The sequence below is a fragment of the Panthera pardus genome, unplaced genomic scaffold (genome assembly GCF_024362965.1).
Source record: "Panthera pardus isolate Hobbes unplaced genomic scaffold, ASM2436296v1 HiC_scaffold_2, whole genome shotgun sequence".
Lineage (NCBI taxonomy): Eukaryota > Metazoa > Chordata > Mammalia > Carnivora > Felidae > Panthera > Panthera pardus.
In genome coordinates, this window is record NW_026526765.1 from 127,153,985 (window position 1) to 127,297,851 (window position 143,867).

General features: G+C 42.6%; 4 protein-coding genes and 3 long non-coding RNA genes across 13 annotated transcripts; 2 read left to right on the forward strand and 5 right to left on the reverse strand.

Annotated features, from left to right (window-relative positions):
* Positions 1 to 10,766: 10,766 nt before the first annotated feature.
* CATSPER3 (cation channel sperm associated 3) lies at positions 10,767 to 44,892 on the reverse strand. The gene is made up of 8 exons (XM_019421950.2): positions 41,854 to 44,892; positions 39,692 to 39,845; positions 20,235 to 20,474; positions 14,582 to 14,764; positions 13,769 to 13,909; positions 13,292 to 13,411; positions 11,919 to 12,076; positions 10,767 to 10,950 (listed from the first exon to the last, which is right to left on the reverse strand). The coding sequence occupies exons 1-8, from the start codon at positions 41,973 to 41,975 to the stop codon at positions 10,845 to 10,847; spliced, it is 1,224 nt and encodes a 407-aa protein (XP_019277495.2). The 5' UTR covers positions 41,976 to 44,892; the 3' UTR covers positions 10,767 to 10,844.
* On the reverse strand, positions 20,370 to 99,330 carry PCBD2 (pterin-4 alpha-carbinolamine dehydratase 2). Of its 4 annotated transcripts, none has more exons than XM_019421954.2 (5): positions 98,810 to 99,330; positions 95,672 to 95,803; positions 48,812 to 48,907; positions 47,444 to 47,586; positions 20,370 to 20,474 (listed from the first exon to the last, which is right to left on the reverse strand). In XM_019421954.2, the coding sequence occupies exons 1-4, from the start codon at positions 98,891 to 98,893 to the stop codon at positions 47,491 to 47,493; spliced, it is 408 nt and encodes a 135-aa protein (XP_019277499.1). In that variant the 5' UTR covers positions 98,894 to 99,330; the 3' UTR covers positions 20,370 to 20,474; positions 47,444 to 47,490. The 4 variants fall into 4 exon arrangements, with proteins under 4 accessions (XP_019277499.1, XP_019277498.1, XP_019277497.1 ...); XM_019421953.2 differs by lacking the exon at positions 20,370 to 20,474 and adding an exon at positions 44,993 to 46,733; XM_019421952.2 differs by lacking the exon at positions 20,370 to 20,474 and having other exon boundaries at positions 47,334 to 47,586; positions 98,810 to 99,327.
* Positions 87,532 to 93,423, reverse strand: LOC109250843 (uncharacterized). Its single transcript, XR_002073215.2, has 2 exons — positions 91,971 to 93,423; positions 87,532 to 90,877 (listed from the first exon to the last, which is right to left on the reverse strand). It is a non-coding gene; the product is annotated as an uncharacterized LOC109250843 (long non-coding RNA).
* Positions 99,331 to 99,506: 176 nt separating the features above from the next.
* LOC109250842 (uncharacterized) lies at positions 99,507 to 102,930 on the forward strand. Its single transcript, XR_002073214.2, has 3 exons — positions 99,507 to 99,613; positions 100,167 to 100,279; positions 102,826 to 102,930. It is a non-coding gene; the product is annotated as an uncharacterized LOC109250842 (long non-coding RNA).
* Positions 102,931 to 103,055: 125 nt separating this feature from the next.
* On the reverse strand, positions 103,056 to 117,135 carry TXNDC15 (thioredoxin domain containing 15). The gene is made up of 5 exons (XM_019421951.2): positions 116,910 to 117,135; positions 110,644 to 111,137; positions 108,714 to 108,877; positions 105,779 to 105,909; positions 103,056 to 103,454 (listed from the first exon to the last, which is right to left on the reverse strand). The coding sequence occupies exons 1-5, from the start codon at positions 117,118 to 117,120 to the stop codon at positions 103,258 to 103,260; spliced, it is 1,197 nt and encodes a 398-aa protein (XP_019277496.2). The 5' UTR covers positions 117,121 to 117,135; the 3' UTR covers positions 103,056 to 103,257.
* Positions 117,136 to 117,231: 96 nt separating this feature from the next.
* Positions 117,232 to 118,764, forward strand: LOC109250844 (uncharacterized). Its single transcript, XR_002073216.2, has 2 exons — positions 117,232 to 117,446; positions 118,592 to 118,764. It is a non-coding gene; the product is annotated as an uncharacterized LOC109250844 (long non-coding RNA).
* An 11,487-nt stretch (positions 118,765 to 130,251) lies between these two features.
* On the reverse strand, positions 130,252 to 141,586 carry CUNH5orf24 (chromosome unknown C5orf24 homolog). 4 transcript variants are annotated; one of them, XR_002073219.2, is made up of 3 exons: positions 141,312 to 141,586; positions 132,127 to 135,521; positions 130,252 to 130,364 (listed from the first exon to the last, which is right to left on the reverse strand). XR_002073219.2 is itself a non-coding variant. In XM_019421959.2 (3 exons), the coding sequence occupies exons 2-3, from the start codon at positions 135,516 to 135,518 to the stop codon at positions 132,159 to 132,161; spliced, it is 447 nt and encodes a 148-aa protein (XP_019277504.1). In that variant the 5' UTR covers positions 135,519 to 135,521; positions 141,312 to 141,586; the 3' UTR covers positions 131,002 to 132,158. The 4 variants fall into 4 exon arrangements, 3 of the variants coding, with proteins under 3 accessions (XP_019277504.1, XP_019277503.1, XP_019277502.1); XM_019421959.2 differs by lacking the exon at positions 130,252 to 130,364 and having other exon boundaries at positions 131,002 to 132,178; positions 135,092 to 135,521; XM_019421958.2 differs by lacking the exon at positions 130,252 to 130,364 and having other exon boundaries at positions 131,002 to 133,365; positions 135,092 to 135,521.
* Positions 141,587 to 143,867: the final 2,281 nt, after the last annotated feature.

The window sequence follows — 143,867 nt, forward strand, 5'->3', positions numbered from 1 at the left end:
GTGACTTCACTGAAAGTGCTTGGCAAAGTCTCCCGGACGTTGCAGCCACAAAGCAGCCGGCCACTTTGCCGCTTGCCAGGCTGTGGCAGGGCCCGGCAGAGGTTTCCCCAAACTGTTCCCGCCTGTGGCCTATCTGGGAACTTTCCAAGACACACTGGGAAGGATGCTTATCCCCACCCTCAGTCCAGCCTTTTCATGCACACACCTGTCTGTCCCTGTGGATAAACCTGGCCTGACGAAAGAGGGTGACACAAAACACACATGCACACATACGCACGCGGTGTGGCCAAGGACCCCTCCTCTATCCCCCAAGCTGGCACTCCTTTTGACTCACCCAGTCTGGCACACGCAATTCATGCTGAACACCCGGCTTCTCCTGAACTTGGTGCCCACTGCTCCAAAGCTCCTGGACTCTCTCACAATACAGAGATCGGGTGGGGCTGCCGTGTCCACCTCTGACAGCCCCCAGGCTCAGAGAGACCGACCCAGCCCAACTAGGGAAGGATACAAGCAGAGCTGCGGCTGGTAAAGGCAGCTGGGGGAGGCCAGGACCCCTCTGGCTCCTTGCTCCTGGGGTGGGCTTCTCCCTGGGGCAGGCTTCTCCCTGGGGCTCAGCCTTCCCTTCGTGGAGCCTCGGTGTTCCCCTCTGTCAAATGGGCACTGGACCTGCCATCATGCCTCTTGAGAGGTTCAGTGTCAAGGTTTGAAGGGACCCTGGGTCCAGCATGTAAGACTTTCAGGTAGGCTACTGCTTCAGAGGCACAAAATTGTTCTTAACCTACAAGCTCTTTGTTGGTCAGCAGGCTCAGCCTCCCTCCCCTCCAGATTCCCCCACCGCACCACTGCCAGGTGGCCCTATGGGCAAGTATCTGGCTTTACTGGGGATGATAACACCCGCCGAGGCCTCAGCAGGGCTGCTGCAATGCACCCAGATCCCCCACTGGATCAGGAGCTACCACCTGAGATGGCATCACCTTTCCACCCTGAAGTCCATTTCCACTGGGCATGGGGCAGCAAGGTGCACGATGGCACCACCTCAAGCCCAGCCCAGCCGACCTCCTTGGGGTGAGGGCCCAAGACCAGAGTATCACAGAGGTTAAGACTATGGGCTCTGGAGTGAGACGGGACCTGGGTTCAACTTTCAGTGCCGCCACTTACTGCCACATTAACCTCTCCAAGACCCCGTTTCCTCATCTGCAAAATGCGGCTAGTTGTGAAAAGATATGTACAGTGTTTGCCACTGTGCCTATGACATAGGCTCCAGATCACTCCTGGGTCTCTGCTGCCCATTCCTCCTCTATCCACCAGGACTCTAAAACTGGCACATCTCAGGCTGTCCATCACTGGCATCCAGATGTTAGGGCAAGATTCCCAGTCCATGGCCCTCCCCTGGGAGTATCTGTGGATGGAGGAATTAAGTCTGAGTTAAGGTCAGGCATAAAAGGTCAAGGGTGAGAGTATGAGGAAGGAGAAATCAAAGGTCACCAGAGCAATCTGGGAGAGCTTCCTGTGATAGGAAGCCTGGCCCTGAACCTTGAAGGACAAACAGGTTTAGAATGGGTGTGTAGAAGCGGAGGTGAGGATGAGTCCTGGCAAAGGGGGTCCTGAGAGATATGGGGAGAGAAAGGGGGAGAGAGACTAGGGGAGGCTTAAGTGCCAAGCGAGGGTAATAAGGCCTCTCTCAGGCAGCAGAAATCAAATCTGGACAGGTTACCGCCCCGCTTCCACACTGGCAAACTGAGTACTCATGGTCCTTAGGATCTGGCCCCAATCTACTTACCCAATCCCCCAACACCCCACCCTGCCCTGCAAGCTGCGGCCACACCAACCTCTCAGTACTTGCTAAACCCTCTGCTGATCTACCCTTGTTTCTTTTTTTTTTTTTATTTTTTTTAACGTTTTATTTTTGAGACAGGGAGAGACAGCGCATGAACAGAGTAGGGTCAGAGAGAGGGAGACACAGAATCTGAAGCAGACTCCAGGCTCTGAGCTGTCAGCTCAGAGCCCAATGCAGGGCTCGAACTCACGGACCGCGAGATCATGACCTGAGCCGAAGTCGGCCGCTTAACTGACTGAGCCACCCAGGCGCCCCTACCTTTGTTTCTTTGTGCATGTCATTCCTCTGTTTGGAACGCCCTTCTACCCGCCACAGGTGTGGGTGCACATATACACACAGTCCACTTAACATTTTTCATTCAAGGTGACGATTGTGTTATCTGCCCTGATTGTACATATATTCATTCTTAAAATTTTTAAAGTTCAGAAAACCATGAGGATAAAAATCAAGACCACCAAACCACTATTTTTCCCCTTTTTTTAAAATGTTTTTAATGTTTATTTATTTTTAAATTTACATCCAAGTTAGTTGGCATATGGTGCAGCAATGATTTCAGGAGTAGATTCCTTAATGGCCCTTACCCATTTAGCCCATCCTCCCTCCCACAATCCCTCCCATAACCCTCAGTTTGTTCTCCATAGTTAAGAGTCTCTTATGTTTTTGTCCTCCTCCCTGTTTTTATATTATTTTTGCTTCCCTTCCCTTATGTTCATCTGTTTTGTATCTTAAACTCCTCATGTGAGTGAAGTCATATGATATTTGTCTTTCTCTAATTTCACTTAGCATAATACCCTCCAGTTCCATCCACGTAGTTGCAAATGGCAAGATTTCATTCTTTTTGATTGTCGAGTAATACTCCATTGTATAGATATACCACATCTTCTTTATCCATTCATCCATCCATGGACATTTGGGCTCTATCCTTTGGCTATTGTCGATAGTGCTGCTATAAATATGGGGGTGCATGTGCCCCTTCGAAACACCACACCTGTACCCTTGGATCAATACCTAACAGTGCAATTGCTGGGTCATAGGGTAGTTCTATTTTTAATTTTTTAGGAAACTCCATACTGTTTTCCAGAGTGGCTGCACCAGTTTGCATTCCCACCAGCAGTGCAAAAGAGATCCTCTTTCTCTACATCCTTGCCAACATCCGTTGTTGCCTGAGTTGTTAATGTTAGCCATTCTGACAGGTGTGAGGTGGTATCTCATTGTGGTTTTGATTTGTGTTTACCTGATGATGAGTGATGTTGAGCATTTTTTCATGTGTCAGTTGGCCATCTGTATGGGTTCTTTGGAGAATTGTCCATTCATGTCTTTTGCCCATTTCTTCACTCGATTATTTGTTTTTTGGGTTGAGTTTGAGAAGTTCTCTATAGATTTTGGAAAATAACCCTTTATCTGATATGTCATTTACCAGTATCTTCTCCCATTCTGTCGGCTGCCTTTTAGTTTTGCTGATTGTTTCCTTCGTTGTACAGAAGCTTTTTATTTTGATGAGGTCCCAATAGTTCATTTTTGCTTTGGTTTCCCTTGCTTCCAGACACATGTTGAGTAAGAAGTTGCTGCGGCCAAGGTCAAAGAGGTTTTTGCCTGCTTTCTCCTTGAGGAGTTTGATGGCTTCCTGTCTTACATTTACGTCTTTCATCCATTTTGAGTTTATTTTTGTGTCTGGTGTAAGAAAGTGGTCCAGGTTCATTCTTCTGCATGTCGCTGTCCAGTTTTCCCAGCACCACTTGCTGAAGAGACTGTCTTTATTCCATTGGATATTCTTTCCTGCTTTGTCAAAGATGAGTTGGCCATACGTTTGGGGGTCCATTTCTGGGTTCTCTATTCTGCTCCATTGATCTGAGTGTCTGTTCTTGTGCCAGTACCATACTGTCTTGAGGATTACAGCTTTGTAGGACAGCTTGAAGTCTGGGATTGTGATGCCTCCTGCTTTGGTTTTCTTTTTCAAGATGGCTTTGGCTCTTCGGGGTCTTTTCTGGTTCCATACAAATTTTAGGATTGTTTGTTCTAGCTATGTGAAGAATGCTGGTGTTATTTTGATAGGGATTGCACCAAACCACTATTAATGACACCTTTTCAGACATCCCTCAGCCTGCACACATGTGTATGTAAACATGTGCACACACTATTACATAAATGATATCCTGTCACATGTTGCTCAAGAAGCCACTTTTTTCAATCAGTATAATATCAAGAACATCTATTCTTACCAAAAAAAAAAAATCACTATTTTTAAGGGCCACATATATAGATTCATAATACTTTAACCATCATCCTTACCAAGTGGACATTTAGGTAACTTCCTATTTTCTTTTGTTGTGTTTCCATTAACAGGCCACAGTAAACATTCTTATCAATGCATCTCTGTGCATTTGTCAGGTGGCACCTTCGGGAAACTTCAAGAAGAACTGTTGAGGAGTCACCTGGGTGGCTCAGTCGGTTGAGTGTCTGACTCTTAATTTGAGCTCAGGTCATGATCTCACGATTCATGAGTTCGAGCCCCACCTCAGGCTCTGTGCTGACAGTGCAGAGCCTGCTTGGGAATCTCTCTGCCCCTCCCCAGATCGATCTCTCTCTCTCTCTCTCTCTCAAAAAATAAATAAACTAAAAAACAAATTTTTTTTTAAAAGAAGAACTGGAGAGCCACAGGAATGTGTACATAAAATCTAATCAGGACAGTTGTCTGGACTCTTGACAGTAGAGACTGCCAGCTTCAGGAAGTGTAAAATGAACATTTTTTAGATCAAAAATACGTAAACAGACAAACAAACAAATTCTACTACAAGTTGTCTTAGGAGAAGGCCACACCTATGGACACTGCCAGCAGAAGACAAGGCTGCCCAGTCTCCAAACTCTGGCCAATACTAGGTTTTGTCTATCATCTTCGCCACCCGGAAGGAAACAAATATCTCCATGCCACTTTGTGTGTGTGGCTTTATTTATTTCTCCTTTTTAAAAAAAAATACAGATGGTATCATATAAGTACAGTACTACACCTGGCTTTTTCCACCTGCCAATTTTCACTCCTTTTCCACTTGCTCATCCAAGGGTCAGGTAAAAAGCTACCTACTTGAGCCAAGACACTCACAAAGTGCCCCCTCTGGGTGCCCACAGCTTCTACCCTTGCTGATGAGTTATCAATGGGTGCAGGGGCAGGCAGAGAGACAGAAAGCATGCACCTTAAGGTTACCACCCAAGAGGCCAACCCTCTAGGCACAGGGATGGCTGGCGATGCTCGACAGCACAGACAAGGCTGGCTCATCCTGCCTGCTGAGCTCACATCCCATCTGCTGGCCAAGCCTCCAAGTGCATCTGCCTCACTGAAACCCAGGGAAGGGTAACTTGTAAGCCAAACCCTCTTCTGCCTAGGCTGTAATTTCCTGATTAGGCGCCACAGTCAAAACCCATCTGCACACACGGATTGCTTCTTGCCATGTTCTCCATCTCTGGAGCTCCCAGAGCCACGCCAGGAGCCATTGGGCCAGCAGACTGCAGCCCCAGGCCTTGCTCGGAAGGCAATCATGGTTTGATTTTTAAAGTTCAAAAAATAGCTTTGTGAAGAAAAACTAACGTTGCTCTAGGGCTGTAGAACAGGGGGACACATGTGTAGCCTGAATTCAAATACTGACTGCACGCTTTAATGACAATCTTGGCCAAGGGACAGTCCCTCTGAGTGCCTGCTCACCCACCTATAAAATGGAGCTAAGAATTCCTTAGAGGATTGTGGCAAGCATTGTAGCACAGTGGTTAAAAAGCCAGGCTGCATGGTTGTGAATCCTGGTTCTTCCCCCTTAGTTGTACAGACACGGGTAAGGTTACATCACCTTTTTGAACCTTAGTCTTACCACCTGTTTCATGGGAACAATGAAAATACCACCTTTGGAGCCTGGGCCTGAACTCTGCCTGGATTCCTCTTCCTCTCGTCTAGCAGCAAGATGTGAAGAGGCTTCTTACCTCAGACTGCCATTCCAGGTCTCAAGGTCCTGCTGGGGAAAGGAGGGAGTCTAGTGGCACGTGTGCTGAACTGGGAGGCGGTGGGGTGCCTCTGCTATGAGGACAGCGTTGTCCCATCACCCAGCATTGTCCCATTACAAAGGCTGGGGTCAGCCCCCAGGTTCCCAAGAGTTTTAGAACAGACACTTCATCTTCCCCACTTCCTTTTGAGATTTCAGTTTCATTTTACAAAAAGCCAGCCACATATGATGACTCTGCCCCCTGGGGTGCTTCACCTAGGAGCCTCTAGGCCATTTGGGGGTTCAGGTGGTGGTTTGTAAAGCCCTCTTAACATTTCCCAGTGTTAGCCTGAGAGGTCCCTATTACACAGGATGATCTTTAGGCCGCCTGAATATAATCCAGATTCCATGTGGTCACGTCTATTCATGGGGTTCCATTTTTAAAAGGCACAGTCAGCAACCAAAAATTATCTTTAAATGATACCAGCTATGACTTGCCTATCACAGAGAACATCAGACAGTATCTGGTTGTCACCCCACAAGGACCTGCCATCCCCCTTCCACCCCTTTGCAGGCCTAACACTCCAGCTGGGTCAGAACCTCTAAGAGTCTTTGATTCTTGGGGGCACCTGGGTGGCTCAGTTGGTTGATCGTCCAGCCCTTCTTTTTTTTCCTTTTTGAGAGAGAGTGAGCAAGCACAGGAGTGGGCAGAGGGGCAGAGAGAAAGAGAGAGAGAATCTTAAGCAGGATGCACTTTCAGTGCAGAGGCCAATGTGGGGTTCAATCCCATGACCCTGGGATCATGACCTGAGCCAAAATCAAGAGTTGGATGCTCAACCAAAGAGCCACCCAGGCACTGGGAGCATCCAACGCTTGATTTTGGCTCAGGTCATGATCCCAGGGTTGTGGAATCAAGACCAGGGTCAGCCTCCAAGCCAAGCATGGATCCAACTTAAGATTCTCTCTCTCTCTCTCTCTCTCTCTCTCTCTCTCTCTCTCTCTCTCTCTCTCCCTCCTCCCCCTTTTTCTTTCTCCCCCCCGCCGTCCCTTTCCCCTACTTGCACGCTCTCTCTCCTTCTCACTTTGCACACACTCTCTCTAAACAAACAAACAAATAAAGGTCTCTGACTCTTAGCCCTCAACTTTTACTTCCTTCTTCCCTCCCTGTCCCAGCTCCTGATTATGCAGACCCATCAAGCCTAACTGGTCTCTTCATTTTCTCTGTTTTGCCCATTACCCTGATTCTCCATCATGGAAGAGACCAAGACATCACAAACGCCCCCCCCCCCTTCCTTTCCGATCCAGACCTGGCTCTCCCCCACCCTCCCAGTGCCGCATCACCCAGAGCCTGAAATACAGTCAGAGCTGGAACTCGAGGACGGTGAGGCATGGGGCTGACCAAGCACAGACAGGGCTCCTGATGGTGGTACGTGGGAAAGAGCAAGGCTCTCACATGTTGACAAATTTCTCTCTGTCACATTTAGCCCCCTTCTCCCCATTTCCCAAGCCCTGAGACTAGAAATGGCAGCCATCACCTCTCCTTGCTGAGCAGCCTACTTAGGAATCCAGAGCCATCTTCTCTCCTGAGAGCCTGGGAGACAAAGGAGCAGGCCCAGGCAACCTGGAGCCAGGGACAGAGCCCAAAACCAGGAGAGAGACCACTGACAGCAAAGCCTGACTGGCTGAAGGGCGCTGTGATTTAGGAAGCATCCCATCTCACCCACAGTTGAAGAAAATACAAGGTGTGCAGTTCCCAGCTTCTCCATGTAGGATTTCTAGGGGCTGCTGGAATAAATAGCAGAGTTTATATTCTCACTCACTGCCTGGATCTCCATAATATAGAGACTGCTTCCTGCTGGTGGAATCAACAAGCTGTTAAAATAAGAAAGAAAAAAAAAAATCCGGCCACCTTCCAAACACCTCTAGCCCCGGATTCCATCTCCTTCCCACAGGAGCTGGGGGAGGGCCTGAGCATGACCAGAAGACTCAAGCCCAGGTCCCCTGCATCCCAATGCAGCTACCGAACCACCAGGCTGGCAGGAGGGAGACAAACAAGCCATCTGGGGACAGTTCTGCTGGATCAGAGGGCTGGGGGGCGGTGAGAAAGGTCCTGCTTTCCACAACCAGGCCTGGACAAGCAGAGCACTTCTGCCCCAAGCAAATCAACTGAAAGTCGTGGCCAAGCCTGTTTGAGTTGGTGAGGGCCCAAGTGGGAATTCCAATCTGCCAGTGTTTGCTCTGCAGACGAATAGAGCCAAAGAGAAATGCTGCTTTGGGACTTTGCGCCAAATATCCGCTGGCTTATTCTGCCAGCAGTGCTGGGCCAGCCCTCTGCACGTCACCCTCTCCCAGCTCTCTGCTCTGTGACAACCTTCCGCTTGTGCCCTTAAAGGCAGCGTGCCCTCCCGTGCCACAGCCCAGAGCCCCATACCTGGGGCTTCCCTGAGGGGACCCAGGCCTTCCGGTCACATGCCATCTGCCCTTCCTGTTGGGCCAGGTCCCGACGGAGACCCTTCACGGCCCAACCCCAACGCAGGTTCCAGACCTCCGCTGCCTGCTCTCCGCACCATACTGTCCTCCCTGCCACCCTGACATCTGTGCCGTCCTTCTCTGCCCTGGATCAGCACGGCCCAGAGTAGCCGGCCGCCCAGCACAGAGACAGAGCTGACAGCGAGAACACACCAGCCACAGCTGACTGCATCTTTTTTCACGCTCTCACATGTATTTCATTTGATCCTTAGAGTGGGTCCATTTTATCAGCCCATTTCTCTGTAGAAATAGCTGAGTTTTCAGAAGATCAGACTCCTTGACCAGGGTCACCCCATTAAGGGATCCAGATCTCCTCACTCCAAAACCATGGTACTTTCCAACTTACTTGAGGCTAATTTTTTAATCTTTTGTTCACTTCCAGAGGCCTAAGGCAATTCTCAAGATTCCTAGTGAGAGCAAGGGAATGTGTTTTCGTATTCTCCCAAGCAACGTAGGCACACAGCGTGCCAAAAGTATACACAACAGTGTGAGCAGCTGGCAATGTTTGCTTTGCCCAGCCCTGAATCAGAGCCACGGCCTGAGGCCTGCCTGCCTGTTCTACTGACAGGGCTGTGCCCCCAGAGCACCCCTGGAGGCCCTCAGCCTTCATGTTCAAGCACCGCATGCATTAGGCCCTGGGCTTCTCCCTGCTCCAAGAAGGGCACACACATCCCGCTCACTTCTGGCCCACCTCCCAAGACATTGGCATCAAGTTTTCTGCACCTCAGGAAACAGCTAGGCTATACCCTCTGCCCTCAGAGGGCTCCCCTACGGCATGGTGATGGGTCTCATACAACACGGCAAGCCTTCCTGGCATTTTTACACAATTCTCAATTTGGCCCTGAGAGTGTGAACATTCACAAGCAGCAATGATCTGAGTATCTTAGAAGACTCGTGCTCTCTGCATTCAACAGGCACTTCCTTGGGGAAATTTCTTTCATCCAGCCTGGCTGGATTACTCTTTCCCCTGTATAACCGAGGGCCCCAAGAGGACCAGGACCAGACTGTGGGTTTCTCATTATGGCACCCGCAGCGCCTAGCACAGCTCAGGAAATAGCAGTTGGATGTATGAACAAAACACCGAGTAAAGGGTTCCACGTGCCCTTGTCCTGTGGCCTCAGAGGGGCTGTCACCCATGCCCGGAGATCCTGGGGCCACCCAGGGGACCCTCTGTCCAGCCGCTCTCAACTTTGCCCCACGTGTTTTCTGCTGACCTGACTCCCCCGTGTGGGTGTGGGGCCTTTTTTCCCTCAGCTGTAGGTGTGGCTGTCCTACTCCCAGTCCAGCCAGAGCTCACTCCTCCCTCCGTGAGAGGTGGCACTGCTGAAGGGATGGGCCTCAAGAATACCTCCCCAGCAATGGGAGCCAGTGGCACACTGTAGGGCCTCTGGCCTGGCCAGGTGGGAGCAAGGGGTGTTAGCCAACCCTGCCCTCCCTGTGCCTTCAGAAGATTCCACCATGGCTGCATCAAGGTAGGGACAGGTCCTTGCCAACTCTGCTAGTCATCTGGCCCAGGAATAACACAGAAAATGCCACCTTTTGAAGTGAAGAGTCCTCACTAACCGTAGGAGGGGAAACAGTCCAAAGCGCCTGATCCTGCTGCTCCTTTGACCCCTATATGAGGTGCCCTGGCACTGCTGGGAGGTCACTCCCCCAGGTCGGGCCACCGTGAGCTCCATGCCCACACAACACAGTCCTGCCAGTCACAGCTGCACCTGCTGGGGCACCACGACCACTGTGAGCCTAGAGGAAAGCAGAGTCAACTTCCAAAGAGGGGTCTCCGCGACAGCAGGTCCACAGACAGAGATGATGCTCTGCCTGGTGCTCACCCACAAAGATGAGCCCAGCTTTAAGAGGTTCCAAGATCAGGGGAGCCTGGGTGGCTCAGTCGATTGAGCATCCGACTTCGACTCAGGTCATGACCTCACGGTTCATCGGTTTGAGCCTCACATTGGGCTTTGTGCTGACAGCTCAGAGCCTGGAGCCTGCTTTGGATTCTGTGTCTCCCTCTCTCTCTACCCCTCCCCCACTCCTGCTCTGGCTCTCAAAAATAAATAAACATTAAAAAAAATTTTTTTAATATAAATAAATAAAAAAAAAAAGAGGTTCCAAGATCAGTGGTGTTACACCAGCTCAAAGGGGCCATACACACTTATGGGGCTGCCAGAGGCCCTCCCTGGTCTAGGGGTCCTGAGGTGGCTTTCCCAGGAACCCAATAAGTCCTCGCTGCTGAGGTCAAGGGAGGGGATAGCCACTGTGGCCCCTGGATGTGGCCTCTGGCCAAGGTCAAGTCTTGAGCGTCTCTCTCCCCACTCCCCAGGCCTGGCTATATCATGTTGAGGGAGGGAGTAGCCCAGGCAATCAGAATTCGTGGTCACCCACGTAGACCCAACCCCAGCAGCGGGGAAACACCATAACCCAAAGGAGCTGCAGAGACGTCAGTTCAGAAAGCTTGTGTTTAATGGGGGGGCCTGTCACGCCCTGCAGGTCACACCGGCACCTGGTGCCCACGCCCCCTACTGCTCAGTGGCCTTTTCAGAGGACTGGGACTGTTTCTTCTGCGGCAAGTCTTCAAGCATCAGGCTCAACACGTGTGCGATCTCACAGTACAGCTCCTGAAGCCTGAAAGTGGAGGCAGGGGAGAGGGGGCCTGAGCTCAGCGGGGGAGGTTCTCCATGCCACCCCAGCTCCGCCCACCACATGCCTGCACCTATGGATTCACCACCGCTGGCAGGTATGGGTTCAAGGGAGAGAAGGGCTGTAGGCCAGATCAGGACAGCTGGAATCCGGGTCTGCCGCTGTGCCTGTGGCCCCCAGAGTAAGTTATTTTAACACATGTGTCAGGCTGAGGACAACAAATCCTGGCTGTAAGTGAGGTGACCATGTGGAGGTGACCAGACACTGCCTGGCCCGCTCTTGGGCCAAAAGTGGATGTTGCCTGACCCCCTCCTTTGAGTTTCTCTAGTCCATGAATTCCTCCAGGATGCTTTTGTCGAGAAACCAGCCTACTGTGTCCTTCCTTGCTCAAGAGCCCACTGTGGCTCCTCAGTGCCATGCCGGGCTCCTTCCAGCTCAGTAACAGACAGGTATAACTCCAGCTAATGCACACAGAGCACAGCCCTGGGCCGGGCCAACTCAAAGCTTCACACACTGTTTTTATAGAATCAGCCCAGTAGCCTCTGGTATGACAGGTGGGGAAGGGGCAGAGACCTCCCCAGAGTCATAAAGAAAGGTAGCTGTCGGAACCAGGCCACAAGCCTCAGCTCCTGCCTTGCCAACCAGCACTCTTTCTTCTGACTTCTGTAAAGGGGGCCGTGAGGAGGGGCCTGAAGAGTCTAAAGGGCCAGTCAGAGCAGGCCGGGGAGGGACAGGGGAGCAGAGGCCCCTGAGCCACAGGCCCATCCACAGCCACACAGGCCCTGTGCATACATGGAGTCGTGCATTTCCCAAGAAGGGCCTCCCTGCACTCACCCTGCACATCAGCCACCGCCCCCCTGCTCTCCCAGGGCACCTGCCAGGGCCCCACCCTCGAGGAAGCCTGTGGACTAGGAAAGGCTTGGTCTCCCTGGGCCAGCGGGGCTGGGACTGACTTGCAGATCGTAGTGTCCTGGTTGTCCAGGGTGGACAAGTAGACGTCGATGAAGGGCAGACTGGTGCCAAAATCATCCAAGACCATGGGGTCAGTGTGCCGCAGGGTCTTCTTGAAGTTCTCTACCAGCTCACTGAAACTTTTGTAGTCACCTTTTTTCTAGAGAGGCAAGCATAAAGAGAGCAGTGAAGAGGAAGAAGTAATACCCCAAGATGCAGAGACCTGGGGATCCTGATGCTAGCCCCAGGATAAGTCTTGATCTTCTTAATCACAGGTTCACCCCCACTCCTTCCAAGCCTCAACCCGCCCTGACCAAGGTAGCCTCATGAGCCACCATCACTGACATGAGGACAGGTGACATAGACAGGAACCAGTGAGAGCCCGAGTGCAACTCGGCGTGGTCTCACCCTGCCCTGGACAAACCTGGTGACAGTCAAGACAGGCGGATGTCTCCAGCTCAGAGGAGGGGCTGAGGAGGGATGCACTGACTGCATGGGGGAGGGAGGGCAGGGGTTCAGACCCAGCAGAGCATCCAGGGCTCGGCATGATTTGTTTGGAGAGCCCAGGCTGAGAAAAGACGGCTCTCCCCCAGGCTTTCCCCATTGTATCATGTTTGACAGAAGATCTCTAGCCCATTGCGCTCATCCCGGTTCCAGTTTAGAAAAAACAGAGTTGAACAGAGCACCTGGGTGGCTCAGTCAATTAAGCCTCTGACTTCAGTTCAAGTCATGATCTTCCAGTTTGTGAGTTTGAGCCCCACATCAGGCTCTGCACTGAGAGTACAGAGCCTGCCTGGGATTCTCTCTCTCTCCCTCTCTCTCTCTCTCTGCCGGTGCCCTGCTCACACACACACTCTCTCTCAAAATAAATAAACTAAAAAAAACTAAATTAAAAAAGGAAGGAAGGAAGGAAGGAAGGAAGGAAGGAAGGAAGGAAGGAAGGGAGGGAGGGAGGGAGGGAGGGAGGGAGGGAGGGAAGAGGGAAGGAAGGAAGGGAGGGATGGAGGGAGGGAAACTGGAGTTGAGCAGCACCTGTCAGGACCTCCACGGCCTCATCCACTGGGTGCACAGGTGCCTGCCTGGCATCCAGGGGGCCTCAATAACAAAAGCACTCCCGGCAGAGGGCCTGGAAGTGGAGTTGTGCCCAGGAAGAAGGGAGGAACTATAACTATAGTACTCAACTCTCTAAGAGATCCAGAGAAATACAAAAATAGAATAAAGCCTGACTCTGGAAAATACAGGGTATAGGCACCTGCCTTACCTTAGACCAGAGATGTCTGACGTGAGCTGGCCCCAGGGCCCTTTGTGACCTTTGCTTCAGCCCTGACTGTCCATAGACCAGTTCTTTATCCACCCGCCTGGGGAGATCACCTACCTGTGTCTGCATCAGCCTGCTGACCTCTTCCTGCTGCCTCTTCACAATCACCTGCTTCTCCTCCATGAGTGTCACATGTCTCTCCGCCATCAGCTCCCGCTCAAACTTTTTAATGGAGTCCTGGAGAGGGGGAAGATGGAGGTAAGATACAAGCTCTCACTGCATACCCACCCCGTTTTTCTTCTTCCCTAGTCTTACACTGCCGCTAAAGTCCCTCAGCAGGAGGATACCCCATGCACGGCCAAGCCCCCCGCTCAAGCAGCCATCTGTGGCTGCAGTGACTCTCCGAGCCCCTGTCCTGCTGACTGCCATCCCAGGGCAGGGAAATGCACTGGCTCAGGGAGAAGAGGGGGCCCAACTGGCCGCCTCCTCCCCGGCCCTGGAGACTTGGCCTGCAGCTCCGCCTGCCACAGCTGAGCCCACAATCATTACAGGTGCAGCTGAGCCAACCCCCAGTCCTTACAGGTGCAGCCTCACCTCAGTGTGGATGATCATCACACCCACGAACATGCTGAGGAAGACGAAGGAGGCAAGCAAGATGAAGATGATGGTGAATGCCCGGCTGAGAGCCAAGTTCCGATTATCCAACTGTTCCTGTAGGTCTGTCCAGCCATCGACCTGCTCAGGCAAGGCAGGGCATGCCAAGTGCCAAGGCCCAATGAGACAGGCCTCCTTCTCACCCACCCTAGGGGAGCCCCAGCCCCACTGAGAATGCAGCTGGCTCTGCCTTCACATCAGCCTCTCCCCACCAGCCCCCATCCACTCCAGCCCATATATGGTGGCCAGGGACTCAAGTGCAAGGCACCACTAGGCATAGACAGTACTGGCCAAGGGGCCGCAAGGCACCCCATCCTTCCAAAACAGCCACTGGCTCTCTGCAAGGCCCTCCTTTGGAAAGACCCCAGAGTCTACACTTCTAGACTTGGGCTTTGCAGGCCGATTCTGATCGGATTTGTGACAACCTAGTCCCAGAAAGCCTATGTGACATGGGCATCATTTCTAAAGTAAACTTAATCCAAATGAGTTCTCTTTTGAGAACTCTTTGAAAGTTTTATAACCCTGTGGGACAAATGGGAATGCTTTAGGGAGTCACATGATTAGAGAGAGCAGTGGACCCCTGGCCAGGGCCCTGGCCTCTGCTTAGTCCCGGAAGGCCAGCCTTCAGCTTACCCAGCCCAGCTAAGTACCTGATCATGAGGAGGACCCCATGGAAGGCCCAGCCTGTCCACACACCCACACCCACTCCCTTCTCAAGGCCCCCACCCCCACCGCTGTTCCCAAACACGGTACCGTGGCCAAGCTGAAGAGGGTAAAGAAAGCCACAGCCAGGTTCCCCCAGTTATTCGGGTCACCCCTGTCTGGAACTCCAAACAGGCAGAAGCCCAAGATGGCGAAGATGAACATGAGGACGAAGAGTAGGATGATCACAGAGGCCACGGTGTAGGCTGTCTGCCCCACGGCGGTGATGAGTGTCTGCAAGGCAGAGGCACTGGGGCTAAGCCAGGCTGCCAGGCTGGGAGCAGCTCAGAGGACAGGCCCAGGGTGCCCGACCACAGCTGTCCCCAGCATCCAGTGCCAGGCCTGGCACATAGGAGATGCTCCATAAAGGGTTGGGGGAATGAATGAGTGAACGAACGAGCGAATGAACGAACAGGAACTGTGCCCAGACTGAGAGCTGGACCAATCCAATAGTGGTTCAACAATGCCTGGCCTCCACCCTCAGTCACCCAGGGGCAGACTGTGTGCGCTGCCTCGGGCCTGGGTGTCTGCAACGGCACCACCAACCACTTCCCTCGAACCCCACCTGCCTCTGTGGTCATCCCAATGGGTCCCGCCCCTGCTTCTCAGCTGAGGGCCGGCCTGAACGCTCTTCCAAGCCCAGAAGGAGTTGGGGAGCTACCCTAGGAGAGGGAATGATGAAGGCTAAGAGGAACGTGGCTTCCCATTCGCCCCGAGTACTGTTGCCCAGGCAGGTCTCTGGCTTGTGACCTCAGTCTTGCCCTAGGAAGTGGGCATTTGTCTGACCTCCCACTATGTTGACCTCTCCAGGGAGCACAGTGTATGGCTCCTTACCGTTTATTCTCCACACCCTGGAGTCTTGTAGTAGTAGGAGGAGTAGGAGTAGGAGTAGGAGTTCAAGACATGTTCACCTACCTACATGCTGCAACAGACACTGTTTTAATGCAGGTGGGTGTTATCATTCATCACATTTCAAGATGAGGAAGCACGGTCTCAAAAAAGCAAAAAGCCTTGGCCGGCATCACGCTCCGATACAGCAGCAGACCTAGGACCAAGTCCCGAGCCCTGTGCCTTGTGCCACCAACTTCAACCACAAAAGCCCCCTTTCCCAAGTCAAGAAGCCGTTTACTGGCTCAACACTAGGAACGGAGGTGCCGAATAGAGCTGGGCCACAGGACAGGGAAGCATTGGCACTTCGGGATAACTGGGGAAGCAGAAAGGCAAGCTGAGTGCCCCGGCACTGCCCTGCACATGGACTGCTTTGACAGCTGGCTGCAGAGGGGAATGCTGCCTCTCCTTGCGGGAAGAAAGTCAGTGTTTGGGGATTAATTCCCAAAGAGGTGAGATGCAAAGAACTGGCTCCCTCCCTGCAATACAGAGACAGAACTTCCTTCCCGAGAACTACCATGAGCGAAGGGGTCAAGCCCTCATGACAAATGCTGCAACGGGACGACGCGGTGTGCAGAAGAGGCCTCCCAGGTGGCCAGGGAAGGGGCAGCCGACAGTGGGAGAATGGAAACACCACGGAAGGGGTGGAGGATGGGCTCCAGGGGGGTGTCCACTCCCAGGCCAGCCTGAGGCCCAGTGCTACCTGAGGCCAAAGCCGAGCAGCCTCGAGAACGGCAGTGGAGAAGAGGCCATGCTCTCCAGAAGCCCTGACATGTGGGAATCCTGACAGCTGGCCTTGACGATGTTCTTCAAGCACAACCCAGGAGGTCCCACTTGGTCTGCAGTCCAGGGGTAGAGAAATCCAATCCCAGCAGATGCTGCCCAGAAAGAACCCCACAGGCTAGAAGCTCCTTCCCAAGGAAGACTTGAGCTTTCAAAGCTACAACCTAACCCCCACAGGTGCCTGGTTTTGAATTCTCACATTCTTTGGAGAAGCAATTCCTGGTCCCTAGCTCAGCTCTCCCGGGCCCTGGGTCGAACCACAGCCGTCCTCCTGGCCCTGGGGCGTTCAGGGTACAGAGAAGAACTTGAGGCATGGCAGGGACCCAGGACCAGCCACTCTTGAGAGTGCACTTCTGTGCAACTGCTCTGATGTGTGGAAAGTGATGAGCTTCAAGGAGAAGCCCCAGCGTCTCCCAGGTTGTTCCTTGGGCTAAAACACAGATAAACGGGGCAATGTGGCCCTCGGGTGCCCAGCTAACAGAACCTCTCTGTGTGCAAAACAACAAGGAACTATTTCCCCATGGTACAGGTTTACTGCCATGTGGTGGATGAGAGTGTCATTTTAATTAATCAGGGGATAGGAGCCAAGATGGGCCTGAGTGCTAGCTTTGGGCTCTGAGGCTATGGCTCTGTTAGAGCCTCGTTTGGACTTCAATGAATATAAATTATCACAGAGGTGCAGGTCCCTCCCTTTGGCACCTCCAGCTCCACCTGGCCCATGTACAGAGGCTGTGTAATCTAGAGTCACTTCTGTGCCCCTAGGGATCTGGGGTCCAACGATATCCCATAGGCCTTGGCAAGCCACAGGCAAATGGCTTGGTGGTCCCCAGGGAACAACTTTGGGACACAAGGTTTGGCTTAATGACAGAAACCCCTGAGGTCAAATATGAGCCACATGTCCCTGCGAATATTCCATCTACATGTCCATGGGTCTCTGTTCACGTCTACAAGAACCAAAGGCTGAGCAAAGGTCTGTAGTCACCAAGCAATTCAGGCTGGGTCCTGGGACAGACCTTGGTCAGCTGGGAGGGCTCTCCTCTCTTCACTGGATCCCTGCCCTGGAAATATGGGCTGTCTCTGCCAGTCCCTAAACCTCAGGCATCTTCAGGCCTTAGCCTCTGACCAGGCTACCGTGACATTCAGCAAATAGCTCATTCCCTCAGCTTCACAAGGTGCCAGTCTGTGTCACTGTCCCTCCCCCAGACCCCTGTTCTATCTGCTTCCCTCCTCCCCATGCAGCCTTAGGCTTCCTTTCCCTCAGCCCACAGCCATCACCTCCTTCATCACATGCCTCCCACAGGTTTCTGCCACCTCCAGTCCATGGCGACCTCTCTTGTGACCTCACCTGAAAATCCTCTCCTCCACAGGACATTACTCCTCAGCAACCCTCTTGAGGAAGGCTGACTATTCCTCACCAGCCTGATTCAGGAGACCATCCCCCGTCTTGCCCTGAGAGACCCTGTCATCATGGGCAAAGCCCCTGCTTCTAGAAAAGTCCAGCCTTCTAGCTAACTACTCACCCTCATGTCTTGGAATCTCTGCCTCCAGGCTCCACACCATCCTGCTGTCATCCTCAGAGACTTCAGGATCCCTATGGAATATCAACCATCTCCCAGACCTCTTTGTCCCTCGACTCCCTCAGTCCCAGGGACCTTGGCACCATTATTAGGCCCTTGCTCCCTTGGTACCCAACACCTGCACAAACTAGACTATACTTCCAACTGTCTTTCTGATGGTTCCTTCACTCTGAGGTGCCCATCAACCAGCATCCACCTCCCAAGGACCTCCAGTCTTCTTTCCTGTCCATGTGCCTTACTACCGTCCCTAACTGACACGGACTCCAATACCCAGCACCTCTGACACTCCCCTCTCCCGCTTCTAGGACACATTATAGGCTTTATCTCTAGCCTACAAACAAGGGGAGCCACTCTCCAGTTTGAAAGGAAGGTGACTGTGATTTGATGTACCCTTTAAAGATTCTCCCCAGCTGCAGGGGCATCTCCTCTCTTGGTAGTGTGGGAAGCCAGGGCAGGAGTCCTGATGAAGATGGGTGGTGATGGAGAAAAGATGATGGCTGTAGGAGTGAAAAGATGTGGACAGGTCACTAACTATGTAGGAGGCCATGTAAGAGGACTTTGAGACAGAGGCGTTAATTGTAAGAGGACTTTGAGACAGAGGCGTTAATGCTGACACTCAAACTTACAACCTGGCAGTTGAATGGGGGTGGGGCGCACCCTTCACAAAAAGACCCAATGCAGGAGGAGGAGCCAGGCTTTGGGGATGAGGGTGGGGCAGAGTGATGATTTCCAGTTTAGACAAGTTTGAGTCTGAGGAGCACGTGAGATGTCCAGGAGGCCGTGGGTCTGAAAGTCAGGGGGTGGCGTGGGAGGGTGCAGACCCCTGAAATGTGGAATAGATCACCAAAGAGGGTATGCAGAGTGGGAGCTGAAGAGCACTCAGGACACAGTCCTGAGAAAACAGCACCTGCGGGCCAGGCGAAGAAAGCACACATCCGAGCAGTCAAGTCATGCTCAAGAGGCTGGAGGAAAACCAAGAGAAGGCGGGTGACAGGGAGGCCAGTGGAAATGGCCAGTAGACTTGGTGACAAGGAAGTTGTTGGCAACCTCAGAGAGGCTAGTTCCTTTGGAGGGAAGAAGCCAGAGCACAAATGACAGGTAAGGCAGTGGGGACTAGAAGTACACATACCTCTTTCCAGGAGCCTCCCATGAAGGGAAGGAGAGGAGGACTGGCCTACGCTGTCTGGGAGGGGCACACAGGCACGTGACTGCATGAGAGCATGGAATGAATGGGGGGGTGGATCCGTGGCAGGGCTATCTTTTCAACATTCTCCTCATTTTCTCCCCTAGGCCTGGGGCTGCTGAGTGTAGAGCCCAGGTCCTAGACAGACACGCAGGCTGGGGCTGGGGGCAATGTCTCAGCAGAACAGGCCGACACACACCCTAGCTGCTCAAATGGGTCCAAAGCAGCCCCCTCCTGGAGAAGCATGGATACGGGGCACAGAGCCAGGGCGAACTTAAGGGCAGTTTGGTTCGGCTTTCTGGAGCTTTCTGAGCCAAAGAGCTGCACGTGGTGCACCTACAGCTTCCAGAACAAAGTTGTAAGATTATTCTCTTCAAGAGGCAGCAGATTTGGGGCACCTGGGTGGCTCAGTTGGTTAAGCATCTGACTTCGGCTCAGGTCATGATCTCTCGGTCTGTGAGTTCAAGCCCCACCTCGGGCTCTGTGCTGACAGCTCTGAGCCTGTTTCAGATTCTGTGTCTCCCTCTCTCTCTGATCCTCCCCCGTTCATTCTCTCATTCTCTCTCTCTCTCTCTCTCTCTCTCTCTCTCTCTCCCTCTCTCTCTCTGTCTCAAAAATAAATAAACATTTTTTTAAAAAAAAGAGGCAGCAGATTTTTCATTGTACGGGGAAAGCAGTGAGTGGCCAGAGCCACCAAAAAGCTGGGGACTCCTAGGAATGTAGTTCAAATGTAGCCTGTGCCATAAGAAGTCAGTCCTGGGGGATCAGGTCATGATCTCACAGTTCCTGAGTTCAAGCCCCATGTTGGGTTCTGTGCTGACAGCTCAGAGCCTGGAGCCTGCTTCTGATTCTGTGCCTCCACCTCTTTCTGCCCCTCTCCCAGTTGTTCTCTGTCTCTGTCTCACAAAAATAAACATTAAAAAAAAAAAAAAAAAACTTAAAAAAAAAAAGAAGTCAGTCCCTTTGTAGCATGGGAGAGAGGATAAGTTCAGGTGGCCACTGGAGTCAGACACACCTTTCAAATCTCATCTGTGACATCTAACTGCAGAGTGACTGTTGGCCTCAATTTCTTCATCTGCAAAATGGAACTAATAATACTTTTCCTCAATTGTTCTAAGATTAAATGAGATAATATTGGTAAAGATCTACCTGCCACACGGTAGGATTCAGTAACTGGATAATGGTAGTAGAATTATTATTTTGTCTGGGGCTGGTGGGCCGATAGGCCCTGCTGTCTACACTCCCAGGCCGAGGTGCCCCCCAGGTCACTCACCCGGATGCCACGGCTATAGGTGATAAGCTTGAGGATGCGCAGGGACTGAATGCCGTCAGCAATGTTGAGGTAGGGGTAGTGCTTGCCCTTGAATTTGCGGAGACTGTAAGGAATGAAGATAATGATGATAATGATTATATCCAGCAGGTTGTAGCCATCCTTCCAGTAGTTGATGGGGTCCACGTAGAGCTTCATGCAGAACTCAGAGCTATAGATGGACACAAAGATGAGCTCCGAGACCTGCAGGGATGCCAAGGGTTGGAGAGTCAGGCTGAGCCACAGAGCCCCGGAGTTCCACCCTCTCCCTGCCTGAGGTACTCAATCAAGTGGGTGCATTGTCGGAGGGAGGGTACTCCTAAGTCACCCATGTGACAGAGAAACCCAAGCAGAGGCCCAGGCGCACAGTGCACACACAGTGTGCCTGATTCTCCTCTTTCTGAGTCTTCCCTCCCTGCAGCCCTAAGCCTGGGGCTAGTTCGGACCCAGGGTGCTTAAGAATGACGGACTGACTGGCAGACAGAATGACCATCTAGGCCCTGGTATTAGCAACTCAACATGTCAGGTGACCTGAACATAAGCTTTCCCAAAGAGAAGATCCCAAGTTTTCTAGCCAACCTGAATATCCAAATTTTTAGGAACAGAGATGAAATACTCAAATATCTACTAATAGGTATCAATTAATCACACATCCCAAAATCAGTTAAGTGAACTATTTCTGAAGAACACTAAGCTTTTTTCCTCACTTATATACTTTATGAAATAATCTTATTCAAAGTCTTCTCATGCATCTATAACGCCAGTGGCTTTGATTTTACCAGGAAAAAAAAAAACAAAAAACAAAACTTGAGTCAAATAACTTTTTCCTTATCATCGGTGCACTGATTCACTGAAGCAGCTTTGTTGACTAAGCATCTCCCATGAGCCAAGCAAGCACTGTTTTGGCATGGGAAAATGCAACAATGAACAAGGCAGAAAATGTCCAGGCCCCATGAAGCTTATGATCTGGTAGGGGAGACAGAAATGAACGCTCAAACAAATACATAGACAGTGTAACACCAGAAAGGAACAAATAGGAGAAAAGGAAAGAGCCAAAGGGGATAGAGGGACTGGTCATGTCAGGGAGCTGACACAGTCATGGCAGCTGTGTTAGAAAAGGTGGTGGTGACTGGAGGCCTTGAAATGGAGCCATCATAAAAACTGGGACAAAGTTCCCAGATGTTAAGTACAGGGGTCTTACGCCGAGAAAGGGTTTGTTCAAAGAACAGCAGAGTCAGCATGGCTAGAACAGAAAGGGGAGGCAGGCCATGTAGGGAGGGCCTTGTAGGCCTGGTAAGGGCCTTGATTTTAACCTCCACCTTGGAGGATTTTGAGCAAGGGAGTGATATGAACTGATTTACATTTTTATGAGATCTAGATGGAAAAGAGACCGGTGGGGAGCTGGCAAGAATAAGGACTGGAAGGCGACTTTGGGAGGAGGTGACAGATAGCAGGAGAATTACTTCCCACAGTCAGCCAGCAAGAGGTGAGGTTAGACTGGACTGGATCGGGGGATGGTGTGGCGTCGAAGAGAAGAGGCACAAGGAGGAAGTATTATGTACGCTGCCATCTCAGGACTCACTGCTGGAGCCCGGGGTGCACAGGAAGGCAGAAGGCAGAGAAGACTCTAGTGTTGCAGACAGAGCAACTGGGTCAGCGGGGATGCCTTTCCTGAGATGAGTTTCGGGTGAACTGAAGTGGACTAGAGAGAGTTTCTGGAGGGAAATAGAAAGGTTTTTGAGGGGCGCCTGGATGGCTCAGTCAGTTGAGCATCTGACTTCGGCTCAGGTCATGATCTCACAGTTCGTGGGTTCCAGCCCCACGCTGGGCTCTGTGCTGACAGCTCAGAGCCTGGAGCCTGCTTCGGATTCTGTGTGTGTCTCTCTCTCTGCCTCTTTCTCTCTCTTCTCTCTCTCTCAAAATTAAATAAACGTTAAAAAAAAAAAAGGAAGGTTTTTAAGATTTATCACCTTTTAAATATCTGTCAGATGCTGCCACTGGAAAGGGTAATTCAAGCCACAACTATCCATTTGGGTAACAATAAGGCAGCTGGTGTTTTATTTGTCCTGTATACTTATGTTTGTGGCCCCTACTTGGCAACCATTTACATACATTTTTATTTCTTAACTACTATGTAATATTTAAGATACACAAGATGATGTAAAAAAAAATAACAGAATGAACAACCATATATTACCACCCAGCTTAAGAAATAAAACATTATTACCATGCAGGCAGTCTCCTGTCCAGCCCTCAATGACCCAGTCCACTTCCCTCCCATGAAGGTAATCCGACCATAAATCCGGAACTCCTGTATTTTATACTCTTACCACATATATATCCCTAAAAGTACATGGCATCCTTCTGCATTTTTTCATATATTACACAAATAGCATAGCCACTGAAGTATTCTTTGGCAATTTGTTTTTCTTTTTTTTTTTTTTTTCATTTAAAATCTATGAGATTCGTCTCTGTTGCATTCCTAAACCTAGTTTACAGTTTTACTACTATGTAGCAATACCACTTAGGAAAATACTGTAATTTATTTATCCAAGAACCCACTGGGTGATATTTGGCTTGGTGGTAATTTTTACTATTGCAAGCAGCATACTGGTACAAAAAGGTAGAGTAATACTTGTACGTTTTATCATACCCATGTGTAAAGCTTCTCCCAGTAATATCTACGATATCTACTAATATCTACGAGTAGAATTAGTCAGTGCCGGACGTCAGCATCTTCCACTTCGTCGAATAGAGAAGTGTTTTCTGAAGCTACTGTACCGATATACCTTAATATCAGCAATGTTCCTATCGCTTCACGTGTTCACCAACACTTTGTACTGTTGAACTTCTTCATTTCTGTCAGTCTGATGAATATGCAGTGGTATCTGATTTTTTTATTCTGCTTGTCATTTCTCTAATCATTAGTGAAGTTGGACATCTTTTTATATGTTTAAATTGTAAGCTGCCTATTTCTTATCTTGTGCCAAATTCTCTGCTGGATTGTTCTTTTTCTTACTGGCTTGCAAGACAATCAAATTTTCACGTATTCTGAATCTGTACTATGTGTCACAAATATCTTCTCCTACGCTGACGTATGTTTTCACCTTTTCAATGATCCTTTGATGAACACAAGTTTAAAATCTTAATGGAATCAAATTAATCAAAGCTGTTTTTTCATGATTTATATATTTTGCATTTTGTGAAAACTTTCCCTCCTGAGATCCTGTAAGTATACTCTCTTCTAAACATTTTAAAGTATCACTTTTCCTGGGTCTTTTTTTATTAAAAAAATTTTTTTTGACATTTATTCATTTTCGTGAGAGACACAAAGCATGAGTGGGGGAGGGGCAAAGTGAGAGGGAGAAGTAGAATCTGAAGCAGGCTCCAGGGTCTAAGCGGAGATGGTGACCTGAGCCAAAGTCGGACGCTTAACCAACTGAGCCACCCAGGCACCCCTTGTGTTGGGTCTTTAAGCCAGTTGTGTGTGCTGTGAGGTAGAGATCCAGTTATATGCTTTCTCCACATGTACAACCAATGGTCCTAGGACTGTTTCCTGCAGAATCTTCCCTGGTGCCACAGGTACGTCTTCACACGGGCCAGAGTCTGGTTCCAAGCACTCTACCCTGCTGTGCTGGTCTCTGCTCCTGCTTCATTACCCTGCATTCATTACTAAAGCTCTCCAGAAAGTCCTGTTACCTGGTAAGTCAGGCCTTCTCCCTCCTTTTAACTGTCAAAACCATCTTGTTCATTTGCTTTTTGTCTTGCATTCTTTTCTTTAAATTTTAGCATCAGCTTTTGGCAACCCGTAATAAAACCCTGCCTTCTGGATTTCTCTGGGGAGAATGCATCTCTAAGAAATTGAGCCTTTCTATCCATGGTCTAATAGATCCTTCCATTTCTGTCTTTTTTTTTTTTTAATGTTTTTTATTAGTTTTCTTTATTTTTGAGAAGCAGAGAGACACAGCATGAGTGGGGGAGGGACAGAGAGAGAGGGGAACACAGAATCAGAAGCAGGCTCCAGGCTCTGAGCTGTCAGCACAGAGCCCGATGTGGCCCGAACTCATGAACTGTGAGATCATGACCTGAGCTGAAATCAGACGCTCAACCAACTGAGCCACCCAGGCGCCCCTCTTTGTCTTCTTTAACTACCTTTATATATTTGAATTGTTTTCGCCTTAAAGATCACAAAAGTCTTTTATTAGATTTGCCTCTAGTATTTTTCACATTTTCTTATTAGAAGTGCTATTTTATAGCTGATACATTCAATGTATTTGATTGTATTTATTGGTCATATATCCAACAAACTTGTTAGACTTTATAATTAACTTTGGAGCACCTGGGTGGCTTAGTCAGTTGAGTGTCCTGACTCTTGATTTTGGCTTAGGTTGTGATCCCAGGGTCGTGGGATCAAGCCCCACATCAGGGTTTGCACTGAGCCTGGACCCGGCTTAAGATTCTCTGACTCCGCACCTTGCCTGCTCAAGTGGGCACATGCACTCTATCTCTCAAATAAACAAAATTATTAACTTTATTAAGTAGTATTAACTTTATCAACAATTTTTTCACAAAACAATTTTTTTCAGATTATTTTGGGGTTTCTATGCAGAAATGACACATTTTTAACACCTTGAAAGAGAATACTGCTAAAGTTTCATCACTGAGTGTGCATTTTGATGTAAGTTTTACATAATCAGTTTAAAAATAAGTCCTTTCACGGGACACCTGGGTGGCTCAGTCAGTTGAGTGTCTGACTTTGACTCAGGTCATGATTTCATGGTTTGTGGGTTCAAGCCCCACACCAGGCTCTGTGCTGACAGCTCAGAGCCTGGAGCCTGCTTTGGATTCTGTGTCTCCCTCTGTCTCTGCACCACCACCACCCCACCACCCCACTCACACTCTGTCTCTCTCTCTCTCAAAAATAAATAAATGTAAAAAAAAATTTAATAATTCCTTTCTATCCCTAGTTTGCTAAATTTTTATCCTAAAGGATATTCATTATCAAATTTTTTTTCTGCATCTCTCAAAATGATTTCATGGTGTCTTTTTTTCTCCTTTAATATTTTAAGCTGGTTAATAAAATGTGTAAATTCTTCTAATACTTGCCTTCCTAAAAAAAAAAAAAAAAACCAACTTGACAACGATATACAATCTTTTTCATACATTTTGATTCAGTTTCTCAATGTTCTGTTTGGGATTTTTGTGTCCATGTTCATGTAATTGGATGTTATTTGTCTTTCTCATACTGTCCTTGTCTAGTTTGGGCACTAAGTATCCTGCAGAAATGAAATTCACAAAATGAATTGTCTGTGGGCAGGGCAGATGTACTCATTTATCTAATCAAAACAAGCATTTTCTGTGTTTGGAATTGTCTCCTCCATGAATATAAAACCATCTAGTCCAGGTGAGTTTGTAGGTTTTGGGGACAGAAAGTTTTAACTATGAATTCAGTGCTTTATAGCACTGAAAACATATAAGGATATATAAAGACTATTTCAGGTTTTTCCTTTTTTACTGAAAGTTTTATAATTTTTTTCTAGAAAGTAATTTCAGCTAGGTTTTTAATTTTTGGCACACAATTATTAGATTTCTGATACTATGTCACCTATAATTTTCCTTTTAAAACTCTAACATAATTCAGGGCTTCTATTTATCTTTTTTTTTTTTTTTTTTTTAATTTTTTTTCAACGTTTTTTATTTATTTTTGGGACAGAGAGAGACAGAGCATGAACGGGGGAGGGGCAGAGAGAGAGGGAGACACAGAATCGGAAACAGGCTCCAGGCTCCGAGCCATCAGCCCAGAGCCCGACGCGGGGCTCGAACTCACGGGCCGCGAGATCGTGACCTGGCTGAAGTCGGACGCTTAACCGACTGCGCCACCCAGGCGCCCCAGGGCTTCTATTTATCTTGAATTGTCTCCTGAATAAAGTTATTTTGTAATTGTTTTCTGAGATCTAACTTTTGGCTTTGTTGATACCTTTTATTGAATGTTCATTTTCCATTTCATTAATTTTTGCTCTTTACTATTTCTTTTCTACTTTCCTTCCTTTTTCTTCTCCTTATTCCTTCTTTTTGATTTTATTTTGTTGCTTTTTTCCAACAAGTAAGCTCATTAATTTTTAAAATGGAGAAATATTTCATGTACCATAAAATTCATTATTTTACAGTATAATATTCAGTGGGGGTGTGAGTTATATTTATAACCTTTGTTTTTGATTATAGTAAAATATGTATAAAACATGAAAATTATCATATTTAACCACTTTTAGGTGTACAATCAATTCATTGGAATTAAGTACATTCACAGTATTGTTCAACCATCAACACTATCCATTTCCAGAACTATTTCATTCTCCCAAGCAGAAGCTCTGTAACCATTAAGCAGTAACTTTACATCCCCTCTCCCCTATGCCCTAGAAAACTCCATTCTACTTTCTGTCTGTATGCATTTGCTTATTCTAGGTACAAACCATATAATTTGCTCTTTTATATATGGTTTATTTCACTTAGCATAATGTGTTCAAGGTTTATCCACATTGTAGCATGTATCACAATTTCATTCCTTTTTAAGGCTGCATAATATTCCATTTTACATATACACCACACTTTCTTTATCCATTCATTGGCCAATGGACACATGACTTGATTCCACCTTTTGGCTACTGTGAACAATGCTGCTATGAGCACTGGCGTACAAGTATCTGCTTGAGTCCCTGTTTTCAACTATTTTGAGTACACACCTGGTGGTATTGCTGGATCATATGGCAATTCTATGTTTAACTTTTTGAGAAACTGTTTTCTAAAGTGGCTACATGATTTTACATTCCCACCAGCAATGCACAAGTGTTCTAATTTCTTCACATCCACATCACCAACACTTGTTATTTCCAATTTTGGAGTTTTTGTTTTTATAATAGCTATCCAGTGGGCGTGAAGTTGTTTTGATTTGCATTTTCCATTCTAATGACTATTGACTTCGAACATCTTTTAATGTGTTTATTGGTCACTGGCATATCTTCTTCGGAGAAATGTCTATTCAAGTCCTTTGTACATTTTTTTTTTTAATGGTTATTCATTTTTAAGAGAGAGAGAGACAGAGCATGAGCAGGGGAGGGGCAGAGAGAGAGGAAGACACAGAATCCGAAGCAGGCTCCAGGCTCTGAGCAGTCAGCACAGAGCCCAAAGCAGGGCTCAAACCCACCAACCATGAGACCATGACCTGAGCTCAAGTCAGACACTCAACTGACTGAGCCACCCAGGTGCCCCCCTTTGTGCATTTTTAAATTGGGTTATTTTGTTGTTATTGCTGTTGAGTTGTGGGAGTTCTTTATATAGTCTACACGTTAATCTTTTAACAGCTATATGATGTGCAATTATTTTTCCCTTTCTGTGGGCTGTCTTTTCACTTTTTCACTGTCTTGATAGTGCCCTTAGACTCACAAATGTTTTTAATTTTGGTGAAGTCTAATTTATCTACTTTTCCCTTTTATTGCCCATGTTTTTGGTGTCATACCTAAGAATCCACTGCCAAATTCAAGGTCATGACCATTTTCCCCTGTGTTTTCTTCTAAGAATTCTAGCTTTTAGATTTATGATGTTGATCCATTTTGAGTTAATTTTTGAATGTGGTGTGAGGTAGGGGTCCAACTTTACTCATTGCATGTGGATATAAAGTTGTCCCAGAATCATTTGATGAAGAAATTATTTTTGCCGTAAATGAATGGTCTTGGTACTCTTGTTGAAAATCAATTAGCCACATTATTTGGTTTTATCTCTAGGATCTCAATTGTATTCCATAGGTCTACATGTATCCTTATGCCTGTATCACAGTTTTGACTACGATATCTCTGTAGTAAGTTTTAAAGTCAAAAGTGTAAGTCCTCCAACTCTGTTCTTCATTTCCAATACTGTTTTGCCTACTCAGGGCACTTTGCACATCCATATGAATTTGAGAATCTACTTTTCTTTTTTTTTTAAGGCAATTAAAATTTTGATAGGGATTGCACTGAATTTGTAGATCATTCTGGAAAGTCTTTGTAACAAGTCTTAACAAGTCTTCTAATCCATGAATATGGGATGTCTTTCCATTTATGTAGGTCTTATTTCTTTCAACAATGTTCTATAATTTTCAGGACACACATCTCTCATCTCCTTGGTGAAATCTAATCCTAGGTATTTTATTATTTTGGATGTTTTTAAATTATTATTTTAGAGAGAGAAAGAAGATGTAAGCAGGGGAGGGAGAGAGAGAGAAAGAATCCTAAGCAGACTCCACACTCAGCATGGAGCCCAATGCAGGGCTCAATCCCATGACCATGGGATCATAACCTAAGCTGAAATCAAGAGTCAGATGCTCAACGGACTGAGCCACCCAAGGTGCCCCTTCACCCCTTGGATGCTTTTGTAAATGGAATTTTCTTAATTTCCTTTACAGATTGTTCACTGTTAGTATAAAAAATACATCTAATGTTCGTTGTTTATCTTGTGCCCTGCAACTGTGCTGAATTTAATAGTCCTAATAGTTGTGTGTGTGTGTGTGTGTGTGTGTATTCTTTAGGATTCTCTATACATAAGATCAAGTCACATGCAAAAAAAGATAATCTCAATTTTTCCTTCCCAATTCATTTTTTTTTCTTTTTCTTGCTTAATTCCTCTGGCTAGAACTTCCAGCATAATTTTTTTAATGGTGAAAGCAGTCCCCTGATCCTGATCTTAGATTAGAAAGATTTCCAGTCTTTCACCACCGACTATGATGTTAACTGTGGATTTTTTCATAAATACCCATTATCAACTTAAGGAATTTCCCTTCTATTTATAGTTTGTTAAGTTGTGTGTGTGTGTGTGTGTGTGTGTGTGTGTGTGTGTGTGTGTGTTTTATCATGAAAGGGTATTGGATTTTGCAAATGATTTTTCAGCAAGAACTGATGCAAACATGAATTTTTTCCTTCATTCTACTGGTGTATGACATTGATTGACTTTCGTATGTTGAAGGGATTCCTAGGATAAATCTAGGAACGAATCATAGTGTATAACCTTTTTCAGTATGCTGCTTAGGGGCACCTGAGTGGCTCAGTCAGTTGGGCACCCAACTTTGGCTGAGGCCATGATCTCACCATCCATGAGATGAAGCCCCGCATAGGGCTCTGGGCAAACAGTTTGGAGTCTGGAATCTGCTTCAGCTTCTGTGTCTCCCTCTCTCTCTCTCTGCCCCTTCCCTGCTACTGTTCTCTCTCAAAAATAAAATAAAAACATAAAAAAATTTTAAACATGATGCGTAATTCGGTTTGTTAGTATCTCCATGAGGATTTTTGTATCTGCATTCATAAGGAATATTTGTCTGTAGTCTTCTTTTCTCGTGATACTTTTGTCTGGCTTTGGTATCAAGGTAATCCTGGCTTGATGTAATGAATTCAAAAGTGTTCCATCCTCTTCTAATTTTTGGAAGAGTTTGAGAAGGATTGGTGTTCATTTCCCTTTATTTTTATTTATTTATTTTGAAAGAGAGCGAGCAGGAGAGGGGCAGTGGAAGAGAGAATCCCAAGCAGGCTCCCTAACATGGGCCTTAATCCCATGATTCTGAGATCATGACCCAAGCCAAAATCAAGAGTTGGACACTCAACTAACTGAGCCACCTAGATGCCTCCATTCTTCTTTAAATGCAGCAGAAAATTAACAGTGAAGTCATCTGGCCCTGGGCATTTCTTTGTTGGGAGATTTTGATTAGTGATTCAACCTCTTTATATATAAAACTAAAAAAATAGTTTCCTATTTCTTTTGAGTTTTGTCGTATGTTTCTAGGAATTTGTTAGTTTCATCTAGGTTGTCTAATTTGTTGGTGTACAATTGTTTATAGTATTCTCCTATAACCCTTTTTATCTCTATGAGGTCAGTAGTAATGTCCCAACTTTCATTTCTATTATTAGTAATTAGAGTCTTATTTTCCTTAGTCAATCTAGCTAAAGTCATCAATTTTGTCGATCTTTTCAAAAAATGAAATTTTGGTTTTGTTGATTTTCTTTATTCTCGATTTTATCTCGTTCTAATCTTTTTAATTTCCTTCCTTCTGCTACCTTTAAGTTTGGTTTGCTCTTTTTCTAGTTCCTTAACGTCTAAAGCTAGATTATTAATACAAGATCTTTTTTCTTTCCTAATGCAGGCATCTACAGGAATGTATTTCCCTCTGAGCACGGCTTTTGCTGCATCCTGTAAGTTTTATCATGCTTTTTAAAATTGAAGTATAATTGACATACAATATTAGTTCCAGGTGTACAACAGTGATTTGACATGTATATACATTGTGAAATGCTCACCATGGTAAGTGTAGTTACTATATGTCACCACACAAACTTATTACAATATTATTGGTTATATTTCTTACATGTTATGTTGTGTGTTCATTTTCATTCACCTTAAAGTACTTTCTAATCTCCCTTGTGATTTCTTCTTTGACCTACTGGTCATTTAAGAGTGTTCCATATGTTTGAATTTTTTCCAGTTTTCTTGCTGTTATTGATTTCCAGTTTCATTGCATTGTTGTCAGAAAAGATACTTTGTACAATTTCAGTATTGTTAAATTTATTGCAGCTTGTTTTGTGGTCTAACATATGGTCTATCCTGGAGAATGCTCTGTATGCAGTTAAGCAAAATTATTGTATTTTCTTGATGAATTGACCCTTTTGTCAAATATGTTGTTTCTTGTAACAGTTTTGCCTTAATGTCTATTTTATCTGATATCAGTACAGCCAACTCAGATCTCTTTTCATTTATACCTGCATGGATTATCTTTCTTCATCCTTCTACTTTCAACTTATTTGGGTTGTCTTTTTTTTTTTTTTTAAACATTTATTTTTCAGAGAGATAAAGCACGAGCAGGGGAGGGGGCAGAGAGAGAGAGGGAGACACAGAATCTGAAGCAGGCTCCAGGCTCTGAGCTGTCAGCACAGAGTCCAATGTGGGGCTCAAACTCATGAGCCACAAGAAGTCAGGTGCTTAACCAACTGAGCCACTCAGACGCCCCTACTTTCAACCTATTTGTATCTTTGAATCTCAAGTTAATCTTTTGGAGATAGCATATATTTGGATTTTAAAAACCCATTCTGTCCTAATTGGAAAGCTCAACTCCTCTGCATTTAAAGTAATTACTGACAAAGAAGAAATACCTCGGCCATTCTATTTGTTTTCTATATGTCATACCTTTTTTGTTCCTTAATTCCTCCACTACTGCTTTCTTTTGTGCTTGATTTTTTTTTATAGTGTACCATTTTGATTCCTCTCTTATTTCTTCTTATGTACATTTATTAAGTTATTTTCTGGTGGTCACTCTCATGATTAAATTAAGCTCTTAAACTTGTAACAATCTATTTTTAGTTAATACAACTTTAGCTTCAATAGTACATAACAATTCTGTTTCCTTACAGCCCCATCCCTCCCCCATGTTTTTGTTGTCACAAAATACATTTTTAATTTTTTTTTTGTTTATTATTTTTGAGAGAGAGAGAGAGAGAGAGTGTGAGTGGGGGAGGAGCAGAGAGGGAGGGAGGGAGACACAGAATCTGAAGCAGGCTCCAGGCTCTGAGCTGTCATCACAGAACCCGATGCAGGGCTCGAACTCACGAGCCATGAGATCATGACCATGAGCTGAGCTGAAGTTGGATGCTTAAATGACTGAGCCACCCAGGCACCCCACAAAATACATTTTTATACATTGTGCACCCATTAACTATAACTGTTTTATGCATTTGTATTTCAAAGCATACACATACACACATACATACATATATTTAGTTACAAACCAAAAATACAATAATATTGGCCTTTATATTTACCTATGTAGTTACTTCTATCAGTGGATTCAAGTTACTGTCTAGTTTCATTTCCACCTAAAGAACTATCTTTAGCACTTCTTTTTTAATACCTTTTTTTAAATGTTTATTTTTGAGAGAAAGAGTGTGAGTGGGAGAGGGGCAGAGGGGACAGAAGATCTGAAGCAGGCTCCGCGCTGACAACAGTGAGCCCAATGTAGGGCTCAAACTCATGAACCATGAGATCATGACCCTAGCTGAAATCACATGCTCAACTGACTCAGTCACCCAGGCACCCCAGGGCAAACTTTAGCATTTCTTGTAAAAGAAATTCCACAAGCTTTTGTGTATCTAGAAATGTTTTGATTTCTCCTTCATTTTTTGAAAGACAGGTTTGCTGCATATTGAATTCTGGGTCAACAGTATTTTTCTCTCAGTACTTTAAATCTGTCTTGTCACTTCCTTCTGTCCTCCACAGTTTCTGGGGAGAAATCAGGTGCTAATATTATTGAGAATTCCTTGTACGTGAAAAGTTGCTTCTCTCTTGGTGCTTTCAAGATTCTTTTTGTGCTTGGCTTTCGAGACTCAATTATGTGTCTCAGTGTGGAACTCTTTGTGTTTGTCCTTGGAGTTTATAGATTCTTGGATGTATATATCCTTTATCAAATGTGGGAAGTTTTTAGCTATTGTTTTTTCAAATATTCTCTTTCTCTTTCTTCTTCTGGAACTCTTAATTTATGTATGTTGATATGTTTGTGTCCCACAGGTCTATTAGACTCTGTTCATTTATCTTCATTCTTTATTCTTTCTGCTCCTCAGACTAAGTTAGATTTGTCTTCAAATTCAGTGATTTTTCTTCTGCCTGTTCAAATCTGCTCTGGCACCCTCCAGTGAATTTTTCAATTAATGTACTTTTCAACTCCAGAATTTGTTTGGTTCCTTCTTATAATTTCTATCTCTTTATTGATATTCTCTCTTTCTTGAAACATTGTTCCCCTGGTTACATTTAGCTCTTTTCCCATGGTTTCTTTTAGCTTCCTGGGCATATTTTACACAGTGAACTTATTAAACTTTTTGTCTAGTAATTCCAGTGTCTGTGCTTTCTCAGGGACAGTTTCTATTCATTTCTCCTGTGTAAAAGTCATACCTGCTTAACATGGATGGAACTGGAGGGTATTATACCAAGTGAAGTAAATCAGTCAGAAAAAATATCATATGTTTTCACTCATATGTGGAATTTGAGAAACTTAACAGAAGACCATAGGGGAAGGGAAAGAAAAATAAGTTACAGACAGGGAGGCAAACCATGAGACACTCTTAAATCAGAAAACAAACTGAGGGTTGATGGGGGTGGGGGCAGGGAAAATGGGTGATGGGCATTGAGGAGGACACTTGTTGGGATGAGCACTAGGTGTTGTATATAAATGATGAATCACAGGAATCTACTCCCAAAGCCAAGACTACACTGTATACACTGTATGTTAGCTAACTCAACAATAAATTATTTAAAAATAAGTAAAGAAATAAAGCCATACCTGCTTGTTTATTGGCATGCTTAATTTTTTTTTAAACTAGACTTTTTAAAATTTTTTTTAATGTTTATCCATTTTTTGAGAGGGAGAGAGAGAGGCAGAGCATGAGATGGGGAGGGGCAGAGAGAGAGGGAGACACAAAATCTGAAGCAGGCTCCAGACTCCCAGCTGTCAGCACAGAGTCCCACGTGGGGCTCAAACTCACGAACCAAGAGATTATGACCTGGCCAAAGTTGGACGCTTAACCAAGTGAGCCACCCAGGTGCCCCTGAAACTGCACATTTTAAATATTACAGTGTAGTAGCTCTAAAAATCAGATTCTTCCCTCTCCTCGGAATTTGTTACTTTCTGTGGATAGCAGTCATTTGTTTAGTGGCTTTTCTAAAAAGTTTTTGTAAAATTGTATTCTCTGTGGGGTGCCTGGCTGGCTCAATTGATAGGGCATGCAACTCTTGATCTCAGGGTTGTGGGTTCAAGGCCCATGTTGGGTGAAGAGATTACTTAAAAATAAAATCTTTAAAAAACACTGTATTCTTTGTCACATGTATGTCATTGAAGTCTCTTCCTTTAGCTAGTGTTTAAAGAGATATTTTCTTAAATGCCTCCAACAGAAGAAATAGAGCGAGGAAAGAGAAAAAGAGAAGGAAAGGAAAGGAAAGGAAAGGAAAGGAAAGGAAAGGAAAGGAAAGGAAAGGAGAAAAGAAAAGAAAAGAAGAGGAAGGAGGGAGGGGGGAGGGAAGGAAGAAAGAGAAAGGCAGAGAGAGAAGGAACGAGAGACAGAAAGAGAGAGAGAGGAAGGAAAGAAGGAAGAAAGGAAAGAACGAAGTGACTGGTGGTTCAGTCAGTTAAGTGTCCGACTTTAGCTCAGGTCATCATCCCATGGTTCGTGGGTTTGAGACCCATGTTGGGCTCTGTGCTGATAGCTTGGAGCCTGGAGCCTGCTTCAGATTCTGTGTCTCCCTCGCTCTCTCCTCCTCCCCCTTTCATATTCATTTGTTCTCTCTCTCTCTCTCTCAAAAATAAATAAACATTTAAAAATTTTTTAAAAGGAAGGAAAAAGAGGGAAAAAGAGAGGGAGGGAGAAAAGAAAGAAAGAGAGGAAAGGAAGGAAAGAGAAGAAAGAAAAGAGAGGGGGGAGGGAAAAGAAAAAGAAACTCTCCTAGTCTTTGCAGACTAACTTTGTGTTGGAAGACCCCTTCAAGGCTTAGCTAAGCCATTTTTCAACTCTACCTTAGCCTTCATTTCCTACTTGTGCTGATCATAGAGATCAGCCAGAGGTGAAAGCTTGGGATCTTCTCAAGTCTTTTCTAAGTATGTGTCCTGCCCTGGGCATTTATGGCTCTCTAAATCCTTCCATATACATGGGAACTTGTCAATGCCTTCATTTTCCAAAGTCTCTCTTTTCCTGGATTTCACCATGTCCTTTGTTTACATCACCACTATCCTGATTTTCATAGTAATCACTTTCTTACATTTCTCTATAGATAGGAACCCATGTATACATCCCTGGAACTAATTCTTCAAGTTTAATTGTAATTTTTTAAAAACTTGATAGGTCTTTTAAGTCTTCCACTCCTTTTTCTCTTTCCTTACACTTTATTTGTTGATGAACCCAGGCAGCCTGACTGGTAGAATTTGCCAGTCTGGATTTTGCTGACTGCACACTCATGGTGTAGCTCAGCATTCTCCTCTGTCCTCTATTTCCCAGAAACAGGCAGCTGGATCCAAAGGCTAGATCAGATTCAGGTTTCATCTCTTTGGCAAGATTGTATGTTCTGTTCTTTCACAGCAGGCATATAATGTCTGGCTGTCTCTCCTTTTATGACGGTAGCAGCCACTGATGCTCATGGCCTAGATCCATTACTTCACTGGGGGATGAAAATAGCGATATCCTAATTCTATCATTTCTTTTTTCATTTATTAACTGGGATGCTTTTTTATTGTAAACATTTTTTATTTTAATATTTTAATGTTTATTTATTTTTGAGAGAGAGAGAGACAAAGCACAAGCAGGGGAGGGGCAAAGAGAGAGGGAGACACAAAATCCGAAGCAGGCTCCAGGCTCTGAGCTGTCAGCACAGAGCCTGATGTGGGGCTCAAACCCATGAACATGAGATCACAAGCTGAGCTGAAGTCGGACGCTTAACCGACTGAGCCACCCAGGTGCCCCTGGGATTTTTCTGTAAAGAGAGTTTCCCCTTACTATGTAATATTACTCAGTAATATGATTTATATAAGGTTAGTAATGTATGATTCTTTCTCTTAATTTAACAGTTTTTGAGATAAAGGATTAGTTCCTTATTACCCTCCAAAGTGACATTAGTGTTTTGGTATCATTGCAAACTTATAGATTGTTTGATGAGTTTCAATCCATTTTAATTATTATCCTTATTGAAGCTCAAAGTGTCCCATCTTTGTCCAGTAGGAGCCTCTTCTTCAAGTTGTTTCATGAGTCCTTTTGACATGACCCCAGTAATCTTTGATAGCTTCCTTGCTATGTGCATGACAAGATACTCCTGACCCAACTATTTCTTGCCCTAGACCTGCAGTCAATCATTTCTCTAAGAATCTCTAATCTGTCTGTTTTGTTTGTTTGTTTGTTTGTTTTAGTAAGAAATGGTCTTTCAAAATCAAATTGTGGGCAGTAAGGATGCATAACAGTTTAGCAGTCAATGTTCTAGATCTTTCATGAGTAAGGATGAAATACATTAGTAATTTATACTGATGTTTCAAATTTAAATGTGAAACTACATGGTTTTTACTTAGTTTTGTCTATATGTTTCTCCTTTCTTCCATGATTATTACTGGTTCTCAAGAACACAAAGGAGGGGCACCTGGATGGCTCAGTCAGTTAAGCGTCCGACTTGGGCTCACGTCATGATCTCATGGTTCATGAGTTTGAGCCCTGTTTCAGGTTCTCTGCTGTCAGCACAGAACCTGCTTCAGATCCTCTGTCTGTCTGTCTCTCTCTCTCTCTCTGCCCCACCCCCACTCATGCTTTCTCTCTCTCAAAAAAAAAAACAAACATTAAAAAAAGGACACAGAGGACAACACAACTAAACTGTCCAATAATTACCCATCTGCTTTATCCTGTATTACACACACAACAGTCTCAAAATGACACAACTACTAGTATCTCCACTAAGCTCACTTCTAACAATGGTTTTAAATTTTTTTGCATTAACTCTCCCCAGTCCCCCCCATTTAGTCATAGTGTATCTTCCCTGCCAGAGGACAGATTCATTATATGCTGGAATCTCTCGTTAACCCACAATTATGATTATTTCTACAAACAATTATGTTTAATGCTCATCCGCATCCTAATGTTGATGCATCTCTAGTCACTCTGGTTGGCTGAAACTTATTCTTCACCAGATTCCAAAGGAAGAGCTCAAGGGAACAGTATCATCCAAGTGTTTTAATGATCAGTGACAGTTTCTCCATGTGCCTGATACTTGGAAGTCAGTTATACTGCATCTAGAATTCTTGGTTCACATTTTCTTCCCTCAAGTATCTTAAATATATTACTCCGTTTCCTTTAGCAGAAAGCATTACCAGAAAAAAGTCTGTCAAACATTTTCTTTTCCTTATCCAATTGAGATGCTCACAATGTCCTCTACCTCTTTCCTTTTGAGTCCAATAATTTTACTAGAAAGTCCTGGGGTTTATTGTTCTCAATCCATATTCTCAAAGTGTGCTCTTTCAATATATAATTTTAATTATTTTATTTCAGATAACTTTTCTTAAATACAGGTTTGTGTTTGGTCTGTCCCTTTGTTTTTGTTTCAAATTCAGGGACTCCTATTATATTTATGTTGGATCTTTTCTTCCCACATCTTCAATATTCATCATTTTCTCTTGAATCCTTTTTATCTCTTCATTTCTTATGGATTTTTAAAAATCTCTTCCATTAATCTAATATTTCACTTAAGCTATTACCTATTGTGCCTAATTGCTCTTAGTTGCATCTTCAACTTTTTTTCCTTTGAAAGAAAACACACAAGCAAGCAAGAGAGCAGGGGAGGGAGGGAGGGAGAGGGAGAGGGAGAGGGAGAGGGAGAGGGAGAGGGAGAGGGAGAGGGGGAGAGAAAGAGAGAGAGAGAGAGAGAGAGAGAGAGAGAGAGAGAGAGAGAGAGAAAAGAAGAGAGAATCCCAAGCAGACTCCATGCTCAGTATAGAGCCCGATGCAGGGCTTGATCTTAAACCTGTGAGATCATGACCTGAGCCAAAATCAAGAGGCTGACGCTTGCATTTCATGGGTTCAAGCTCCACATTGGGCTTTGTGCTGACAGTGCAGAGCCTGGAGCCTGCTTCAGATTCTGTGTCTCCCTCTCTCACTGCCCCTCCCTGACTCGTGCTTCCTCTTTTTCTCTCAAGAATAAACATTTAAAAAAATATTAAAAAAAAAAAAAAGAGTCTGACACTTAACCAACTGAGCCACCCAGGCACCCCACATCTTCATTTTTTAAATGACTTTTATTTCTAATTCTTTTTTTTTTTAATTTTTTTTAATGTTTATTTTTGAGAGACAGACAGACAGAGTGTGAACAGGGGAGGGGCAGAGAGAGAGGGAGACACAGAATCCGAAGCAGGCTCCAGGCTCTGAGCTGTCAGCACAGAGCCTGATGCAGGGCTAGAACCCACAAACCATGAGATCATATCTGAGCTGAAGTCAGACACTTAACTGACGGAGCCACCCAGATGCCCCTATTTCTAATTCTTTCTTGAGTTTTGTCACTTGGCCTCTGTTCTTTCCTATCTCATATCATTTTCTTAAACATTTACCTAGTTCTGAAATAACATGCTACAGTTCTCCTCTGTTTTGTGGACGTGTCTTTGTGGTAGGCTTTCATTATCTACAGGGGTATTATTCTCCACTTTATTCTCTTTTTTCCTTTCATAATAATTCTCTGTGGGATTTTACCTCAATCTATTTCTAGTATACTCTTTTATACTCTTTCCTGAACTTTTATTTTTTTTTAATGTTTATTTTTGAGAGAGAGAGAGAGAAAAAGCACATGTGCGAGGCACAGGAGGGGCAGAAAAAGGGAGACAGAGGATCTAAAGCAGATTCTGCACTGACAGCAGAGAGCCTGATGTGGGCCTCAAACCCACCAACCACAAGATCATGACCTGATCTGAAGTCAGATGTTTAACCAACTGAGCCACCCAGCTGCCCCTTCCTGTACTTTCAGAAGGTGTGGTTCTAACTACATGTAGCTCCCTCTTTTGTGCTGTGTTTCAAGGTGGGGTAGCTTCAGGTCATGATCTCACAATTGCATGGGTTCAAGCCCCACATTGGGCTCTGTGCTGACAGTGCAGAGCCTGCTTGGGATTCTCCATTTCCCTCTCTCTCTGCTCCTCCCCCACTCACACTTTTTCTTAAAATAAATAAAAAATAAACTTAAAAAATTTTTTTAAAGATGTGGCCTCATTTAAGATTTCTTTGTTCTGTTTCCCTCCTCCAATTTTATCTGGACCTTTTCCTCCTTCATCTCTGGGCCCCTACCCTGCTCAATTTTTATTCCACTCCCAATATCTCTCCTAGGTGGGCAGGGGGTGGGAGAGTGGCGGCCCTGAAGGGAGCCCTGGATGGTCAGTCTTCAAAGTTTACAAGATCCAGACTGTTCTAGGCACTCTGGAAACTATCAAGAACTTCTTGCACTAAGCCAGTACTGGAATGGGCAACGCCCTTCCCACCATCAAGGGCTATTCTCACATCAGCCCATCATACCTTCCAGTGGATATTTATTGAATGCCCTCTGCTTTGTCTCCTTCAGAGGCTAACACTGTGCAGTTATGGCTCTTAGTAAAGATATCTTTTTAACTAGTTTGGGTTTCAATGCTGCCCATCGGTTTTTAGCTCTGCTCTCAAATTGCTCTGCTTTCAAGAGGAAACTCAGGGAGATTAAAAAACACTGTCACCACTGCTACTGTTGCCACCTTCTTCCCCGATTTTACTGTAGCTTTTTAAAGCCCTTAGAATTTTTCTATGGAAAATTTTCTTGAACAAAATGCCTTAAACATAACATTTTCAAAAATAAAACAGGTGAAACAGAAGAAAATGGATCCATTTTTGTCTGCTTACCTCACAAAGTGTGAATAAGTTGTATCTTGTATTATAATCAGTCCACAAGACCACAAAAAAGGCATTCACGGAGACGATACTAATCATAATTATCTTAAAGAGATGACTCATTATGACTCTCTTCACAAATTCCTGACATTGAGGATCTTTCCTTCTGTCAAAAAGTTGAAGCAGAGGTATGATTATCTTACAACAGAACTAGATCCCAAACATTACACATTTTTGTAGGGATGAGGGTCTGCTCTATCCTCTCTGTGAATGTAAATTTAAATATACTGGGGCACCTGGGTGGCTCAGTCGGTTAAGCGTCCGACTTCAGCTCAGGTCATGATCTCATGGTTTGTGAGTTTGAGCCCCATGTCGGGCTCTGTGCTGACAGCTCAGAACCTGGAGCCTGCTTCAGATTCTGTGTCTCCCTCTCTCTCTGCCTCTCCCCTACTTGTGCGCTCTCTCTCTCAAAAATAAATAAAATGTAAAAAAATATTTTTTTTAATGTAAATACACTTTCACATTGCAACACAACGTGAGACTCCTGGCTGGCTCAGTTGGAAGAGCATTGACTCTTGATCAGGGTCATGAGTTCGAGCCCCATGTTGGGTGTCAAGATTACTTAGATAAATATTATTTAAAAATTGCAACACAACACTAACTGAATAACCACTGAAATATGTATAATGATCCCTAAATTGTTCTGTCCCCACTCAGTTATTTAGTACCTTCGCTTTAGACCTCGGTGGGGGGGGGGGGGGGGAGGGGAGGAGGGGGGAGTTACCACTACTTCTCAAGGAAAACAAAGCATCATCTTCATTTACTCATTCAACAAATTCTTATCGAGTGAGTACTACATGCCAGGCAATATAGCAGACACTGTGCATATAAGGTGAGCAAACCTCAATCCTCTCAGTCTAGTAGGAAAAACTGGTAATCCAATAATCACCCAGACAAGTACTCACAAATTAATGATAAAAAAAAAACAAAACTGGACACTCCAGGAAAAAACAGGCAATCAATTTATGAAATAAATATAAATGGTAATGAACGTTCAGTAGCATTACTAACCAAGGGTATGCAAATTAGGTGAAACCACCATTTTCACTTATGAAGTTAGCAAAGACTTAAACGTAATAGCATTTAATACTGACAATAGTGTAGTGTGATGAGGCATTCTCATAAAATGCCAGGAGGAATGTAAATTGGCCAGCTCCTCTGAAAAGCCTTAGCACTGAGTGTATCCTCTGATGTAAGGAACCTACCTACCCTAAGAGAATACAATCTGGAATGAGGTGACTATGGCCAAACACATGCATCCCAGCATTATTTATAGTAGTGAGAACTTGAAAACAATTTTAAAAAGTCTAGCAAAAAAGACTAGTTAAGTACACTATGGCATATCCATCTCATGGAATATTATACAGATACTAAAATATATCTGTGCATTTTTGATGATTTGAAAAAATGATGATCCACTGTATAGCAAAAGACAAAAACAAGATACGCAACTCTGTATACTCAGAATTATCTCATATGTACAAAAATAGGTAGAAAAAACTGAGTAGGAAACATGCCAAAATGTCACTAGTATCTGCCTATGGAAAGTGAGCTTATAGGTAATTCTTTTTCTTGGTTATTTATATTTATCTGTGCTTTGCAATTTTTCTCAAAGAGTATGTATCACTTTTTCCCATTATATGTATCAAATGAATACACTCTCATAACAGTAAATAAATACAGAATATATATACTATTATACTCTATAAAAACAAGATGTATGATTTCACTGTCTGATGTGAGATCAGGTCTACTATCCCCCCAAAAAATCTTCAAATTTTCTAACACAGTAGCTAATAAAAGCAAAGTAAAAATGACAAAAAGGTAAAAAGTAAAAAAGGGCAACAGAGAGTCAAATTCAGTGTACGGGTCAAATAAGAGCACAACTGAATGTTGACTTAAATAGCCAGTCATAATAAGGCCAAAGAAACAAAGGGTTTGGCTAAGCCTCCACCAACCTTACCAGCCACAGAAGGCAGATTCTCAAGGGCATGCACCTTGTTTTGGGCAGCGGAGGAGCGTGTACAGGAAGAGGCTAAGAGAACATTGATACCCTGCCCCCAAGCTGCCATTTGCGCATTTCTTAACAAGCAAGAGAAATAAAGAATATTTACTGAAAGCTCCCAAATCTCGAATGGAATGGCATTGAGGCATTATCCAACAGCGAGCTTGAAATGACTCTTGTGTCCTTCTGGTAATGAAACTGTTGAGGCATTTTCCCAAAAAAAATTTCCATTTTTATTCTTTGCTTTAATCATCCAACAGAAAATCTATGCTTAGAGATCTCCTTGGCATCTAGATCCCGAGAGGCCACAGAGCAGGGCCCACAAAAGGAACCCTTGCTTTATGAGGTCACTCTTGGGCATTCCAGTATAGTGGTAGTCTGCAGTTCCCTGGAGTAAAATCCTCCCCATCTGACCTATGCAGACAGCTTGTCTTCCCTGGGGGACTAAGCACCTCAGTTCAGCCAGAGGGTTATGAGTACACAGGAACTATAAAGCTCCAGGCTAAAGGTGAGAGACAGATGCTAGAGCTAAAGCAGACAAAAGCCCTTCCTTCTTCAGAAGTATCCCCATCGGATAGACAAAGTCCCTTAATGTGTTAGAAAGAGATAAGGGTCATATAAGAGGGAAAAAAAAAAAAGTTCTCTGAGTTCTAGAAGTCAATAGCGTAACTCTAGGGCACAAGACTGGACTGGAGACACCAGGAATGACAGAAAAGATTTTGATGGGTTTGGGGCTAGAAGGCAAGAAAACGTAGAAACAGAGAAGGTTAGCCATGCCCAGCACTAGCTAATTGGGGGGATGTAATTGTGTGCATACGATCCTCCTAAACAGAGTTTAGGGGATAAGCCTGTGGGGTAGAGATACTTTATGTGCATGAGCAATAGGGTTTTTGCTCGGTTCAATTCTTGGGATTAATATATTCACCATGCTTTCATACTCCTAACCCCTTTGGTTTCCAAGGCAAATCTAGACAGAGTGATCTGAGGAGCCCTGTGCTGCACTAAATCTTTAGTGGCTAAATTGATCAAATTTGTGCAAATCTAAGTTCTTGATCACTAAGAAAAGGAAGTAACTACCGCAATGCCTTTGCTGTCACAGGCATTCTAAAACAAGTGTATATGACTGTTCCTGGTAGGAAAATACTCTTAGAGGCAACCAATACACTGAACTGGGAAATAACATCTGATTTATTCAGTTTCTCCATTTAAAATCATCAACAGTGAAGCATGAAGAACCACTCTGATTAATGTCCCCAAGATTCATACTTCAGCTTCTTTCTCTACATTCTCTCCCTCAGGGATCAGCTCTTCCTATACCCCCTACTGCCTTCTTTGGTCATATGCCCCCTAAATTCTTCTGGGCTTGTGGCTGACATTCCCACAGTGGTCTCCTGGAGCAGCTGCTGGGAGACAGTCTGAAACAGTTCTCCACCTGAATCTGTTTCCACCTTCCCCCAATACATCAATGCGCCCACTCCCCCTGGGGCACACAGAAGGCCCTTTGCAGGTGTGTGCTGTATGAGTATACAGATGGATGGCATCAGGGATCCTCATGCTCACTCAAGTAGCTGAGCATGGTGCAAGTCCATCCCCGGGAACCCCAAAGGTATACATACCTCCATGCCTTCCCTCTTTAAGCATCAAAGCACACTTTGGGGGAGAAATAGAGAGGAGATTAAGAATGTAAAGAAATCTTTCACAATGCTTGCAGGGGTGAAGAAAGTTGGCCAGCTGGAAGCAGCAGAGAAAAATCCAGTTGTTCTTAGTATACCATATCAGCATAGCTAAGCCCATCTGAATGTGGTTTCTGAAGTCACTGATGAAGACATCTAGTCCGGGAATGGAACTCCAGCTGGTGAAGAGAATCAGAGGCGACAAACTCATCCAGGGTCCACAGAAATCATCCATATTTTCTCATGGACAGGTGGACAGGACGGGAACACTGGAACAAGAAGCCAAAGGGCCACCTCTTCTACCCTTTTGGAAGCAATCCACACTTGGCCCCACTTGGGGACACACAAGCTGAGCATGGCAGCTTGGGGACTCAAGTCTTCTGGCCAAGAGTCATTCCTTTAATCGTCCCAAGTAACTGGCACTGAAACAAAAAGTTCACATATTCTAGCCAAACCCTTTTACAGCCCTTGCTGTTTTGTAGGAAATTCACAAAACTGTAAGTTACAGAGTTCAACCAGCTTATTTTTGAACATTGGATGAGAAAGCAGATAGACTTGCCCCGTACCTCTAAGAGTCCTGCAATCCTTCAACACTCTAACGGGAGTCAGGTTTGTGTCCAAATACAATATACCTGCTGCTGCTTTCTGTCTAGAGCAAAAACACGAAGAACCATGCTTATTCTGTTGAGCCAAAGATCTCCTAACTCCTACCAACACCAGAAAGTAACCATTATTTTCACAACTTTCATTAACTTCAGTTTATGAAAGGAACTGTCAAACATGCTGGCACCTGGTTTGTTATCTATGGAAGTCATACAAGGGGTCATAGTTCATGTCTCTAACTCTTCTGGGCTCCAGAGATCACTTAGAAAGAAAATGGAGGGAAACCAAAGTTTACCATGTCAGAGAAACCACTGCCATCACACAAAGGTTTGGAACAAAAGGGAATTTGGGGGCCTCCAACTCGGACAGTGTCTTTTTAGGCTGACATGTCAGTTACTTGAAGAATGTCTGGAGATTCATTCTGTTGGAATTTACCACAATGAGTATTTCTACAGCCTTCTCATATGAGATCTCTAATTCTCTACAGTAAAGTTTGTGAGTTCCAGCAGACGCAACAACCCTTAACAAGGACCTTATGTCAAACCCTCATGTAGCTGCTAATTAGTAGATGCATTCTCGGGTCTTCACCACTGCAATTACAAGCCATATCCTGCTCCCTCCACTGTGTTAATATGTGGTGTATGTTAACAGCCAACAAGTTGAGCCCCTCAGGCTTGCATTCAAAATAAGGGGAAAAGTTTCCATTCAGGGTACGTGAAACAAGTTAAATGACACCAAAAGGAACAAATTCAGAAGGTGGGATCCTCTAAAGGACACCTGACCCCACTTATACAATAAGTCAATGACATGGGCAAACGGGGAAAGAAGGGGAGCTTGCTGGCTCTAGATTGAAAGAATAAAGAGAGCAGATGTGATGGGTGGACTCACATGGATCCTAATTAGAAAATTACTGTCCAAAGGCATTCTTAACCTTCCAGGAAATTTGATTTTGCTTGGGTACTGGGTGATATCAAGAAATTGTGGTTTATATTGTTCGGTATAATAGTAGCATTATGGTTTATACAAGAAAATGACCATATTTTCTAGTGATATTTATGAAGGATGTAAGGGTAAAATGACATGCTGAGACTAAGTTTCTAAGCATTTTTTCTTAATTTTTTTAATGTTTGTTTATTTTTGAGAGAGAGAGACAGAGTGTGAACAGAGAAAGGGCAGAGAGAGAGGAAGACAGAATCCGAAGCAGGCTCCAGGCTCCAAGCTGTCAGCACAGGGCCTGACGCGGGGCTCAAACTCATGAACCAAGAGATCATGACCTGAACTGAAGTCGGATGTTCAACTGACTGAGCCACCCAGGCATTCCTAGTTTTTAAGCTATTTTAAAGCTTTTTAGCAAAGAAGAGAGAAATGGAGAATTATACGAAGTAACTGATGTAAATTCTTGGTAATTGTTAAATCTGAGTACATAAGGGTTCAATGTACGATTCCCTTTATTATATGCTTAAATTTTTTCATGTTTAAAAATTCATGTGAAAAAACTGAAGCACTGAGCTAAAAATCTTTGGTAATAAAATGTATAAAAGTTCCTCAATCTACAATATAGGAAAGACTTTACAAAAAACATAGCTTTAGGGCACCCAGCTGACTCGGTCGGTAGAGCACGTGACTCTTAATCTGAGGTTGTGAGTTTGAGCCCAACGTTGGGTGTAAAGATAACTTAAAAAATAAAATCTAAAAAAAACCAACAGCTTTGCCTTTTCCTCTAAAAAAAATTCTAAGAAGCAGAATCTCTCAGCAGCCACAGAACCTGGGTGGCTCTTATCTCTCTTCCTTCCCCGCACACTCCATATCCACAGGGCGAACTGACAATACCTGTCTCACCTAGGCCAAGAGACCTAGCAAAAACTGGCTTTCCAGAGCTCAGCCTCCTTGTCCTGTTCTCATGTGGTTTCTCTGACTGGGGCCAGGGTTGGGTGAGGAGGGGAAGGTTTGCTTATCATAGCATACTGATTTTTCTGGTCTCTGAAATGAGGTGGATTACAAAGATGATCCCTGTTAAATCCTACCACCATAATGCTTCAAGGGATGAACACATGTTCCTTGGACAGATATATATATTCAAATGACAGATATTTATAGGCATATATATGGATATATATGTTTTTATATATAAAAAATTATATATATTATAATATATAATTATATATTAAATTATATATGTATAATAAATTATATATATATATGTATTATATATATATAATTTTTAAGTTTATTTATTTGTTTTGGGGGGTGGGGAGAGAATCCCCAGTGCAGGGCTCAAACTCACAAACCGAGATCATGAGCTGAGCCAAAAACCAACAGTTGGATGATTAGGCGCCCCTATATATAAATTATTTTAATCTCCATTCTAATATGATTAATAGGTACATTCCTGAGTTCCTTCACAGAACACTATTATTGCAATTTTTAAATAATAGATTACTTTATGTTCCATTTTACTCCTGTCAGTGACACACAAAACAAACAGAGCTTATCATTAGATAAAAGCTCAGTAACTTCTAAATCAGTGGCTACAGACCCTCAGTTCAGGAGTCACAAATGGCAAATGATTTTTAAAAATGACCTTGGTTCTTCCTTCACTCAATAAGTCAAATAATGACCTGGCAAGTTGGTCACTGTGACAGTGAGTCCTTATACTGCCCCATGTTGCCAGAAGCCATGGATAAGACACTTGTCCTCTTCTTCAACTCCCTGTCTGAAAATGATAAAACACAAGAAAGCTTACCCAATTTTCGTGACTTCTGTAACCTAATTAATTACATAGGTATAATAGCAGCTAAAATCCAAATCAACTTTGGCATCATAAGAATTACTGTATGCAGTTAAAACCCTTTACCTACAGGGTTCACTGTTTTTCTACCGTACAACTATCCTCCAACACAATGCATTGGCAAAGTCACCATAATCACTTGGATTTCTGGGTTATAAAATGTGTGAATACCCCCCATCCCAATTTCTGGTCTTCAAGAATGCTATTTCTCTGGTGCCTGGGTGGTTCAGTAGGTTAAGCATCCCACTTCATGTCACGTCATGATGTCACAGTTCATGAGTTCTAGCCCCATATGGGGTTTTGCAGTGACAGCACGGAGCCTGGAGCCTGCTTCAAATTCCATGTCTCCCTCTCTCCCTCCCCCACTTGCCCATGCATGCGCTCTCTCTCTCTCTCTTTCTCAAAAATAAAAACAAAACAAAACAGAGAAAGAATGCTATTTCTCTCTTTGACTATTATGAATATAATTACCTTGGTTGGTTTGCCTCATGTTTACAATTAGAAATAATGAAAAATACCTCAGGCTCAAGTTTAAATCATTTTGTAATTAAGCACTGATTGATTGTACAAGACTGTGCAAAAGGCGAGCTTAAATTTACAACTTAATTTGTTCACGTAAACTGCCTTCAACATACATGACAACTAAGATGTGTACAGGGTTTGACATGCATTTTGGAAGAAATCACACAGAAGCAGCTGCTTTTTCAATAAACTTGGCCAGTTTCACATCTCTCTTGGTCAGTCCACCATAGTCATGCGAGGTTAGGGTTATCTGCACCTAAGAGACACAAAGGTAGTTTTTAAAACCTGTAGCTTGCAATTCATGGTACTCATCTTTGGTGGTTCAGAAATCAATCTATTATTCACATTCACATTTGAGAATTAGGGAGGTTAAATGATTTACAAAATACTACATTACAAATCATCACAGCATTTCCAAAACCCAGTAAACTCCAGGGACAGAGTCTGCTTCAGGCTGGGCCCAGCAGCCGCCCAGGGATAAAAAGGTCCTCTCATATGAAGGGCAATTCAGCTGCCAGCATCTCAAATCTTGTCTCTCAAAAAAAAAAAAAAAAGAGAGAGAGAGAGAGAGAGAGAGAGAGACTAAGGTTCCATTTTAACTCCCATTACTTTAATTACATGACTATTTTCAGGCCACTGAGAAAAACCAAGCTATCAAATGTAATATCTTAGCAACCACGTTCAGAAAAGCCCATTTCCAAATTAGGGAAGTGGGGTGGGGGTGGGGTGGAGGAACAGACTGTCACTTCTTGAAAAATAAATTAAAAAGCAAAAGCAAAATTATGGACAAAGAGAGGAAACTAGGAAAGAAAAGTTTATCGTGGTACCTGCATGTTCTGAATTACTCTAATAAATCCCAACTACATCAGGAAATTTTCTCTTTTTTCAAAGAGGACTTTTAAAGAGAAAACAGAACTGCATAGAAATCTAGATGATAAGATATTCCAAATGTCATGGCCATAAAGGCAAGGACATTTTTCAGGGGGTACCATGACTGTCCCTACTGTGCCCCCTAAAAAACTACATAAAATCTTTTTCACCTGCTCTTTGTCTTTAGAAAGCCAGTTCCCACTTAGAATACAGAATTTAATAAACAGTTATTATTTAAAGCACAGTTCTTGAGCATATTTATTTCAATAAGACAAACGAGGCCCTATCTTTCTTATTTGCTACGATTTCTTGCACAAATTTATCTGCCTGGCTGATTTTCAAGTGTAATCCAGAAGCCCAACTTGGCCCAACTCGCTCCTATTAGTTTCAATAGAAGACAAGCATGAAAATAGAGCTTTGTCATTGCTCTCTTGAGCAGATATGAAAATTTGTTACTAATTTGCAATAATACACAGGGATTCTCAGCAAAAGAATGAGAAAGAACACTTTCATAAAGCACAATGACACTTGGCTGCAGAGGATGACAAGGAAGAATGAAGTTTCCTGAACCCCATAGCTAAGGTGATCCCCAAATAAGGCAATTTAGTTACCTTGTTATACACATTGAACCATTCCGGGTGGTGATTCATCTTCTCGGCTTGCAGGGCAACTCGGGACATAAAGCCAAATGCCTGCATGAGATGGAGCTGAAACTGATTAGTGGCACTGCCCTCTACCCTGGACCTGAGACAGAGAGAGACCAGAGCAATCCAGCCAGATGAAGACAAAGCTAGGATCCTTAGGGAAGCCTGGAGAAATCAAATATGAAAGGGACTGCTTTCCAGAGAGCTGGGGAATGGTGTAGCAGGACCGTGAACTGCTGCTCAACAGTGAAAAACAATCAGGCTCAAATAAACAAACCAGGAAATTGGTCTCACCCAGTGACCTGTCTGGACTGTTTAATTGTCCTCAGGACAAGACCCTCCAAAATAGCACGGGAATAATTTCCCTTCAACCTAGTGCCCTGGATCTCACTACCTGGATCCCAATCTTATGGGTTACTTTTCCAGTATCATCACTCCTTTTGTTTGGTGACTGGGTTGCAAACTAAGGCATCGACCCCAAGACTATGGAAAAATAACTTCCAAGTGTGTCTTAAGCAAAAGCACTGGCAGAAATGAAAAACTTCCCCATCCCATTTCCCAGAGAAGACAGGAAAGGATAAAAGACTGTTTTTTGACATCTAGAGTGAAACAGGAAAGACTGTCTTGCCTGCTGTGGGTCTTCTCGCTGTTGCCCAGCACGGCCATAAGGAACAGAAAGTGGACCTCCTCGGAGCACAGGGACGCAGATTTGGCCACAGGCCTAAGTGCAGACCTGCAGGGCTCTGTCTTCATACAACAGGGAAAGTGCACACCTAATTGTGCTAAGTGGAAGGCAAACCTGTTCTGAGAGGATGATAAACTTTTTTCCTTTTGCTTGTTTTCCAATTTTTATGAAGGCAATCGCTAACAATACGAGGGTCTGTCTCTCATGTGTCCAGAAAGCAGAAATACTCGGTAAGACTCTAAGGTAATGGCACATTAGCTACAAATTTATAGAATTCACAGGGCAGTACCCATTGTAGCCACATAAACAAATATTCAATTTTATTACCCATATCCAGAAAATCCAATCTGATATTAGCTGAGCCATGTTTTTCAGATCACCCAACTGACAGAAGAGTGGACTTCCAAGTTAGTGATAAATACAGAAAATGCCATTTTTTTTAAATATGAAATTTATTGTCAAATTGGTTTCCATACAACACCCAGTGCTCATCCCAACAGGTGCCCTCCTCAGTTCCATCACCCACCTTCCCCTCCTTCGCACCCCCCACTAACCCTCAGTTTGTTCTCAGTTTTTAAGAGTCTCTTATGTTTTGGCTCCCTCCCTCTCTAACCGTTTTTCTTTTTCCTTCCCCTCCCCCATGGTCTTCTGTTAAGTTTCTCAGGATCCACGTAAGAGTGAAAACATATGGTATCTGTCTTTCTCTGTATGGCTTATTTCACTTAGTGTAACACTCTCCAGTTCCATCCACGTTGCTACAAAAGGCCGTATTTCATTCTTTCTCATTGCCACATAGTATTCCATTGTGTATATAAACCACAATTTCTTTATCCATTCATCAGTTGATGGACATTTAGGCTCTTTCCATAATTTGGCTATTGTTGAAAGTGCTGCTATAAACATTGGGTTACAAGTGCCCCTAGAAGATGCCATTTTTTAATCCATTCTGTGTCACTCATTATGATTCCTATCACAGAATGATTTTATTCAGGATCAAGACTCCCATTTTGATATTAAAGGCCTGAAGGTTTACCTGTCAGGAAAAGGAAGAACATGCAAGCAAAATCCACTTAACCATGTATGGAATTATTAGTGGAAAACAATATTCACTCCCCTACCTCTTCTCATTTCATAATCTGATTATCTAGGTTATGTGAGGGGAAGAACAAGTCAAAAGTGAAAGTCTGTTTTACCTATTCAAATACAGGGCACCTGCGTGGCTCAGTAAGTTAAGCACTGGACTCTTGATTTCGGCTCAGGTCACAATCTTATGTTCTATGAGATCAAGCCCCGTGTCGGGCTCTGTGCTAACAGCACGGAGCCTGCTCTGGATTCTCTCTCTCCCTCTCTCTGCCTCTCTCTCTCTCTCTGCCCCTTCCCTGCTCACACTCTCTGTCAAAATAAATAAATAAACTGAAAAAAATCTTATTCAAATACAGAATTAACCTGCATTAAATGATGTATAATGAGAATTTTTAGTCTGTTTGCCTATAACGCTGTACTCTTGTTTAGCTTTAAAAGGCTTCCAAAGTTAAGCACTCCCCCTGAGAGATAGTAATACAGTCATTAGAGGCAGGGGCTTTTGTTTTTTTTGTTTTTTTTTTTTAAGGTTTATTTATTTTTGAGACAGAGACAGAGCATGAACAGGGGAGGGGCAGAGAGAGAGGGAGACACAGAATCGGAAGCAGGCTCCAGGCTCTGAGCCATCAGCCCAGAGCCCGACACAGGGCTCGAACCCACGGACCGTGAGATCGTGACCTGAGCTGAAGTCGGACGCTTAACCGACTGAGCCACCCAGGCGCCCCATGGGGCAGGGGCTTTTGAACCAGAAAGTGCTGAATTTAAATTCCAACTCTACAAACTGTCACGTGAGCCTCGGTTCTCTGGTCAGTAAACTGGGGATCATAATAAAAAGCAGTATGTAGTCACCCTAATAAAAATGAGATGGGTGACATACAAGCACTCAGCACAGCTCCTGGCCCCAAGTAAGAGATCAGCAATGGCACACACTGCTACCATGCACTGCTCTGGCCAAACTGCATATGATAAACCCTATAGAATGCAACGATAAGTGAGAATCACAGTCGTGTAAATCGAATATTCCAGTTGGTGTCTCCCAGAAGAATGGCATTTTCCTTTTCCCACATGTCATAAATCCTAGACAAATAGAGAATATACTATGGAGTAATACCCTGATGCACACTGACTGAGGAAAACAGCTTAATGATAAGAAATTAGGTGGGCAAAGTCAGTTACCCAAGCTCTTAAACCCTGTGGCCACAATTTCTTTCAACTATGTTACCCTAAAGGTCCAAAGTGACATTTAGCATCCCTTACTATTTCCAAAGAACCAAGTGGATCAAGGGGATGATTTGAACATAGTCAGAAGCGCTCCTCAAATTTTTAATTACCAGCATGCTCTCAGCATGGTAGCAAAATCTACTCTATAACAGATAGGACTTAAAGAGAAAACTCATACACTAAGAGGTGCACTGACCAAAGAAAAACCTACCATACCTACATAGGGCGTAAAAGGGGTGGAAAATAAAGGGCACTTCCAAAGATCCTCCAAATCTGTGTATTCCTCTGCTTTACATATTTCAACTGTCACCTAATATTTGCATTTAATTAAATATCACAAAGCCCAATAAACCATTTACACAGGATCTACTACTAATTCTTCCCTAGGGAGAGAACGCTTGCTTCTGCTCTGGGAGCAAGGAGACAATTTCATAATCCTTCTTCCATATAACAGAACCAAATAATCCCCCAAATATTTTTAAATCCACAAATTAAAAACATGCATAACAATACTCATTCAAATTAAAGTAAAAAGGATTTCTGCAAAGAAGTGAAATGAGTGGAGAGGAAAAAAGCAAAACCTCAAAAGGGAATTCTGATTATGTGGCATTAATAAAGAAGGAACAGGAATAAACAGCAAAACTGGCAGATGGTGAAAAGCATCTGTCCCTTCTTTCTAAGATTTCTTTTTACAGCCCTAGCTATTTGTTACCAGAATGCCAGTTGGAACCTAAAAGCCTTGAGCTAGCTAAAAGTACAGGCTTTCTAAAACCATTCCACCAAAGAAAACTGCCAGGAGCCCAAGGCAGAATAGACACCACTAACGATCCAGTGAGAAGCTTAGAGGATAGGTCTGAGAAGATGGACAAAATGAACTAGAAATTGATAAGAGTTTATAAGAATTAAAAATAAGTACAGAAGACAAAGTAGATCTAACATAAAGGTAACTTTTTTGAGTAAGAGAACAAACACAGAAAGAAATTAGAGATATAACTCAAAAATTTTCCCAGAAATAAAAGATTTAAATCTATTGATTGTAAGAATTCAACCATTTCTACACATCCCAGTGAAGTTAGTGAATTTGATGACTTAAAAATCCTTTTGGCATCTAGTCAAAAGGATCAATTCATTTATACAAAGAAAAATAACCTGGCCAACTTCAAACTTCCACGTGCCAACATTTAACACAGAAATCAGAGGAGCAATGCCTATAAAGACTTAAGGAAACCAAAGTGCAAAGAATTTTATACCCAACTAAACTGTTGTTCAAATGTAATGCATCCTCTTCATCCTTTCTATGGAAATTTTTATTAAAGGATGAAATATAAGTAACTACAGATGGATGGAAAAACGGTACCAAAGGTACAGACAGTAAGCAACAAACTGACTCAGCTCTAGGAATATATTTAAAACAACTGCAGGGACTGTAGTCATGAAATGCAATGCAATGTTATTAGCTATTAGAAGAGATGGAAGAAAAGGGGAAGAAATGGAAAAGGTAAATGAAAGTTTAAAAAGTCTGAAAGTTGAAAGATCCAAAGTATATTTAAAGCACTCAAACTAAAAATAAAATGAAACAAAACTGCATGGTGAAGGGAAAGTAGAAGAAAGTAGAAATTCAATTTTGATATTGCTCAGTGGGAATATCACTATCTAAAGAAATGTTGTCTGAAGGGCTGCCTGGGTGACTCAGTCAGTTGAGCGTCCAACTTTGGCTCAGGTCATGATCTCACAGCTCATGAGTTTGAGCCCTGCATTGGACTCCCTGCTGTCAGTGTGGAACCCAGTTCAGATCTTCTGTCCCCCCTCTGCCCTTCTCCCGCTGGTTCTCTCTCTCTCAAAATAAATAAACTTAAAAAATAAAATAATAAAATAAAATAAATGCAATCTAAAGAAATAAAGGATTAAGTATGCTGTGTAAAATTATAGGTATAATAGCGTCCACAAGAAAAACAAAAATAATAATAAAAGCATTCACAATTAGGTCAAAGAAAACACAATTCAAATGAAGCAAAGAAAACACAAACCCATCATGATTTAAATGAAGGGAGAAAAAATTATATCGGCTCTGTCATGGTTAACAAGACCAAACATCTTTCCAATCAATAAACATAAAGAGCCATAATCCAACTGAAAAGAAGAGAACATTGGGGCACCTAGCTGGCTCAGGTGGTGGAGCATGCAACTCCTGATCTCAGGGTCATGAATTCGAGTTCCACATTGGGTGCAGAGATTACTGCATAATAAATAAAAACTTAAAAAAGAAAAATAAATAAAACTTAAAAAGAAAAAAGGGTTTGAATGAGTGCCCAACTCTTGATTTCGGTTCAGGTCATGATCTCACAGTCGTGGGAAAGAAGCCCTCATTGGGCTCTGGGTTGGGCATGGAGACTGCTTAAGAATCTCTCTCTGCCCCTATCCCCTATCAAAAAAAAAAATGAAGAAGAAGAAGAGAAAACTACATGAATCACAAAGCAAACCTCAAATGCTGGAAATAAAGACACAGGCAAACGTAAAAAAAAATTTTTTTAATGTATAAAGTGTATCTTCAATGAGGATTGAATAATTATGAATAGCTATACTACAAATAACATAGCAACAAAATCAATGAGGTAGAGGGGTGCCTGGGTGGCTCAGTCGGTTAAGTGGTCAACTTCAGCTCAGGTCATGATCTCACAGCTCAAAGGCTCAAGAGTTCAAGCCCCGTGTCAGGCTCGGTGCTGACAGCTCAGGGCCTGGAGCCTGCTTTGGATTCTGTGCCTCCCTCTCTCTCTGCCCCAACCTACTCGCATTCTGTCTCTCTCTCAAAAATAAATACACATTTAAAAAAATTTTTAAATAAAATAAAATATTTACTGAATGCTCACAGAAATTGAACATATATTGGCCCACAAAGAAAATCTCAATAAATTCCAAAAAGTAGAAACAGTGCTGATGACATCCTCTGATTAAATTTTTAAAAAAAGTAGCAAAAAGTACTACCTGGAAATTTTTTTAAGTCCTCCTTTTAAATTCTTGATTAAAAGAAGAAATCACAACTGAAACTGAATAGAAATTAATAATGTATGCACTACATACAGGATATGTGTAAAGCAATGATCAGAATAAACATCTTTACATGCTTAAGAAAATGAAAGAGTAAAAACAAATAAATTAAATTCATAAACAAATAAATAAAAATTAATGAAGGCAGGAGAACAAGAATGACTATAAAGAGAACAGCAGATGTAAATGAACATGAAAGAAAAATGGCAGAACTAATAAATCCAAAAGCTGTAAAAATTATGTAACAGAAAATAAGATACTTCGGGGTACCTGGGTGGCTCAGTCAGTTAAGCATCCAACTTCAGCTCAGGTCATGATCTCATGGTTTGTGAGTTCAAGCCCCACATCAACCTCACTGCTATCAGCGCAGAGCCTGCTTTGGATCTTCTGTGTCTCTCTCTCTCTCTGTCCCTACCCCACCCCTGCTCACTTTCAAAATAAATAAACATTTAAAATTTTTTTCAAAACATAGAGAAAAGTAATTTTAAACAGATACAAATATTTATACAAATAAATTTCGAAACATAGGTAAAATAGTTCCTTCATAAAAATTATCAAAACTGATCCCAGAAGACAAAAACATACAAATGAGAGTGACACCAAAAAGTAACAGTTCCCAGGCATTTCAAAGAAAAATTCTACAAAACCTTGAAAGCAGAGTTAACCCTAATACTAACTAAACTGTTCCAGAGCACAGAAAAAGTGGAACATATCCAAATTATTTTTATAAACTACCATAACACTGTCTCCAAATTCCCACAAAGATAGCGTATAATAATAAAACTATAGATTGATCTCACATTAAGTAAAATCTTAATAAACAAAACCTAGCAAAACACCATGAACAAATGGGATTTATTCTAAGGAATGCTCAATATAAGAAATATAATGATATATTTCACCATATTAACCAAGAGAAAAATCATGACTTCTACAAATTCTGAAAAGATATTTGATAAATTCAGTATTTCTTATGTATTAAAACTCTTAATGAAATAAGACTATATGGCCTCTCTTTTTGTTGTTATCAATTGTGTTCTCTTTATAGCAAGTAATGAGTACAAAAATTGCTTTATATTTGGAGGGTAATACAGGAACATGTAACCACAGCATCAAAATGTACATACCAAAATTGGCTACATGGGTAATCATCACTGTTTGTTCATCATAACAACAATTAGTAAGAACCCAAATTGGACCCCTCTTTAAATAAAGGAACACAGTCTCAGTCCAAAAGGTAATATTATTCTTAAAAGGGAAATAGTAGAATATTCCCATCAAAGTCAAGACGATTCCCAAGTAAAGCCAAGCCAAAAAAAACCAAAAACGCCTTTTTATACTAACAACTAATTAGAAACTATATTGGAAGAAAAGATCCCATCTAAAATGGCACCAAAAATTATCTAGGAATAAACTTAACAAGAAATGTATGAATTCTATAGGCAGAAAACTTTACACCACTACTAAAAAACAGGTAAATATTACTACATTAAATTTTTTTTCTGTATGGCAATAAAAACCAACAAACAAAATTAAAAGACAAACAGTAAGCTGTACTTGCAGTACATACTTCCTCAACATGAATAATTCCTACAAATTAATATGAAAAAGATCAACCACCCAATTTTTTTAAATGAGCCAAGGACATAACAGATAACAAAAGAAATCAAATGGTTCTTAAACATGAAAACTGCTCAAAGTCATACATGATAAAAGAAGTACAAACTGAATACTAAGTTTTAAGTCAAGTGTATCTCAGGAAAGTTGGTGGGGGTGGGAAACTAAGTTAAATCTATCAGTTTGGTAAAGATCAAAAAGTCTGATAATATTCTGTTGATGAAGACAGGGGAGAAAAGGCACTCATGTCTCTGGTGAACATAAACTGATATCATCACTCTGGAAGAAAATTTGACAACATTCATCAAAATTAAAAACACCCATGCCTTTCAGCTAGACAACTACACATCTAGAAATTAGTCCTGTAGACACACTTATACATAAATTATAAGAATGGTCACTGCTGCACAGCTTGTAAGAGTCATAGATTTGAAAAAGCCAAAGGTCCATCAGTAAAAAACTGATTAAATAGATGAGGGTACATTTACACACTGGAGTACTATGCAGCCACTGAAAAGAATCAAGTAACTATCTTCTGACATGGAAAAACCTCCAAGACATATTACTAAATGAAAAACAAATGCATAACAATAGTCTGAATTGTACAAAAAGAGAAGAAACTACATGCATTAATATCTCTGCAACCACACATGAGAAACTGGTAACAGCGAATGACAGCAGGTGAAGAGAAACTGGATGGTTGAGAATCAGGGACAGGAAAAGAGTTACTAGACCCTTGGTTGCCTTCTGAATTTGTACCACACATATACCTGTTCTATTTTTAAAAGTTAGTTTGGAAAAAAAACAAAGATGCCATGCAAATGAAGATCTCACTCTAAAGGGAGCTGAGATACTACAGTGTATGCAACATGGTTCATATTAAAATATTTTGGCTCATGTTAACTTCTTAACATAGGCCTACCTGTTTAGGTGGGTTTTTAGTGCCAATTTACAGCATAGTTTGTCTATGAGCCATGTTCTGTTGAGCCACGGACATTTCAAACAAACATATGGCCAACAAATAACATATAATGGCTGATAATAGTTTCAGTCTTTCCTCTATTGCAAATTACAAACATTTTATGAACAAGTCAATGAATGCATGATGAAGTATGACTTTTTAAGTCACTCTGCCATGTTAAGGAATGTAAGCATTACAATCACCGTAAATTAGACCAATGAAGTTTGTCATTTGGAAATCTCCAAACCATCAGCAATTAAAAGATTTTTCCGTGAACCCCAAATCAAGTATTCTTTGGGAACTTTAATTTTTCTTAAAGTTCCTTTTGTTTCATTTTATTCCATGAAAATATGAAAGACTATCAGATGCACAAAACCAAAACAAAAATCCTGTATCAATCTGTGAAATGTTTAAAAGCACCCTGAATTTAAAAAGCAGCTTCAGTCCAAATAACATGTATCATTTATTAAGTTCTAAGACTTAACTTCTAGCACACACTTACAATACAAATCTTTCATTACTCAGAGCAATTCTCTTTGATATATGTTCTTTAAATCTGCTGCCTTTTATATTTTGATTATAGACTATTTTAATTACGCACTAAAAAAGAACACATCTCCCACTAAGAAAATGAGCACCAGCGACTCCAAAGTAATTTCCCCAGTACAATCTCCATTAAGCCTCTAAATACTTCCTTTACCCATTCAATGAATTAGAACTCTATTGTTTATGAATCACCTTTACGTTTGTAGGCCTAGAACTCTTCTTTTATAAAACACAATTGCTATGGAAGGAAATGATATTTACGTCTGATGAGAAATGAAAACACTATTACATAAATCAGTTTGGGCATTTCTTCACGTCTTGAAACATGATCGGCAATTTAGTCTAATTGGTGATCAAGGAAACTATCTTGTGATCAATTAAAGTAATTACCAGATTCCGGCAATACAACCTACCTTAATTTCAGCTAGAGTCTGCACTTCTTCAACTTTAATTAAAAATAATGAAAATTATTAAGCAAAATGCATAGCAAGATCATTGCCAAGCACGCACATGTCACAGGACGGGACCTTCCCTTAGTATTGGTGACTGATCCATCACATAAACATTGCTCGGTGCACCAAGGAAAGGCGTCCTTTGCCCCAGAACATTATGTGACTCACCGTGACTTTCTCATGAAAAAGACTGTTAACTGTTCTAGCCACTGCAGGCAACAGAAGAATACCCTTGACTAGCGACATGAGAATTGTGAGGAACAGACACAACCAAAGGGGTAGTTGATCCATGCTTTTTTTCCTCCCAAGTGTCACTCTTATTTTGAGCACACTGCACAACTGGTCAAATGCAAAAACGTTAGGGTCAGAGACCTAGACTGAAATCCTAGTGCTGCTATTTACTAGCTATCTGATCTCTGAGAAAGCACTTAACATTTGAAATGAGCCTCAGTTTCTTCTTACGTAAAAATGTAATTTCTTTAACATACTTTGCAGTTTACTGGGCATTCTATCCGGCACTCAGTTAATGCTAGTGATTATTATCATCAGCAACACTTTAACATTATAGTGTCTAGGGCCCGGACAGGAAGAATTCCTTTCTGAACCTAGTATAAGAACCACTGGAAGACCAAAGAAATTCACCCTTGCAAGGATGAGAAAAATCAGAAACATATGGAAAACTTTCTCTGAGTGGGTAGATTTCCAGTGGAAATCTTCCAGTGGGTAGATCTTCTTCATAGAAAGATTTCCAGTGGAACCGGCACTCTGTCAGTAAGCATCTTAGCCAAGCACGTGACCCATGTCTCCCTGAAGAGCCAGACTAAAGATCTTACCTGAGGACCACCCCCTAGGCAGTCCGTATATGTGTCTGGGGATAGATACAACCCTCACCAGTCCCAGGCTGCTACTCTACCTGCCTCTACTTGATCCACCACAGAATGCAACATCTCCAATAACTCAAGCCAAGAATATCCCACTCTGAACTTAAAAGTGGCTTCCCCAGACACCTGAGACAATGCCCACAAGCTACTGAAAGAGCAGCCTGCTCTACAACGCTGTAGGCTAAGTTAGTGCCCTTTCAGCTGGTGGTAATAAGTATACTACCTGAGAGATAGCAGGCTCACTTCCTACACATTACCTTCAAAACCTGTGCTCACAGAACCATAACAGTGCAGAGCCTTAATAAAAAAAAAGAAAAGTTCTTAAGTCACCATTTTTGGCAATTACCCTAATATCCTAAACAGCCATTCAGAAAAATAAGACAGCTTTTAGCTAATTACATGGTACTACCTTCAACATATACTGTTAAATGAAGCAAGCTGCAAAATAATTTTCTTTTGCAGAACTAGGATTTATAATTACATTAGTAAATTACGACTAAATTCCCAGGGTAGGAAAACAACTCTTTGACAGAGGTCTACGGAAGAGTATCTATTCTTCTCCAGGCAGCAGAGTTTAACCAACATAAACACCTTCACCCACAATTTTACCTAAGAGCTCATTATTTCTGTTCCACTTTTAGGGAAAGTCCTCTAACTAGATAGATACCACATATCTGATGTGTGCCTAAAAAGCTTTCTGGACAAGATGATTACAAGCTGAGAATATCTCTTCCGTGAAAAGACATTACTTATTTCTAAAGTTCTCTGCACATAAGTTTAAATTACACCTCCCCATGGGATATCCATAGTAACTTCAATAAACCCATCTTGTCATGCTCATAAATAAATAAATAAATAAATAAATAAATATAAATAAATAAATAAAGTTAAATAAGTAAATAAATAAATAACATCTCCCCACATCATCATCAGCTACTAATCAGCTACTATGCGGCATACCAACAGCTCCACCTGATTAGCTGCTTCTAAAATTTCTCACAATCCTTCAGTTTTGCTCTCTTGGAATCAGCACGTTTGACCATTTGCTGTTCATCTTTTCCCCCTAAAGCAGAGGGAAACCAGGGTTTCAAAATCACCCCAAGGGGAATCCATGAGAGAAGCCATTTACCCGGAGTTTCCCAATGTCAAATAACTTCTGATGCCTCACTGTTCACTGTGGCTGTTCATTACTGCCAGCCAGTTGCTTTGGAAAAGCCCCCTTGGAGGCTGTCTTTCCTAATCAGCTGATAATCCCTATTTGTTCACTTTCGGGAGTCTCATGAGGTAAGAGGTATTACAAAGACTACCCAAGTGTTTTGTTTTGTTTTAGCAAATTAGAATTTATGAATTAGATTCTTAAAGAATTAGAATTGAGGCCCCTTAGCATTGTCATCATTATAAAACTTACAAAAATTCAAATCTATATAGAAAAATGTCCCTAGGCTTTAACTTTATACATCCAAGCCACTAAGATATAGAGAAGATCTGGCCAAATACATTTTTAAAAATCAAATAATAGGCAAAATGGCAGCCTACTCCTTACCTTTTCTTCTTTATAATCAAATGGCTCGTTTTAAGAGGTGCAACTATGTAATTCTAGTGTATATCTGACATGAAATTGTCAGATAATTTTCAAAAGAGAGAGAGAAGGCAAAAAGCTCCCACTACAACTGGAGTATATAAAATTAAACTCAAAGTCGAGATCCTTCAACAATAACCAAAAGGGTTGAAGGAAGAGAACAGGGGCTTAGAGCAGAAAGAACACCTACTCCCCAAACGGCATGACAAGGGGTCAGGGAGGCCTCAAAAATTATTTTAAAGAAACAAAGCAACGCCTCATTTAGCTTAACTGTACAGAAAATACATCTTCTACAAACAGTACACATTTTGTAAAACAGGGTCTCATCTCACTGGACATCACAAAATATCTGATGGTATAAAAAGGTCTGTCACAACATCAAGTTCATACTTAGGCTTCCCTTTGCTTTGTTCTAAACGCAATCAATTCTTCTTTTAAGAGTTTTTAAGTACAGTTTTGGCAACATTTGCTAATGTTTCCTGTAAGAAAAATACATCACTCAAATACAAATATTCAAGCCTAATCAGGGATCCTGATAATATAGCAGAGGACTTCCAGTGATAGACAGCTGCAAGGGATCACTGCAAGCAAATAGCCTGCCAGACCCACTTCGCAGAAAACAGTGTCAATCCAGAAGAAGCCTGGTGAGGAAAGAGACCATCTCTTAAGGCATCTGTATTTATTTGTTTCAAAGTGCACACATAGGTTGTGAACTTGGAAAGGTCCCTGAACCTGTCAGAGTCTTCAGACACTGAGCTAAAGCAAACCACGAATATATTCAGAATTCATCCTCAACCTGTTATGATGAGGTTTAAGGAGTGATCTTCCTATGGTGAACAGATTGAAACTAGGGACTTTCTTGTTTCTGTGTTTTAAATAGTATTACTAATGAATTAAGAATATTCTCAGGGCTTGAGACACACAGAGAGTAAAACAGACTTAGCACTTACCCTGTTTTTGGTATCAAAAGACTCAGAAGGTCTGGTGGATGGTGTCATTTCATCCCGCAAAATTCTAATCCCAGCTTTGTCTCATTCTCTGGCCTTGAGCGAATCCTAAACCTCCTTCACCTCTCCTAGTCCCTGTGAATCGGAGGCTCTACTATTTAACTTCACTGTGTGAGGAGGTCTCATAAAAACATGCAGAGCGCTTTGCACAGAACACATGCTACTGTGGTGCACTGAAAAGGTTCCAATCCGCTTCAATATCACACAAAGGAATTTTGAGCTGTTCTTTTTTTTTTAATCTAGAAAATTTGCTCCGTGTGGCCAAATAAATTCAGTTGTATTCTGAATACAAATGAAAAAAATTTAAGTCTCTGTGTTAAAAATTCACAAATAAGGCTCACAATGCAGGAAACAGTAATGAACAGAAGAAACAAAAGAATAAGCGCTTACTTAGGTCAATTTTTTTTGCAATACTCCTATATAAATTACCTTGGCTTCAGCTGTGGATCAAGTTGGACTTGGGGGGTTTGGGGTTTTGCTTTGTTTTTTGGTTTTTTTTTAGTAATTCCTAATATCCTGAAAGAAAGGAAAAAAATGGTTTGTTTTCCTGCATGTCCTGCATGGGAAAGTCTGTTTTCCCTCTTCAGAGCAGGCTCCCATTCTGTTCCACCACAGAGCGGCTGCCTTCTCTGTGCACACGAGGGCTGATGGGCAGGCAGCACACAGCAAAGCTCCAAGTCTGCACCAAGACCTGCACAGCTCATTTGCAATCCCACTAGAGGAAGAGCACACAACTGGCTCTAAGACGCTGGGACAAAGAAAACATATAGATATGGATGGAATGGGAGTGCTCTGCCATTTGATGCAGCTGCTACAGAGAAATCCTTCCCTTTTGTTTTCAAAAGTTTATTATTTCATACCTTATGCAAATCATACTTTATATATTAGGCAATAATATTTTAGAAATACTCAAGTCAAATTAAAGGCTTCAATAGCCTTGCCAAAAGCACTGTGATTTTCCTATAAAAAAATTATTCCAATTTGTTGATCTTACATAGGATGAAACATACTGTAACAATCTTCATAATTTATGTCCTGTTGGGACACAATGATTTAAAGTAACATAATACAGAGCCGCATCATGGCTAATCTAAACCACCTGACCAGATAAACACCAGCTTCCCTTCTCTCTTCAGCAAGGGCATTTCTGTTTATTGTCATATCATTTCCTCATTCTAGGAACATGCAGAATAAATGCAGCCAACCTCCATTTCAGTGGGAGGCTGAGCCGGCCTTTCCCATGTCAGGAGGTTTGTGCGCACACAGGTACCAGTACAATGTCAAGGGCTTACAAGACAGAAAGCAATCCAAGAATTCCACCCTCAAAATCATTTACAGTGAAGCAAATATGGATTCATCCAGTACAATCTGGACCAGGTGTGGTGTTATAAACCACAATCTTTGTGTGTTTTTTTTTTTTTTAATGTCACCGAAGAGGTAATTCTTTCAAACAAATTATGGGACTTACTATGAGCCAAATTTTTATAAACGCTTCAATCATGCTTCTTGCTATGTTCACAGGCACTCATGATGTGATTAACTAAACTGAAACACCCCAATTAACCAATGTCTTTTTGGGGTGAGGAATCTTGGTAGGAGAGAAAGACAAAGAGCCCCTATGGCACTAACCATGGCCATTCCTGGTGAACAACTACTCAGGCAGATTTCAAATCGTGAGGTTTCTCCAGGGTCCAGATCCCTTCAACCCTTCTCACATATGCAAACCGTACTGGGCAAAGGAAGGTTTTTAGAGGGACTTAAGGGAAGGGTTTAAAGTTTCAATCGTGAAAGAAAAAGTGCAGGAACACATGTGCATTCAGCAGATAACAAGACACTGAAAATATTTTAAAACAAAACAAAACAAAACGCCTGTCTGACCAAATTTTTATAAACTTGGTTAGGGAAGAAGAAAACAAACAACTGTTTAGGGATGGTTTCAAATATTGCTTTCTGCTATTACTGAGAAATTTCAAAGCTTTTCATGCTCCATTGGAAACAGCTCTGCTTCACAAGCTGTTCTTGTCGGTCCTGCCAAAGAAATGGTCTGATACGCTTTATTGAAAGCTTATCGATTTGCTTACCCAGACAAATATATATAGAACTCTCTCTGCCTATAAAGACCAGTGGACAAGAGGATTCCTCCAGTGAAAGCAATGAGATGATTAAAATACAGCTGGATGAGACGGTAGAGCAGAGAAGAGGCATGCACATCCCAACCCCAGCACCGCTGAAGTGGACACGCAACATCTGAACTCAGTTCCGCCAGTCCCAGCATGCGCAGAACCTGAGCCAACTTGACCAGCACCAGTTTTCACGGGCATCTGTACAGGAACAGAGACAGCAAATAGGTACGTTTCTGTCACAACCTGGAGCCTTTTGACTTGTGAAATTAAATGAAAATGCAATCTGTGAAATTAAACACAAAGTATCCTTTTTCAGACAACAGACATTCATTAACTTGGGTTTGAATTTAACGCTATGCATAGTTGTAAATTTTTAAGGTGACATGTTATAAGCCTGCAACATTACTGGCGACATTACAAGTTAGTGCTATCGAGAGTGAGTTCTGGTAAAAAATGGGTCTTTTTGCCCTCAAGTACTCATACCTTGGACTGACAGCCCACTTGCTAATTCCCGTTTTCATTATGTCTACACTGTACGTACACCTTCCCACACTTCCACAACCACTTCAAAATCAGCTCGCATCAGTCTGAAAATCATGAGGACTCCGCTCACTATAGGTTACTCTAGGCTCGTGCATGGATAGGGTTCTCTGATGAAAAAGAGTCTTGGCAATGAGCTACAATGTGACTGTCCCCAAGCCCTGACTTCTCACAACCCTGAACCTTCATTTATTAATCTGTATATCAGGTTAGGAAGTGAATCTGCATACCAGAGAGTTGCCCCAGCAATTATATTTTTTTAAGTTTTATTGATTTTGAGAGAGAGACAGAGCAAGGGAGGGGCAGAGAGACAGAGAGAGAATCCCAAGCAGTCTCAACACCATCAGCACAGAGCCTGGCGAGGGGCTCAACCTCAGGAACCATGAGATCATGACCTGAGCTGAAATCAAGAGTCAGACGCTTAACCAACTGAGCCACCCAGGTGCCCCCAAACAATTAAATTTTTAGATCTATAACCTAAGGAAACTCTCACATATGTACACAAGGATACACAGAGATGCTTGTTAAAAAACTGACAGTAATAATAAACAGTGCCAAGAACCTAAATGTCCATCAATAGGGGAATGGATAAACTTGGTTAATTTATTTAAATTTTTACTTGATTTTCAGAGGAATAGAACACCGAAAAACAACCTACTACATGAGAAGCAGTGCAATGGATTGAAAGAGTATTAGTTGAGGAATCCAAAACCTGGGCTCTGTACCCAAACCCCAAACAAGCTACATGAACTGGCTAGGTAAAGACTCCATTTGGACACAAGGAGGTGATGTGCACCAATTACAAAGCACAGCACCTTCACACATAATGTTCAATAAAAAAGAGTATCAGCTAGGGGCGCCTGAGTGGCTCAGTCGGTTAAGCATCTGACTTTGGCTCAGGTCATGATCTCATGGTTCATGAGTTCAAGCCCTGCACCAGGCTCTGGGCTGACAGCTCAGAGCCTAGAGCCTGTTTCAGATTCTGTGTCTTCCCCTCTCTCTCTGTCCCTTCTCCCACACTGTCTCTCCCTCTCAAAAATAAACATTTAAAAAAATCTTCTTAAAGAGTATCAGCTACAAATAATAGTACATCACCATGTAGCAGGTTCATCATTCCTACTTTACAGAGGAGAGAGAACTGAGACTCCAAAGGATCCAAGTGTGTGTTTAGGACAAATCCCTGATGTCAGGTTATACTTTTTCCATTTCTTTCCTTTACCTAAAAGCTAATTATACAAAAATAAGTTTCCTGTACTTTTTTATTTTATTTTTTTTAATTTTTTTTTAACGTTTATTTATTTTTGAGACAGAGAGAGACAGAGCATGAACGGGGGAGGGGCAGAGAGAGAGGGAGACACAGAATCCAAAACAGGCTCCAGGCTCTGAGCCATCAGCCCAGAGCCCGACGCGGGGCTCAAACTCATGGACCGTGAGATCGTGACCTGAGCTGAAGTCGGACGCTTAACCGACTGAGCCACCCAGGCGCCCTGTACTTTTTTATTTTAAAAGTTTAACTACAAGAGAAAAATTAAGCGTAACAGAAAATTTAGGAAAAGAAAAAATGGGGGCACCTGGCTGGCTCAGTAGGAAGAGCATGTGACTCTTGATCTCAGGGTTGTGAGTTCAAGCCCCCACAGTGGGTATAGAGGTCACTTAAAATAAATAAAATCTTTTAGAGGCACCTGGGTGGCTCAGTTGGTTAAGTGACTTCAGCTCAGATCACGATCTCATGGTCTGTGGGTTCGAGCCCCATGTCAGGCTCTGTGCTGACAGCTCAGAGCCCGAAGCCTGCTTTGGATTCTGTGTATCCCTCTCTCTGCCCCTCCCCCGCTCATGCCTCTGTCTCTCTGTCTCTCTCTCTCTCTCTCTTTCTCTCAAAAGTAAATACACATTAGAAAAAAATTTTTAATACATTTTTAAAAAAGAAAAAGGAAAAACGATTATAATTTTTTTTCCTGTGCCTTTCCCCCACATCTGATGTGATAATGTTCATTTATTGTGTACCCTGAACTTTCTTAAAACATTAAAACATCCTACCCATTTTCCAGTTAGCTCCACGGTCTTCTTTACTTCTTTTTGGAACCCACACAATCTCAGACAGAATGGGGGATCTTCTCTTTGAGAAACTATTTCATGTAAATGGTTCAAGCATGTTTGGGAAAGACATGTATACCACACATGTCTTTTCAAGCCAGGCCTTCTGAGCGTTGAAGATTCTTTGAACTCTCTACCAATACACATTGTGGAGTTGCAGGGGCAGAACTAGAAGAGCAACTGTATAATTGGGGGACTATGGAATAAATAAGGTTTTGTTTAACTCCTTTTTTTCAATACTCAGTGAAAACATCAGATGATAAACTCCTCTTTAACTGAGGACCCATTAAAGCAACCAATTAGCTTAATGTCTTGTGCCAAAACCATGACAACTGAACCTGTAAGAACAAACACTCCACCCACCAGACTTGAAATGACAGGGACAGTGTCATCAAATCCTCCAACACGCAGGCAGTGTGCCCTGTGGAAAGATCCCCAGAGTAGGAGTCTTCTCTGGGACCCAAGTTCTTATCCTCAAATATTTCTTCCAGGCACATATGTGACTGGGGCATGTCACCCAACCTTCACACTCAGCTCCCCTCTTTGTCCAGAAGACCATTCACTGAGGGGCTGTGAAAAGGCCAAGGAATCAGGATCCAAAACTGCTGTATGTACTTCTGTCTTCTGTGCTTAGAGAAATGAGTACAGATCTCAAATGATCTGCATCTTAGGCCTTCAAAATTATGATACTGGTAGGCTATCAATGAGGTAAAAATCTTCATTACCCTCATAGTGTGCCTCATCTTCTTCAAGCACCAAGTACAAACCTGGGGGCCATGCCCACCCTGCTGTTCTGAAATGTCTTCTTCATTGAAACCATGAGAATTATGAGCAGTTGTAAATCCGGGGTTATAATAAAACAAAAAATATGCTGAGCTGTGAATATGGAGAGTGGGCATGGGGTCAGAAAAAAATTCGGGGGTGGTACGATCCAGGGAGCCATGTTTCATGAGACCAAGAGGGCTGGAGCTGGCAGGGACCGCAGCAGTTACCTGGGCCAAATCCCTGAGGCTCAGAAAAAGCATGCATTGTAATTTTTAGTTTGAATTAATTTTCTTTACAAAAGAGATGTTATGCTTTGACTTTAAATCCTTCTGACCCCGTGCAGAATGCTATGGAAAAGTGCCTGAATAGTCCTGAGATACAGAAAGTCCGGACACTGAGAAGGGGAACATGTTCTTGGAGTTGAGGCCTAGCACTCCCACCTGGGGTACTTACTCCTCCCTCCCAGTCTTGACTTCCCAACCACGGCAGGAAGGGGGTAGACCAATGATGGTAGCGTTCCTCCCACTGGGTGATGTAATGATCAGAATACAGCGATGGGTGCTGTGTTCCTTGATGATTAAAAAAAAAGATTCTTCTCACAGCATGGACTTGGGGTCTCTCTAAGCCAGCAGTCATACTATTTAGGAAGTGAGGGTTTATCTTTTCATGGTAGTTAGGAAAGAATCTGGAGTTCTTTGTCTGGCATAAATGACCTATTTGGGACCTCAGAAGTGTTTCTAAAAGATCTAGTAAAACTTTAAGGTAGTTAAGCATCCAATTTATCTTTCAGTTTTATATATTGTGAGAGCAGACCCCAAGTCACAATTATCTGTCTCGGCCTCTCCCAGAAGAGCACTTTAAAACCTTCTTATGTATTTCATCCATTGTCTTCCTTACATATACTGAAGGTTTGGGGCTTAGAGATCGTGTCTACACGTTGTAGATGCTGTACAGGATTTCAGTAGTCTCTGCTTTTTGGCACTGATTGAGGTAAGGCACTCTGCATTACTCTTTCTCCTGACTGCCTCAGATTTCAATGAAAACCCCCTTCAAAGATGAGGAAGGTTCCTATGACTCAGCAGATGACCCACACACATTACATGGGCATACCTGGTCATAGATATAAAGTTCTAGAAATTCCAGAATCTCAGGGAAAAAAAAAAAATGAGTATAAGAAAATCAATGACTAGGGGCACCTGGATGGCTCAGTCAGTTAAGCGTCCAACTTCGGTTCAGGTCACGATCTCAGAGTTCGTGGGTTCGAGCCCTGCATCCGGCTCTGTGCTGACAGCTCACAGCCTGGAGCCTGCTTCAGATTCTGTGTCTCCCTCTCTCTCTACCCCTCCCCAGCTAACACGCTGTCTGTCCGTCTGTCTCTCTCTCTCTCTCTCAAAAATAAATAAACATTAAAAAAAAATTTTTTTTAGGGGCGCCTGGGTGGCTCAGTCGGTTAAGCGGCCGACTTCGGCTCAGGTCATGATCTCACGGTCCGTGGGTTCGAGCCCCGTGTCGGGCTCTGTGCTGACAGCTCAGAGCCTGGAGCCGGTTTCAGATTCTGTGTCTCCCTCTCTCTGACCCTCTCCTGTTCATGCTCTGTCTCTCTCTGTCTCAAAAATAAATAAACATTAAAAAAAATTTTTTTTTAATTTTTTTAAAGAAAATCAATGACTATATTAACATAAGCTTGTAATAAAGTTAGAAATCCTGTCTGGCCACCATCTGTATATACTTTCTAAGAAAGCAGGGCAGAACTGACCAATGACAGCTAAAAGAGAAGTTTCTAGGTTGGTGTTTTTTCACGAAATTCAATACTATTCAGTACTTTCTTTAAAAATACTTCCTTTAAGCAGTAAATATGGGCAGGTATATTTCAAATACAGTATTTTTTAAAGACGAAAAACACCATGGTAATGGGATGTAACTTAAGAAAAATCTGCTCACAACTGACAACAGAGAAAATGAAGGTTAAATTACTATAGCTAGTATTTACATTTCATTTAAGTAAAGACTTTGGCCTTTACAAGTTTAGGTAGGTTCTACTTCATTGAAAAGCTTAAAAAATTAAAGGTAAACAGAGATTTTTTTTGATGCAACACATTTCTTTTGCCACTTGTAATTTTATGAGTTAGTAAAAAGTTAAGTTTCATTACATCAAAACAAATGGGAAATGGTTTGGGTTTTAACACAATAATTTAAAACCTGGTAATAAATTCCTTCAATAGCATTCTAAATATATATATTAAAAGTAATTAAAATTTTTAGGGGCACCTGGGTGGCTCAGTCAGTTGAGTGTTCTACTCTTGATTTCAGCTCAGGTCATGAGCTTGATTGTGGGATCAAGCCCCGTGTAGGGCCCCACACTGAGCATGGAGTCTGCTTAAGATTCTCTCTCTCCCTCTCTCTGCCTCTCTCCCCCTCTTGCGCGCTCTCTCTTCCTCTCTCTTAAAAAAAAAAAAAAAAAAAAAACACTTAAAAAAAGGTAATTAAAATTTCTAAACCTAATGCTTGAATTTCAGACAGCATTCAAGCATTCCTAAATTCACACCCTGCTAACTCTATCACCTCCCACTGCCCAGCACTACCTCAGCACCAGATTCCCATCTGCTTCTCACACAAAAATTAAGTCAGAGGTTCATTTCATTAAGTCAGAGGTACAAACTCCAATCCAAACTCCAGCCCTGCACTCCCAAACTGCCCCACCCAACACACAAAACCACCACATCACCGTCTCTGGTCCAAAGGGGGGTACTTCTCAAAAGGGTGACAACACTCAACACTGAAAATCAGCTGTAAAACTTAAAGTGCCACTAATATCCACACCATGTTACAGAGGCAAAACGGTTACTCAACAAAAAAACTATTTCAGGGTATCTCTGCTGCCATTTCTCAGTGAGAAAATCACTTTTAAAAACTAGCCAAAGCACCATGAGAGGTGAGGCTAACAGAGCAAGAGCGAGTTTCGCCTCTGGTACCCAAGGTCAGAGGCAATAGTGATGGATTCTGAGATGTGCATTATGATAAATACTGAAAGGCTGCAACACAGTAGGCACAGAGACTACAGAACTGCAGACCAAGAAGCAAAACCTCGAACCCCCACACTCACGAAGCTAAAACGTTTCCTCGTGTGAGAAACAGAACCACCACTAACAATTTTCGGAAATAATGTTTGAGTCTTGGCTCAATTGGATAATTTTGTTCTGCACCAAAGACAATTCCATTCAAATTCCCAAAGTCTACGAGTAGATTCATTCTAATTTCAAGACCTAGTTTCCTCCCAAGCCCAATGAAATGAAAGGCAGAAACCAGCAAAGGAAAAAAAAATAACATATAACATGGTTTGCCATTTTATGAAAAACAAATGAAGAATTACAGTCACATCACACTGATAAACTGAGAGGCTGCCAGTGGTTTTCAGGGCAGATGTAACATTTTAACAAATGTGATTGTTTGTGAACGAAATAATTCTGATCAAAAACTTAATTGCAGCCAAAGTGAGCCCTGGGCTGTGTCACCATAATCCATTCTGACAGGAAGCAGTGAGTGGAGATTCCTACTGTGAACGGAGCACATGTGAAAGGTCAGCTCTGGCCTGGAACTTCAAAACCGTTAACGTGTAAAACAGTGTGCATTAGAGCCCGGAACGGCTAACCACTGGATTAGCGGATGTCCGCTGTGTGGGTCTGATGTGCTTTTGGCAGGTAATGGTTAATTTGTAAATAGGCAATGTATTGTAACTTTCTTCTGTGCCTCTTCCCAACACCGTCCAGCAGAGCCCATTTTTAATTACAGACCCAGAGTATTACAATATTAGATGTACAACATGGGCTAATTATAACAAAAGTTTCTTATTTTAAAGGGCAACTTCTCTTTTAATAATTTAGTGAAGGAAGAGTTGCATGTGTTTTAAAAAATGTTTGATACAATAAATGAAAAATGTTTCATGTGAAATCTATTTGTTCATCCAATAGCAACTATATTAAAACAGCCAAAATTTGCCAAGTGAGGTTTTCATCATCAGAAATATATACTTTATATATTCTCATCTGAAAAAACAATTATACAATGCTGTTTTGCACGGTTTAAAACAAAATTCTAAATAAAAATGCAGTGAGTACCAGTTTTCATGTCTCAACATGAGATGTTACTTGTGAAAGAACCAAACTACATAGTGCCTTATAAGCCAATGCATGCAAAAGTGCTTTGTGCATATGTAGTGCTATAAAGTTGGCCCATTTGGCTTCCGATCAGCCATTTCCCCCGATCTAAACGACTTAAAGTAACATGGCATTAATGAGTGATAAAAGCTGGCACTGTGCACTTCAAGGATTATTTTAAGATTTAAGTCATCTCTGAGTTGAGAGGAAGTAATACCTCTCTTTGAAAATAAGCAGGTCTTCTAAAATAAGGTTTATTTCTATTCTCAAAATCAGCCTTCTAAGGTTGTGTCTGTGGCCAATGGACATATGTAGCTCCCGGGCCCTCTGGAGGCTAAATCTAGGGATCGTGCAAGTGGCTAAACGGTAAGGTAGCCTCATCACCAGCCACCTCATGATGCCTAAGCCCTTCAGAACATCAAGTGACACACTTAAGAACAAAATCATACATGTGCTTCTAACTGTAATGCAAGATGGAGGAGAAAAAAGAACTGTGGGCGGCAAAATTTCTTATGTTTCTGCTTTCCGTACAGGATCTGAAACCTTTAATGCATCTGGAAGATTCGCCATCTCCTGAACAGTCTGCCCCTGAAGGTATAGGCTATTCACAAATGCCAATCTGCTGCTCTACACCAAGCACCATTCTGGACTCTGGGCCCTGGGACATAGTCCCTGCCCTTCCCTCACCCCACCCCAGGAATTTGGGTGTGGTAGGAGAGGACAGAAAAGCCAACCAGGAGGACCTAGTAAGGTAAGGAGGGAGAGGACGATGCAATGGAGAAAGGCCATGTGAGAGTACGGTGCTGGGCACACCCACGTTATATTTTCACCCTTCTTTTCCACCGACATCTGAGCAGAAACTATGATGGCAATCCAGATTCCCAAGTAGGGCACCCAGGTTACCCTAGGAGCTGAATTTATCCTAGGTATACAAATAGGAAAGAGATGCCATACTCCACCAAAAAAATACCTTACAAGGCTCCAAACTGGTCATTAGAGTATTTTTTTATACTGTTAAGTGATTAATTACACCAGGTAACACACTCAATGTGTATAATTTTAGCCTCACTCCTAATCATTTCTCCCACTCAACACAACCTTTTCAGCGTAATTATTCTTGACTATTGCTCCACTTCCTTGGTGAGGCTTGGGCTCAAAGCTTACAAAGATCCCTCCAGAAAGATGACCAGCAAAGCACAATGCTCCCCACGGAGCTCCGACCTAACATGGCATGCCAACTCAGGGTCAAGGCCCCCATACTGAGGGCCTGTGTGCTGCCCTACCCGGCGTGTCAACACTTAGAACTCTCTCTCAGGAGGAAGAGGACTGCTCAGGCAATTACAACTACAGATTACAAAAAAGACGTTGCTTCGTTCTTAACTGGCATTTGTTTATATGTGAAAAAACTAAGTATCCAAAAAACTGAACTTTAATTCAGTTCTGGACTGTGAGTTAAGTTTTCACAAATACAAAGAAATATGCTAGCAGTTTCTTTTTAAGGACCCACGTTCAAATGGGAGGACACTGAAGAAATTAATCATTCAATTCTTATTTGTAGGAGCAGATCCTCTGTAACTTGTAAATTATTTTGATTTACAGTGAATCATTATTATATCCATAAATGCTGGAAAGTTGGTGAACAACATGATATAATGACACCCCAAAATAATTTCAGAAGTGCAGGTGCACAAATCATAACATGTGGGAGATGACTCAAAGGATAATGGGGAATAAAATAGTTTAGGAAGGGTCACATAAAGGAGGGAAAGGGGTGAGGGCACGTACCCCAATTTTCCAAGATGTCTTTAAAACCAAACTACTCATTTATAGACAGACTCAGTGGAGCAGCGAGGCATGGGCAGCAGAGTCAACATCTACGTTTGAATAAGCAAAGGCAAAACGCTCCATAATTTATAACAACCCAATCACATTGCTCATTCTTTTGAGGTTAAATGCTACTGACATAAGCTACACCTGAATCCAATCAGCGCAGAGACGTTGAGAAGATTCACACGAAAGGACTAAATTTGTCACAAATGGGTTGGTTTCCGATCTTAATGTAGCCAAGTTGCTTTACTCTGACCTCCATTGAACAAATCAACTTAATGGGCACTAGGAGTGCTATAAAACTTAACAATGGAGTGATTTTTAACTTTTAAAATATAGTTATGAAGCAAAATGTTGGATAGCTTCTACAATACTGGAAATCAAATTAAATCTAGATGTTTTTTAACAGTCTTGACAGATATAATCCTAGTTACCATGTAAATTTATGGTAAGCTGCTGTGATATTAGCCACAGGTGCTACTTTTAATATATGAGCCGCATCTGGCTGGGAATAGAATTTCTCAGAGGACTGAAAATGACCTCACTATCAGACAATGGAAGGGAAAAAAACAAGACCACTGTGGCATATAAAAAGCTGAAGATGTGGTCCACAACTAAATATTTCACATAAAATTCATTTTAACTCTGCAGCTATAGGTTAAAGGATATAATGCTTTCAATATTTAAGAGGCATAGATATATTTCAACCAAATAGCCAAAAGATTAAGAATTAAGACAGTTATGAATGCCCTAGCTACATATATAATACTGGTTTTCAAACCTTTGATCATTGTCAGCAAAACGATGCACTAAGACTTGAAAAGAAAATTCTTTCATGGTTCCCAAGAACACTACATGATTAGACACCACCAAGCATACCAAACCAAGATGTAACAATTACTGATCTCTACGCAGCAGCAGCTCTCCAGCGCCTGGCGAACATCGCTGGCTGTGTTTTTAAAGTCCTTTGGAGTCATTCATCATGCCCAAGAAAACATTCTCATCAGGTGAAGTTTTTAAAAACTCACTACAAGTAGTCACCATTCTGAGTTTAAAAGCCACCAATATCACCCACAGACAAATACAAGGAGAAAACGGAAGCTTCTCTCACCTCTCCAATTCAAAAATAAAAAGACGAATATGTAGAAAACATGGAATTGTTTCCTTTTAAGAAACCCTTTCTGAACCATTTGAAAGCCATCATTTGCCAGAGAACTGGCAAGTGTGGAAATGTGATAGAGGATTTACAAAGATTTAATTTCCTATGAAATAACTCTTCCTGAATTAAACAAGCCTTCTTTATCTGAAAAAAAATCTCTAAAAGAGAAACATTTCTATGAAAATATTCCCTACATCACTGCACTAAGCTGTGAGAATGGTAGCTACAAAGCCCTGAAACATAACATTTTCCTTCTGACCTTCTCAAGTAACTTGAAAGAGCTTGATTTTTTAGCTTCAGTAGATCAACTCAATCTAGGCGATGATTTCTATTTACTTTTTTTTAACAAGTAACTGGATCTATGCCTGATCTCCAAGGACATCAAGACCCTGAGTCTCTTTAACAAGAAGAAGCTGGTATGAATCCCTGCTACTTTTGTGACCGACCGGCAGAACGTACATGGATCATTTAGAAAAGGTAGGCTCACTAAGCCTCAGCCGTGAACAGGTTAGTTACTATAGAAAGGTATTGGTTAAATTAAATATGGCCTTTCTGTCCAGTGGAATACTACATATATCCAACCGTTAAAAGTCATGAAGTAAAATATTTTACTGACAGAGAAACTGTACATGAAGAAAAAAAAGCAACAGAGCAAAATACATTTACAATATGACTGCAAATATATATACACACATACATACGTACATACTGACAAAATACACATTCACACACACTGCTTTATAAGTAGGGAGCTGGATTAGAGATATATTTTTCTTCTTTGTACTTTTTCTGCTGTTCAAATTATAAAACATAATATGCAACCAGGAAAAAAAATGTATTAACAAGCTAAACACACCACACAAATACAACAGGGTACCATCATTCCCAGAAGAGTGAGAGAGGCCTGGCTGATGTCTGTGGGGTATACAAGTAATATATAAATGCTAAAGCCTTCTCTTGAAAGCTTGCAAGTTTTTTTTTAATGTTTATTTATTTTTGAGAGAGGGAGAGGGAGACAGAGAGAGTGTGAGACTGTCCCAAGCAGGCTCCACGCTGTCAGCACAGAGCCTAATATGGGGCTGAAACCCACGCACCATGAGATCAGGACCTAAGCTGAAATCAAGTGTGGGAAGCATAACCAACTGACCCACCCAGGTGCCCCTGAAAGCTTGCTGTTTAAAACAAATAGGACGATGGAAGAGACTTGCTCTCAAGCTTACATAGCAGAATCATATTCGCAGACATTCAGAATTACAATTGCCCTTCTCTTCTACACATATGTATCCACAGCTGTATGGTCAGTAACTCAGAAAGCTGGAGTCTCTCAGTGGAGGACAAGTTTATCTTTTCTAAACAGAGAAGTAAAGTTGGCAAGTAAAGTTTTTAGCTGCTCTCCGCAGACCTATCTGGAAGTGACTTCCCTCTCCAGATAGAGGTTGACTTCCAATCTGTAGTCGACTTAGGGCAAATAACTGAATGATCAAGTATTATAAATTAATGCTATCAGGGCAAGGCATAGGAAACCATATAGCAATTTACAGGTCAAAATCCAAACAGTAGTTGGCGCACCTGTGTGGCTCAGTCGGTTGAGCATCCGACTTTGACCCATGATCTCAGTTCGTGAGTTCGAGCCTGCGTCAGGCCCTGTGCTGACAGCTCAGAGCCTGGACCTGCTTCGGATTCTGTGTCTCCTTCTCTCTCTGCCCCCCCCACCCCCCCCCCCCCCCCGCTCATACTCTGTCTCTCTCACTCTCAAAAATGAGTAAATGTTAAAAAAAAAATTTTTTTAAACCCAAACAGTAGCTGGTTTCCCTTTTCTCCAAAATATGCAAAGAACATGTAGCCTCATTTAGGCCCTCCAAAATAGACATTTTCTTTTCCTAAACAAAGAAAGAGACTCAATTTTGAACTCAACAACAGAGATGGTCATTCAAAGGTCTAGAACATTCCGAAACAGAAAGTCAATCCACATCTTGAATTATTCCGCAACCCTTCGAAATAACAGACTCAAGTGAGATAAGAACTTTGGCCTTAGGGCAGGAGCCTGGCCCTGGAAGGATGGCCTCCTTCCTCTGTTAAGTCTGAGCAGGTTCCTTCACTTCCCTGCTTTGACCATGACCAAACTGGGTTACAACACCTAACCCTGCAAGGCTGCTGAAAAGCTTCAATGTAACAATCTACATTATCTCACAGGTCTCTAACAGAAAGCATCTACCGCCTACTAGAAGCACAAATACTCCTTAGTTCATAAAATTTTTTGTGACTCTCCAAACTCACAAGGACAACTGATAGTGCTACATTTCAGGTAAATCATGCAACATTAAGAGTTACCTATTCAGGGGCGCCTGGGTGGCTCAGCTGGTTAAGCGTCAGACTTTGGCTCAGGTCATGATCTCGCAGTTTGGGAGTTCAAGCCCGGAATTGGGCTCTGTGCTGACAGCTCAGAGCTGGGCACCTGCTTCGGAATCTGTGACTCCCTCTCTCTCTGCCCTTCTCCCACTCACGCTGTCACTTTAGATATCTCTCAAAGGATAAATAAATGTTAAAAAAAAAAAAAAGTTACCTATACAGAATGAGCTTAAAGCAACATTTTTGGTCTCATCAAAATTTGTGAAAATAATTCCTGGAAAATGTATCCAGTAAATTTTTAAACTTTTCTACCTATAACACCAGCAAGTTATTTTTTTTTTAAGTCATCCAGTGCTAGACCGGTAATCAAAGAAAAGGGAAAAACAAAACAAAAAACATATCTGGGATTAAAAGAATTGTCTTGAGGGACACCTGGGGGGCTCAGTTGGTTGAGCGTCCGACTCTTGATTTTGGCTCAGGTCATGATCCCAGCATCATGAGATCGAGCCCCACATCAGACTCTGTGCTGAGCATGGAGCTTGCTTGAGATTTTCTCTCTCTCTCCCCTTCTGCCCCTCTTTCCCCATCGCACACTCTCTTTAAAAAAAAAAAAAAAAGACTGTCTTGAAACAGAAATGAGTGCCTAATCTATAGCAGGTGAACAGGCCTGTGGCAGTCTCCCAGTGTGATACTTTGTGAAAGCCTGGAAGAATTTACCAAGGGCCCTCAGGACACCAAGATTCACAGAAGACAAAAGTTATGGGTAGCTGAATCTGTGGAGCCAAAATTCTAAATGCTAACCTCAGTCTCTCATTATTGGAGGCAATTTACTACAGATGCCACAAGTAGCCCATTTCTTTCTCTGATACTTCAAAACTGCAACCTGAACAACAACACAATCTTTGCTGGTTTTCTGGGAAGTGCACCATGGCATTAGAGTTCATCCCAGCATACACAAATACTTAGTGGCCAAAAATACCAGTCACTGTTACAAACCATCTGTGTCCAAGACTAAGGAAACGAGGGAGGGGGAAAGTCCCTGGTGAGAAAGGATTTTAGGTAATAACTTGTAGGAGACAAAGAGATGGAAAATACAACTCTCTGGGGCTAAGGGCACTGCTAGGATCACCTATGGTGAACCCAATGAACGGATCTCATGTATTCCAAATACACCTAGATCTATCTAAGTTAAAAAAAAAAAAAAAAAAAAAAAAAAAAAAAAAAACCTAGGTAACACTGGCCTGGGTACTGTGGGAAATGTACACAAGCACAACCAGAGTCTCTGCCCTCAAGTGCTCCTATCTTAGACGGAGAGAGACAAAGGTGAGTAGCTACATTTTCTCTGCTGCATGATCTAATGTGAACTTAGTTACATGCTAATTCTGCCACTGGTTCCTTGTTAAGGTGAGCAAACCATTTCAGTCCCAAGCCCTGGTTGCCTCATCTCTTCTAGCTCTACCGTTCATGCATTCGACAACCAAACAAGGCTGAAAGAACACCACAAACAAGATAACCCAGGGGCTGAAATCAAAATGGAAGAACAAACAAGAGACTAACGCCTATGGCTATAAACATCTGTATAAGGCACATGAGCTCGCCTTCCTGTCCAGGCTGGCCTGCACCCCAATACTATCCAAGCCATCCTTACTACGGTCATGGATGACATCCATGCCACTTAATACAGTGGTCGTCCTTTGGTGTTACTTGGGAATCTCAGCAGAACTGATCCCTCTCTCCCTTTTAAAACATCATCTTCTTTAGGATTCTGTGATACAACACTGACCTGATTTTCTTCCTATTTCACTAATAAGTCTTTCTCAGGTTTCTGCCACCTCCTCCTCTTCCCTCCAACTCCTAAAATGGATTGAGTCCTGAGCCCTCTTCTCACCTCACACCACAGTTTCTGCCTCAGTGGTCTCATCTATTACCCTGGCTTTTTTCCACACATACCTGAGACTCTCCAGTTACCCACAACCCAGACCTTTACTCTAAGTTCCTAACTCAGACATAAAACTATCTTCTTGAAGTCTCCCAGCAATTCACAATTAACAATATTCAAACCAGAAATCTTGGTCCCAGCACCCCCATCTCGTTCCCCTTCCACACTTCCCCAGCTTAATTAAGGCTACTTGTGACCACCCAGTTCCTCAGGTCCTAAATCTGGAAATCATTTTTACCACTCCCTACTCTTCTTCCTCACCACCCATCACCACCCCTCCAGAGTCACAGAATCCTGGGTTTTCTCTTTAGAAGAGCTGTGTGTGGCAGCCCTGGTTCCTGCTCATATAAGCTCCTAAATACAGCTCCAACCTCTATAGCACTCTGCTGGCCCTCTGTCACTGCCCCAGTCCACAGTCTCCTGCTGGGCCCACCTTAACAGTGAGATCTCACCTGGATGAATACACAGCCTCCTTACTATTCTCCTCCTGTCGTGTTTGCTTCCCACCCCTTTCCACTCCATCCTCTAAGTTCTCTCACTGGCCCTTTTAAGAAAAGGTCTCAATCCTTTGCCCACCCACCTACTTCCACTTCCAAAAGGAAGTCTTGCAATAGCCCTCACGCTTCCCGTAATACCTCACACTAGCCCCTCTAGTCCTCTCCCCTCCATCTTTGCATGCTACTATCATGGCGCATGTGCGTGTTGTTGCAGATGCTTTCAAGCACCAGTGCCAAAAAGAGAGGCAAATGCTACCTTCTGATAAGATTGTGGTCCAAATTCATCACCCGGTTTCTCAGTGTGATGATGAAGCATAGTTATGCTGGTGATTTGAAATCAGTGATGACCACATCAATGGGAAAAGTGTGAACCTCACCAGCAGGACAAATTGGTGAGGAGTGATCAGGCCTACAATTGATGTGCAACACAAAGATCTACAAAAATGGCTGAATAACCTGCTCCCCTCTCTTTGATTTCATTATACTGACAACCTCAGCCAGCATCATGGGTCATTAAGAATGAAGAGGGGGGGCGCCTGGGTGGCTCAGTGAGTTGAGCGTCCGACTTCGGCTCAGGTCATGATCTCACGGTCCATGAGTTCAAGCCCCGCGTCGGGCTCTGTGCTGACAGCTCAGAGCCTGGAGCCTGTTTCAGATTCTGTGTCTCCCTCTCTCTCTGCCCCTCCCCCACTCATGCTCTGTCTCTCTCTCTCTCTCTCTCTGTCAAAAATAAGTAAACATTAAAAAAGAAAAAAAGAATCAAGAAGAAAACACAGGAGGGAAAATCCTGGGATCCTTTTCCTAGGAATATAATACAAGTGTGCAAATAAAATGCCTCAATGAACAAAGGGGAAAAAAAAGAAAGAAAATGTATCAGCTTCCTTAAAGAGACCTTCCATGATGGCTGTCCTCAAACTTAATTAGGTCTTAACCTCCATTCTTCCTCATAACATCTTTTCTATTGGAGACGCAGCATCCATGCTGGCAAATGTTTTGAGACTGCCTGAGGTCAAATCCTAAATTCTAGTGCTTACTACCTGTGGAGTTTAGGGAAAGTCCCTCAATCTAAACCTCAGTTTCCTCATCTGTAAAATGAGGAACACAGTCTCTACTTCACAGCGTTTTGTAAAGATTAAGTGGATACATGTAGTGTCCTTATAACATAGTGCCTGGCCCAAGGTGTAAGCATTAAGCATTAGCTACTAGGATTTTCCTTCATGACACTTACCATACTTTGCAATTATATATTCATTGCTTTGTTTATGCTCTCCCTCCACTACTATATCTAGTATGCTCCATGAAAATAGGGACAACATCTGCTCTGCTCACCAATGCACCCCCAGTGTCTAGCACAGTGCCTAGCCTACAGTAAGTGCATAGTAATTGCTTAGGAGTGCTATGTGCATAAGTGTCAGGAAAAACTTTCTAGAAGTGGGTGAGATGTGGACATACTGGGATAGGATACGTGGGATGAAACAAAGGAGGGGAAGAACAGTTTAAATAAAGGTAGAAGAGAACTGAACCAAGATGCTGGGTGCCTTGGCTCCAGTTCGAGCACGGCCACTGTTTCATGTTCCCTCCATCTGAACCTCGGTTTCCTCACTTCTTCAACGACGGGGATGACTAGGTGACCTCTCAGGTATCTTACAGTTCTAATCTCTAACAGAGGAAAGAGGCCTTTGGCAGAGAAGTAATGAGAGGTAAGTTTAGGGCCAGACTGTCAGCAGCTTTGAAAACCTGTGAGAAGATGATGTCTTGTAAGATATAACAGGAAGGAAACAGGATTTTCTGAGCAGAGACCAATTTAGTCACAACAAAGCAGCATGGAAAGCAATCAAAGCAGGAAGCAGGTAGAAGTAAAAGGCTATTAGAAATCTCCTAAAGGGGACACCTGGGTGACTCAGTTGAGCATCCAACTCTTGATTTCAGCTCAGGTCATGATCTCACAGTTTGGTTTGTGAGTCGAGCTCCGTGCTGACAATGTGGACCCTACTTGGGATTCTCTCTCTCTTTCTCTCTCTCTCTCCCTCTCCGTTTCTCTCTCTGCCCCTATCCCACTCATGCAGTCACTCTTTCTCTCTCTCAAAATAAACAAACAGAAAGAAAGAAAGAAAGAAAGAGGAAAGGAAAACGGAAAAAGGAAAAGAAAAGAAAAGAGAAGAAAAAAGAAAAGAAAAGAAAAGAAAAGAAAAGAAAAGAAAAGAAAAGAAAAGAAAAGAAAAGAAAAGAAAAGAAAATCTCCTACAGGAACTCAAGGGGGAGACCAGGCGAACCCAGAACAGAGCAGTCTTGGTGAATGTCAATGAGTTCTTATTAACTAATCACTAAGATAAACTCTTCAGTTACAGGTCTAGGTGCTTGAGACAAAGGTGGTACAAGCAAGTTGGAGGAAAGAAGGTTGAGTCTGCCTCAGATACTCCAAACCTGAAACAACACTAAACCCAGGGGAGACAGCACAAGGACCCACCTTTCCAATCTTCAGTCCAGCTCAATGAACCAAACTTAGGGCCCTCATTTCCCATCGCGCACTACAAATAAGATGTACCCTCTTTTCCCTGTCCCTGACCTACGCCACCAGCTAACCCTCCCTTAGCTCCTTCCCTCAAAAAACCTATCAGACCTTTGTTTGTTTGTTTTGTTATCTGTTGACCACCTTCCTCCAATTCTCTCTTCCCTTGCTCTGATAACAGCAGGTCTGATCTCTTTTTCTGTAAGTCCTTCTGTTTTTCAGATTCCACATATAAATGAGATCATACAGTATTTGTCTTTTTCTGACCTATTTCACTTAGTATAATGCCCTCAGGTGGTAAAATTTCCTCATTTTTTATGACTGAATAATATTCTGTGGCAATATATACTTTTTTTTTATTTAGCTTAATTGGTTTGTCTACTTGGTTTGTCTTTTTTTTACTTTGTTCATTTTGTTCCTTAAATTCCATGTATGAGTGAAATCATATGGTATCTCCTCTGACTTACTTCACTTAGCATTATACTCCCTAGTACCATCCATGTTGTTGTAAATGCCAAGATTATGGCTGAATAATATTCCATTGTGTGTGGGTATGGGTGTGTGTGTGTGTGCGTATATATATACATATATATACACACATATATACATATGTGTATATATACGTGTGTATGTGTGTATATGTGTATTATGTGTATATATATGTGTGTGTATATATATACACACAACACACATATACAGACATGTATATACCACATCTTTTTCATCCATTCATCTATGAGTGGATGCCTGGACTCCTTCTATAATTTGGCTATTTTAAATAATGCTTCAATAAACATAGGAGAGCACAGATCCTTTCAAATTAGTGTTTCTGCATTCTTTGGGCAAATACCCAGTAATGCTATTACTGGATCATAGGGCAGTTCTATTTTTATTTTTTTGAGGAAAATCCATACTGTTTTCCACAGTGACTGCACCAGTCTGGTTCCCACCAGCAATGCAAGAAAGTTTCCCCTTCTCCATATCCTTGCCAACACGTGTTGTTTCTTGTGTTGTTGATTTTAACCATTATGATAGGTATGAGATGGTATCTCATCATGGTTCTGAATTGTATTTTCCTGATGACGAGTGATGTTGAGCACCTTTTCATGTGTCTGTTGGCCATCTGGATGTCTTCTTGGGAGAAATGTATGTTCATGTCTCCAGCCCATTTTTTAATCAGATTATTTGTTTTGGGGTGTTGAGATTTATAAGGTCTTTATGTATTTTGGATACTAACCCTTTTTTGGGTATATCATTTGCAAATATCTTCTCCCATTTAGTAGGTTGTCTTTTGGTTTTGGTGATTGTTTCCTCCACTGTGAAGAAGCTTTTTATTTTGATGAAATCCCAATAGTTTATCTTTGCTTTTATATGCCTTGCCTCAAGAGACATACCTAGAAAAATGTTGGGGCGCCTGGGTGGCTCAGTCGGTTAAGTGTCTGACTTCACTTCAGGCCAGGATCTCGTGGTTCATGAGTTCAAGCCCTGCATCAGGCTCAGAGCCTGGAGCTTGCTTCAGATTCTGTGTCTCCCTCTTTCTCTCTGTCCTTCCCCCATTCGCTCTCTGTCTCTCTCTCAAAAATAAACATTAAAAAAAAAAAACTGTAGAAAAATGTTGCTTCAGCCAATTTCAGAGAAATTACTGCCTGTGCTCTCTTCTAGGATTTTAATGGTTTCAGGTCTCACATTTAGGCCTTTAATCCATTTTTAGTTAATTTTTGTGTATGGTGAAAGAAAGCAGTCCAGTTTTCCCAACATCATTTGTTGAAGAAAATGTTTTTTTCCCATTGGGTATTCTTGCCTCTTTTGTCAAAGATTAAGTGACCATATAATCACATGGGTTTGTTTCTGGGCTTTCTATCCTGTTCCATTGATCTATGGGTCTGTTTTTATGCCAATACCATACTGTTTTAATTAGTACAGCTTTGTAGTAGAACTTGAAATCTGGAATTGTGATACCTTCAGCCTTTTTCAAGATTTTTTTGACTAATCAGGGTCTTTTGTGGTTCCACACAAATTTTAGCATTATTTGTTCTAGTTCTGTGGGAAAAATGCTGTTGTTTGTTTTGTTTTGTTTTAAATAAGCTCCATGCCCAGTGTGGGGCTTGAACTCCTGACCCGGAGATCAAGAGTTTCATGTTCTACCAACTAAGCCAGCCAGGTGTCCCTAATGCTGCTGGGTCTTTTGATAGGGATTACATTAAATCTGTACATTGCTTTGGGTAGTATGGACATTTTAACAATATTTGTTCTTCCAATCCATGACCGTGGAATGTCTCCATTTGTTTGTGTCACCTTCAATTTCTTTCATCAGTGTTTTATAGCTTATATAGTACACGTCTTTCACTTCCTTGGTTAAGTATATCCTAAGTATTTTATTATTTTTGGTGCAATTGCAAATGGGACTTTCTTAATCTCTCTGTTGCTTCATTTTTGGTCTATAGAAATACAAAAGGTTTCTACACATTGATTTTGTATCCTACGACCTTACTGAATTTAACAGTTCTAGCAATTTTTTGGTGGAATCTTCAGAGTTTTCTATATATAATACCACAACTTCTTTACCCATTCATCCATCAATGGACACTTAGGTTGCTTCCGTGTCTTAGTTATTGTAAGTAATGGGGCTATGAATGTAGGGGTGCAGAGAGCTGAGTCAGTGTTTTCATTTCCTTTGGATATATTCCCAGAATGTATGTTATTGGATCATATGGCAGTTCTATTTTTAATTTTTTGAGGATGCCCCATGCTATAAAGAGGCTACATCAACCTATCAGACTTTCAAGGACCAACTCAAAACTCCCCTTCTCCAGGCAGCCATGCTGGAGTATGCCTCCTTCAGTTCATTAGTACTTCACATTCTAGTGCCTGATCAACATTAAGAATTTGCAACTACGTGGATGGAACTAGAAGGGATTATGCTAAGTGAAATTAGTCAGTCAGAGAAAGCAAAATATCATATGACTTCACTCATATGAGGACTTTAAGAGAACAGATGAACACAAGGGAAGGGAAGCAAAAATAATATAAAAACGGGGTGGGGGGACAAAACAGAAGAGACTCTTAAATATGGAGAACAAACAGAGGTTTGCTGGAGGGGTTGTGGGAGGAGGAATGGGCTAAATGGGTAAGGGGCATTAAGGAATCTACCCCTAATTGTTGCACTATATGCTAACTAACTTGGATGTAAATTTTTTAAAAAAATAAAATAAAATAAACAATAAAAATAAAAATAAATAAATTAAAAAAAAAAGAATTTAAGATCAGCTATCTCACACAATTCTAATGTGCCACCTCCCCAACAAAACTGGAACGTCCTGGGTGGCTGGCTGGCTCAGTTGACAGAGCATGCAACTCTTGATCTAGGGGTTGTGAGTTTGAGCCCTACAATGGGTAGAGAGACTGCTTAAAAATAAAATCTTTAGGGGCGCCTGGGTGGCTCAGTCGGTTGGGCATCAGACTTCAGCTCAGGTCATGATCTCACAGTCCATGATTTCAAGCCCCACATCAGGCTCTGTGCTGTCAGTTCAGAGCCTGGAGCCTGCTTCGGATTCTGTGTCTCCCTCTCTCTCTGCCCCTCCCCTGATCGTGCTCTCTCTCTCTCTCTCTCTCAAAAATAAATAAACATAAAAAAAATTTTAAAAATACAAAATATTGGGGCGCCTGGGTGGCTCAGTCGGTTAAGCATCCAACTTCAGCTCAGGTCATGATCTCACAGTTCGTGAGTTCAAGCCCCACGTCAGGCTCTGTGCTGACAGCTCAGAGCCTGGAGCCTGCTTCTGATTCTGCGTCTCCCTCTCTCTCTGCTCCTCCTTCACTCATGCTCTGTCTCCCTCATTCAAAAATAAATTTTAAAACATTTTAAAAAATACAAAATATAAAATAAAACCTTTAGGGGGGCAGCTAGTGGCTCAGTTGACTAAGCATCTAACTCTTGGTTTTGGCTCAGGTGGTGGTCTCAGGGTTTCATGAGTTTGAGTCCTGCATCGGGCTCTGCTCTGACAGTGCAGAGCCTGCTTGGGATTTTCCCTCTCTCTCTCTCTCTCTCTCTCTCTCTCTCTCTCTCTCTGCCCTTCCCCTACACGACACTGTCTCTGTATCTCTCAAAATAAATAAACTTAAAAAATTAAAAATAAAATAAAATCTTAAAAAAACACACACAAAAAAAACTTGGAAGGACTTCTGGGCAGAAACGGAATCATGTACTTCTTTTACACTGTCCTTCCACGCTCAGAGTGGAACTAGTCCCTCAGTGGTTGCCAGCTCAAGACCTGGCTACATTCACTGATCCCACCACAGGTAGGCTCTGTGGCTCTTGGTGGGAAGACCATGTGGCTCCCTACCTGACCCTGACTGGGTCTGCTCCAAGTGCCCAGTATGTGTCCACAGCCAGGGCCGCAACGGCTGAGGACAGGGCATTTCAAATCAATCTGATGAATGATATGGTAGAAGGCCACAATCCTGTCTTGCTGGTTGAGAGCACAGAAGCAAACAGATTCATTAGTGGCGTTTGCTGTTTTGATAGGATTGACTTTAACGATACAATAATGACCTCTGATTGCTCAACAGTGATTCCTGGGTTACTCTTAAACAAGTACAGCTTTGTTTGTTTTAGCTGGTGAATAGTGCCTTTCTCAGGGAAGTGTTGTCAAACCCATTTAAAGTAGAAAGTAATCCAACAGGTAGTCCTTGGAAAAAAGATATCTCCTAGGAAAAAATAAAAGTAAAAACAAAAACAACTTTCTGTATCACAGTAGGATCTAGAAATGTTGCTGTAGGAATCAGAGATGTGAGCTGACACCCACTGTGATATGACCCAGTATGACCAAAAGCAATCCCACCATCTCAGTCAGCTCCAGGGTCCTTCTGTGAAATTCAATGGATTAGTTAAAATGGCCCATTCCAACCTGGATCAGAAGGGCAAGGCAATATGACGGTTAATTATCTGCAAAACATGGGAGACCATGTACTGGTCTGTTTTGTTTACGAGGGTATAGGAAAAAGAGCAGAACATAAAGAGCTTCAAGCCACGGAAGAGGCCCCTCACCCACCTGTCCACACTGGTGGGCTGAATCCCTCCTGAGGGCAGAGGGCAAGTGGTCACAGCACACCCCCAGCCACAGAAACAGGAGTGTGCCATTGTATTTGCTGCTACGGAGAGCTGACTAGCTGTTAAGGCCGCTCCTTCACGCACCCCCAGATCCATTTTTGAAAAAGCTGAATTTAAGTTTCTATGTCACAGCCCTAATGCACCAAAACTCTGACAGAACTCTTGCTTTGCAAACCTGAACACTGTTTTCAATGGGCTGCTATACTCAAGAAAAACAGAAACAGAACAGAGCAAGACCAAAATACATTGAAGTTATTATTTAAGGCCTCCTTTAAATTATTTTCTGTAATTATTGAGCCAGCAGTCCATTGTTATTAATTCATATTCAACTTGTTTAAGCGGTCCCAGTAACACAGGCGGAAAACAAATGCCTCGGTAATTTCCTAACTTTTGAGTGTTATTTTCTTGTCAGTTAAATTTAAAGCAACCCATTTCTGACCACATTATACCAAGTTAATCTCATCTAAAGTGCTTCACAAACCCTAACAGCTACGCTAAGGTTTTATACTAATGAAAGCAATTTACATGAATGAAATTTATGTCAATGTATTTCATGAAAAATTTTTTATTTTATAATAATTATAGTAGTTATATGATAACATCTGTTGATATTCACAGTCTAAAGCTGGCAAAGATTTAAACCCACAACCTTTTCCATGCATCATGTACATTATCTGTGAAAAGCAATAAAAAAAAGCAATGAATGCATTAATCATACCAATATCATCTGCAAAGCATAAATCTGAAATACCTTTCACGTCAGCTCTAACTGCTTTTTATTTTTTACACACCTGATTTTACGCCATCTGTAAAAGGGCAAGACAAAGACTGCTGAGGAAATTATATTTCTTGGCTGTTTGACTTTCACAAAATACTCAGGCTAAGTTCTGTAAACAGAAGATTTACTATACGACGAAGAAAAGCGATGCAGTTAAAAGTCCATTTTTATTAAAAGGCGGTGTAGTGGGCACGGCATTTTCACACTGCACTGTGGTGTCACATTTGCATTTTTGACACCTGTTTTACATTTCCCCTTGTCTATTACATGTGTTTTTACAAATACACATCAGGTCTAAACTTAGTTTATGAGATAAACAGCAGAAGCAAGACTCCAAATGATACCATCTTAGGCTCAAATCTCCCTACCCTGAAGGGCACCGACCCTGGTGTCCCAGCCATCGCCTGACAACATCAGCATCATCCTGCCCCTGGCTCCCTGGAAACCCAGGAAAAACTCCAAAGCGAACACTAACATGGAAATACCACACCGATATTTTAATTAGCTCCTCAAATGTTAGGTAAAGTTTGCTGAAATGTGTCTCTCCTCTCCATTCCAGTGGTAATGAAGGACATTTCCTCAGGTTTCTAGTCAGCTGTGGCTACAAAGCCTCTCAGTGGGCACAAGTTAAGCACAAGCTACTATGTGGTTAGGTAAGCAGGCAGGTTTTCACTCTACCTGGCTCCCAGACACAAACATATTACCCTCTGTGTTAAAAGCAAAGGACACTCTCTAACCTACATGATGCCTCAGTCTCAGGAACATCCTCCTGGGAGTGTTTCCCTACCCTCAACAGGCAGAACAAGTATCCACCTTCAAGAGTCATCAGATGTGACATTTATATTATTGCAGTGCTGACTCAGAACTTTGATGTGCACCAGGTTCTGGCTTATGATAATGAGCAACGCAACCTGAATTAATTTGTTCACAATGAGAACTGGTAAGAGTCCTGTCCCACTGAGAACTGTTAAGATTTTCATTAACAGTTGTCTTTGTTCTGGTATCATCAAGCTTCTGACTTCACTAAGTGTTTCAAAATGTTAACCATGAGCCTATTATCAAATTCCTCAATAAAACATTTTTATAAAGTAAGTTCAGCAACAGTAATTTTCAAGTGCTCTATGGCAGGAGCCAGCAGGCAGGAGCTCGGGGGCACAGGAAGGGGAACATTTTACAAACCCCAAACTCACATATGGTGCTTAGTGCCGCTGGATGCACGAAATGGGGTTCCCTGGCACCACCACTCTCATGGCCCAGGCCATTCAGAGGGGAGTGGCCCTCCCCACTCCCCATTCTCTTGATGGCAGCAGTCACAGCAAGCAAATGTGATGAACGAGATGTCAAAGACGTGAAGCTTGGATCCTGCCTGCAAGCCGTACCTGTGACACGCCATTAGACTGAAAAGGGCCATTTTCCGTAGGTCAAACTGGCTGAGAGTCTGCCAGTTCATATGATTCGTTCTAACAAAATCAAATGCTTTGAGTGCGGGTCCGCTGGAGGAAGAAGAGACAAGGTACAGGAGCTCCTCCAGGAATGCAGGGAATCACAGTTCTTTCTCACAAAGCTCAGTTCCTTTCCCCAGAGTCAACTGGAAACCCCTTGGATCCTCCACCTGGAATTCTCCGTTCGCTCAAAAGATACCAAACCAGGTCAGGTGTCCCACTGCCACTGCTTACCTATTCCTGATACTAAGCTTCTTTCCATACTGAACAAGGGTGGGAGAACGGGGACAGCCCTCCCAGGGGGTTGTGCTGCCCAGCCAGCCCTGGAGGGCTCCACCTGCTGGCTTCTGGAGAAGCTGTTTCCTGGGTTCCAAAGGCTCACCTCCTGGACCTACTTCCACAGCTTCAAACTGTGCCTCATTTTGTAAGCTACCGACTTGTCCACACACACGACAACGCCTAACAAAATTTACCTTTACGGGACACTCACACCCGCATTTCTAACTGACATTCTCTTCTTTCAACACAGTCACCCCTGCAGTTGCCAAACACCTAAGAGTCAGTTTGTCTATCACTTAGAGGCCTCTCCCTCCTTAAGTCTACATGAACAGAAAAAAGGCAAAACGCCCTTACAAATGCTCACCCCACCCTGTGTGAGTCCAAGCACTCCAAGTATGGAAACTTCCGGCCTCACGTCCTGGCACTGCTATGCTCTGACCCCTCAAGGAGTCTCACCATGCCTGTCACACTGACCACCAACTCTCAACACGCTGCGGCTCGGGGCGACCCACCCCAGGGAAGCACAGCAGCTATCAGCAACAGAAACCTATGGCCACGTCATCCACCGACGCAGCTAGAATCCCTTGGGTATTCTGCATTTATAGTCTCTAAATATTTGCACCTGCCTCAGCTATTAACATGAATGTGGACTACTTGGAACTGACCATATCCTACAATAAAACTACTAAGAAAAAAAAAAGTTCTAATATATTTTGCTTTCTACTTATTACTATGGTAAAATCTAGAATAACCCAAGCTTTGAGCAATAGGTTTTTCACCCAGGGTCACTAAAAATCTTTCTGAAACGTATGATTCATTTTCTATGGTAATAAAAGAAATGAATTCTAAAGCAAACTGGTAACACCATTTTACACACTCTGCATAAGCAAACCATTTAAAAACTGTAACACCTAACCTAATGTAACCTTACTCCTGAAGATTTATTTAAGTAAAAAGACTATACAGAGACCTGAAAAATGTTCGTAACCTACTAAGAGGATTAAAAAGAATGTAATTTTACCTGTATGTTCAGCCAAGAGTTTTTTTAAATATATGCTAACACTCAGTGTGGGCTGTGTTAAGGGAGAGAGGGGACCAGTTCTGAGAGCGGCTCACTCCGTTTACAGAGTTGAGGACACACAGCGAAGCCATGGGGAGGTACGGCCACTGGCAGGAGGGCACAGACCACAGCAGGTCTCCCAAACTCTCACTAAGGGCGGGGCTGCTTGAGCAAGGGAGACATCATCTCATCAAGGTGTGCCTGGGGCACATGGAAATGCCCACTCACAAAATATTCTAGGCCAACATCCTCATATATCCATTTTGCATCCATGGAGCACAGTATCTAGAAGATAAATTTCTAGATTAGACAATGGGTATGTGCATCTTAAAAGCTGATACACACCACCCAACTGCCCTCAAAAAAGGTTATACCAACTTGACACCTCCACCTCTTCACCATCCATCACCCACATCACCTCCCTCCTTACCAGCTAGATTCCAAGCTCCAATGTTCTTAATTCCTGCCTTGCACACACCCTTATTTCCCCTGCCCCTCAGTTCCTAAACTGGACTCATTTGTCACAAGTGCAGCCTTTATTAAGCCCAACTCCGTATCTACTCGAAGCCTGTGCCCAAACAGCTGAACAAAGCTGGACAAAACACACAAAAATCTTCCCTTGCAACATACGACCATAAATCTCCAGGGACACTGAAAACTGCCCTGAAACCGACCACATTCCCCTAATTAGTGGGCTGCCCTAGCCTGCAAGGTGGCTACCCCACTCTTTTTCCTATCTTCCCAGATTTCCAACACTCCTCCCACTCCTGTTCATTCCCCATTGAAAACCTCACTGAAAAAAAAAAAACTATCAGAAGAGATGGTTCTACCTCTACTTCCCAGGACAAATGTAGCAACCTACCTGCACCTAATATGCACACATCCTGCCTTTTCTCCTACGACAAAGGACGTACCAGGTGCCCAGTGCCTCTACTTGCCCATTCCATCCTGTGCTCTCTTGCCACCCACGTCTGTGCTCTCATGATTACCCCTGCTGACAGTTCTTAAACCAGCATCTCCATCCTGAGCTCCGATCTCACATACCCAACTGCTGACCCGGTAACACCACTTGGGGACTAGTAAGTATCTCAAACCTGCCATGTCTAAAGCAGGATTCGTAACTCTGTACCCTGCCTCCCACCCTATCATCCTCAGCTCAATAAATGACGTCCTTCACCCTATACCTTGCACCAAAACCAAGGGACCATGCTTGCCTGACCCCTTCCCCCAGAGCCAATCTAACAATAAGTCTTGATTGTTCCTTCTTCAAAGTACATGAGGAATCCTACATTTCTCTCCACTCCACTGCTACCTCCAGGATCCCCCATCACCACTTACCCAGCCTACCACAGTGGTGTCCCAGATGGTCTGCCTATTTCCACTCTGGCCCTCCTACTGTCTATTCATAGCAGAACAGCCTGGGAAACCTTCTTAGAACATAACCAAACCTTGGCACTTGTCTGCTTGAAATCCCAGTAGCCTTCCCACACAGACTAAAATCTAAACTCCTCACCATACAGACAAGGCTCCAGTGCTCTGGCCGCTCCCTCTCCTCAGCCTCATCTCCTACCAGTCTCTCCTTTCTGCTCACTCCAGAACACTGGCTTTCTGGCACTTCCTCAGTCAGGCCAAGATCATGCCTGCTTCAGGAATTTTGTACTCACCTTTCTCTCCTTCAGGAATGCCGTTGCTTTGGCTGAGCTCCTTCACATGATTCAGGCCTCAGATGTCCCCTCCCTAAAGAGGGCCCTCCAGACCAGACCACTCCATCTTAAACAGTGCGTACACTCCTCCATCAGCCTGCATTCCAGTATCCTACTTTACGCTTCTTCATGGCACTTAGCTCTACCTGAAATGATATTATCTACTCGTGTAGATATCTTCTCCACTAGAATGGGAGCTACATGAGCTAAGAATTGTGCCTGGCACAAAGAAGATGTTTAATAAATATTTGTTGAGTTAACAAATATTACCTTTACAATAAAAATTAAGCTGATTGTTAAAATTTAACTGCATGAACAATTTCTACAATGTGAGTCAACTCTTGGCGGAGAAAGACTAGAAAAGAAGAAAACCTAGATGAGAGGAGTTACAATGGGATTTTTTTAATTTACAACATCCTATTTTAGTGTTTTATATTAATAAAAACCAGTATCTTTTCTGCCCTAAATAAAAGGTAAGTGAGGATCTATCAGTGCAAGAGGGTCACCACTCTAAACATCACTTGTGAAAAAGAGAAAGGCGACTCCTGATGTCCGGGAGCCGGCCTGGCACTCACACCAAGGCGCTGGGGTTAAACGTGAACATCAACGCCAGACAAGGCCACTCTGCTACTGTGATGGATTCAAACAAAAACAAGACCACCCTGCAAGGTTATGTGAACACAGACAAAACGTGAACACTGTCCACACCACAAAATACCAAACACCCTCCTCTCCCAGCTAATGAATGATTTCTTTCCCAATCTCAGCTTTGGCCCCACTTTAGCCTAACTCTCCCTACTGGTAAGATGTATTCAAATACTGAAGCATAGAACTGCCCATTTCTGACAGCATCTAATCAGACTAAACCATCTTTCCAACACCATCTCCCTGAGATGCTCCGCAGCTCCCTGTGGTGTGCAATCTCCCTCACTGCAATAAGAAAATAAGCCCGGCATGCTCAACGGAGCCCAAGGTATGTCCCTGGTGAATCTGGGCTGGTGGGCACCGACAAGTGTCATGACAACAGATGCAATTACAGGCCATTGTACATGCAGAAGTCATAAGAGACCTAGCTGGAAAACTGACCCCAGGATATAATCTCTTGTTCTCTGAATACATTCCCTGACATTGGCTGATTTTCCTGTCATGTGCCTCTTTCTCCCAAAAGCTGAGTGAATTGGGGGGGGGGGGGGGGGGGGCGGGGAGGCAGTTAAATAAAATGTCCCGATGAATAATGTTACAATTAATCAAGGACACCCTGCACAGCTTCCCTTCCCTCCCATATCTGAAAGTCACCCCAAGCACAGGGTTAGAGTGTGCCGGACCACTGACTCCTGGGCAGAGCCTGAGGCAACACTACTCAAGTACTTTAAGCCACATGTTCAAGCCCAATAAATTAGCCCAGGCTTAAAGAAGTCAGGCTGTACACATGTAAGAATTTTAATAAGCCTGGAAAATGCTACCTAGAGCTTATGCACGAGCTTACTGTACCAAGGGGATTCCCTGCCACCAGCCACGGAGTGCTAAGCCCCTGACAAGAGCTGTCAAGCACATGGGGCAGCAGGGACAGGGAATCGGCGTGGTCCAGGTTTCCTCAGGAGTTGGAGACTCAGAGCAGAAGGCTGGCAGCCAGATGGATGGAGAGCAGAAAAGGGCATGAAGCTCAGCGGAGCCAACGGCATTTACTAGGAAAACATGTCGGAGGCTTCGTTCGTGGAAATCTGGTCCTCACACACCCTTCCAGAAACCAGCAAACACTGTAATCAATGTCTGCATTTATCAAATGCCTGTTTGTACCCAGTACTGTGTCAGGTACAATAGAGAGTTATTTAAGCAAACATGGTCTCTGCCTTCTAGATGCTGACACCTAATATAAACAAAAACAATAAATCTGTCCAGAGGATTACCAAACTAACTGAACAAACATGAAATAGTCAAAAGTACTGACCTTGTATAAACGCAGTGGAGTGAAAGCTGCAGGGTAAGTCATGGGAGATGACTCTCTAAAGAGGGTGGGGCCCTAATGGAACAGTTACCTTGTTAAGGCTGAGTCTCCAAGGGGGGAGGTTAGCTTTTAAGAAAAGCTGTAAGAGCTGGCTCTTGGGCTGGGGGAAAATGAGCCATTCAGAGAAGAGGGTGCAGCTTGGGGGTTGATTTAGAGACTGAAATACACGTACAGAGAGAAAGAAAACTTGACAAGTGTCCAAGAAAAGTAGGGGAAATCAGTCAAACAGGTGTATGTTTCTCAATCGCTTTTACTCTGGCCCTCTTCTGATAAACATAAAAAACTCACACTATCTTTTTTTTTTTTTTTTTTTTTTTTTTTTAGCTTATTTATTTATTTAGAGAGAGGGAGCACAGAGCCAGATGCAGGGCTCAAACTCACAAACCGTGAAATGATGACCTGAGCTGAAATCAAGAGACGCTTAACCGACTGAGCCACCCAGGTGCCATCCATACTACCTTTTAATATTATTTAGAATTTCAAAGGATGGGAATGCAAGCTGGTGCAGCCACTCTGGAAAACAGTATGGAGGTTCCTCAAAAAACTAAAAATAAAACTACCCTATGACCCAGCAACTGCACTACTAGCCATTTATCCACGGGATACAGGTGTGCTGTTCCGAAGGGACACATGCACCCCCATGTTTATAGCAGCACTATCCACAATAGCCAAAGGATGGAAAGAGCCCAAATGTGCATCGATGGCTGAATGGATAAGGAAGATGTGGTATATCTATACAATGGAGTATTACTCAGCAATCAAAAAGACCGAAATCTTGCCATTTGCAACTATGTGGATGGAACTGGAAAGTATTATGCTAAGTGAAATTAGTCAAAGAAAGACAAAAATCATATGAATTCACTCACATGAAGTCTTTAAGAGACGAAACAGATGAACATAAGGGAAAGAAAACAAAAATAATATAAAAACAGGGAAGGGGACAAAACAGAAGAGACTCATAAACATGGAGAACAAAGAGAGGGTTACTGGAGGGGTTCTGGGAGAGGGGACGGGCTAAATGGGTAAGGGGCACTAAGGAATCTACTCCTGAAATCATTGTTGCACTATATGCTAACTAATTTGGATGTAAATTTTAAAAATTTTTAAAAAATTTTTAAAAATAAAAAGAATATGAAAGGAAACTATATATCCTAATCAACACCAACACAATGGTTTCAGAATCTGATTTTCCAAATGACAAAAACAATTCCCTTCCCATACATCTGAGAATCACCTGGTTAGATGATAGCACCTGTCAACAAGGACAGAGCAACTACCATTGAATTCTTGAGGAAGAGAGGATTTGGACCCTGGATTCACATGGGACCCCAAAACCAGTAGGATTAAAAAAAAAAAAAAAAGTCACAGCCTAAGGTGACACAAACAGACGACGGCACTAGCAAGAATATGTAATTATTACCTGATTAAAATTTTTGAAGGAGAACTCTTTGTAGATGGCATCTCTCTCATTTAATTCTGACCATCCTGCTGCTTTAAGGTCATGTATAACTTGGTTCCTCTCCTCTGCAGTCAAACAGTGAACATCTGCAGCCTATGAAAAGAACACATTTAATATCTGAAATGTAGAGGTTCAGTTTAATTACAATAAACTCAAAGCTCTTTACCTTATGGAGAGATATAGGAAAGCAAATCTTAAGGGCAACAATTTGTAACCACCTTTGGCTCCTCTGTTCTAAAAAATAGACAAAAACAAGGCTAACTACATATAAAATCAGCTGTCTCCATAGAATGTTGTCTCACCACACCTTTTTGTTGCCTCAAACTTCACAATTGTGTCTCTGGTTTATTACAGATACAACCATTAACCATTAACCACTGGTCGTCTTACCAATGACCATTACGGATGGCCAGCATTCGAGGATGTGGGAAACTCGCTAAGCACATCCATGCAAGAAAACCCTGCAAGTCCATTGTCAGGTCCAGAATTAGAACTCAGGGCTCTAAACTCCAGGTCTACTGCTCTTTGGATGGTCCCATGTCACATTAGTAGCAGCCTTCACTGCTTACTCACATGGGTCTTAGCTCTCTGGGTTCACTATCCCCTTTCAGATCTGATGAAAAACTAACCTCCAGAGGAGAAAAAAATAAATGCACACTTAACACAGGATTTTGGATAATAACTTCTGGGAGTCCATCGATCCTCTGGATTATAGGTAAAAAGCCCTAGCCTAAGCAGAGTGAGTTTTTTCAGGGCACCAATAAAACAAATCCCTCCAGTCTGGCCAGAGCAGTGTCCAGTTTGGTCCTACTCACCCTGGTGATGAAATTCACAGACCCAGAGTTCTGTTGGTTAACAGGCCCACACTTCTCATGCTGTTTTTTAATTGAAAGAACTCTAAACATCATGGCCAGAGAAAGAAGAGAAGGACACTCTAGTGGCAAGTCAGAGGAGCTTACTTCTCATTCCACCATAAATGCCTACCAATACCTCCTACCTTACCTATCTGCAGGGCTACTGATGGCTCAGGTGAGAGAGGCAATGTCACCCAGAAAGACAAAACTAATACAAGGACTCCTCACCAAATGGCAACTGGGGGCTGAGTTGAGCCCACTTTCAGAAATCCTGAAATCTTTTATCACTGACATTGATGTGATTAAGATGGCAAAGTAAACAAACCTACTTTAAGGTAACTTATTCTAGGGGAGCCTGGTGGCTCAGTCGGTTAATCACCTGACTTTGGCTCAGGTCACGATCTCACAGATCATGAGTTCAAGCTTTGTGTCAGGCTCTGTGCTGACAGCTCAGAGACGGGAGCCTGCTTCAGATTCTGTCTCCCTCTCTTTCTACCCCTCCCCAACTCATACTTTGTCTCTCTCTCTCTCTCTCTCAAATAAATAAACATTTAAAAAATGTTTTTAAAGAAAAACATTCTTAAAGAAATTTTCTTAAAGAAAAAATGTTTTCTCTAAGAAGAGAAAAAACGGTTGCTAATGAACTAATTTTCTTGTTTCTCTTCCTTGCTAGGTCAGCTACCCTTCCCCCAACTAACAAAAGAGAAAAAAATTTTAAGCTCTTAATTAAATACAAACATTTAAAGACTTATTATGAAATCCATTTACTATTAAGAACCAAAACATCTATTCATTAGTTTTACAGTGACCCACTATAGGAGATCATGTAAAATTCTTATTAGTCACCTAAATATGTTATCAAGTCAGATCATAATGGAAAAAAATTAAATTTTCTGTGTCCACACTGAGTAGCTGCAAAGAAAACTATTAACCATGCTGGAGGTAATGCAGCAGTCAACTGAAGTCAGTGGAACATGCTGAGCTGTTTTTGTCCACATTCTCTGCCATGCACATCTCCAGTGAAGTCGGTGGTTTGCACTCTGTGCTCACCACAGGTGTCTGCGCAAGAAGAGGGACATGTCCAGGACTGTGAAATGGAACCACGTCATCTATAACACAGATGGTCCCCCTGGAGACACACCTTCTATAGAACCCTTTGTGGTGGACTTAATCTTTTTTTCTGCAGGAGATGGGGAGAAGAACAGGGAAAAGCATAGGATTTGGAGAGAACACACTTGGGAGAGAACACACATAGGATTCGAGGCCTAGCTTTGTTCAGCTGGGAGATACTGAACAATCACTTAGCTTCTCTGAATACTGGTATCCTCCTGTCTATGGCGAGGGTATTACAACATCTACGTGTCCACATTTTTTGAAAGACTTAAGTGGAAGAAATCTTGATTGTGAAGGCACCCGGCATAGAGCCTAGCACGCGGCAGCCACTCAAATCATGTCTGTTTATTCATTCCTCTGAACCCTACAATTTTAATCATCAGCACTTTGGGAACAGGTAAGCCTCAGCCCACACTTAGGTGTCAGCACTCAACTTGTTTTCTCACCTTAATGGTCACGAAACAGAGTGCTTATCTTCCTCCATCATCGAGCTATTTTAAATTTCTCTTGTTAAACACCTTCAAACTGCCAAAGGGTTCTAACAAGCAAGCGAAGATGAAATGGCAAATTTAATGCAACATTCTCCCACTAGGTGGTGCTACGTGTTAAAACTTGCCATCAAGTTAATTTACCCTAATACATTAATTTCTAACTCAAGAAAACTGACGGAACGCCGCGCGGAAGACGAAAGAGGAATAGACTTGTCACGCCAAAAAAAAAAAAAAAAAAAGATAATTTATTAATAATTCCTCCAAAAACATCACACCCAAACAAATGAGTTAACTCAGCGGGTTTCCGGCGAGCGCGCCCTGCCGGAGCCGGTTCCTGCTCTCACCGAGCGCACAATCTAGCGGCACAGCGTCTTTCGTCATTTCAAGTGACTCTAAGCATCACATAGTTTTACAACTACTTTTCGTACTTTAACAAAACTCGTCCTCGGTTTTTGTTTTTTGTTTTGTTTGTTTTGTTTTTGTTTTCCGGACAGCAGTTTTCGTAGCCAACGACGGGATCTGCAAGCCAGGAGAAGACGATGGTGCCCCGCACCCGAACGCCTCCCCATCAAGGTCCGAGGCCTTGGGGGGTGGCCCGGGCCCGTCCCTCCGCCTCCCGCACCGCGGGCCCCGGCACTCACCTTGGCCGAGAAGCCTACCGCCCGGCCCCGCAGCATCTCGAACAGGAGTCGCAGCGGCCCCCGCGCCCCCCACGCCGCCGCCATAGCCACGGGTCGAGGGCTGCCCGGCGCGCTGCCTGCGCGCCGTCCGCTGGCGTCCGCGGGACCCGGCTGGGAGCCGAGGACAGTGCGGAGGGCCCTCAGCCGCCGGTCAGGCCGTACCGCGGGGCCCCGCGCGGCCAGCCCCGGAAGGCCCCCGGGAGCTCCGAGGCCGCAGATGGCGCTGGCAGCCGACTGGCCGGTGCGGCAGGCCCCCGCAGGCCCTCGCGCTCTCAGGTCCCGCTCCGCGCCCGTCGCTTGGTGCTTGCACGGGATTCGTTTCGCTCCCGTGCGGCAGAGGGGGCCGGCTAGCTTGCGCGCCGCGTTGCGTTGGGCGCTCAGGTGTGACCGCCGGATCGGCTCTTCGGCGTCCGCCCCGCTGGCCGCACACTCACGGACAGCCTATGCCGAGTTCCCTCCTGGGCGGTGAGGCGAAGAGCCAGCGCCGGCGGCAGGACGTCGCGGGCGGGGACAGGAGGCGATGAGCTGCGGGTGGGTGCTAGGGCAACGCTCCACTTGCTGCTCGCGGAGGGCCAGGAACCACAGTGGTTCCGAACGGGGCTTGTAAGGTAGGGAACCGAGGCTGCGAACGTAAACCCTGCTGTGTCTTTTTCCCTATCTGCTGAGGCCTTGGCACGCTGGCTCCTCTCTGCTGGCCCAGATAGGACAATCTGGAAACCTGGCTCTTCGTGCTCTCTAAAAAGTAGCTCATAGTAGGCACTCCAGGTATGTAGTAGATAGATTTACTAATTATTATTTGGGGGGGGGGGTATTCTTTTACATAGGTTTGCTAATATTTTCTTATTCCTTTTTCATGGCCTTTTTAAATTTGTTTGAGACAGCACACGGGGGAGGGGCAGAGAGAGGGAGAGACAGCGAATCCCAAGCAGGGTCTGCACTGGCGGAGCCCGATGCGGGGCTCAAATTCACAAACTGAGATGATGACCTGAGCTTAAATCAAGAGTCAGACGCTTACCCAACTGAGCCACCCAGTCGCCCCAGTTGCCTTTTTTTTTAATGTAATAGTACGTATCATAAAATTCACCTTTTAAAGCGTACAATTCACTGGTTTTTAGTATATTCACTTGTACCTTTTTTTTACCAGTTTAAGCAAATTAATCAATTTTGCATAGGATTTAGCAATATATGAGAGTCCAATCAGTTCAACTTAGCAGTCGCTAGCAGTTAGTTTTAGTTCCCAATATGGAGTTGGGGGAAAAAGACTTTTTGCCTTAAAATATGCTAAAATTAAGACTTCTGCCACAACCCACCTTTTTAGCTTTTGCCCACTTGACAAAAACTCAAGGGAGGAATCTCCAGACCCTGATCAAATACCACTGGTCTCAAGACGTTCATCTAAGACACCCAAGATTCCTTTGCCTGATGTCTCAAGTGGGCAGAGACTGGGGATGGAATTGAAAGTTGCATTTTATTTCCAGTACCTAATTGGGGGAATACAAGTTTGTATTCTACAAATTTGCTTATTAAAGTGAGAACTGCAAAATGAAACTGGTAGGTGTGAGGTAACAAGAGAGTCCTCATCATTTTCCTTCCCTAAATCCACTGTAGGAAACTGTGGCATCTCAGGTCTAGTTATGAAAAGCAAGCAGTAGTAATGCCAGTAGGACCCAGAGGAAGTGATGTCTACCAGTAGTGGCTGTGAATACTCTGCCTTCTTGTGTAGGTCTCCAATTAGTAGGATTTAAGTTCTTTAGCAAAAATTGAGCACTTCCTGTATAGTGGACACTCTTGGGAAAGGCAGTCTCCTCCTCACAGTCCTTTAAGCCCTACTCAACTAAATAAGAATGGGCTTTGGGCCTAGAATACTTGCTTACCAATAGTCCTAAAGAGCCTATGTAGCCTGGTCTGGGCTTATCACCTTATGTGGGAATATCCTTCCCTGTGCCAGACTCGGTATGTAATCCTTTGTTCAGATTAAGCACGAAGTCAAATATCCCTGGGGCATGCTCCCCCACCCCGTTTCAGTATTTCACACTCCATGGATAGGGGTGACTTGTGCTTAGGCACTAGAGTGGCACTCAGGCCTTTGGCTGCTGTGGAGGACCAAGGCACACTACTGGAGCTGATCTTGGCTGTCTCTTCTGTGAATAAAAATGCTGTTCATCCAGTGCGTGTGTTGTGTTTTCCTTGGCAACCGATACTACATAGTGGGCAGAAGTGTTTGGACTTCTGTCCCTGGTGACTAGCATGATCTTTGCTGTCTTCCATGTAGTTGAATCATGGCCCTCCCCATCCCTGGCATGGGTACCAGTGCACTGTGTTCTGCTAGACAGATACTATGTTTGCCTAGGGTGGTTTAGCAACTCTTGGACCTTCCTTCCTGCCTTCTGCTTCCCTTTCCTTCAGTACCATTGCCTCCCAACTGATCTCTCTACGCTTGAACCTCCCCTCTAGGGAACAGCCCTGCTCCAATTTCCCTCCAAGGAAAACCCAGAAAGATTGTCTCAGCTAAGTACTAGAAGCAAAGCCATGGACCTTTTGGTCATCCTAAGAGCCTTTCCTCAAACTCCAGACTAGAGTAGGACCCCATTACATTTCAAAGGTATGAAAATACCTGTATCTTTGATAATCTCCAATCTGGCAGTGTGCCCCTAAGGAATTGAGACAATACACAACCATTAAAAAAAAAAAAAAAGTTAAGTAATGCTGAATCTACTCAAAGACCTATTAAGTAATCATGGTTAGGAAAACTACTGGCAACAGTGAAATATTTATTTTTGTTAAGCAAAACAAAATAAAAAGACCAAAGTGCTAAGTGATGGCTATACTGTAATTATAACTATGGGAAGCAAAGGGGAAAAATGAGAGGGAAATGTATTATGATGGTCCCTCAGGCCATGGCATAGAGGCAGGGCAAGGTCCCAGCCCACCTAGAGGCTTCTCCAGTCAGCATGCTTAGGTTTGAAGCTGGGTCCCACCACTGGAAGCTGCCTGACCAAGAGAATTTACTTGAGGCCTCATTTATTACCCTTATGTAAAATAAGGAAATGTAATACTAGTGTCAGTCTCCTAGAGCTCCTATACCAGTAAACAAAACAGTATGTAAAGCACTTAAAATAGTACCTGGAACACACATAGTAATACTCAAGTGTTAGTTATTATAAAAGATGAAATCACTAGAAGTTCTTAAATTCTTAAGTATACATACACATACATGTAAAGGTTCAAATCTCAGCTTCATCAACTTACTATGTGTGTAACCTGGGCAAGTTACTCAATCTCTTTCTATGCCCCTGTGTTTATTTGTAAAATGAAAATCATAATGGTACTATTCTGAACCAGTGTCCCCTCCTGTGAGCGACCACTCCAGCCACAGCTGTCCACAATATAAAGTTATACATAAACTCCTGTCCAGTGTAACATTCTGAAAGGTGACTCAACTACGGTTCCACTTCCATAGAATGTAGGGTGTATCAGAAAATGAAATACTCTATAACACTGTAAACAGTATAAAAGTTAATTATCATTTTGTAGTTAGATGTCATGTCTGAATTTAAGGGATCTTTTAGAAGGAGCTTTCCAAAACGATGGAATAAATTATATGTTCTCTCTTTTCTACATGTGATCTAAACTAGAATAGAATCAACTTGTGGGCAGGAACAGTGTTAGATATTTCTTATGGCTCTCACTAAAACTAGCACAGTGCTAAGAACATATTAAGGTTCAGTTAATGCATGCCAGTTAGGGAATTGTGACTAAAATTTGAGTTATGCTTTAGCCTAGAACTGATAATAAATAAGCTTTAGTTAGATAACATTTACTTTCTCCTAACATCTGCCTTATCCAGAAACAGCTTAAAGCACTTCATATTCTTTCGGTGAAATGAGAGATCACAAACACCAGCAGCTGACTCTTCCATTTTCCCAACAGTTACTCAGAAGGTGACACTTACCGATTCTACTTATTCTTCATAACAGAACACTTTTCTGCTTACAGACTGAGAGCAAAATTGCAAATGAAAAGAAAAACAACCTTCTTAGACATTTATTTAAGGAATCAAGAGTTTTCTAAAACTGTAACGTTAGTGTCCTATTTCTTCCTTCTATGAAGTGTACTGTCATTCTACTCACCATACCACCTGAACACAGCTTTGCATTTCAAACTGGATTACTCTCTTAAAATATTGGATTATTAAAAACAACAATAGTGAACTCTACCGAGTATTTTTGTATTTGCTTATTGCAGTATTAAAACAATTTATAATTTTTAACACATTTAACAGTTCAACAAATGCATGATTCTTTTAATCTGCCTGAAGTTGTAAGAGGACACTTCACTGGAGAAAATGTATGAAAGTGCAGCATTAATTTCTGAAATTCCTCATTCCGACTTCTGCTTTTAGTCCATCACTACTCCGCATGTTCCTGCTCTTGTCCTGGAATGAGCCACCGGATGCTCTCAGTTCGAATGGTAGCATACATAATAAAACTAATTAAAAAGAATAAGGAAAATACAAGCAGCCAGTCCACACTTTTTATCAAAGTGCTGGGAAGAGGGCCTATTTGGTCAGCTTGAGTTACCACCACATTTTTCTTGGCTTCTATACCTGAAAGAGAAATCAGCTGTTTCAAATCAGATAGAAAGCACACCGCTATAGATCTTTCTGAAGTATTTTGCATGGCATGCAAAAAGATATGCAGTCTTAAAATAAACACTACCACTAGTATATCTGGGATGGGTTTCATTTGCCTGTTGGTATAATTTGTACCTTGCCTTTCTCCCACCACATCAAAGAAACAGGAACCCATTCAGCAGTTCAAAGCCTAAACACTCGAATTACTGTGAACTCCTCAGAAGGGTCTTAGTGCATTGTAAGAGCTGTATTTTCTTTTTTGAGACCAAAATTCAACAAGTAACTGGTAAAGCTACTCTCAGGGACCTACAGATTGTTTTCACAGGTTCAGGAATGCTAAATCCAAAAAGTTTTTTTTTTTTTAATTTTCTTTTTTTTAATTTTTGAAAGAGAGCACAAGTGGGGGAGGGGCAGAGAGAAGGAGACAAAGAATCTGAAGCAGGCTCCAGGCTCTGAGCAGTCAGCACAGAGCCCAATGCGGGGCTCGAGCCCACAAGCCATGAGATCATGACCTGAGCCAAAGTTGGATGCTTAATTGACTGAGCCACCCAGGGGCCCCAAATTCAAAAAGCTTTTAAATAATTTACTGAAAAAATTGTTAGACCCACCCACCACTGAGATCAGTGATTACCAAAGATGCTGTGACCTCTCAATTTCACTTGTGTTCTAGGTTTTCTTAGAGCATTGAGCAAAATGGCTCCCTCTCTCCCTATCAATCTGATTGATAATCAGGGCTCTGGTACTGTAAGACCTGAATAGCTAACTATCTGATAACAAGCCTCTTACTCCTATGAGGTAACTGAGCTCTTGGTTCTTTAGTATAGATATAATTAGATGCAACTTAATATATATGGAAGGCATGATATAACTTATTTTTATTTCCAATGAATTTACTTCAGGAAGAAGTGGGATGCTCATAATTAAGGCATTAAAGCTTCTAAGGAGCAAATGTTTCCAAAGAAGAAAATTTCTTCATTATATGGTGTTCAGACTTATACAGAATAAAAAATAAGGTCATATGTTTTGGCAAATATTAACGAATTAAAATAGCATCTACAAATAGATGAATAAATGGAACACCACATGGCAACACGAAGAAAATACAACCACCTGCAGTGACGCCGATGAATCCCACAAACATAATGGTGACTGAAATAAACCAGACACAAAAGAATCCATACTGGGCACCTGGGTGGCTAAGTCGGCTAAGCGTCCAACTTCAGCTCAGGTCACGATCTCACGGTTCATGAGTTCAAGCCCTACATCAGGCTCTGCACTGACTGCACAGAGCCTGATTCAGATCCTCGGTCTCCCTCTCTCTCTGCCCCTCCCCCATTCATGCTCACTCACTCACTCTCAAAAATAAACATTAAAAACAAAAAAAAAAATAATCCATACTGTATATCTCCATTAATACAAAGTTCAGAAACAGGTAACACTAGTCCATGGCGTCAGGAGTCATGATGGCGGTTATCCTTGTGGGCAGGAGCAGCAGTGCTGGGGAGGGGTGGGCGCTGGTAATGTCCTCTGTAAATCTGAGTCCCAGTTACCCAAGGTATTCATTTTGTGAAAACTCATCACTCACAACACCAATGATTGACGCACATTTTTGTGTAAATATTATACTTAAGTGAAAAATGTATGTAAAAAGTTATCTACAATTGTATGGTATGTGAATTCTAAATCAATAAAGCTGTTTTTTAAAAGGTATCAGTACTCATTAAAATTACCTATTCATGTTAAGCTTGCCACAATGATTGAGATTTTTTTTTTTAATTTTTTTTAATGTATGTTTATTTTTAAGAGAGAGAGACAGAGGGAGTGCAAGGAGGGGAGGAACACAGAGCAGGAGACACAGAATCAGAAGCAGGCTACAGTCTCTGAGCTGTCAGCACAGAGCCCGATGCAGGGCTCGGAACCACGGACCACGAGATGATGACCTGAGCTGAAGTCAGACGCTTAACTGACTGAGCTACCCAGGTGCCCCGAGACTTTTTTTTTTTTTTTAATTTATTTATTTTGAGAGAGAATGTAAGAGCAGAGATGGGGGGGGAGGGGCAGTGGTGAAGGAAGGGGAGGGCAGAGAGAGAATCCCAAGCAGGCTCTGTACTGTTGCCGAGGGACTTGATCCCATGAATTGTGAGATCATGACCTGAGCCAAAACCAAGAGTCAGATGCTTAATCAACTGAGCCACCTGGATGCCCCTGATTGAGAGACTGTTAGCAGAACCACAACAGTTCATTAGAAAAGAAGGTTTAAAATAAAATCCCTTCTACAGCATATTATTTCTACATACCTGTCTGGTTAAAAATGAAGATTTTCAGTGTTTCCAATGTTCGGTCTGTATGATTAAATCTAGCCATTGGTTTAGCTCCTTGAAATAACAAGATGTTAGGAACCGCTACGGTGCCAAACCTGGTAGAAAGGCTATGAGAGAAAGAAGTCGGTCAGAAAACCTGAATTAACAGATTTGCTCACACAATTACCTTATCAGAACGGATAGCAAAGAATGACAATGGATCAGCTTCCTGTGACCTATAAAGGTTTCTGATATTCAAACTATATGCTTCAGCTATTTCTGACCTTTTTCCTTATGGGTTGAGGTTGGGGGCATTCCTGTTCTGCTGAGTTGCTTTCTATTACAATAAGGAACTACCCTCAACAGTTATTCCACTTTTTTTTTTAAGTTTATTGATTTATTTTGAGAGAGAGAATGAGAGAGTGAGAGAGCAAAGGAGGGGCAAAGGGAGTGGGAGAGACAGAATCCCAAGCAGGCTCCACAGTGTCAGCACAGAGCCAGATGCAGGGCTTGGTCCCACGAACCTTGAAATCCTGACCTGAGGTGAAATCAAGAGTCAGACACTCAACTGACTGAGCCACCCAGCTGCCCCTCCAGTATTTTTTTTTCTAGTAAACTCTACATCCAACATTGGGCTCCAACTCACAACTCCAAGATCAAGGGTCACATGCTCACATGCTCTTACTAGGAGCCAGCCAGATGCTCCTAGTTATTCCACTATTTAAATTGCTAACTGCCAAAAGAGATCAGACTAGAAAATCCTAATTCATGGACAAAGCACACTGTGTCAATTTACTTAACGGAAGAAATTTCAAACTCTCCAGAATGCCCAGCTCTATCCCTCATACAAGAGTCAACCTATAGTAAGCAATTAGTTTGGTAAGTCTGCACAAGGGAATCTACGATCTAGCAGACACACCAGGAAGTTCCCAATTGGGGCAGGATGTAATACGATCTGAGTGGTACCATTTCACCTTTACTTAAACAGAGTAGTGGTATACACTCTGGAGTCAAAACGCTCAGGTTGAAGCCTCCGTTCCGCCACTGAACCAGCTGTGTGAACTTTGGGCAGACTGTGTAACCTCGAAGCCTCAGTTTCCCCTGTTTGTAAAATGACAGTATTGGGTAATCAGGATTTCTTCTTTTGTAAACCTGTTGTAACTTAAATATTAACATATGAGGCAGACACACATCCCAGGCCATATAACAAGTATGCCCTACTCTCCATGATTAAGGCGCCGTTGCAGGCGCTGAGAAGGATGCAAGAAGACGAAGGAACAAAGCAGATGATAAAAGCTGGCAGGGAATGGGGAGTAGGGGGGTGAGACCGAAACCCAGAGCACTGAACTGCTGATGGGAGCCAGCCCTGCCAGCTTGTGGGCAGGGGAAGGCCCAAAGTCTGACACTAACATCAGTCTGTCCCCTTGGGCCAGGCCATGTTCATATTTCCCTGAAGCCCTTGTGAGATCACTAACTCACTGAAATTTCTTTCTTCCTAAACAATTTGAGCAAAACATTGGCAGTTACATTACCCTCACTGAAGCTCAGTGGAGCACAAATTTTTACTCAAAATTTTCATTCAAGGGGCGTGTGGGTGGCTCACTCGGTTAGGCATCTGACTTCAGCTCAGGTCATGATCTCACCGTTCCTGAGTTTAAGCCCTGTGTCGGGCTCTGTGCTGACAGCTCGGAGCCTACTTAAGATTCTGTCTCCCTCTCTCTCTGTCCCGCACCTGCTCGCTCTCTCTCTCTCTCTCTCTCTCTCAAAAATAAACATTAAAAAAAAATTTTTTTTTTAATTTTTACTCAAAAAAGTTTCACTCAACTTCATTTTTACCAACTTGACCATGTTCCAGACTTTCCAAACTGACTCACACACAATCTCCTGTGACCTGCTAAAGGGCATATGATTTCGAGGAGGTGGGGCACACTTGACAATCCATGCAGTCACAGCACTTGGGGGAAACACATAACATCGGAACAAAGTAGTTCTTTATAACTTACCTCACTGAACATCTAAAAAAGACAAAGCCCACAGAACAATATATAACAAAAGTAAATTTCATTTTAAAGGGCTAAATTAATTCTTTATATTAATTTATTGACTGTCCACTAAGAAACATGCATGCACGAATAAGTGTAAACAAGAGGAAAGAACAAATATCATATGACTTCACTCATATGAGGACTTTAAGACACAGAACAGATGAACACAAAGGAAGGGAAGCAAAAATAATATAAAAACAGGGAGGGGGACAAAATATAAGAGACTCTTAAATATGGAGAACAAACAGAGGGGGTGCTAGAGGGGTTGTGGGAGAGGAGATAGGCTAAATGGGTAAGGGGAATTAAAGGAATCTACTCCTGAAATCATTGTTGCACTATATGCCAACTCACTTAGATGTAAATTTAAAAAAATTTTTTTAAATAAGGAAAAAAAATTTTTTAATGAATAAACATTAAAAAAAAAGAGAGAAAGGAAAGAAGAAAGGGGGAGGGAAAGAAAGGAAAGAAAAAAATAACAGAAGTTAAGAAATAAATCCTTAGCCGACACAGAATTGGATGCTGAGTTGGGCTATTAGGAGTGGAAACCTAAACTGGGGTTGAGTCTCAGGAAGGTCACACTTGTGACACTAATTTTGCTAATTCAGTCTGGCCAAAACCCTAAATAATCCTCTGGACCCTCCAGTGCCATCAGACGGAGCCACCTTTAAATTCCACCATGCAGAGAACAATCCCTCCTCTTAAGGGGCCTCCAGAGAGGGAGGCATCAGCTCCCTGAGAAGTCTGACAATCCTTACCACTCACCCTCTCTATCCCTCCCGCTACTCCACACCTACCTGCTCTGCCTCTAACTGAACCGATGATGACCTCCAAATAACTGCAACCCTCATCTGGAAGGATGACACATAAACTCTATTGAGGGAACATACCTGCTGTGCTGAGATGCATCCAGTGCCAAAAAATGAAGAGCTGGAAATGCCCGGGGCAGAGAATTAAAATGAGGGGCCAAACTGGCAGAAAATCGGCACCACGGGGTGTAAAACAGGACTAGGGTGCAGTCACTACCATTTGGGTTTAGAAAATCCATGAGGTCCTGTGGTAAAAGGAACAAGTGTCAAAGTCAGCAGTAAATGTGCACGTACCTTTTTCCGGACAGATGCCCGAGAAACTGTAAACACCGCTGCTTCCAAGGCGAGGTGTTCCAACCCAAGGGAGATGTAGGGCATCCCCTTAAGAACCTTTTGGATTTTAGGGGCGCCTGGGTGGCTCAGTTAAGTGTCCAACTTCAGCTCAGGTCATGATCTTGTGGTCTGTGAGTTCGAGCATCACAAGGGGCTCTGTGCTGACAGCTCAGAGCCTGAAGTCTGCTTCAGATTCTGTCTCCCTCTCTCTCTCTGCCTCTCCCCCATTCACGCTCTGTTTCTCTCTCTCTCTCAAAAATGAATTAAATGTTAAAAAAAAAAATTTTAAAGGGGCACCTGGGTGGCTCAGTTGGTTGAGTGTCTGACTTTAGCTCAGGTCATGATCTCGCAGTCCATGAGTTCAAGCCCCATGTCAGGCTCTGTGCTGACAGCTCGGAGCCTGGAGCCTGCTTCGAATCCTGTGCCTCCCTCTCTCTCTGCCCCTCCCCCAATCTCTCTCTCTCTCTCTCTCTCTCTCTCTCTCTCTCTGTCAAAAATAAACATTAAAAAAAATGTTTTTAAATAATAAAAAAAAGAAAAAAATTTAAAAGAACCTTTTGGGTTTTGAACCATATGAATCCATGAAACAGTAGAAAAGTATTATGAAACGACAAATTATAAACTTTCCTGTAAGCTTTCTTGATACTACTAGAGAGCAATATTAGTATTTTTCATAATTCAACAATTCAAATACTAAGTAGTCACAGGACACAGGCTACTGTCCCAGCCTCTGACCTGTGCCTCACACACAATCTAATGGCACGATTAAAGCACTGTCATCTCCACCATCATCTCAGCAGATCAAAGTCTGTACTAAGCAGTCAGATGAATATATTTGGCCAAAAGCTAGTTCAATTTAAGGGTGCACCATCCCTGCTACCACCCTCACTCAGACTGCTGAAAGTGCACTCTCCTGGCCATGTGTGTGCCAAGAATCAGTCCCACAGAGCACTCAGGGGAGGCAGTGAGGCCAGGGCTGACCCCTGCACTTGGGAGGGGCTACGGATGCTCAACGTACCACACATCCTCATCTAAAATAAGCAGCCACACCTTGCAGAGCTAGGATTTCTTCTCTTACATAAGCAGACTGAACTCATCCTGCTATCTGGCTTAACAATCTTACAGAAACAGTCAGTCATTATCCCAGTGTTCTCTTTGGAATCATCCTTTATGCAACAGGCTGGAAATGCGTGACTGGGATGGGGACAGTGGTCTCAGCTCTCACTCTGGAGTAAATACTGGAGTCATATTCTTTGGAGGAAAGAAACTTTTCATTACTAGAACATGCTTCCCAGGAGTATCACTGGTCTAAACAATGCTAAATCACAATTTCAGTAGTTCGGATATTTTTAAGTTGCCTCTAACAAAGACCTCAGGGAAGAAGAAAACTGCTAGGATTCTGATGCCAAGTGCCTATCTGTGCACTGGGATTTTCATCATGAGGCTTGGTGGTGAGGGCACCCCAAGGTGACTAGGCTTAAGCCACCTAAAAAGCATAATCAACACTAGTCATATCTCCTCCTGTCCCTACAACATCAGAGATGCAAGTCAATTTTCACTGATGCAGCCCCACTTACAAAAGGATAAAGACTGTGACCCTCCATTTGAAGGTTAAGAATATTAAGTCATAAAACCCACATGCTGAAAAGATGAAAAGTGCTAAACCATTCTTTCTTACCTGTGACATATTTAAAATTTTCAGAGTGGAGTTCTCCAAACCAGTCACATTTCTCTCCTCACAGTTCACCTTGGGGGATTTCAGACTCTCGGTGTTATTGGAGTCCTCGGGCGGGGCTGGATCCGCGTCGGCCACTTCGGGCTCTGGGTAATACTCCTCTTCTCGGTCGGGGAAGCTCGCCCGGGCGCCATCCAGAGAGAACAGATGCTCTCGGAGACTGCAGCGTGAGTCCTCCTCCCCTCCGGCCCCGCAGGTGCCGCTGCTCAGCTCACGGCCCAGCCTGGCCTCAGCCTCAGCCTCCCCGGGGATCACGGACAGCATCACCACGTGGTCACCACCCGTGTCCAGCCCCAGCACTGCGCTCGAGTCTCCGGCTGATCTGTCCTGGCCCGCCTGGCCGCGGGAGGGCTGCTCCTCACCCACCGACAGGGCCCCTGCCTGCAGAGCCGGCGCAGACTGTTCCTCCGACAGCAAGTGACTGTGTTCCTCTGCAACTAAAATGTGCCAGCATGTTCACAGTCATGTCACTTCAGAGCACATGAACCCCAAAGATTTACAGTTCTCCTGAAATAAGAAACGCTCCCCTATAGGGAAAAACGGTAACCTGTCCATGAAACTATCAGAGGACCACCCCTAGTCTCCAGATCATGAAGGTCACCAGGAGGTACTAATCAATGCCAAATATAAAGTGGACAAATAAATACACAGCTTCATGCAAAACCTGAAACCTGCTTTATGGATTATAAGCAAAAACATTCCAGGGCAGACATCCAATTAGGAAAATACAACACAAACACTAACAATTTCATTTGTTTGATGAGACTATCTGACAAAATAATGATGCCTTTATAGAAAATTCCACTACGGCAAAGCATCTTTGCGCACTTTATAAAAGCTCTGTGAGACCGGCAGCACAAGGGTCACCATCCCCACCAAATAGGTGACCAAGCTGAGGCACAGAGAGGTAGTGTAATGGCCAAATGCACACAAGCTAGTAAGTAGCAGAGCCAGGTCAAGGAGTGAAATGTCCTGGCTGCTCCTCCAGATTGGGCCTTACCCTCCCCTCCCCTACATGATACCTCCAGGGTTGCTGTGCCACAAGGCCTGAGAACACTGCATGGGGTGGACTCTCCAGCCAGAGCCTGTTGCCCTTGGGCTACTGCCTGTAGGAGTGCCAGGAGGTGGGCTCCTCAGTGCAGGGACAGCAGTAGGGGGGAAGGAGGACTTTCCTCTCACTTTGGAGCCATTAGACAGAGAGTGGGTAAAATGCTCAGGTAAGGGAAGTCTAGGGCAGTCTTATACATCCATTGAGCAATCTCCACTCACTCCTATAACAATGACTCCCACCTTCCAGCTCCCATGAACTCAACAAGAGCTGCCAGACTCTATGCCAGGCACCGACCAGGGGAAACAAATGAGCCCAGCCACACTCAGACAAACTCATCATGTGGCTGGGAAACCACCAGCCAGGTAATGGGCTCTGCCATGCCAAGAGCATGTCCCCAAAGTGTGACTAACCAACTGGCTTCAAAGTTGGGAAGGGGTCTGGGAGCTTCCTAAAGTATGCACATTTGTAAAAGTTCTCCAAGAATATCCCCATAGAGATTTACAGATTCATTCACCAGTTTAAAAACATTCTCTGAGAATTCTGTTTCTGGATAAGATGGGGTAAAAGAGACCAGATTTACCCTCCCTATTGAAAAATGTGAAAGTTTCCCAAAAAAGGCCAAAAATGTGAAACAGTTTCAGGAGACTAGTTAGCAGGCAACGAAGGACAGGGATCACGGAGAAACAGGAAGAGAAATCAGTGAGGACAGCCCTACAAATGCTCCAGCTTACCGCCCGCCCGAGGGAGTTCCTGCCATGGGTCAGGAGGGGAAAGCAGGCAGTCCAGGAGACTCCTCAAGTTGAGGATACAGTAAGTACTGAGGGTTCAGAGAGACCAAGAAAGAGTCTGTGGGACAGAATAAGTGGAGATGGGCAAGCTGCAGAGACAGGATTCAAGACCTGGAGAGATCCTCCCCGCACCCCCTCAAGGACACCAGTCAACATCTGCATGTGAGTAAGCTCCCAAAGCTGGGGGAAAAAAACACTCAAAAGGATTAGGATCACACAGAGTTGAGAAAAGCACCTGTTCCCACCAGCTAGACTGGAAAACCTCACAATTCATGGAGAACTGGGGAAGGTACACAAAAATAGAGGGGTACAGGGGCACCTGGGTGGCTCAGTCAGTTGAGCATCTGACTTCAGCTGAGGTCATGATCTCAGGTTCTTGAGTTCGAGCCCCACATTGGGCTTTCTGGTGTCAGCACAGAGCCTGCTTCTAATCCTCTATCTTCTCTCTCTGCCCCTTCCCTGCTTGTTCTCTCTCTCAAAAATAAATAAACATTAAAAATAAATAAAATAAAAGAGACTGCTTCTTTTAAGTTTATTTATTTATGGGGGGGGGGGTGGAGTACAAAGAGAGAGGGAAAGAGAATTAAAAGAGACTGCTTCTTAACCTCAACAAGGCGATTACAGTTTGAGGGATGCAAAGGTGAAAATTACTACCTTAATGGCAGAAAGAAGATGTTTGGAGAATAAGGGTAGGGGCACCACGGCAGTGCTGCCAGGGAGCCATAACCTGGGTCAGATCCTTCATACCCTTCCAATTTTGTTCAGAAGACTCTGAACCAGCCACAGTATTCCACAATGGTTTCTGAGGCAGGGAGCCACATGGGAAAGGACCAAAAACAGCCAGGGGTTCGAGTGCCAGCAACCCATTCTTTCAATAGGAAATACTGCGCTCATCTAAAAATGGAGAAAATACCACAATACAGAAATTCACAGGGCTCCTGTGCAGATTAAATGAGAAAAGATGTATGTAGTCCCATGCATGTGGTAAGCACTCCATAAATGATCATCATCACCCGCAGTTTTGTGGGTTCAAGGCCTGTAGTGATGATGATGGCTGAGGTTTACGATTCAAAGAGATGGAAAGGCACTGTAACTAAGTTCTATGAATTCCTCTGCTAACTACATTCTAGAGTTCTCCCATCCCCACTCACGCCCCTCAGTCCAGGCCACTGCCATTTGTTACCTGGACAATTGCTGTAATACCCAATTGGGCTCCATGGTTGACCCTCTCTTCCCTCTCCAGACCCTGCTCCTCACAGCAACACAAGAGGAACTGAAAGCTAAAGGCAAGTCTGATCATGTCACTAAAACCCTTTCAGTGGCTTCCCCTTGCCTGTGAATGAGTCTACAGTCCATAGCAGTGATACCCAGGCACCACGTGAAGTGGCCACTGTCCACACTCTCAACAGGCATCACCAGACATTTCTGTTCCCTGCACACTCATGATCTCCTCCACCTACTTGTCCCAAGGGCTGTTTCCCTGCCAGGAAAGCCCTCTACTCTCTCTCCTTCTGGCTAATCTGACTCATCTTTGAGGGGTTTCTTTCTGTTTTTAAATTTATTGTTTATTTTGAAAGAGACAGAGAGAGCACAAGTGAGGGAGGAGAGAGAGAAGGGGAATCCCAAGCAGGCTCCCAGAGCCTGAGGTAGGCCTTGAACCCACAAAACTGCAAGATTTTGACCTGAGCTGAAATTAAGAGGACACTTAACTGACTGAGCCACCCAAGCAACCCTCATCTTTCAGATCTTACCGCTTACTTCTCTTACCGCTTACTTCACCACTTTAAGGTGAACTTCATCCTCCCAGACCCAGACCAGAGGTGTCTACCATTGCATCCAATCCACCCAATAATGCCATGGGATTCTCCCTGAAGGATCTAGCATTTTCCACTCTTGAAATTTACTTCTTTGTAGTCATTTAATGCCTGCCTTCCCCATCATACAAGAGGGCAGTCCTGTTTCCCCATCTGGCTCACCACTGTACCTCAAATGCCCAGCAGAGTATATGACATAGGATGGGTGCTCAGGAAAAATCTGCTAGTTGACTGCTTAGTGAAGACAGGCATGGGGTGCTGAAGCCAGGAGTTCATTCCTGTGCTTTGACACCTGGATAGCACTGCTACCTCTAGGTGCTAATCTGCCAGTGGTGTCCACTACAGACAAAAAAGCCTTGGATTTTCAGCCACCCTAAAAAGGACACAGCTGGTGAAAGTCCCTCTGTCCTCACCCCATTCATGGCCTGGCCATGATGACCAATGGCCCACCTTAAGGCTAGTGTTTCTTCAGGTCTGCATGCACGTGACCCAGACTGCCAGGTGGGCTCCCACTGACTTTAACACTAAGTCCCCTGTGCAGAGAGCACACTCAACTTGGGCAATCTGAAATCAGTAAAGGCACCACCAACGTATGGGCTGGCTGTGAAGAAACGAAGAGCAATGGTAAGGAACTCCAAGGCCAGTAAAGCAGAGAGGGAGCAAGTTACCACCCACAGACTCTAAGAGTTCAGAAACAGAAACAGTCACAGAACCTTGAAACAGTGAGCTTAGCCTTCTAGAAGCTATGACTTTCCATGGACGGACAAAGCCAAGCCATGATAATCCCTGGGGGAGGGAGCTGAGAGAATCAATATCCTGACCTCACTCTCCCCTCATTCCAACCCACAGAGGGGCAGGAGGCAAGAGAGCCAGTTATTATGCCATACAGGACAGCCACTCAGGCACAGCACAGGGTAGAGAAGACTAGAGAATGATCTGAGAAACAAACAAAAGTTATCCAGCACATGCTGTCCCCTCTCTGAAGCTGGTGGTTAAGTGCAGGGACAGGGAGGTGTAGTACAGAGGTCTGACCATGAGGTAGGCAGACATGGGCTTGAAACATAGTTCTTCAACTTCCAGATGTTGGAGACCTTGGCAAAAGACTTACTGATGCCGAGTCTCAGTTTCCTGATCTGTAAAATGGGGACAACAGCAACAATTGCTTCATAAGCATTTGAAAATTCAGTAAGATGATACTCATGAAGCACTAAGCATAGCACCTGGCACATAACCAGGGCTTTCATTAATAACATTTGTGTTACTATTCACTCTTCTCCCTGATACCCAGCTACCCTGCCTCCTTCCAGGACACCCCCACCCCAGGGGAAAGGAAAGACCTGCGTACTCCTGTAGCGAATTACAGGCAAGGTCAAAGGGTCCGGACTTTTTTTTTTTTTACGTTTATTTATTTTTGAGAGAGAGAGAGGCAGAGCATGAACGGGGGAGGGGCTGAGAGAGAGGGAGACACAGAATCGGAAGCAGGTTCCAGGCTCCGAGCCGGCAGCCCAGAGCCCGACGCGGGGCTCGAACTCACGGACCGCGAGATCGTGACCTGAGTTGAAGTCGGACGCTTAACCGACTGAGCCACCCAGGCGCCCCAAGGGTCCGGACTTTAATAGAACTGAGGAGTGGTGTGAGGCAGCCCTGAGGGTTAAGACCTCACTCCTGGCCGCAGCCATGCCTCCGAGGTGGCTGCCTCCCAACCTGAGAATGCCCTGAGAGCATGCCACAGCAAGCAGTGGGTTACCCTGGGAGTCTCCTGTATTTTTCTCATCTGTCCTTCATACAGCCACTTGAGCAAGAGCAGCCTTCTTAGAAGAGTGATCCAGAGACACCTGGATGGCTGGCAGGGCTAGGCGCACCACTCTGGACCTCAGCTCAGGTCATGATTTTGCGGTTTGTGAGATCTAGCCCCAGGTAGGACTCCTCAATGACAGCACAAAGCCTGCTTGGGATTCTCTCTCCCTCTCCTCTGCTTGCCCCCCCCCCCCCAAAATAAATAAACATTAAAAAAAATGTTTTTAATTAAAAAACAAAGAAAAAAGCGATCCATCAAGATGCAAAGGAAAGCGTGGGCTCTGCAGGTAAATAGACAACCTCTGCCATTACCCGAACCTCCAACTCAGGCGTCTCCACCTGTAACACGGAGATACTCTTGGAGCCTATCTCCTAGGGTGACTACCTGAGACAAGGCACTGTTCCGCCTCCTAGGAAGGGCACCATAAATGGCGGCTATTCGTTATGATTTTTATCATTCATAATAAAAGCTAAGGCTCAGTAAGCGCTAATACACGGTCACTCCTGGCTGACTGACGCCTGCTGCTGCGGGAGCCGGAACGGGGTCCTCGCCACCCCTGACCCGGAGAACAGACCACCGGCGTAAAAGGTCTCGACGATGCGGGAGTGGGCGCGTCGGCCGCCCCAGGAAGGGCCGAGGGGCGCGCCGCGGGCCCCCGCGCAGGTGAAAGAGCGTCACCCCGACAGACCTCCACCGCGCCCGGTCACTTCACCCGCAGCCGCCTGACGCCCCCGGCCACGGCCCCAGCACGCACTCACCCTCCAGGCCGCAGGCAGGAGGCCCCAGCACCCAAAGCAGGAGCTGCCACCAGCCGAAGAGACGCATGGCGCGGGGCGGGCGGCTGGCGGGACCACCACCCAGGACGCAGGGCGACCCGCGCACGGCTACGCGCGTTGCGCTCCCAACCCCCAAGAGGCCTGGGGGAGGGGAGTCGGGAGCGCGAGCGCGAGCGCGATTCCGTGCCGCCATCTTGGCAGCTGGCAGTCGTCGCGGGCGCCATCTCGAGGTCGGGCGGCCAGCCTGTGGCTTGTGGTTCGGGGCCTGTGCGGTGGGACCTGCGGCTGTTCAAGAGCCGGACACGTCGGGTCTCTTCGAACTTTCCTGATCCCCAAGCCCTAGACCAGGTTCCAACAGAAGCCTGCGGCTCTCTCGGTACGCGCGCGAGCCGATCTGGCCGCCAGCAGCACACAATACGCCCGAGTAGCTCTGCATTCCCTAAAAAGGCCCAGAAGCCTCCTCCTTTCAATGCCCCGAATCTCCTGCTTTACCCCTGCTACTCTACCTACAGTTGCCAGGTAAAATACAGGATGCCCAGTTAAATCTGAATTTCACAGAAACAACGAATGGTTTTTTACTTCCTATTCTCAAATGTAACTGGGTCCTGTAATTTTATTTGCTACATCTGGTAACCCTAACCTTACGTCCTGCGAACTCTGGGGCAGCGGGAAGATTTTGTTTCGGGGTTGGTTTTAACTAACCCACCTGCAGGGCAATCTTCCCCCTCCCTAATCTACCCCCCAAGACTGAATCCTAGAACACGTTGGGCCACCTCTAGCCTACAGCCAGAGAGGTCCAGAAGGAAGAAGGCCTTGTTGGGGACGAGAAGTGTGCAATAAAGGAACAGGGTTCCGCATTCCAGAGCTAGGCAGGGGCAGGAGGAGCAGGGGAGCTAAGAGACAATACCCAGAGGAGATGGAAAGAATGGCTCTCCTTGTCAGCAATTAGGAGCTAGAGCCTCCTAAAATCAATAAAGCAAGCTTTGAGCGGACAGCAGTGCTGCATCAGTGTAGAGTGCAGCTTTGAAACTTATGTTAAGAGGTTGAAAACAGAAATAGATTTCAAAGATCTTAACGTGAAACCAGTGGTAGATGAGGCAACGCTGAGAGAAACCTAGGCTTTTTAAGCCTTATGGTGAATCCCAACCCCAACATCTGTAACACTGTGTGGGCAATCAGCAAGTTACCTTACTTTTCTTAAAGTTTAGCTTCCTCCTGGGCTCATTTGGTTGAGTGTCCGACTTCGGCTCAGGTCATGATCTCTCCGTTGGTGACTTCAAACCCTACAATGGGCTCTGTGCTGACAGTGCAGAGCCTGCTTGGGATTCTGTCTCCCTCTCCGTCTGCCCCTCCCCTGCTCATTCTCATTTCTCTCTCTCTCTCTCTCTCTCTCAAAATAAAAAAATATTTGGAGGAAAAAAAAATTCAGTTTCTTCATCTGTAAAACAGGATGAAATCATATAGGATTATGTAGATTAAATGAGATGTAAAGTGATGAGCATAGTGACTGGTGCACAGTAACCACATCAGACTGGTAGCCATTATTATTTGGATCATACAGTTCTAGTGTAATAACTATCGTCCCCTTGTTCCCTTCAAAGATTGTTAAACTAGAAAGATGTATCATCAATCTGACCGAATGATTATTCTTACTTTCTAAATAGGCCACCAGGGTTTTGCTGTAGTAAGTTCTCAAGTGCCTGTGGGTCCAGGAGGATCTGAGACAATGGACAACGTGGAGGAAAGAGCCAGCAGTTCTAAAGCTGATCACTATAGTCATCATTTGGCTAAACTACCTCCTTTGCCTTGTATGTAATAGCAAACCTTTCTGGGGGTTTTGTTTGTTTGTTTGTGTTTGTTTTTTAAGTAAGCTCTAGGCCCAATATGGGGCTTAAACTCACCACCCAGAGATCCAAGAGTCACATGCTCTACCGACTGAGCCAGCCAGGCACCCCAAACCTTTCCTTCTTTAGATTATCCTCTCCCCTAGCCTTCATACCTAATTTGAAGGTGCATAAAAGTCAACAGGACAGAGGATTAATAATAAAAAGGAGAGTGATTTGATTTGTCTTGACGCCCCAAAGTGGATGTCCTGTGTTTACTACTCCCTTTTTATTATGTCCTCTCCCTTCCTGTGTTTGTGCTTTGGCTGTTTGTTTGGACAGGTACACTTGCAGATGAACTGTTGTCTTCCATTAAATACTTTATGTACACTCTAATGACAACACAGTAAATACTGTCAACAGGATAGAAGGCACATTTGGCTGTCTCACCACCAGGTGGCACTTGCACTTATTGTCAGCAAGAAAATTGCATTCGCATTGGTCTTGAAAGCTCGATTTTACTTCCATTTCTGAGGAGAGACGAGTTGACATCATCCTCTTCCTCTGGCTGAAAGGAACACCATTCGGCCTGGGATTGTTCATTCGTATGAATGATAATTTGATAATAACTGAAATTGTTAATGCATAACTACACACCTGCATGCCTGGTGTTTAGTTTGTCCCTCCTGATAGGTTTGCCTAATTTTTTTTTAATCTGATGAGTCATAAGAGCACCTCTCTCTCTCTCTCTCTCCGCCCCCCCATGAACAAACAAGTGTTGACTTTATTTTTTTTTTTAAGTTTATTTATTGATTTTGAGAGAGAGAGTGGGAGAGAGGCAGAGAGAGAGAGAGGGAGAGAAAAAATCCCAAGCAGGCCCTGCGCTGTCAGCACAGAGCCTAGCTTGGGGCTTGAAACCACAAACTGTGAGATCATGACCTGAACTGAAACCAAGAGTTGGACACTCAACCAAATGAGCCACCCAGGCCCCCCTGTTTACCTGTAGCAAAGTTGTTTTCCAAAGACTGCCACAATAATATCCCTCATCTCACATCCTGTCCTACAAAGTAATTTTGCCATTGCCCCATCAATAGGTAGAATCAAATTCCCCTTCTCTTGAATCTGGGCTGGGCCCCTGATTCACATATAACGAACAGAATAGAATAGTATATGAAGTGATCCTGTATAACTTTTTTTTTAATGTTTATTTATTTTTGAAAGAGAGACAGAGATTGAGCAGGTGGGGCAGAGAGAGAGGGAGACACAGAATCCGAAACAGTCTCCAGGATCTGAGCTGTCAGCGCAGAGCCCGACACGGGTCTTGAAATCATGAACCATGAGATAATGACCTGAGCTGAAATTGCACTCTTAACTGACTGAGCCACCCAGGTGCCCCTTTTCAGACTATTTCTACTTAACAGTGTATTGAAGGTTTTAGCCAGGTAAGCAATAAAAAAAAATTAAAAGTGAATAGTTTGGAAGAAAAGAACAACTGTCTTTTTTCACAAATGATACGATCTTTCTTGCAGAAAATCCTATGGAAGCTACCCAAAAAACTGCCAGAACTAATAACTGAGTTTAGGAAGGTTGCAAGATACAAGATCAATAGACAACAATGTATTTGTATATACAAGCAACAAACAATACTAAGTGAAATAAAGAAAGCAATACCATTCACAATATCATCAAAAACAATAAAATGGCTAGGAATAAATTCAACAAAAGAACTGCAAGTTCTATATATTGAAAATTATAAAACAGTGCTGAGAGAAATCAAGGAAGACCTAAATACATGTAAAAATATACCATGTTATGTATTAAAATATTGCTATGGTGCCACATCTCTCCAAATTGATCTATAGATAGAATACAATCCATAACAAAATCATAGGAATTTAACATTGACAGACTTACCCTAAAGTCTGTATGGAAACACAAAAGCCAAAATAGCCAAAACAATTTTGAGGAAGAAAAACAAAGTAGGGGCACTTGGCTAGCTCAGAGGGTAGAACATGTAACTTTTTTTTTTTTTTAATTTTTCAACATTTATTTTTTTTTTGAGAGACTGAGAGAGACAGAGCATGAGCAGGGGAGGGGCATAAAGGGAGACAGAGAATCCGAAGCAGGCTCCAGGCTCCAAGCTCTCAGCATAGAGCTCGACATGGGGCTCAAACTCACAAACCGCAAGATCATTGACCTGAGCCGAAGTTGGATGCTCAACCGAGCCACCTAGGCGCCCCAAACATGAAACTCTCAGGGTCATAAGTCCAATCTCCATGTTGGGCACAGAGGTTAGTTTAAAAAAGAAGAAGGGGAAGGGGAAGAAGGAGGAAGAGAAAGAGGAGAAGAAGAAAGAGAAGGAGGAGGGGGAGGAGGAGGAGGAGGAGGAGGAAAGGAAGAAGAAGAAGAAGAAGAAGAAGAAGAAGAAGAAAAGGAGAAGAAGAAGAAGAAGAAGAAGAAGAAGAAGAAGAAGAAGAAGAAGAAGAAGAAGAAAAAGAAAGAAAGAAAGAAAGAAAAAGAAAGAAAGAAAGAAAGAAAGAAAGAAAGAAAGAAAGAAAGAAAGAAACAAGAGGAAATTCTATTTCAATTAACAGACATAAACAGCTAAAGAAATTTTTTACAATCATGGGACAATTAGGACAATATTAACACTGGATACTGGATGATATTTAGGAATTATTTCTTTAAAATTTTTTTTAAGTTTATTTACTTATTTTGAGAGAGAGACAGCACAAGTGGGGGAGGGACATAAAGAGAGAGAGAGAGAGAGAAACCCAAGCAGGGTCCATACTATCAGCTTAGAGCCCGATGTGGGGCTCGAATTCACCAAACGTTAATAAGATCATGACCTGAGCTGAAACAGAGTCGGACACTCAACCAACTGAGCCACACAGGTGCCCCAGGAATTATTTCTTTTAAAAATGTAATAATGGTATCATGTTTATGTGTTTTAGAAGGTCTTTAGATAAACATATTGAAATATTTTAGGAGGACATGATGTGATTTGGAGAATTTGCTTCAAATTCATTGGGGAGAGGCAGAGAGTTGGTGAAGATATAGATAAAAAAATGTCTTTCTTAATTACTAAAATTTGATGATGGTCATATTGAGTGTCTTTATATTCTTTTTACTAAAGTGTGTATATTTCCAAAATAAACATTTTTACACAAAAATTTTAAAAAGGACTTTTTTTGGTTTGTTTTTGTGATAGTCCTACAGCTGTTTACCCCAAAACACCATAATCAGTTTCAGTCATCAGCCATTCTGTACCTGGATTACTAAGGATGCATTACTTTTTTTAAGTTTATTTATTTATTTTGAGAGAGAGCATGTATGCATGCAAGCAGAGGAGGGGCAGAGAGAGAGAATCCCAAGCAGGTTATGCATCAACAGTATACAGCCTGACGTGGGGCTTGATCTCCCGACTGCACGATCATGATCTGAGCCAAAATCAAGAGTCAGACACTTAACCAACTGAACCACACCCAGTCTCTCCAGGAAGCATAACGTTTTATAGTTTCTGTTTATGTTATAGAGGAAACACAACAGCCATGTAAATAGCTCCCATCATGACATAAAAGCCAACATTAAGCCAACATCATGATTTATGAATGATCTCTTGCCTGATACTCCTGAGTTTATAAAGAATAAGCATCATAACCTATTTATTTTTTTTTTTAAGTTATCTCTACCCCCAACGTGGGGCTTGAACCCATGACTCAGATCCAGTCACATACTCCCAACAACCGAGTTAGCCAGGAACCCCAACCCCCATGTTTTCTTTTTGGTGAAAGTCATCCCAAACCTAGCCTAAAGCTTAGGACTAGGCAGATGGGTTGTAGTTTCACTTGTTCTGAACCCAAGTGAATTAGGTATCATGAGAGATAAAGCATGTTAACATATTAGTGCAGAATGAACAAAAATTGGCATCCCATACTTTAAGTTCTACTTATTAAGGCATGTTTTCTTTTTTTATTATTTTTTTATTAAATATAATTTATTGTCAAGTTGGTTTCCATACAACACCCAGTGCTCATCCCAACAGGTGCCCTCCTCAAAGCCCATCACCCACTTTCCCCTCTCCCTCACCCCCCATCAACCTCCGTTTGTTCTCGGTATTTAAGTATTTAAGAGTCTCTTACGGTTTGCCTTCCTCCTCCTCTTTTTTTTCCCCCTTTCCCTCCCCCATGATCTTCTGTTAAGTTTCTCAGGATCTACATATGAGTGCAAATATATGGTATCTGCCTTTCTCTGTAAGGCATATGTTTTCTACTGTTGGTTCCTTGAGGGTAGGGACTTGTGTCCTGCTCGGTGTGTGAGCTGCCACACTGCAGAGTAGATGCTCAGTAGTTACTAAGATCTATTGAATATATTAGGCCAGTTGAAAGTCTGAGAAAATTACTAATAAAAAATGTTTTTACTTAAACTATCAAACTCTCTACGTTCAAGAGTACTTGATAAGAAATAACAAGTATTGGTGAAGATGTGGAGAAAAGGGAACCTCTGTGCACTGTTGGTGAGAATGTAAATTGGTACTGCCACTATGGAAAACAGTACAGGAGTTCCCCCCAAAATTAAAATGAGAACCACTATGTGATCCAACAATTCTACTTCTGGGTATCATCAAAATCAAATGATAACACTAACACAGAAAGATATCTGCATCCCCATGTTCACGGCAGCATTGTTTACAATAGCCAAAACATGGAAGTAACCCAAGTATACTTGAATGGATGAACAGATAAAGACAATGTGGCACATGCAAGGGCACATGCATGCGCGCGCGCACACACCCCCCCCCACACACACACAGAGGAATATTATTCAGTCATGAAAAAGGAAATTCTGCCATTTGTGACAAAGTGGATGGACCTTGAGGGCATTATGCTAAGTAAAATAAGTCAGACAGAAGAAGACAAATACTGTATGATTTCACTTATACATGGAATCTAAAACAAAAACAAGCCCACAGATACAGAGATTAGATTGTTAATTGCCAGAGGCAGGCAAGAGGTGGGCAAAATGGGTGAAAAGAACCAGTTACAAAAGAAATAAATCATGGTGATGTAATGTACAACATGAGGACTATAGTTAATACTATATTATATATTTGAAACTTGCTAAAAGAGATCTTAAAAGTTCTCAGCACAAGAAAAATCGTGCAACTATGTATGGTGATGGATGTGTAGAGATCATAATGCTGTATGTCAGTTATACCTCAATTGAAAAAAAAGAAAAAAAAAAAGCAAGGGGCGCCTGGGTAGCTCAGTTGGTTAAGCATCAGACTTTGGCTCAGGTCATGATCTCATGATCTCTGAGTTCTAGCCCGGCATCGGGTGAGCCCCGCTTCTCTCTCTGTCCCTCTCTACCCCTTGTGGGATTCTCTGTCTCTCCCTCTCTTTCTGCCCCTCACTCACTTGTGCCCTCCCCCCACCCAAAAAAAAAGGTAATAATTTTTTTAAAAGTAGCTCCTTTTTGCCTCACACCCTCCATCACCTATAAAAACAATATTTACCTTCACCTATAAAGGGGTGGGCTATTCTAGAATAAACAACCTTTTCATATAGGCAGGGGCCATCTTAACTGGTCATACTTGGCTTGGATATATCCCATCTAACCACCTCCCCCACCATGCACACACTCCCATGTTCCCTAGCCTAGTTAATAGTGTCACCCTCATTATCTTTTTTTTTTTTTAAGATTTTAGTTTTAAGTAATCGCTACATGCAATGTGGGCTCAAAATTAGAACCCCAAGATCAAGAGTTGCACGTTCCACCAACTGATCCAGCCAGGCATCCCAACCCCAACCCCAACTCATAATCTTTGATACTCAATACTGACACCAAATTTTATTAACTCTGTGTCTCAGACCATAATCTGTCCTCTCTCTCTTCCCCACTGCCCAGTCCTAATCTTAGTATCTCACCCAAATGAGACTTTACCACTGGGCCTGCCTCTAATCTTGTCTCTTCCAAGCCAACCTAAACTACAAATGTTAAGTCATTCTCTTACTTAAAACCTTCTAAGGGCTCACCATTGTCCTCAAAATAGAAACGCTAATTAAAATGATTTTCTGTGCCCTTCTGTAATTGTGTCCGTTTCTTCTCCCCTCCTCAAACCTGTTCACCACCACCACTCATCACACAATTGTTGTTGAAGAATATCATGCTTTCCAGGCTTTTGTGTGTTTTGTTCTGTCTCCAATACTCTCCCCTCTTCCACACATCAATCCCTCTCATCTTTCAGGGATCAACTTAAATATCATTTCATGGGGTGCCTGGGTGATTCAGTCAGTTAAGTGCCCAACTTCAGCTCAGGTCATGATCTCACAGTTCGTGAGTTCAAGCCATGTGTTGGGATCTGTGCTGATAGCTCAGAGCCCGGAGCCTTCTTTGGGCTCTGTGTCTCTCCCTCTCTCTGCCCTCCCCTACTTGCTCTCTCTCTCTCAAAAATAAAACCATTTAAAAAATATCTTTTCATTTTGGGTACTCCTACAGCACCACTCAATTTACTCCAGAAATAGCATTAATCATATTGTATAATTGTCTGTTTACTTGTCTGAAATTTTCATTAGACTACAAACCACTTGTCTAGGGCACTCAGAATAGTGTTAGACCCAAAGACAGCACTCAAATCTTTAATGAATTAGTAACAATTGTTCAAAAAGGAGGGGGGGGCACCTAGTAATGATTTAAATTAGCTTCAAAAACAGCTTGGTTTCATGTAATCTGTAGGATTTTGCTTCTTCGTTCTACTCCAATTTTAAGCCCACAACCCTTTTCTATAGAGATGTGGTAGATACTGTTACTAAAATCCATCTGCTTCCATACCTGGACATGTCTGCCAAGTAGGAACATTTCCCAGTGCCTCTTGCAACCACAGGCAGTCAGGTGACCAACATTTAGTCCAAGAACTGTGAGAAATTATACAACTTATTAAAAGGGCCTGATCTGTTTGGAATGGATTTTAATTGTAAATTCAAATTCTTTATATAGCAGCACTGTCAACAATAGCTAAATTACGGAAAGAGCCTCAATGTCCATCAACTGATGAATGGATAAAGAAGTTGTGGTTTATATATACAATGGAATACTACTTGGCAATGAGAAAGAATGAAATATGCCCTTTTGTAGCAACGTGGATGGAACTGGACAGTGTTATTCTAAGTGAAATAAGTCATACAGAGAAAGACAGATACCATATACTTTCACTCTTATGTGGATCCTGAGAAACTTAACAGAAGCCCATGGGGGAGTGGAAGGCGGAAAAAAAAGTTAGAGAGAGGGAAGGAGGCAAACCATAAGAGACTCTTAAAAACTGAGAATAGGGGCGCCTGGGTGGCGCAGTCGGTTGAGCGTCCGACTTCAGCCGGGTCACGATCTCGCGGTCCGTGAGTTCGAGCCCCGCGTCGGGCTCTGGGCTGATGGCTCGGAGCCTGGAGCCTGTTTCCGATTCTGTGTCTCCCTCTCTCTCTGCCCCTCCCCCGTTCATGCTCTGTCTCTCTCTGTCCCAAAAATAAATAAAAAACGTTGAAAAAAAAATTAAAAAAAAAAAAAACAAAAAAAAAAAACTGAGAATAAACTGAAGGTTGATGGGGGGTGGGAGGGAGGGTAAGTGGGTGATGGGCACTGAGGAGGGCACCTGTTGGGATGAGCACTGGGTGTTGTATGGAAACCAATTTGACAGTAAATTTCATATTAAAAAAAATTAATAAATAAATAAAATAAAATAAAATAAAATAAAATAAAATAAAAGGGCCTGGACTTCCAAAGCCCGTCTCTCAGGCCAGCTACAATAAAGTGAGTAATTGTGGGGCACCTGGGTGGCTCAGTCGGTTAAGCGTCGAACTTCTGCTCAGGTCTGATCTCACCATTTTTGAGTCTGAGGCCCGCATCAGGCTCTGTGCTGGCAGCTCAGAGCCTGGAGCCTGCTTTGGATTGTCTCCCTCTCTCTCTCTACCCCTCCCTTGCTTGCACTGTCTCTGTCTCTCTCAGAAATAAACATTAAAAAAAACAACTGAGTAATCTTGGAAACCATGTTTTGAAAATGGCAAAAGTCACTTGGAGACCAGGTCTTTGAAAGACTGCACAAAACATTTATGTGGTGAGAAATACACTACCTTTGTTAGACCCACTGCATTTGCAGGTCTCTATTAATAACAAACTATCATTACTGCAAGGGTGCCTGGCTGGCTCAGTTGGAAGAGCAGGACAATCTTGATCTCAGGGTCATGATTCGGAGCCCCATGAGGAGTACAGAGATTACTTAAAATATTAAAAAAATTAAATCTTAAAAAACTATCATTACTCTAAGTCTTGATACACAGGGTACGGATAGGCAGATAAAATGGGAAATCTGAGATACTCAGACATACTACATTAACTTAATAAAAAAAGTAAAGATTAAAATTTCCAGTATCAGAACAGCATTTTTATAGGGGTGCCTAGGTGGCTCAGTTGGCTAAAGTGTCAGAATCTTGGCTGGGTCAGAATCTCATGGTTCGTGGGATTGAGCCCTGCGTGGGGCTCTGAGGTGACAGTGCAGGGCCTGCTTGGGATTCTCTCTTCCTCTGCCCCTCTGCACTTGTGTGAATGCTCTCCCAAAAACAAACATTAAAATTTTTTTAAAAACCCAGCATTATTATGAAACAAGAGTCATAAAAGTATAGAAATTAGGAATTTTCTTTTTTTCCCCCAAAGGATAACTTACTTCTTTATGAAAGAGTGAGCGAGCATGCACAAGCAGGGGAGAGGGGCAGTGGGAGACGCAGAATCTCAAGCTGAGCGTGGAGCCCTATGTGGGGGTCAATCCTGGGATCGTGACCTGAGCTGAAATCCAGAGTCGGATGCCCAACCGACAGAGCCACAAAGGCACCCTGAAAGTAGGTATTTTCAAAACAAAAAAATATTTTCCTTGAGGAGAAGGATTGATATATCGTTACCTGAGGCAATTTAACAATACTAGTAAGTAAAATTAATACAAAAATGAGCAGTAAAAAGAACTTGTATCTATTGAGACAGGTCACATGGAGCTACAAGGCAGCAACTGGGATGACTGCTACCCTACATACTTTATTTTTTTTTAAGTAGGCTCCACACCCAACGTGGGGCTTGAACTCAACAACCCAGAGAGTAAGAGTCTATGCATGCTACTCAGTTGCATAACTGAGGCAACCAGGTGCCCCTACATGCAACTTCTTATCCCAAGAAAAGCTAGACCAAGGATAAAGGGATGGATGCTTGACAATGTATCACAAACCAATTTCTTAGTCACAAACCAGTTCCAGTCAGCCCAGAGAAAATAGGCAAATGTAGTCAAAAACATGCCAAGCTCATATGGAAATAAACACCTAACAAAAAGGACTAAAGATTTTAAGAGTAGTGAAAAAACAAATTACAGAGAAAAAAAAAAAAAAAAAAAGGCTCACTTTTTCTGTCACTCTCCTTGCTAAGAAGCTACTTCACAGCCTCTAGGTTCTCACAAGAGAATGGCTACTGGCATGCAGACAAAATGTATAGTTTTTCCAGAGTGACATTTATCTTAGTGCCAGTACAAAAATACCTACTACTAAAAGCAGAACCCCATTAAAATTTTTTTCCAATGGTGAGGGCACCTGGGTGGCTCAGTCACTTAAGTGTTCGACTTCTGCTCGGGTCATGATCTCACAGATTGTGGGTTCGAGCTCCGCATCAGAGTCTGTGCTGACAGCTCAGAGCCTGGAGCCTGCTTTGGATTCTGTGTCTCCCTCTCTGCCCCTCCTCCCTCCTCCCCTGCCTGGACTCTGTCTCAAAAATAAACATTAAAAAAAATTAAAAATTTTTTTTTTCCAATGGTGAGTAGAAGGTAGTGGTTAAGAGCCGCAACCTTGCATGGGTTGATGCTCTCTACCACTTACTCGGTGTACAATTCTGGGTAAATTATTTAACTTCCATAGGATTCAAGTTTGTTTTTTTTTTAATTTGCTTTTAAATTTTTTTTTAAAAAATCTTTATTTATTTTGAGAGAGAGACAGAGTGTGAGCAGGGGAGGAGCAGAGAGAGAGGGAGACACAGACCCGAAGCAGGCTCCGGGTCCGGAGCGGTCAGCACAGAGCCCAACGTGGGGCTCGAACTCACAAAGTGCGAGATCATGACCTGAACCGAAGTCAGACGCTCAACCAACTGCGCCACCCAGGCGCCCGTTTTTCTTTTTTTTTCTTTTCTTTTTTTTTTTTTAAATGTTTATTTATTTTTGAGACAGAGAGAGACAGAGCATGAACGGGGGAGGGGCAGAGAGAGAGGGAGACACAGAATCGGAAGCAGGCTCCAGGCTCTGAGCCATCGGCCCAGAGCCCGACGCGGGGCTCGAACTCACGGACTGTGAGATCGTGACCTGAGCTGAAGTCGGACGCTTAACCGACTGAGCCACCCAGGCGCCCCGCCGTTTTTCTTTTTAAACCAGTGAAAGGGGTATTCCAATTCCTTTGACATCATTCAATAAAACTGCAGTGATTTAATGAGAGCAGGTAAAGTGTTTATTATTTATGCCAAGTACTATAATAAAGCCATTATTGTTGTACCCTATTATATTTTTACTCCAATGGGGTTTTGTGTTTTGATTTTTAGAAAACATTTATGGTTGGCATTAATTTTGAAGCAACTATCCTTTAAGGGTGACATTTATCACCAAAAAGGCTACGGTATAGTGTATTCTGTTTGCCAACGGCTTACCTCTGGCATTTGTGAGTCACTTTACCTGTGCTACTTACTCTAAACACTCTTACAGAAATCAGGCATGAAAATCCACATGTACTTCACAAGATACCAGTGATGCACATTTTGAAACAGGACAGAGTGATGATGAAACCTTCATAAACCGAGAACAACGAAATCTGGGTGCTAAGAATGGAAAATGTATAGTGGCAGCAGACCTCCTTTCATTCTACTAGGACATTCTTAGCAGAACTGTAATATTTTACAATTGTTCCAAAATTGATGCTTCTATGTTGTTATACAACTATCAAATGCCAATTGATTTCTATTTTCCTAAAGGTTGTTTGCGATTCTCACACACCACTGGCAACTAATGGGATCAAATCCACAAGTGTGTTAATAATAGTCAAGGTATAAATTCGGGGGGGTAAATGGAGACTTCCTTCTCTTCAATCTACAAATCTTAGTTGGCTGGCTTTTTCAACTGAAAAGGACACTGATTTGCTTTCTGACAACTGACAGAAAATGAGAATTTTGACAAGTATAGTTACAATGAACAAATGAGTTTTTACTGTAAAACTCTCATAAGGATCTACAGAAAACATGGTAAAGACACAGTGAATAATAACTAAGTAATCCTTTGAGCCATTGAAATGATCCAGTACGATGGTGTAGATCTCTTCCTAGATTAGGACCAGTACACCTAATCACCAGCACACTCTCATGTAGATGTGAGTGCTTCAACAATGTGAGGAAAAGCACACACCCAAAAATGCTTTAAAGTATGATTTGAAGAATATCTAATACAATTCAAAAGCACAAAACAGCCATCATTTGCTCAGGTTTTGAAATTCAACTTCAAATTTCATCTGTTGTTTCCTATTCCAATTTATCCTTCTAAATGAAGGGTCAGCAAATTTTCCTGTAAAGGAATAATCAGAAATATTTTAGGCTTTGTTGGCCTTATGTCATAACTACTCAGCTCCGCCACTCTATTACAAAAGCAGACTTAGACAATCTGTAAACAAACAATGGCTATTCCAGTAAAACTTTATTTACAAGAACAGGCAGTAGGCCTTAGTTTGCCAACTTGTGTTCTAGATGATCTGCAGGCTTTGAAGAAACTAAAAAAGGTAATTATATGTTCAAAAAATCAGGGGAAAGTGTTTTCCTTTTATATCTCCAATATTTACAAAATATGCACATGCTGTTCTCCCTAAGGTTAACATTAAAACAACAATAGATTAGCCTTGTTTAATACATGAAATTTTTTAAACTAAAAAGATCAACAAAAATGTAAATATAAGCCTTTGGTATAACTATTAGCCTGCTGTATCTTAACAATGGGAAGAAAAAGCAAAGAATATTGAGATCCATTTAGAAATCAGGATTTTAAATTACAAAAATATAAATACTTCTATTTTGAGAAAAACAAAAGCACAGAGGTAACATTTCAGAAAGCATACCTAAGAAAATACAAGATCACAGCCATGATAAAGGTGTATGATTTATCATTCTTTTACTTGATAAATACTGTGCTAATAAAGCAGTAAACGTAGTTGGTTTTAAAGTAATGACTTTATTAATAAATATACATCCATATGATGATGTAGATACGAATCATGAACACTACTCCATTCCCATACACATAATTGCACACGAGTAGCTCAAGTTCATGGACATAAAAACATACACAGTATCTATTCAGACTTTTTACAGCAGAGGACAACGTGCTTATATCAGTTAATTGGTAATTATTTTTCTGTAATTATATGTGGAAAAAGGAAACTGTGAAACTTAAAGAATCAAAGTGGTCTGATTACTATAAATCACACACCTGATTTACTATAGCATTAAATTTTCCCAAAATTAAATACAATGTATGTGAGAGCACAGATTTATCTATTTGGGGGGAGGAGGAGGGAAAAGCAAAGGAAAGATTTAGATACATCCTAGAGTTCAGAGCATATAGTTAAGCTATAATAAAAACAAAAATAAAATAGCATCAAAATATTTTATGTCCAAGGAAAAAAATGTTTTGAACTGTTGTGAATGTTTATATTATAAAGGGACCATAACATTTTACTGCATATAGAGACAATGACTGACAGAGCAGCAGTTATTGTCAACATCCCCTGAATTCTTCTTTTAAAGCTTCTTAGAATAGAAAGTTGTTTTTTTTTTTTTTCTTTAGCTCATACACTGGTTTTTCTTACACTGGCTGGATCACCTTTAACCTAATAAATGGATCCAGATAACTGTTTTTTCCTCCTTAACTCAGAGAAACTCTATTACTTCAAGAAACTATTACATGTAAATTCACACAAACATCAGTTTGGAATGAATATTACTTTTATTACTTTAACAGAGATTTCCTTAAAAAGTAAATAAAAAATATCAAGAATATTTTAGTCTAAATGAACACTGATTTAAAAAATGTCCCCAAATATTAAAAACTAATCAGATGCTTATTTTCTTCCAATACATTGTGCCAGTATTTTTAAAATATCCAGTGCAAAACTCCAAAGATAGTATCAAAATCATCCCATACTAAAGATCGGTTATGCAAGGTTTATCTGTGAAAAAAATGAAAACTTCATCTGTATTAGCTGCTTATTTGTTAATATGATAATAAATAAGGCATGTTAAAATATTCTTCAAAGAAAAAAGGAAAGCAAACTTACTTGAATAGCAGATCATTTTCTGATCAACAGTTTTAATACAGAATAGTGAAACCTATTTTGTGAAGAAGAGAATTATACAATATAAAATTAGCAATTTACCTTTCAAGAAACAATCACACAGTTGGAAGAAAAGGCCAGTTTTCCCCAACTGATTATATTAAAGTATAGGCAATTGTTAACATGCTATTTCAGTGTTTATCATGACGAGACAGTGTTACAAAAGATGCACGATGTAGTCTTTATAGAGAAGTAAAAATATTGTGTATTTTAAGACTTCATTCATGTTATCACTCTATGTCCATTCTCTTCAGCATGGTACCAATAAAGTGTTCACAAGGAGAAAAGGAAGTGGAATCAGGAGATGCTCACCACCATACAGCTCTAATAACTCCAGGTAAACGGTTACCTGAACAGAAAATCCAGCATTCTAAACAATGTTAACCATTCACAACTGTAGCCATTCGCTTCTTTTTTTCCTGGGACATAACTCCTGATATTAATAAACACTGTTATGAACAGAATTCCTTTAGTTGTTTTCACCATTTCATTAACATGTATACAAAATTCATTATACAATAATACACCTGCTTTATCTTCTGACACACAGCACAGCACCACTGAGTAGATGTGCTGGAGAATGGGGCAAAAGGCAGGGGAATCAACGAAGCAAAGGGCATAGAGAAAGGGAAGGGTATGTACAACAAATCAGGGATAAAAATAAACTGAAAGGGAAATGTCAAATGGACATAGTATAAAACAACATGTAACCAAATCCTTGATAGTGATATATAGGTAGAACATTTAAACAACTGTTTTCAGGAACTCAAAAGAGGATTTCTAAGCAGCCAACTGCTGAACATCATCTTGAGAAAGAGCTAAATGACAGATACATATCACAAAAGTGGATAGATGAACACAGGAATAAAGATGTAAGCATTTGTGTGTGTCAGAAGGTATACTGTTCTGAGTAAATTATTAAAAAGTTTTCTATTTTAAGCTTCTGTAAGGAGAAACTCTTGTAGCAATTTAGCTGCCAGAATGTTAGAACTGATTATATAGTCATCCACTATTGTTCTCTAGGGTTTGTGCAAAGCTAAAATTGATGAGGTCACTGTCTTAGATGCCAGTGCACACAAAGTCCCCACATACAATGCAACACCTCTTACTGTAAAGAGCAGCATAAGTCCAGCTCATTGTGTCAGGCATCACTGGAACACCTGAAGGCTTGCTGCTTTTTTCCTGATAAAAAAGGTATGAAACATGACATCCATTTGCAATCAGTTTGCATTAACTGAGAGCAAGCCCAAACAACACAAGATGTGCCCTTTTAAAATTGTCATTATTTTAAAAGTTTTTGGGTCCTGCAAATCTACATTATAATCTCAAAGGCATTTAAAATCACAAATACATACATTGTAACTTTAAAGTTCATTGGAGTTTTTTTTCCAAATCTGAAGTTTATAATAGTTTATTTTATTTAGAACAAACTCAGAATAAATAAAATGTATATTAACAAAGAATGTTACTTTCAGCAAGGGGAGAGATTTTCTTCTATCCCTACCATACACACCTACCCAGTATTTTTTTTCTTTTCTTTTTCTAAAGCAAACATTGTTGGAAAAAATTTTCTTTTGGATGAAGTGGTCTTACCGAAGCCACTGTTAGATTTTTAATTAAACTAACCAACATATTTTTACACGTTTCATGCATAGATGGATTCCGACAGATTTCTTAATATTTGGGTTCTGACAGTCAGAAAACTGCATTTTGTTTTTACCAGTTTTAGACTCTACCTTCAATTTGTGTCCTTTGGTAGATAGAAACCTGAAACCACAGTAAGTGCTAATGCAATGGGACAATTTCTTGGTAAAAAAAAAAACTACAAAACATTTTGAATAAATGAACAACATTAATAAATGTTTTAAGTATAATGCTTTAAAACTAAATATAATGAAAGGCAAAATGTAGTGACTACGGCTACATGCACACCTTAAGAATGATTCTTTCTCTAGTATATTAAATATGCTATTCTTAGAATGCATTATATTTCACCAGAAATGTAATGTGCAGTTTTTATTAAAAAGTTTAATTTTTCAGTAAATATGAGTTGTTTGTAGTGTTTGGTATATATACTCTTAGGCAATTAAAAAATACACAACATATCACTGCTGGAAGGCAAACACTAAAGAATTCTTTTAGGAATAATGGTTAAATCAATCAATACCATGTAAATCAATAAAACAAAATAAATAAGTTTCTGCTGTTTAAACCTAGAACATTAAAGATTTTTAACATCTGAAGTCTGTGTAAATGCCAAAGCATACAAATTATCTGTGTCCTGTCTCATGAAAAGAAATGTTACAAAAACTCACAGCCATTACCTCAAGTAATCCTGAATCATTAGTTTGCTTTGTTCCATCAGTTAAAAATACCTTAGATATTATTTTTAATATATTGTAGGCTTACTTCACGAACTAATATGAAAAATTGTTTCAGTTGTTTAGCACATAAAACATCGATGCAGAATGGCCTAAAAGTAGTAATGACGTATGAGACACAACCATAACAGTAACTCTAAAGGAAAAGCAAAAATGACAGTTAGGTATTACACTTGAACCTATATACAAACACAACGCCACTGCTCATGCCCTGAGGGCATCTGTGAGCAACTGGCAGTTTCTGAGCAAAAGCAGGAAAACAAATCAAATGGGAAGACAAATTTGGAAAGCCCAGGCTACAAAATCACGTATGTCAAAATAAAACCAAGAAGCTTTGGGATTATTCACAACCTTCCTTCTAAACCTGGCCCTCCTTTCCTCCTTCATTCACTCATTGGGTGGCTTGACTTCACTGCTAGTTTCCTCTACCCCATGAACTGCTCTGCCGTGCATCATAGGGTAAGGAAAAGCTGCTGTGCCACAGCCATAACCAAGATCGGCAAGACGGGATAGAGCTTTAATGCTACCTGGAGGTCTCCCTGGGCTGACTTTGTATCCTGCAGCTTTAGTTGTACCCAAAGGTCTGCCTGGACTTGTCTTAAATCCAGCTGCTTTGGTGGTTCCCAGGGGTCTGCCTGTGCTGGTACGGTATCCTGCGGATTTGGTGGTTCCTGAAGGTCGGCCACGTTTACCGGATCGGTTGAGATTTTTCTTTTTCTTTAGTTCATCCTTTATCTCTAGACTTCTGCCACTTGTAGTCTGCAAGTGTGTTTCATTTAATGGGTCTTGCCTCTGACAAGCCATTGGCTTGTGGCTGACTGTGTGGCTATATTTGCTTTGCTGGGAGGAATATATGTCAAACTGATCGGCAGCTCTCATGGCATCTTCACTGAGGCAGGAAGGCTTGCCAGGCCCACAGAAAGCCGGATTACTGCTGGCAACAGGATGCATCATTTTCTAGCAAAAATAAAAGACAAATATGCATAAATACACATATATAAATATATACCTGTATGACAGCATTCAGTGGTATTGAAAATAGTCTGTCTTCCAAGAGCTATGCAGGCTCCCTAAAATTAGGCTGACAGGCAGGACTCCAGACCACTTATAAACAAACACACATCAGCAGATTCAAAGATAAACTTGTTTTCCTCAATTTAATCAAGGGTATGGAGATATGTCATATAAGGTAACTGAACTCTAATACTCAACTCAAATATAATACATTAGTAGCCATATGTTTCTCTGGTTAGGAAATGGAAAAATGGCAAGCAAAGAATATATGTGTTATACTTTATTGGCTTTTTGCTTCTAGATTATGAAACCCTAAAAGGATAACAACAAACACAAGAACTTTTATTAACATGATTCTTCTTCTCATTTGCCTAACACTTTTAGAATGTCTCTTATTGGCCTTTTATTTCTCACATATACACTTCTGATCTGGCTACAATTTCCACAAGACACTTCCTCATTGTAATTTATTACTGATATATAATCCTGAGTGTGTGCTACACTTTACAAAACACAGAAATGTGTCAAGCAAAGAAAAGAATCTCTCGAGGTACTGACTCCCTTTAAACTAATCTATCCTCCCACCCCCAAAAAACCAACCAACCAAAAAAACTAATCTATCCAAACAGGAGGCAGTACCAATATAAAAGGTGAATAAAGATTTCCATTAGCTAAACTCAGTCAACATTTATATAACTGAGACTTATACTACAAAAATATGGGTAACAATCATAATAAAATACTTCCTATTTTGAAGGTATGGTTATCAAGACAAAAAGTTCAAAGTGTAAACACTGCTTTCTCTCTGATCATAAATATGCATGGATCTTCTTCCCTTACAAGAGCCCTGTGACCAATTAACAGTCTAATCTCTGTTTTGTCTTGAGGACATCCCTGTGATTTTTTTCTTTATAAAGGATAGATTATAACCACCACTGTAACAAACCAGTCCTTAACAGCCATATCATTTAGACACACAGAAAATGAGTTTATAGAGACTAAAGTATTATATTTCAATAAGGTAAGAAAATAAACCTGTGGGTTCCATTCAGATTTAGAAAAAGAATCACAGGTGTATAGTAAGGTCTAGCCCCCAAGTTGTTAGATGTTAGCCTATACCATACATGTAAAAGTGGACCAAAACTTCAGTTATGAAGGCAGAAAGAAATGGGAATCAAGTCACAGAAGTGAATTCTGTTAAATCACAAAATATCTGCTGAAAATCAACAGATAACAGAGCTACTGGGCAGCTGGCTTAAAGCCTTAACTAGAAAGGAAGAGTATCTACAGTGACAAGCTAGTTGTTTATGACAGAAGCCTTACGGACTTGAGATCATAAGTCAAGATTGAGTTAAACACAAATATTAGAAGAAACAATTCTTCACTCAATCCCAAGGATATAATCAAAAAGAGGTTATTAATTATCACCTCACCAGCTCAAATTCTAAGTTCAGGTCAGAAATAAAGGGAGATCATCAAGATGTGTTCCAAATGTAGTAATATTAGGTGAAAGTTAACAGTTTTTGAACATTTTCTAGGTGGTAGGTGGTAAGTTTGGCACTTGGCACATCATCTGATTTAATCCTCACCACAACTCTGAGGAACACACTATTATTAGTTCTATTTTACAGAAAATGAGGAATTTTTAGCTACTTGCCAAGGTCACACATTAGGAAATGGTAAAGTCAAACAGGAATTCAGATAATCTGACATGAGAACCAACAATTTCAGCATAATAGACAACTATATCCAGGTATCTCAGTAACAGCACTGTCATTTGGGTCAGATAATTCTTGCGGGGGAGGAGGGTGTCCTGTGTATTTTAAGATACTTATTAGCAGCATCCCTGGTCTCTGCCCACTAGATGTCAGTAACTATACCCTCTTCTTCCTAACAATTTGACAATCCTAAGTTTCTCCATACCGTGCCAATATTCTCTGGGGGGGCAAAACCCACCCCCTACCATGAGCATCACCCAGCTATATTAAAATGAAAACAGAAGACCCATTTTAAAATATTCCTGTTTAAGTTCTTATTCACCTCTTTAGCTTATACCTCTGCAAAAATCCACAAAATCTTTCTGTTAAGAACACTGACAAAGTCAAACATTTGTTTTCCAAATTGAAAAAAAGCTAATGCTGGCAGATGTGAAGGGACTAACCACATTCCTTTCCCCTTCAAGTTATAAACTAATTGAGAAATATAAACAGGAATTAGATAGGAATCGAAGTACTAGTTTACTGCCAATAAAGTTGGACTAGAGACCACAGGCAAATACAAAGAGAAACACAAACCTCTCAGCAGAAGGTTTTAAGAGAAAAAGTGACCCCCTTTTCAAATTTATTATCCAGAAATCACCCTGCTGGAAAGAAAGCCCTAGTAAAAAGAGGTAGAAAGGTATAAGTTCTCTTACACAAGTAGCACTGCCAGTAAAGGAAGAAAATGTTTTCTTTCCTACAGTCTATTTCAATGCTTTAGTTCATACCTTTTAAGTTCCTAATCATTAATTTACCAAAACCTTTCCTCTGGATCTTACTTCCCTTAACTTTACCTTTTCTTAATGTATCAGAACAGTCGCTATATATTAACATTCAGGATACAGAGTCTCAGTTTACATTACATTAGGCTTTCAACGGCAAGATGCTACCATATATCTTCTACTCAAATATCAATCAACATGGAAGCAAAATACACTATTTAAAAAGTAGACCTGTAGGGGCTCCTGGGTGGCTCAGTCAGTTGAGCATCCGACTTTGGCTCAGGTCATGATCTCACGATCTGTGGGTTCCAGCCCAGAGTCAGGCTCTGTGCTGACAGCTCAGAGCCTGAAGACTATTTCACATTTTGTGTCTTCCTCTCTCTCAGCCCCTCGCACACTCCCACAGCCAGTCTCTCTCTCTCTGTCTCTCAAAGTAAACATTAGAAAAAATTTTTTTAAACAATGTGGTCGTCTGGATGGCTCAGTCCATGAAGCGTCTGACTCTTGATTTAGGCTCGGGTCGTGATCTCACAGTCTGTGGGATCCAGCCTTACACCGGACTCCACACTGTCAGTGTGCCAGCCTGCTTGGGATTCTGTCTCTCTGCCCTGACCGTGCGTGCACACTCTCTCTCAAAATAAGTAAATAAAGTTAAAAAAATAAAGCATCCTTCTCCAATTCCTTTAATCTTCTCGGGGAATTTAGGCATTTGGTTTGTATTATGTTAATTTACTTCTGACACAGCTCACATTTATTAAGAGCCAACTCAATGCAAAACACTATTCTAAGTGCTAGGACACAAACAGGAGTGAAGCTGTTTATCCCAATGGAAAGACAATGAGACACTGACTTAAGGAACATTTCTTTTTTTTTTTTCATGTTTATTTATTTATTTATTTATTTTTTTTTTAAATTTTTTTTAACGTTTATTTATTTTTGAGACAGAGAGAGACAGAGCATGAACGGGGGAGGGGCAGAGAGAGAGGGAGACACAGAACCGGATGCAGGCTCCAGGCTCTGGGCCATCAGCCCAGAGCCCGACGCGGGGCTCGAACTCACGGACGGTGAGATCGTGACCTGAGCTGAAGTCGGAAGCTTAACCGACTGAGCCACCCAGGCGCCCCCATGTTTATTTATTTTTAAGAGAGAGAGAGAGAGAGAGAGAGAGAGAGATGTGTGCGCGCGAGCAGGGGAGGGGCAAAGAGAGAGGGAGACACAAAATCTGAAGCAGGCTCCAAGCTCTGAGCTGTCAGCACAGAGCTGGATAGGGGGCCCAAACTCACCAACCTCAGATACCATGACCTGAGCCAAAGTTGGACGCTTAACTAACTGAGCCACCCAGGCTCCCCTTAAAGAACATTTCTAAAGGCAAGTCTTCTATATGTTCTGTATTTGCTATTCCTGCTACTGTCAAGAAATCAGTACAGTATTCTGCTTACTCAATAACTGATTAGGAAGTTGGACAAGAAATTTACTATGACAGTTACTGATGTAAATAGTTAAAAAGGAAAGAGTTAAAATCAATCCTTTCTACTTTTGATTTCAGCCTTTTAAGATGGGAATCAACAGCATTAGATCTTTGTGTGCATAATCATCTACACACATACACACAAAGAACATACATGTTTTTATGCAGTATTTACATATACAGGCGTTAATTAATCCTACACTTAATAATGTCTCCTACTTTGACTTCAGGACTTGTCACCATATTGTTCTTTCTTGTAAGGTTCTTCCAATACTATAGTACAGAGTTCAATGGAAGTATGCAGGGCATATTTCTTAAAAGAGCCAGAATGAATACATTTCTAGAAAGTTCAATACAAAGTTTGGACTGAACGAAAGCCAAGAATAACAGAATGGAATGTGTAGACTATCAAAAGTTAACTGCCTTTTAAAATGGTTCACTGAATATATGGGAGTCAACTAAGAGCTTCTATATATTTTAACTGTACCTAAATTAGAATTTTTAATTTTTTTTTTTTTTAAATTTATTTTTGGGACAGAGAGAGACAGAGCATGAACGGGGGAGGGGCAGAGAGAGAGGGAGACACAGAATCGGAAGCAGGCTCCAGGCTCTGAGCCGTCAGCCCAGAGCCCGACGCGGGGCTCGAACTCGCGGACTGTGAGATCGTGACCTGGCTGAAGTCGGACGCTTAACCGACTGCGCCACCCAGGCGCCCCAAGAATTTTTAAAGCACACACTAAAACTTGCTATCTTTAAGTTGTTTTATCATGTTTAAACCCGAAAGTCCTTGGGTGAGCAGTTCTTTATGAAAGAATTCCTTTCCCTTCTCTTGAATGTGGCAGTCATTACTGCCAACATAAAGAACTCTAACTATTTTTAGTAGCTTCACAAAGCTTTACTGAAGCTTTCTAAACATGGAGAAAAATCTTCCTTTCAAGAAATCCAAGTTCTGCTCTCTTCCAAAGACCAAACATCACATAATTCTCAGAGATCTCTTTCACGTCATTTGGGTTGTAACAATTATATAGAATCATATATGTTTTTATAATTATAAATTGAAGTCCATTTGTGACCCGCGTCACTCAGAATGTCTATTCAGCTAAAACCAAAACAAATGCCAAAGCCATGCATCCTGTCCCACCACGGAAAGTTTTGTTACTAGGACAGATCATAAATAACAGCATTCTTTGTCTTCTTTCTACTCCCTTAGTTGTGCCCCACGGCGCAGTTTCCCCGGTGTCAGAATCCTTATCTGACTTGGAAGTGTTTACAAATGTATTAGCAGTTATGCTCAAAAGCGATTATTAATGCATTAGCAAGAACAACTTTGCAAGACACATGTCCACACTAGAGAAAGAGTCCTGAACCCTCCAATAATCAAAATTCATAGCCCGCTCTCCGTGCACTTGGGAGTTCCGCAAGCTGAAGTCCACAGGCCACTGCATCTAGATGTCTCCATTTCGAAGCCGGCCGACTTCAATTTAAAGGGGCTCAGGAAGGACCGCTAATTCCGACCTCTCAAAGAAAAGAAAAGGTGACCCCTCCCCCCTGCCGCAGGAGGCATTTCCCCCAATAATGGCTCCACGCCGAGGGACGAACAGACTACGTCCGGGGCCCCTCCTCTCGCTTCGGGCTAGGCCAGAGCCCCTCCTCAGACGTGGGTTGGAGACCTCTTCGCACCAGCTGGCGAGGCCCCTGTTCTGGCCGCCTCCTTACCGTCTACACGAGCTCCCGCCGCCCAGACTCTGCTCCGAGCCAGACTGACAAACCCCGCGCGCCCACCTACCTCAGTCGCTGGTAGCCCGGCCCCTCAGCGCGCCCAAGGGTTGCCCATCAGCTGGGAACCTCACGCCCGCGCCGCTCCCTTCCTAGCCCGCCGCCTCTGCACTACGCGAAAAGCCCAAGTGAGAGGGGCAGACAGCTAGGGCGGTGGCGGCGAAGTGGACGCTGACTTCCAGCTCCCGCCGCAGCCACCACTCCGGATCCTGCCCCAAACGCAGGAGGAAGAGGCCGCCACAGCCCAGTACTGCGAAGGGAGGCGTGCGCGAGCTCGCAAGAACCGCGCACGCACACGCACACGCACACGCACACGCACACGCACACGCACATCGCGAGACCCAGTCTCCCGCCGACGACCAGCACGCAGGCTCGGGGAGGGTAGCCGGCAGAGCCAGGATGCGCTTGCGCGCCGTGGGGCCGAACGGGAGGCGGTGCTTAGGACCGCGCAGGTCTGGTTGTGGTTCAGGCTGTAGATGAGTTGTAGACCCACCGGAAGGGATGCAGCTTCTTACCAGGATTTTCGTCGCGATTCCAAGTAGATGTTGGAACTACTACTTGACCCCATTTCTCAGATTAAAGTACTAAGTGATGGAGTCATGATTTGAACCCTGCTGCCTTGTTCCAAAAAGCCTGCCTTTAATTAATGGTGGCAAAAAGATGAATGCCTAATTGTGTTAGGTGCTGTCTAAAGCATGTTACAAGGGCTCAGCTTCTACCCTTTAGCTGCTTATGGATGGGTAGAATGAGACCTCCACCTAACAAAATGGGGAATATTCAAATAAAATGAGTTTGGGGCCTCAGACCTAGGCCCATGTGATCATGAAAAGCATTTTGTGGGGACATCCTGTACTTTTAAAAAAGTTTTTTACACTCAAGACTTAAGAATTGCCATATTCTTCATTCCACTATCACAGGAAGGGATGGGACAAGTAGTTTGCTTTCAAAATCCTCCCCCCGCTTTATGAAATTTCTGATAGATCAGTCCCCCCCTATACAGGACAATTAGCAAAAGGATTAATTTCCCCAGTTCTTCCTGCTGTGAATTCAGAAAGGAGAGGATCCAGAAACAAAGGCTGCTGAGAAGACATTTTATTTAGTAGTGCAAAGAGACTAGAGGTTGTGCCTCTCCTTTTTGACTACGCAACGAAGACTGTTTGAGGAGGTAATTCTCTGCACGAAATTTTACCTTGAGCACAGTACTTGGCCAGGTGCTGTTGCCAGTAGGAAAGGAGGAAAACTTTCCTGGGTGAACACACAAACCAGGAGGAAAACCAAATATAATACATAAAACAGGCAAGCCCATTCATTTTCTAGCAGGCATAGTTATGTAACAAGATTCTAAATGTTCTCATTACTTCTATAAAATACTAGAAAACAAAACTGATTATACCAGTATAATATCAGTATAACATACTGATTATATATTGCTCATATATAAAAAGGAAAATATGAAGGGTGCCTGGGTTGTTCAGTTAAACCTCTCCCACTCTTTTTTAATTTTTTAAAATGTTTATTTGTTTTTGAGAAAGAGCATGAGAGAGAGAAGTGGCCGAGAGAGAGAGAGGGAGACACAGAATCCAAAGCAGGCTCCAGGCTCTAAGCTGTCAGCACAGAGCCCGATGCAGGACTTGAACCACCAGCCGTGGGATCATGACCTGAGCTGAAGTCAGAGGATTAACCGACTAAGCCACCCAGACACCCCAAACCTCCCACTCTTGATTTCAGCTCAGGTCTTGATCTCACCGTCAGAGTTCAAGCTCCGTGTTGGGTTCTGCGCTCCGGATAAAGCCTACTTTAAAAAAAAAAAAAATGTACACAGATTTGAGGACATATTAAGTAACTTTCCAGAAAAACATTAGGCAAGTCTTCTCTACTCAAGTCCTCTTTTTTTACTTGAAGTGGAATTTCATAATGCATTGTAGCACTCCCATACCATATCATGACCATTCCAGATTCCTAATTACATTTTGTGTGGAATGGCATTTGTACATAAAACCACTTAAAAACAAACTTTCAGGGGGTGCCTGGGTGGCTCAGTTGGTTAAGTGTCTGACCCTCGATTTCCTCTTGGGCACTGGTCCCAGAGTCACGGGATCAAGCTCCACACGGAGTGTGGCGTGGAGCCTGCTTAAGATTCTGTCTGCCCCTCTCCCTGGATCCTACTCTCTCTTTAAAAAACAAAGAAAAACAATCAAATTCTCATACAAAAAAGGTCAGATGATTTGCAGACCCAAAGGACAGATAGCTGGAATAACAGATGAAGTCAGACATTCCTGGGTATCAATGCCTTTCTGCTACTTGTGTCCTATAGTACCTTGGGCAAGTCACTGCTCTTCTCAGAAGTTGCCATTTATGTGAAATGAAAACAATGTCCTCCTTACAGGGATAAGGAATGAAGGTAGCTAATGGGTAAAGACAGATGTGGATTTATGTTTTTGTTTTTTTAACTTTTTGTGTTTTTTAAGAGAGACAGCAAGCCAGGGAGAGAAACAGAGGGGGAGAGAGAATCTTCACCAGGCTCCACACTCAGCTTGGAGCAAGATGTGGGGCTCAATCCCACGAC

Excerpts from the sequence above, each read along its gene's own strand:
- CATSPER3 (XM_019421950.2), bottom strand. The coding sequence starts at position 41,975 with ATGGAAATTTTTTTTGGGAAAATGCCTCAACAGTTTCATTACCAGAAG. Across the intron at positions 14,765-20,234 it reads CCTATAGCCGTGGCATCCGG|ACACTCATCACCGCCGTGGG; the intron begins GTGAGTGACCTG and ends TCTGCCTTGCAG. Across the intron at positions 13,910-14,581 it reads CCCTCTTCAGCTTGGCCACG|GTCGATGGCTGGACAGACCT; the intron begins GTACCGTGTTTG and ends TTGCCTGAGCAG.
- PCBD2 (XM_019421954.2), bottom strand. The coding sequence starts at position 98,893 with ATGGCGGCGGCGTGGGGGGCGCGGGGGCCGCTGCGACTCCTGTTCGAG. Across the intron at positions 95,804-98,809 it reads CGGTAGGCTTCTCGGCCAAG|GCTGCAGATGTTCACTGTTT; the intron begins GTGAGTGCCGGG and ends TTCTTTTCATAG. Across the intron at positions 48,908-95,671 it reads CCTTCAAAAATTTTAATCAG|CTCCATCTCATGCAGGCATT; the intron begins GTAATAATTACA and ends AATCAGTTTCAG.
- TXNDC15 (XM_019421951.2), bottom strand. The coding sequence starts at position 117,120 with ATGGCGGCACGGAATCGCGCTCGCGCTCGCGCTCCCGACTCCCCTCCC. Across the intron at positions 111,138-116,909 it reads TCCTGCCTGCGGCCTGGAGG|TTGCAGAGGAACACAGTCAC; the intron begins GTGAGTGCGTGC and ends GGCACATTTTAG. Across the intron at positions 103,455-105,778 it reads CTTCATTTTTAACCAGACAG|GTATAGAAGCCAAGAAAAAT; the intron begins GTATGTAGAAAT and ends TTTCTCTTTCAG.
- CUNH5orf24 (XM_019421957.2), bottom strand. The coding sequence starts at position 135,518 with ATGATGCATCCTGTTGCCAGCAGTAATCCGGCTTTCTGTGGGCCTGGC.